Genomic DNA, 121,896 nt, shown 5'->3' on the forward strand with positions numbered 1-121,896 from the left:
CATCTTCCTGTCGCTCAGCATGTGAGAGCCAAATCTGTAGCGCAGGAGAATCTACAAGGTCCCTATGGTGTTCTCAAAGGCCTCCGGGGAGCACAGGTGACACATAGGTAAGTCACGGAGCCGCAGGGGACGCGGCACAGCCCTCATGGCAGGGACTTGTCATGGGTGTCAGCAGGACTTGACCCAGTTGCTGGATTGAATGCTGGCAGCTGTCTTGCAAGAGAGCATCTGTCAGTCTTGGCTCGCAAACTTACTAAGCAACACAATGCATAAGGGAAAAAAGGGTAGAGAAAACTGCAGGATTTTAACCTGAAAGTCTAAGATTATGTTGTGTGTAGTGTGTGTGCCTGTTAGAATAAGTGAGTGAGTATTGCCGAATAAATGAATAACACTTAAATAGCTCAAATTGCATAGCAATATTGGGCATGGACAGTGCATTATAAGCCTCTGCTTTCAGTGAAAGTTATCTGTGAAAAAACAATCTCCTTATCACAGACACAGCATTCTGCTTTTTTTTCTCACAGAAATCGTATTACACTCAAAGCTTTTCACACTTGTATGTTTGAAAATAGTGCCGGAACAAATCGATTGGGACCACACTCCTACCCGCTTCAAGAGTTAAACAAAGGTCAGTTTGTCAAGAGGAGACATTTCGAATGGCTGATGTTGAACAGCACACACTGATTAACTAATCAGTGCCGTTCTATGTTGGAATGAGCAATTAATAAAAAAGTAGCAAAGGTCATATTATCGTAGCAAATGTATTTGAACATATAAAACTTCACATCTAAGCTTTTCTCATCTGCACATTTTAAAATGAATACCATTATCTTTAGGGTGATTCCTTAAAGAATGGAAAAATTAGGCTGCATCACCATACTCACCTTCAGTGTTGAGTTTGTTTAAGGCTCATTTGAAGTCATTGTACCACAAATTATACAATATGTTGTGGTAATACACTAACAAACACAAGAATTCTAAGAGGAGCCCTAGATCCTCATTTTGTATCTTCTCTTTTTTTACACATTCAATCGATTGAAGATTTGTTCTATATTTTTCCTTTTGTTATCTATTTAATATGCTAGTTATAGGACACATAGCACACACAACAAGGTACAAGAACACAGCCATTTGCAATAAAGCTGTTATTGTCTGTATGATGGAAAGACAACACCCATTCTACTTTCTTAAAATGAAACGTACAAATGGTATATTAATATGTATGTTTGTCATATGACATGCATTCTGTATAAGCTGTTAATATTAACCAGAAAGAGCATTGTGACCCAACTGTGCTAGAAATCAAAGGAGGGTTTGAGCTGACATCCAATGACAAACTGCAGAGAAACACCTAACAACATATTCCCTGATAAAACAAAACTGTCACATTAGTCAGCCGCAAGACACACACACACACACACACACACACACACACACACACACACACACACACACACACACACACACACACACACACACACACACACACACACACACACACACACACACACACACACACACACACACACACACACACACACACACACACACACACACACACACACACACACACACACACACACACACACACACACACACCTGTTTCTGTGTTTGAACTGTGAAAATATTTTAAATCATCATTTCGTTTCGAGGCAATAACCAATATAAGATACCAAACAAACACTGCAACCGTTTCAGAGCGTCATTGCAGTGAGGTAACTGAACATCATCCCTTTCACATATTGATTTGGGGTTCAATATTAATTCCAAAACATCATTGCTAATGAGATTGGATTCATCATGGTTTTAGCTCATTTTGAAGCGGAATGGTACATTATTACAGTATGTGAAGTTATATGATGCCTAAGGTTCTAGGAACAGTTATTCAGACCAGATTATGACTACAATGGTAACGTATGATATAATGTAGGGCAGGCCATTTGTATTCTGTCACCTTTATGGATGTTCAATAAACCATGTTATTTAGCAAAAGGGCCACGCTTAATGTACCTTCCTCCACTTAATGTCCTAATGTAACTGAAGTGAAAAGGAGTTATTATCATACTGTATGAGGCTGTGTGTAAAGAACGTTCTGAGTCAGTTCCATCTCTCCAAGGCTACATGATGCTCACATTGACTGACATATTTCAAGTCCAAGTTTCCTCTTGTGTATCATTTTTATAACCGTGTTCCTGTAACACAGCCTCACATGCTTGATAGCTTTGGAAATGTTTGTGTCGTGACTAGAATTTGAAATTAACTCCTGTGGGTTTGGGTAGTGCGTCCCCACACCATGCATTTCAATGATAACAACTCCCCCTCCCCAAACCCTCTGGTGGGTCCAGCAGGATTTAAGAGGTTAAATCCAAGCAAACCCAATCGTGAATGTCCACAACCAATACACTTTTACATGCAAAGTTGCAACCCAATTTCATTTGGGCAAGGACACGTTTATTTATGTTGCAAAGGCTTGTGGGAAGGGGAGCGTTGAACATTTGCAAGCAAAGCGACAGGAGGGATGTGTCGAAAGGAGAGCTCAAGTTGCAGATGCAAATTTAAGCAGTCTGAAAGAATCGTGGACTAATGAACTGCCAGGTGTCTTTCTGATTGACGGCTGCTCATAAACACACCAGTCCAACATCCACATGCTTCACCTAGAGTCTACGGTTTCACCATGGAATTTTTTTTTATCAGAAAATAAATAAATATTTATTGCTGCTTTCAGTTTTCCCAGTAGTTACAACACATGTCGCTTTAAGCACAGTGACAAATTAAGGCATGCTGCAGCATGGTGTAAAGTCTGTTAAAGTGTGGGAGTTAGTGAAGGATGGAGAGGATGTAGCAGTACTCTTCTCTCCCAATATAATTTAGAAACAGCACTCATTTTGAAAGTTGTGCAACTTTTACATGACCCTGGAACATCTTGTATTTTGAGTGAAGCAATGTCAAAGTATTGGGTGCATCGTTAATGGATGTGTGCCCTGAGGCTTGGCCCATACTGAACACATAGCCAGGGTTGCTGACTTGCCTAATATGCACTTTGGTATTCTCACACCTCTCAGTGCGCCAGCAATCTCTACTGGTGGTGCTGTTAGAAAATTCAGCTTTTTGCACATTTTCAACAACAGGAAAACAACAATCCCGTTGGATATCAGCTGCAAATGCTTCTAGCTTCTATTTTGTTTGGCCAAGCCTGGACATTTGCCACAATCAACATTGTTTCAAAATATCAGGTGGCACACAGATTCAAATTCCCCAGAGTCATTCCGAGTACAATTGGGTAGCAATGCAAACGTAAAGTTTGCGCTGGTAAACTAAAATGGGAAGTAAGTCTATAGTAGAAATCACAAAAGCAGCTTTATACTGTGGGCCATATAAAAGGCACCACCTCCTAATTTTGTCTTTCACTTGCTGTAGGGTTTGCCAACAGATGTGAAATTACAATAAAAAGAATTATAGAACACATTTGGCATTCTTGTGGAACAACCCACATCACTAATATACTCCACTGAGACAAAGTCACCAGCATACGAGCTCAGAAATGCCAGTGATACAACCAATGAAAAACAAGAATTAGTCCCAGGTTTCCTCTAAAGATCCTTAGAAAATCTCATTCATCCAGCCATACTCTGTTAATGGACACACAATGCAACCGTGTGAGGGTGGCCCTCTGTATAGTGGATCTAATCACAACATGCTTTGCGGCTTACAGGTCCACAGACACAACCGAGGTTGCAGCATAAGCAGAGTGAGGGCACAGACAAGACAAAACAATAGAAACTGCTTGAAAAAACAAATTGTATGCAAAGAGTGACTCGCAGCAAATGCAACACAATGCACAACAATCACTTGCACTTACTATGAGAAGGTCTTGTTGAGAACGAGATCTTCATGCACCAATCCTTCTTTGTGTAAAAGGTCCACATACAGTATGGCATTGTAGATGTGTTGAGCATGGACTGTATATGAAAGATAAAAGGCTTGGATCAGTTTAAAGGCCAAAAAGATTGTCACCTGTCAGAAACGTCCGGCTGCCCTTTACTTTGACACAGCTCCATTGTTTCTGGCTCTCATCATGTCCTTTGAGTTTTTTTAATCTATTACTTTTCGTTCCTTTGTGACAACCCGTCCATGATTGTCATTTTATTTGGTGGCATGCATGGCCCTTTAACACCAAATGCGCACCCACCAAAGTGAAATTACTACAAACAAATATAAAGGACCGATTTGGCCATTGCAATCAATAAAATAAGCAATACCTTATGGTGTGTTAGGCAGGGTTTAATTCATTCTGAAGTAATAAGCATTAAGGCCTAGTGATGGGAACCAAAACAAAAAAACATAATATGCCTAATGTTAATGCAGAATTTGTGCAACCATTTTAAGGTTGAAAATCTCATTCATCAAACCACAGTCTGATAATGACACAGTCACCTCCCTACTATATAGTGAGTCACAATAGGCTATGCAGCCTTCAGATCAAATACACAACTCAACAGGACATGGCATGACAAAATGCTACAGGATGACATAGAGTCTGCATGTTGCAGCTCTTTAGGCAAAAGTGAAGCCTCATATAGCCAATTAGGCATACGGCTATGGCATACAACACACTCACATCATTCTTATTGAATAATAGGCTACTTTAAACGTTATAATAATTAAAACCATGATTTGTACTTACTATTATGATGTTCATCTCCTTGAATGTTTGCCAGTTCTCCTTTATAACAATGTCCTTCATGGCGTTATAATGTTTTCATCCGTTTAAGAGCTGAAAATGTGGTCCCTGATACGGTATTAAGCAAGATAGGCCTAGATGTTCCTCTAAGCAATGTGCCGTGGACTTTTGTGCCCTTTAAATATCAATTGCAGAAAACTTTTGGAGTCACCTTTATGTTCATTTTACTACCTAACTGGAAGCCATTCATTCCAGGGGAAACAGCGGTTTTTGGCTTTCCCTGCTAGCTAGGAAAGTAGTTCATCATAGTGTGTTAACAAAAAAGCCGGTTAAAAGGACAGTCGCACATCTCATCAACAATTCGGAAGGTTTCATATCGGTGTCAAGCGAAAGGTGAGGAACCAAAACACGACTTATGTCAAGAGAGTGCAGGCGAAAAAAACAATCAACGATGAAACACCTGTCACGGTAGCTCACAGAAGCCGCAAATTTTCTTCTTCGCCTATTATATACATGGACCGCTGAGGAGCTGCATCGTGCTCAGTGCTGCACCCTGCTGACTGGAATCTTCTTCAAGACGGTGTGCTCCCAGCAACGTGCACTGGTAGTAGGCTACTCATCAAGCAACAGGAGCCAAATGTCAGAGTGAACAAACAATTAAAGGCCTACTTCACCAGTTGGAATATGAAGGTGTATTGAACTCGGAGATCCTATTTAGTATAAATTTGAAAAAAAAAATGTAATCGGATCATCTTAGCCTGAGAAAAGGCAGAACGAGTGTTTTATGGTCTCACTGTCTAACCCTACAGTTTCCTTCTTGTGACATCACAGTAAGGGTTAGGATTAACAGGACAGCTGGGCCAAGGGAAGACTAAGGGAAGACTGAGGGAAGAAAAACCTCATTCATTATATTATAATAGTTATTTTATAATGATAGAACGCTGGTTCCGTATGGGTGAAGTATTCCTTTAAGGACTTCTGTACATAACATTAATAGAATTTCAAATTATTGCAATATAATTATTATATCAAAGTAGCCTAACCCAAATATATCACTATAAATGAATTGCAAATGGTTAAAAAACAGCTTTAGCTAATAGGTACTTTTGTCAAAATCCCTGTGCTCTTTTCCTTTTTATTTTGACTATCCATAATGTTTAAACACTGCATTGCCACTCCCTCGCACAGGTTGATTTTGTTATTTAAGAGATAAATGATTATTATTAAGCACAAAGGGAACCATACTGTGGCTACAATACGTTACCCTTGTTTAATAAACAGGTAACCATCAGGGGAAAGAGTTATTGTTAAAATAATGCAGAATGAATCAAGAAGAATCAACACACACTTTTTACACTGTGAACACTGTCCGGGGCCTGTAATTCCAAAAGTTGAGTTGACATAAATTGTTATATTTTTCAATCGCCTATAAATTCATATGATGATAACTCAGATCTAAGTAGGTAGCTGGCAAAATTGTTGCTCCATCTCGGCTGCCACCAGTAGCTTGGCAGCATTGAGCAGATGGCGCTTTGTGTATTTGTAATTGTCCAAACATTGTAAGAACCTCTCAGTATTTGGATCCCGTGCACACTAATTAGCTTGATAGATATAAATAAAGTGCTTAAAAATGTAGGACTTTGTAAAAAGTGTGTGTGTGTGTGTGTGTGTGTGTGTGTGTGTGTGTGTGTGTGTGTGTGTGTGTGTGTGTGTGTGTGTGTGTGTGTGTGTGTGTGTGTGTGTGTGTGTGTGTGTGTGTGTGTGTGTGTTGTGTGTGTGTGTGTGTGTGTGTTGTGTGTTGTGTGTTGTGTGTGTGTGTGTGTGTGTGTGTGTGTGTGTGTGTGTGTGTGTGTGTGTGTGTCCATCAGTGTTGCCTAGACATAATGTATAGGGACTCTTCTTTCAGATGGGTGTTTGAATGGGTCTGTCGCTAAAAGCCCACAACAAGCGTCCATAATCCATCATCTCCAGCCTGGTTTGGTGAGGTGCTCTCAGCAATGCCAGAAAATCATCGAAATATATGACATTTTCCAAAAGGGTCGAAAAACTATTCCAGATACAGGCACCATGCATTTGTAATTGTAATTCCTTGAAATGATTTGAGTAGGGCATCATTGATATACAGTATCTTGTGAAGTGAATTTGATTCACTTTGTTTATTTTAATATAAGACACCGCCTAAAAACTTGCCACTCACAAAAATATTGTTAATGTATCTCCATAGACATTTTTTGTGTTGGCATGTTTCACGTCCAACATTATGCTGCGGTGGTGATGATTTGTTTTTGTAAAGCGGCAAAAATATAATCAGTAAAAAAGAAAAAAGAAACTTTGATGAGCATTATTGCTGCAAATTATGAATCAGCTATCTCGTATCTGTATCTGTTTATCTGCAGCTTAGGGTGCATGCCGGCGTTTTCTGGAATCCTCCTTGTACACAAGTCATTATACAGAAATCTGTCATGCTCTCCTGCTCATTGCTCAGACTGTGGCTGATTTGCATTAAGAGAGATAGAGACGAGAGCGAGAGAGAGAAAGAGAGAGAGAGAATGAGAGAGAGAGAGGGACACCTATCAGGTTCGCTGCAAAGCCTCAAGTATTGACATTGCTTGAGAAGACGCAACACTGCATACATTAGTAATTTAAGAATGACTAACATATAACAACAGCTCTGCCGTGAGGTGAAAAATTGATAGATTCCCCTAATTGGACATGTCTAAAGGATAACATACTTTTGTGGAAAGATTACAGAAAGCAGTATAATATTTATCAAGTGACATATCTACAGTGGTCTTATTTCTGGAGACATAAACTTATCTGCAAATTATTTCGCCTTGGTGGTAATGGCTTTTATAAGACGTGCCAGACTGTGATGTCCATCAGAGCCAAAAACATATATTTTTTTAAAACAGTGCAGTGCAGTGAGTGACTGCCTTTCAGCATGATTTAATCTGACGAATCTCCAGCTGTGCTCTGGCATTGACATTGTTTGCTGGTACAAACCTCTTAAATATGGATAAAAGGCTCAGAAGTTAAGCACAGACTACAGAGGTACAGATGTAGCAGACATGAATTGCGTAAATACGAAATGCCTCCCTCTCTCCCCCGCAAACACCACGTTGACCAACTGCACTATGTGACATAACACTCATTTCCATTTCCAAATGTTCTCTAAATCAAGTTGTGTTGCAGAATCTTTCAACAATATAACATTGACCTCCGCAGTGAATAGCAATGGTCTAGTCATGGGGGGGGGGGGGGGGGGGGTCTTGTATGGGGGTCCTGGAGGTTAGCAGAATGCATTCTTAAGAAGAACTTCAGCAGGTTACTGCTCCCAGCCACAGTTCAGCCAAGACATGTTAACTGTTGAGGACAGAACTCCTTGTGAAACCACAATTTAATGCTTTGACATTTCTGTGTGTCGATGGCTTAGAACTTATTGTTCCTTGCTTTAGAGCTCCTAGTGGGACGATTTTTTTAACCTTTGGAGAGAGCCGGATTAGCTTGTTACCTCTTTCTTACCTCTTAATGCAAAGATAGGACCTGGCTCTAGCTAAATTACTGACATACTGTACAGACATGAGAGTGGTATCAATGTTTTCGCCAAGAAAAAAGCAAATAAGCATAATGTCTTTTCCAAAAATCAAACTATTCAATTAAGTTGAGGCATGTAAGGGTAGTAAGGGTTAAAAGGGTGAGGCAACTCAAACAATGTAGTTTAAGCTAAAGGGAAAGGCTTTGGTCATGGTAAAGTAATTATGGCAAAACGATAAATAAAAAAATTTAAAAGTATTGTTCATGTCAAACTATTGCATAACGGTTACCTCCTGAACATCTACTTACATGTTAACTGCAATAACCATTTTTATTGCAGGTTTTAAGCTCTGTTTTTGGAATCCACCTTTTATAGTCTGCCGTTTGGTGCTTGGCGGGTTAAACCAGGTTGAGTGAGATGAAAGTGCTGACATGCTACTTAAAGCTAAGAGACACTGCATGCAGGGCTGGACTGGCCATCGGGCGTACCGGGCAATGCCCGGTGGGCCGGCAGGCATTTTGGCCAAGTCACACAGCCGAGGGCCGAAGTCCCTTCCCTCTCGGGAGTGCCATGGACATATAATTGTGCGTGCAGGTTGTCAACTTCACCTGAAAGTTAAATAAAACTTTGTCCCAGGCCATTACTCATTATGATTGGTTCTAGGCTGGGCCTGGCCCAATCACACGCACAGCAGAGGGCCGCCCATTCAGAGGCTGCACAAACAGATATCAGGGGCCTTTCATTCGTCAGTAAATTTTTGTTATTTTTTGAATAACATTGTTCGGGGCTACAAAGATCAGGGGCCTATATTGGGCCATTAAAAAATACAAACAAAGGGAAAAAATTCCTAAAGCTGACTGGATTTTTTAAACGTGTACATTTCTTCTTGTGTCTATAAATTATTTCAGAAAATAGTACTAAATAGCTTACATAGGAAATAGTTGATTTAGCCTTAGTTTTCTCCTCAAAGTGCACCAGATTGATGAATTTTACTTTAACATTTAAAAAAAAAATCCGGGGGAGCATTCCCGGACCCCCCTAGAAGGTCCAGGGTCCACGACACGGTCTCCCAAATCCCTGTGAGAAACACTGTGTGTGTGCATGTTTATAAGAGTCATTAGACCAGGGGTTGTGTTCAAGTACGCGTGATGATTTGGTCATTCATCAATAGAAACATTGTGTTGTTATCTGGTTCAGAGAGGGACCAGTCACTCATACGTTTTGGACTATAGACAAACATAGCTTTTACATGTTTGTATTGTAAGACCGCCTCTCACAGGGCCCATCAGGACTTCCTGTATAGGGGCCCAGAATTTGGTGCAACGCCCCTGCCTCCGCATATCGTATAAATGATCATGGTGGGCTGCCATGGCCAAAAATGCCAGGGCCGATTTTTTGTCCCAGTCCAGCCCTGACTGCATGGTTCAGTGATCGTTCTCTTTCATATAGTAGTAGTAGTAGTAAAGTAGTCGAGTGAGCTATTGTTATTATAAAAACAATTTTTTTGGAAACTACTTTCAGAAAGGGCCTCATTACCCAGAAATCCCATGTGTGAGTGTAATTATGATCAGAGAGACTCGTACAAGCCTTCTAGATCCACCATTAAGTCAAATCTTACACATATTCACTCAAGTTGTGGAAGATAGTAACTCATCAGCCTCATCCAGTTGTTTATGTAACACGGGGGCCACAGTAATTATGCGAGTACACCATTGTAATTTATGGGAAACGTGTCCTATTTCGATGTAGAAGGATTAAGAAGCCCCCCAAGGCTTTTTTGACACCAATTCACGCTGGAGTGAATGCAGAACATTCCCCGCATGTCACCAACAGCCAGATCTGCATCAACAACAGTGTGCAAGGGAAAAGATTACAATTATGTTGTTTGCGTTCATTGCTTGTAGTCATCCAAACAGTTTGGTACTTCCTTTTTTCCTCCTTCCCCCTTGATGTAAAGCAGCAATTTGACTGGCCTCATTCCTCCGAACTGTTCTTATTCTCATCTTTGTAATTACAAAAGTATTAAATATGTATCAGTAGGTTTTAAAATATACATAAGTGAATATACTTCAGGTAAGTCATCCTATGAATGCAAGTCCAACCTTCTATTTTCCGCTACCTGTTGTTTGAAGTGTAAAGACCTACCATCCACCAGTAAAGTCCCCCAGAAGATGTCATTTGTAGTTTTTTGAAGATATGGGATGTAAGAAAAGAACTTGCCGTACTTGCACAGATCCAATATAGCGAAATGAAATAGCTGTGTTTCAGAAGAAAGTCCTCATATCAAATAATTGCATTATAAATTGGAATGTCCAACCTAATAGTGCCATTCAGCAATTTAATTTTAACAAATTATCTCAACAGTTTTTTATATATATATTTGAAGAAACAAATTAAAATGTAAACTGATGCCAGAGGGTGGGCAAGATTTATCTAGAAAAAAACAGACACTGCTCTTTTGGCAATGAGTGTCTTCTGTCATATTTTCACATGTGGGGACAAAAATTCCTTTCTGCTCCCACTTAAACATAAACAACTCCAACCATGTGGGCAGAGTAAATAAAACGCTTTGACAGAATGATACGGTTTTTCTACCCTGACCTGCAACCCTCAACGCGCTTATTTTCCTTTGCAGCGAACTTTTGGGTAGGTTTGGTTTTTCGGCTTCTTCTTGTATGTGTTCTGTTTATATTTGTTTATTTTTCTTTCCAGAATTAGCATCAAACCAAAGCAAACAAATTAGCAGTGTACAGGGTCCCCATCTGGGAGACACGCATAAAAAAAAACACCCAAAAACTGGATTGACACAATAATTACATCAGACATTTGGTTGTATTCATATTCTGAATCCACTATTGAAGATTCTCATAAAATACTTTTTTCTTTCTTTTTTACATAGTTTATCTATAAAATGTGTTGATGTTGAGTTCTTAAGTAACAAAAAAAGAAAGGAGAATTCATAGCAATTTATTTCAGTGGCCTGAAGAAAGGAAATGTATTGATTTAAAACATATGGAAAGTGGACACTGGTGTAATGGTAAGAAAATACACCACCAAGCCATTCTAGTCAGAGTTAAAGGAATACTTTGACATTTTCAGAAATATGCTTCCTTTCCTGCTGAGACTAAAAGGAGAAAATCAATACCGCTCACTTTCTTGCATTATTTATTTGACAGACATTCCATTGTTCTCTATATTAAGAAAATGTATAAAATTGACTAGTGGAAAGTTAAAACTAGCCTCTATGTATATAAAAAATATATATAGCTACTATACTCTATATACATTACTGTACACACATATACAGTATACGTCTATACCATTTTCATGGTGTGTACCCATGATTTACAGACTTGCTTAAAATGGATGTCATCTGCGGACATTCTTATAACATGTTGTTTTAAGGTTCATAGTACAAAGATAGATTCAATGAAAGTGTGTCACAGAGCATAATCCCGGTGATTGTGTTCTTTGCCTGGATGGTGCCATTGTTTCATGGATCTGTTGATGGCTGGTTTCCAGCGCAATCTCCTTTGTCACATCTTCAGCTCATCATCCCATCTCTCTCTTTTATTTCCTGGAAGCAGCCCCTCTTATCTGGCTTTTTCCCTTTTCTTCCATTGCTTTAATGCGTCTTGTCAGATTGAGTGTCTCCAAGTCACAGCTCCCTCGTTTTTGGATTATAGAGCCCTCCAGGGTTTGTTGTTATTGTCGTGCCTCCACTCGTTTTTCCTCTTCCACTTCCTCTTCTTTATCCTCCCCTCCTCCTGTCCCCCCCACCCCCCGAGATAGCAGGCCCAATAAGCCTCTTTCCTCAAACCCTTACCTCCATCTTTATCTTTATCTTCACGATAGGAGGCATGAAGTTCATGATATCCAGAAGAAGTAGTCCATATGTCACTCAACCGGTTTCTGTCATTGTGCATCCCATGGATCGTGTTGGGAAGGGTGAAGGTTTTGGTCCCCCCGGGGATTCCTAAGAGTGCCACGAACGGTTATCAGTGATTACACTTGGCATTCAGAATACTGCTGTGCCAAGGGAAGGCACATCTGATTCATAATCACTCCCTCTGCTAAGCCAACAGCTTCACCAGTATGTGTGTGTGTGTGTGTGTGTGTATGTGAGGCAAAAGCACAAAAATAAAGCAACAACTCAGCAGGAGTGGCCTACTTAAGCCGGCAATTTGATGTGTTTTCCGTTAGACTGATTTCACACAAAGTCCAAAAAGACTTAGCTTTTAAACCCCACTAAACAGTCTTGAGGGTCTAGACCTCACGGAAAAAGATCAACCTAACGTTCTTTTTTATGCTTAATGTCTTTGGTTTTACTGTAACAATGCATTTCAAATATTCATAAAGGGTCGGGGTGCAACCGAGGGCATTTATGCTTCTGCATCAGTGGACCTGGAATGGAATGTATTTACTCTTTGTTTTCATCTAGAACGGTGGGACCTCTGTCATAAAGTAACTGGTCCAAAGCACAAACCGCCATCAGATTCATTTGTATTTGTACTGACGTTCCGAGTGAAATCCCACGCAAAGGCATGCTCAGCTGCTTCTTTGTGTTTTTTCTTTTCTTAGCCCGTAAATGCTGATTTTCTGAGCAAGTTCAGTGAACCGCAGTTATTTATTAGGATTTTTTTTTACTTCAATCCTTGTTTTTCCCATCTCTGCAGGAGGTTGTATTTGTTAATTTCTCACATCTCTGCACAGAGTGGAGAGAGAGAGAGAGAGAGAGAGAGAGAGAGAGTGTGTCTTGTCCCCCAATCCTCCTCCCTCTCTCTCTCTCTCTCTCTCTCTCTCTCTCTCTCTCTCTCTCTCTCTCACTCAGCTCAGCCCCCTACGGTGCCGCTACGCCAAGCAGACGGCCGTCCAGACTCCCCGGATCATTACACAGGACTCACACTGGGAGAGGGTGTGAGGGAAGTGGCTGCAGCCCAATGTGTGCACCAGTGTTTACTAGCGTCCATATCCGTATGTCACAACCCCTTTTCGCCCCAAATCAGAAACCATGGACTTGGATTTGGCTTTGGGTTTTGCAGGGAATAAATGCATGAAGTGGCCTGTGGTGGCTGCACTTTACACATTTATTATCGTACCAGATAAGGTTGTATCTCTCCACAGACTTTATTAATTTCCCAATAAGATCATTTCACATTTTGCCCATTTTTCCCCATGCACACTGGTCTAATAGGCAGGAGTAAAACATACTGTTTAGTCGATGCAATTCACATTTGAAAAAGAAAAATCTCAAAACGGGAACGAACACCCTCAAATCTCAAATGAAAACGGCCAGCTCTTGTACAAACTCCAATTACATTTTGGCATGTGAGTATGAGAATACTTACTCCGGAGCAAATTAAACCCCATGCTAAACCAACCTCTCTCCTCTCCCCCCAGACATTCAATTCTATGCAGTGCTGAAATCACTTCCCTGACTGATTTGCCATATCTTCCCATGTGAGGGGAGAGATTCAATCCAGTCTATTTCTGAAAGTCTAATAAGATGAACTCTCACACTTTGCCATGCTTAGATAAGGGCTGGCTTGAGAGCGTTGGAGTGTTTACCAAGGCTCAGTCATTCCTCATGTGCACAATACGACTGAATTTCCTTACATGTCATTCTGGTACAAACGGATGATGTTTGATTCCAGTCATAGTTAGGCTTTAGGTTGACCATTTACAGAGATTTTGGGGGCCGTTGCTACAGTAACACCTGAGGGCTGACCTAAGGGGAGAGTTGGAATGGCAGCTGATGAAAAGGTTGTTGAAATTGGCCTTTCTTTGGCCTAAGGTCTTATTATTAAACTTGTTATCAGCCTGAAAGCACACGGATCCACTCTGTTAATGCATTCCTTCTGTTATTGAGAGTCCATAGGCCATGGTGCCATTTCATCACAGCCTGCTAGATTGCAGAGCTGAAAGATAGCCTTTTTTTTGTGTACGATGCAAAGCAGAAAATACAAGGTCTTTGTGTGTGAGCCTTGTGATCTTTCGAGCGGCCAAATCCACCTCCTGTATAGGATGAACGAACCAGCTCCTTTTCATACCGACTCCCACGCGCCACCGTGGCTTGCATTCATTCGAGGCCATGCAAAGTGAGAGTGTCAGTTGTTCGTTTATGAAATATTCGTTCCCGAGTGAGCGTGGATATGTTCGCAAGCATGGCCTCCACGCGCTCATTTGTACACACGGCACCATAGACACCCTTCGGTCATCTCTTGGTATGAATGATTGAACTGCAAAAGAAAACTTTCCATATCTCGTGTGTTTCCTTTGCTTGACAATGCTCATTCACTATTCTTAGAATAGTGTGAATGTCGATAGTTAGCCTGCTATCGGTGTATGAATGTGTGTGTGAATGGTAACGTGGGAAAGGAAAACAGGTCTCCCTTGTAAAAGAGTCATTGGTCTCAATGGGATTTACCTGTATAAATAAAGGTTAAAAAAAAAAAAAAAAAAAAAAAAAAGAATGACTTTAGAATACACATTTCAAGGTTATTTTTAGAAAAACGTTCCAGCAATGACCAATGTCTTCTTATACCATTGATTGTGTATTCACTAGAGCACAATCAAGCCATGTCGATGTAGCAGAACTGAATTGGTTGATTGTTCTCTTTCAGTTACTATATTACAGTTCCCTTTTGATTATTGCTGGTGATCAGGCCCGGTTCTAGAAAGTCAGACTTGGGGGGGCCCGTAGAAATTTTGGGGGGGCACACTGGGCAGGGAGACCGAAGATGCGAGCGCGCGCAGAGCGCGCGAGCCGAAATTTTTTGCCCTTGTAAGATCTCTGCGTCTGCTTTTTGGCACATTTACTGTGAATTGTGTAGAACACAATATGCAAATAAACGTTGAGTGTTGCTGTGTGGGAAATTTGATTATTGCATGTTTTTTTTCTCCAAAATGTTTATGAATAACATATAATATACATTATATACAACATAATGTGTATATATATAAAATAAATGATTGTGATGTAAGTGTTTTATTGGCTAATTTTATTTGATGCCTCAAATGGTGAATTAAATAGGCCTACTTCCTATTAGTCAATGCATTGTGTGTCTGAATGTGTTCTCAACAGGATAATGCAGAACTGATTTAAAAAAAAAAATACACTTGGTTAACAGCAGCCAACAGTAGCCAGCTAATCTATATTTTACAGTAGGCAATTTAAATCATGTGTGTGTTTGTGTGTCCAACAGGACAAATGCAGAACAGATTTTTGGGGGGTTTTTTGATTTAGTTAACAGCATTCAACAGCAGCCAGCTGATCAATATTAATTTAACAGTAGGCTATTTCAATCATATATATGTGTGTGTGGACCCAATTAATTTTATTTGACATTTTCTTGGACAGCGAACGAAATTTTCCGTCCGATAGTGGGTCGGGAAAAAACCCAGACCCACTATCGAAAAAAAAAAAAAAAAAAAAAAAAAAAAAAAAAAAAATCTCAAATTTTGGTTGGGGGGGCACAGCTCACATCTGGGGGGGCACGGCCCCCCCTAGCCCCTGGCTACCGCCGGCCCTGCTGGTGATTGCAACGGCACGAGTGCGATCACACATACACACACGCGGCTGCATGCACTGCACACACACGCATACTCTACGACTCCTTTCCACATGTGACCTGCAGTAATCAATGTAACTGTTTTGTAATCGCCCTGTGTGTGTGTGTGTGTGTGTGTGTGTGTGTGTGTGTGTGCGTGTGTGTGTGCGTGTGTGTGTGTGCGTGTGTGTGTGTGTGTGTGTGTGTGTGTGTGTGTGTGTGTGTGTGTGTGCGCGCGTGTGAGTGTGTGTGTGTTGGTCTGACTGTGCACGAAGGAATGGAGTTTTAACCCATAAGGACCCATGGTGACACCCACGTAACACACACTTTGAATGTCCTACAATCTTCCATATACAGCTTTTTTGTTGACTTTTACTCATTAAGTCCCTAAGTGACATATACTCAACGTCCTGGTGTGGTGGTAATGTGACAGTCATGTGACTATGTCAGGAAGTGACTTCCCAAAAATTGCATTGTGACATGTGCACACAAGTGAAGGACCCAGCTCATTTTAAAAATCTTTTTTTTTGTTACTAAAGGTGAGTTTAAACCCATTTAACAATTATAATGCGTTAATAAGGTGTCCTTTATTACATTTAACTTAGTCTGACCATATTTCATGAATAAATTAATGTAGAACAAGTTAGGAAAATATCGCTGTGACGTATACGTCACATCGGGTTTTAGCCTTAAAATATTCTTGGAAATTCTGATGTGACATATTTGTCACAATAACAAGAATGGTAATAAGCCGCTCAATTAGTTACGCTGTTTCAATTATTTTGAATTAATATATGTTCTTTTGTGCAATTCAAAGTACATTTGAACATATATAATAAAAAAATAATGATAAATTATTATGTTATTGATCAAATATATTACAAAACTATTTTTGCATATCTGTAAATAAAACAAACACAATTCACTGTCCTATGCTGGTCCCATTTGAATGTAGAAGGCTAATTGTTTTATTTTTTCTTATGTATGACTGAGAATAAGCACTACACTGTTGAGAATGCACTTGAGATCATCATGGGAGATGAAAGTGAATTTGAAGGCTGTGACGACAATTGCTTGGATGAAGACCCAGAGGACCCTGATTACACTCCCAACAAAAAAGAAATGGAGAGGGAGTGGTGTGGCGATTCAGACTCTAGTGAATCAAGTGATGTAGATAGATGAAGTGCCACAACCAAACACAACAATTTTCTTGGAGAAAAGCAGGCCTCCCCTGGCAGGCCTAGAGGGCGGGTCCCCTCAAGAAAGTGTGTAGTGGGCTCAGGAACTGGACAGTGTTTGTGTGGTTGCTTGAGCGCCTTCAGGAGCTGGTAGCTAGCATGCTGGGGCTGGTAGCTAGCATGCTGGTTGCTGGAGGCCAGGGACTGGAGCTTGCTGCTGGAAGCCAGCGACTGGAGCTTGCTGCTGGAAGCCAGCGACTGGAGCTTGCTGCTGGAGGCTGAGGTCGACTCGGAAGCTGGAGAGCATTGTGGTAATGGAAGGCAATCCAAACTCACCAGAGGCAGAGGCTTGAAGCTGGGGACCGGGGGCAAAGGCTTGTAGCTGGGGACTGGGGGCAAAGGCTTGTAGCTGGGGACCGGGGGCAAAGGCTTGTAGCTGGGGACCGGGGGCAGAGGCTTGAAGCTGGGGACCGGGGGCAGAGGCTTGGGCTTGTGCTGGCAGCTGGGAGACCAAAACTCAGGAGGGTATAAAAAGCTCTTTGCCCACTCTGGTAGGGACTCCCCAAGCCAAGGCTGTAGCTCCACAGCTCGGTGTGCCAGTGTCAAGGCTGCCTCTCGGTGGTCGAGTGTGGGGCCTTTCTCCCAGGCTTTCTTGAGGCAAGAAATGGTTAATGTTACCTCCTCAAGCTCGACCTCAAAATATCTGTCTGCTGGGTCCATACTTGGTCTGAGTATTCTGTTACGGTGAGTGGCAGACAGGCAGGCAAGGAGCACTCAGATGCAGACAGTTTCACTAGAAGACTATTTATTCCTTCCAAAAACTCCAAGAGGCGCAAAAAGGCTAGGCACATGGAACACAGGGACAGACTCACCAACAGGTACAATACTCAGACAGGGAACAAAGACACACAGGGATATACACACACAAGACAGGGCAGACAACGAGGGACAGGTGCAACACATTAGGGGAGGGAGCAGTAATCAAACAAGAGGGAAACTTGACAGGACATGGGAAGGAACAAGACAGACATACCAAAATAAAACAGGAAACACAGGTAACCACCAAAACAAGACAGGACAAAGACAGACCATGACAACAGTAGCTTGTTGAGAGGTGCTCCAATGAGGCAATGTTATGTGATTCTATTCAGTTTGCACAGTGGCGAAGTGGGTAGGGAGTTCGCCTCTGGTGTGCAGGGTCGGTAGCCTGGCTCCGCCCGCCTGCCTACTTCCGGCCAAATTTTATTTTCCCTTCAGTAGTCAGTCTGGATGTACAGCCCATTTCCCAGTTTTGCCGGAGATTCGACAGCCGGTCCAATCAGCGAACAGAGCGAGTGGCTGAGAACGATGACGTCAAAGTCGCGCTCCAGTTTCAGTTGCCAGAAGCCGGCTCATGACACACGTGACGACCAAACGTTATGCGATTGGTTGGCTAATCCAGAGTGGCACTGGGCAGATCCAATAGTTTTAAACTTTAACAGACACCCGCCTCCATGAGTGAACGTTTGCCAATTACAGCACTGCCAGACCTTCTGTACAAATGAAATGAAGTACAATGGTCTGGTAGCACCAGGCTACAGGGTCGGAGGTTCGATCCCCCGTCTCCCCGCCACATGTCAAAGTGTCCCTGGGCAAGACATTGAACCCCAAATTGCTCCCGATAGTTAGCTTAGTAGTAGTTAGCGTAGTTACCCTGCGTGGTAGCTGCTGCTATCGGTGTGTGATTGGGTGAATGTGTACAAAACAATGTAAAGCGCTTTGAGTCTGTGAAAAATGGAGATAAAGCGCTATATAAGTCCATTTACCATACCATAAAACAAATCTTCAAAATAATTTGTTGTTAAACAGAACTGTTAAAGTCACAATATTGATATATGTTGTGGAAATGCAAATAAAAATGCAAATGTGGGTTACTAAGCAGAAAAAACTGTCATGTTGATTCATTCTCAATTAAGGAATACATTTACCATAAACGCCCAATGTGACATATGTGTCACATCACAGATCTTTGACATTAAGGGGTAGTATTTGAAAAAAAACTTCAGAAATGTGTTCTTTGTGGTCCACTTGGTCTGTGTTATATCTGCCATATTTTTCCTTTAAGGAGAAATGGGTCTGGGTTCTTATGGGTTAAGCAGCAGAGTACAGTGGAGTCAGCCGTCGTTTAATCTACTTGGCTCCTGGGTTGTAATCCTCTCTCTTATACCCCTGACCTCTGGGGCTTTAGAACACAAGACTAAACACACCAATCTTATTCAGATGATACAATCATAACAATCATCTCTCTCTCCTTCTGTCCCAATGCCCCTGCCCGCGCCACATGCCACCATGGATCTTTGTAATTATCCCTACGCTGCAGATGGCAAAATTTGATTAAAATCCTTTCCAAAAATAAAATAAAATCATGCTTGGTGCCCATTTTGTCCGGACGACAGGAGGTAATACTCCACCTGAACGTACCGATAGTTACAGTAGCTGTGAGGGAGGGCTGCTGCGAAAGTGGTTTATCAAAGTAATTGGTGCTTTTCACTTGCTGGCCCAAGGTGCGGAACGAAGGAAGGTAACAGATGTCCGTCGGTCTGAAGGAGATGTAGGTCACTGAGTTTCCTCGCGCTCCCATTGATCCCATCAGATAAAGAGGAGGTTGTTTCTAAAGCGGCCGCTTCCCGCCATGACGTCCTATCAGATCTGGGGCCCCATATTAGTTCTCATGTGCGAGGAAAATCCATGTCTTTTGAGGCTGCTGGAGAGGCCATGTCAGAGTAATTACCGCACCACCATGATATGATCTACCCCCACTTTCCCTCTAATGGCAATAGGAACTAAATCCCAGCATTGTACTCTTTTATCCATGACTGTGACAGGGTTTCACTTTGAAGAATGTGAATGATTTTTATGAAACCATGAATAAAGAAGGTGAAGCAGGCTGGGTTTGATTCTTCCAGTTAATATGCTTATTGTCATTCACACCACCAGTCTAGTACCCGTGGAATCATCAAGATGGATGCCTCCAAGTCCAAGCCAACTTTCTTGATACTGGGGTCTGTATCGTGCCACAGGGTTAACAAGGAGCTTAATGGTGTAATCCTCATTGGCTGCCCGTCTGACAGACTGTCCTCTTAAGGACTTATCCCCTGAGCCACAGGTCAAAGGCCAACGCTTCAGAAAAATGTATCACCCCAGGGACAACTCCATACATTTTTTTTTAAAGTTGCAACACCCAGCCTTGCCATTTACAATGAAAACAAAAATCGCTTGATTGGTTTCCACGGACACTTGTTCCCCTGGAAAAACCACTAACCTACCCTGTGTGTGACCCCAGCTGCCCCCACACTTCCCCTCCCTTTTAGCTTCTACACACACGGTCGCACGGTCCACGGTGGATGATTACGAGAAGGGCTCGAGGGGCCGGGCCGACTGGCTGGTTTCACTATCTGCCGGGTGTGACCCACATCCTACTCTCCCGCTAATCCCTTTGTTCCTGCAAACTCGGAGTACCTCACCACCACATCTAATCCTCTGTGCTGCTTTTATTTCAGCTTTTAGATTTCATCTGGCCCGAGTCTCTTTCTGACAGCACCCCCTCCTCATCAGTTGGTTTTAGGATGTTGCGCTGAATCTCTAGTCGCCACAGGTTCAAGTAAAGGCAAAGGAGGCTCTGCCATTTTGAAGAGGCTCTGCTATTTTGAAGATTACCAGGCTTCAGTTTCAGACTGAATCAGTTCATCTCTCCCCACCCACCCTTAAAAGGATTTTGCTACATTTAATACATAATTAATTCACATCTTCATGACTCATGATGAGCCAGTCGAGTTCCATAACAACTTGTTTTTGTTTGTTTTTTCCAAATTGGATTGCTACACCCTCCAGACTGCGTGCCAGAATGATTATGCCACACTACGATAGCCAACATCTATTGATTGATCGGTTCAATACAAAAGCTGATACAGTGAGACACATCAATGTTGACATGTTTATTTTTCTCCACATGAAAAGGGCAAGTACAGTGATAAAATATTGGAAAAAAAATCGTTAAAAAAATACAGCTGCAGAAACGTCTTTGTTTTTTGTCTACACAACCTGACTGGATTTTTACATCTTTGATGGAGGGTTCAAATCACTGTGGCTCTCAGGTTTTAATGTTTTTTTAATGATGCTGCTACAAAAAAAGGCTCATATTCTTCTCATCTCTCGCTCAAGCGGACACACACAGTTATGCACGCACACACAGATAAAAAAAAACACACACCCAAACACACACACAACAGAATCTAATTGGCCAGAGCTCCTTGAGCCACGTTTATCCCTCTCAACAACTCACCGAGTATCCGCCTTAAATCATAAATAAAGCAGTTTGCATCTATTATACATGAACATATACTTTACAGACCTATTGAGGACATTCTGTCAAACCACACATTAAACCAACACTATTCTGAACCGTGAATTCATTAGAGAGGTTGCTGTACACTTGACTGATTTGGCCTCAAAACACTTATGCAACAGCAAAACCACAGGTACAAGTCATGAGACCGTAGCAAAACCAGCATGTGTGCTATCCTCAATAATATACAACTCTTTCTTCGTGGAGATTAAAGATATAACAGAAGTAAATATTGGTCAACTTCAAACCAAAGTACTTCTCATGCCACCTTCATAACCCTCTGCATTGTTCTTTAGCTTACACAGTATATCTTATAGTTCAGCTCTATTGGGTAAAAATGGCCATCCTCCTCCTCTTCTCGGTCTTCTTTGACCTTTCACAAGCAGAGCACGAGAAGCTTTTTTTTTACAAGGCTTTAACTCTCTTTTAATAGAAGCTTTATACTGTTTGAGTCACATTTTTCCTCATTCAGTTTCCTCATACAGTATTTGATCCACAGCCTTGCATTCATTGGAGTACAATGAACACCTGGTATGATGACACAAAAGCTGCATATACAGTATAAACATGTGCAGTTATAGCAATGGGATCGGCAGTTGTAATACTCAAAATTTATATAATTACTAATCGTTTTTTTGACTTTCAGACTTGGAATGTTGTATTTCCTTGCAAGATAACCATTGTGTGAATGCAGAAAATCACTATTTCACCTTCTGCATAATTAAACGCCGGCATAATTGCCAAGCTCTGTGTCTAAAATTAGTCTTAACATTTAAGATTCAGTGCAAGATGCAAATGCCAGACCTATTCACTTCCTAACAGGTTGCAAATATCACCTTCAGTGTATCCCGCATAGTCCTAATCCATCACCTTAGCCGAGTCTGGAGTTACTTCCAACCCCTTGTTCTTCTCCTTTCTCGCTGCAAACTCTTTGATTGGCCAGTAAAGCTGCACTTTACGCCGTGCACCACTTTCAAGGTCAGATTTTGGGCACTTTGTTTTTTCTGTGCTCAAGTCTCATTTCCCCTTAACTTTTTTCTCTCTTTTTTTTCTTGACACAAACTTGCAAAACACGGAGAATGAAATATAATTTTTTGTCATCTGGAACTCACTTTTGACCAGAGATGCAGTTTACAAAGCAACAACTATGATGAAGAGACTAATGATAAGGATGCCATTCCATTAACAAAAGGTCTCTATAATCCAGTTGAAGAAGAACTGCTTTTAGATGAAAAGAGTTCTTCAACTTCAAAAGCATTTTTTTTCAAAGCCAAAACGGAGCCATACAATTACGGTCTGTGCTGTTGGTGGAGGAAGATAGGGGTCATGTGGATGCACCAAAACACCCTCTCTTTCTCTCTCTCTTTCTCTCTCTCTCTCTCTTTCTCTCTCTCACTCACCCACCACCCCTCCCCCCCACACACACACGCACACACACTTACGGAGGCAAGGCAAACCTTGGCAGTCAGACACCATAACTACTCAACGTATCCCTGTCCAGTCTGCTGTAGTCGACCTGTGTGCATAATGTCTCAGCGTTCGAACGACAGCTTTAAATTGCTTATTATGCAGTTTCTCTGGAGTGCTCTGCTTGCACATGCAAGCCACAATCTCTGTGCAGCAGCAGCTGACTAGGGGGAACTTTGGAAATAATTGTCTGTCGCTCCTTGTTGGCTGCTTTGACGTCTGGTGAATCCCTTTGTGGTGCACTAACAGAGTTGTTAGATGCCTCCCTGTCAGCGTGCTAGGCAATGGCATGGCGCGAGTAGTGCGCACTCTACGCTATAGTTCACATCTGTAGTGCATTCCATGATCTGCACTGTGTCAGACAGGCTGGTGGGCAGATGAGAGGTTGGAGGAAGGAGCAGGTTGAGCATAATAGCTGCAGGTCTGACCCCGGCAGATGGATCAGACAGCTTCTGAATGGAGAAATCGTTCACTCTTTTTTTTTCAAATATCATCTTGCACTTTCTTTCCGAGACAAGCTAAATGCCCAGACAATGGCAAGCAGTGTTGTGTCCACCCAAGCATGAAGGAGGGCATATAGTGCTATTTTTTGGAGGTAAATGTAACCATTTTCTACTAGATTTCCTTTCTACGGTGGATTTGTTTTGACTCAAGATATGTTAGTATTATTGAAAAATAGGATTAAATAAAATTACCTCAAAGCTCTCTATTGACACCAACGATAAACCTGAGTATCCAGTGTTTACTGAAGCATTGACTGCAAAGATTTACCCCTGTTGTGCTTCAAAGCAAAGATGGAGTGTGCTTTGAATCTTTGCTATAATCTACTCTTCACCAATTTTGCACTTGTAAACGGGGGACTATTACTCAATATTACTCATGAAACCAATGCACAATGACAGAAGAACAAGGAAGGATGCATGTTCAACATTGTCACTTGATTCTATCTGACTGCCAGTAACCTATATCATGTGGCCTGCGGAGTGGATGCAGAGTGAGAGAGTGCAGTGTACTGTATTTGTATCAGGGTTTTTTTGCTATCTTACTACTAGTACCAGTTAAATTCACCTTTCAAGCTCACTTAAAAAATGTTTTGCAAAGGGGACAAAATCCAGGGTGAAACCTTCCAACATGTTAACAGCTTTATGGCCGAACGTCATTCAATGAGATGGACAGTCATCAGACAAAATGTTCCATTTTGTCCACTCGACTGTCACTAAGTGATGGATGCCCTCAGAGTGAGCCGGGCTGCAGCTCTGCAGCTGCCTGCGGGCCAAATGTGAAAAGCACTGAGGATTTTAGCACACTGCTTTTCACAGGCATAGTGGAGATGCCATGTGAAGTCACAGAGGAGTAAATATAGCCCCGACGGAGCTTACCTCGGTCTGGGTCCAGGCTCATGTTAGACGTGCCGTCCTTTTCATGCACTGGAGGGCAGAGACACTAAGCATATCATTAGGTTGCACCAGCAAGGGTAGGACAGGTGAAGGGCAAGCAATGGCTGACTGTAATGCTATAGTGTTTTTTTAATCACAGAATTCAATCTGTTCATGCAGACATGTGTGCTTTGTCATAGTGCTGTGATGGCGTCCCTTCCCGCCAACAGTCGTCAAGACGATCAATGCAAATGTCACCTAGTATCATCTCCAACCTGCTAAATGCTAATTACATCTTGTCTCAGTCACAGCGTACCATATGGCCAATGATAAGATTTTAGAAAAAAATGGAAATAAAATGCTATCTCTGCTTCACTTTATGCCCCTGAAAAATACACTGAAATGATGGTTCAATTTTTAACAGATGTGCACATCACAATATGATTCATTGGGCGAGGATGTGCAATTGCCATTCTCTGCTATTGAGACTGCAATGCTGGCGCTGATCTGCGTTGCACGGATGGATAATATTATTATGTCTTTATAGCAGGGATGAATACAAGCCCGGATAAGTGAGTCTGCTGAATAAATGATGTTTATAATCATAGCCGTGGGTGTCTACTAATGTGCCCGGGGGAGATGGGGGAGGGGGGCGAGGAGTTCCAATCATCTGTCCAAAGCAAGCCCCTCCAAGGCAGACGATAATGTGGGTCTAAACTGCTGCATGGGTGGGTAATGGGATTGTGAGCATGCTGGTCTCCTGTTGGATAAGCTTCCCCCTCCCCGATAGCACCACTGACCTCTCCCCCCGGTAGCTGGGCCAGGGATTCACAGCACAGCTCCATTTGGTGTGTGTGTGTGTGTGTGTGTGTGTGTGTGTGTGTGTGTGTGTGTGTGTGTGTGTGTGTGTGTGTGTGTGTGTGTGTGTGTGTGTGTGTGTGTGTTGAGGCAAAAGGGCTATGGTGTGCTGGTGTGTACACATTTCCCCAGCCAGGAAGTTGAGGGAGAGGAACACATACAAAACAAAGTAAGAAGGTTCACTAAAGATCATATTTGTACTGAAAACTTCTGAGAGATTTCAGATCAGTTCTAACCAAGTGACAAAAGTTCACAGAGGGCACATTTGTTCTAGCATCTAGAGGCAGTAGACCAGGGGTGTCCAAACTTTTTTCACTGAGGGCCACATACAGAAAAATCTACGAAGGCCCGGGCCACTTGGCAAAAATAACACATTTATCAGGACATGTAGCTGCTCTGATGTTTAGTTTCATAGTGTATTCGTAAATTGTAATCCTTCTTCACGGCAACACTTTCCTTGCAAATTAAACAGACACACTTCCCCTCAGAGCCGGCCGAAGCCTCCAAGGGGCCCTAAGCAGAATTTTATTAGGGGGCCCCTCTCCAATATCAGTGCTGCCCAAATCATTGACTATTGTTAAATGCCTTCAGACACCCAGTATTTTCTGCTAATTGCCTCCAATATCTAGCTGGGTGAAAATAGTAGCCAGCCGAGTTCCCGACCCTGCTAGGGGGGTCCGGGGGTATGGCCCCCCGGGAGATTTTTTTTAACTTTTTAAAGTGAAATGAATGAATCTGGTGCACTTTGAGAGGAAAATTAAGAAGCTTAATCTGAAGACCATCCTCTGGGATGGGCTTGGTGCTCTTTTTCTTTTATGGGACATATTTCTTAGTAATATAATGAATGCCTTTAAATTATTTAAAAACTAAAAGGGCCATATTACATTATATTCTTAAAATGTGCCACGGGCCAACCAATCAGATTGGACAACCCTGCAGTAGACTCACAAAATTCATAAAAAACAACTACAGCAGCACTGTCATAAAGGTGAATGGTATCAGACTGCATGCAAGTTAGCAGTTTGTGTCACACGGCTGCCTGTGCTAGTTCGTCTTGTCCCTGTTGGTTATTTTCAACATTGTTTGTTCCTCTTTGTGCATGCAGCTTGTGTCAGTTCTTGGCCAATGTTGTAATGATTTTCCAGTCAGTTTTTGAAATATTGAGCAATTTGGCTGGTTCTGCTTTGGACACAGATGATTTGGCCCCTTTGGAGCTCTGTTTCTTTGGCTTGTGTTCCTTTCCAAGACGAGCATATCAAACTGCTCCTCGCCCAGACATCCACAATGGCACTCACATTCACCATTAGTAAAATAAGCGTTCAACTGATAAGGACGCACCTTTGCAAACTGTTGGTTAGTTTCAACTTGTTTGACTGTTTGTTTTTCTATGTAGATGCATCATGCAGCTCATCTCAGTTGGCCACTGTACTGTTGTGATCGTTTTCCAAACAGTTCTTGAAATATTGAGTAATTTGGCTGTTTCTGCTTTGGGCACAGATGGAATTCCGTCTTGCATGTCAAACTGCTCATCGCCAGACCTCTTCAATGGCTGACAGACACCGTTAAGCATTCAACTCAATATGATGGACCTCTGCAAACGTGATTACTTCAAAGCTTTTGACTTAAAGGTGGAGTCAGTGATTCTGGAGAACGATTTGTCAAAATAAGTAAATATCTCCTCAAGACCTGCTACCTGTCCGTACTATGTATTTGCTGAAACTAAATCTGGTGTTATTACACAGCCTAGGCTCTGTAAACGGGCATGTTGCGGTGGCCCCTGCAACAGAGCCTAGGCTAGGTATTAACACCAGGATTTTTTCCACAGCACATACAGTACATACAGACAGGCAGTGGAGCATGAGGAGATTTTGATTTTGACAAGCATTCTCCAGAATCGCTGACTCCACCTTTAGGAGTTCATACAGTGTAGACTGCCCACGCATGAATGTATACGAAGTTTCATCATCGAACACTTTGATAAATACTAGCTGCTTTGTTGCAGCACAGAAGGGTTACCACCCCATAATAAAGACCCTCCTGAGCTGCACTTTGTACGGGAGCTGTTAGAGAGGTGTGGCCCGTCCTAAACACCCTTGTTCCTTTGTGACAAGATTGTTTTCACACACAACTGTTTTTTTTTGTTTCTCTTAGGCTCCCTTCCCCTGCACCATTGCCTTCTGGTGTCTAAACATGCGAGGCTTAAAGATAAAACTCAACCCAGATTAATTTAACAAACACTAACTCGTATAATGCTTCCTTTTGGTCCCTCTCAAGTACAGGCTAATGTCGCTGTATTTGAGTGCGACAGCTTTAGGAAAAAAAATGAAAAGCCTTTAGAAGCAGAGTGCTATCTAAATGAGGCATAATAGATGCCAGAGTGACATAACCGTGTTGAAGGGATGTAAGCAGCCTGACGGGAACATTGCTCCTAGCAACTCCTGTGTTGCATTAGTGATGATTTTCCAGGAGGCGCTCACAAAGAGTCTTCAGAGTCGCTCTCCTCTTGAGCCCGGGCCAAACCCGGAAAAGGCCCAAAACAAGAGGCCATGTGCACACGGGCAAGAGCTGCCTGACACAGCTTCAGATGTTGTTATTCATAACCTGGCCTCGACCCTGGCCAAATCTATTCCCCACCCACCCCCCACTTCTAAAAAAAATATAGGTCATATTGGTTCTAAAAATGGCTGCCTCTCCCTGGGGCTTGCCAGAGCATGAAATAGACTTTACATCAAGTCAGCCAAGCAACGGCAACCAAGGAAACCTTTCCTTTTTTTTTGTCGTTGCTCATTTTTCATCCCCCTTTTGTTGCTGTAATCTAACATATGGCGGTTCCCTCACTCTACCCTCCTCTCTTTCACTTTATGACCTGAATAAGATATCTGCAGTTTGCCAGGTTGGGAGTATGACAGGCGAAGCTAAAGTCATGTAGAGATTTAGATAATATGGTTGCGGAACACTTTGACAATGCTTTTCCACCTCTTGCCTTTCAGACTTTCCCCCTGTGCTGATAAGCAGGAATTCAGAGGGTTGTGTGCGTGTGTGTGTGTGTGTGTGTGTGTGGGGGGGGGGGGGGGGGGGTTGCTTTCAATATGCTCAGAATGTGCAAAGTGACTGCTGATATGACGAAGGGAGCCACATCTGACAGACGGCGCAATTACTTCCTACCTATTTGTTATGCTACCTATCCCCCTCAAACAGTGCTGGGTGAATTATTACAATACCCACCCTCTTCCTTTGGGAAGTGTTGCCCGCAAAGCTGCAGAACACAATATGCAAAAAAATAAATAAGCTGCTCTCGCCTCCCATTGTGGCTTTGACAACTCTGGCTGCAATTTATGGAGGCAAACTCACTTACAGGGAATTGGATAATGCATTGGAGGAGAATTCTGGGATTCTATTTGCCTTAGTTTAGAGTTTACACATTTCCAGATGCTCTTCCTCCAAAACTATATTGTCTAATTTCATTTTTTATTTTAATAAAGCTTTTGCATCTCCTTCCTGTCATCCTGTGTAAGTCCCATGCATAAACTCCCCATGCGGCTGCCCATTGAAATTGCCTCATGTTTATTTTAACTTTGAGAGGGCGGCAGTTGAGAGCCTGGTGCCACATTTGTTTCTTCTGTGGTGTTTTTTGGTACAGCCAGCCAAGCCATTCATCAGGCAGGGCAAAGTGTAGCAACAGAGCAGAGGGCTAAACAGCACTTCACCACAATGAGTGTGTGACAACCCTCCACACAAACCAGCGGGTGTGTCAAAGAGAAGCACAATTACAGAGGAGAAGGAGAAAAGGTGGAGGAATGACCATAGAGGAAGAAAGAGAGAGAGAACGAGAGAGAGCGAAGGAAAGAGAGAGAGAGATAGAAAGAAGGAAGGAAAAAGAGGCAGAGAGTGTCAGTCATGTAGCTTCTAATTTTGGTTCTGGCTCGAGCACGACTTTGTTCCACTTCCACCACTGGCTTTTATGCTACGAGCATGAGCTGGCGGACAAGACGGACAGAGAGAGATACAGAAGAGCTTTTGAATGAGAAAAAAAGACCACACTGCACCACACGCACGCTGAAAAGTGCAATGCTAACACACACACACAGACACAAAAACAATCAGGAGAAGAGTTGAATTGAAACATAAAAATTGAAAGTTGTCATGAGTAATTTCTTTTTGCATGCCCCCCCCCACCACTGGTGTCTCAGGGTTTTCTATCATTAAAGCGCCTCTGAATTTTTTTTTTATCCAGTGTTAACTTTCACACAAAATTCCACACAGCCACAGTGAACTGTGAAGAGTCAGGGTTCAACATAACTTTTTTTTCCTACTGGCCCGCCGGGCCAGTGGATCCGAGTTTTACTGGCCCCTTGTATATTTTCACTGGCCCTGCACACACTTTTTTTTTCTTCATAATTTAGTGTCAATAATTATAATACCTGTATTAGAAAAATAAAGAAAGATAACCAGATCTAAAGGGAATATCTATACTGTAACAGTATAGATATTCCCTTTAGATTTGGTTATTTTTCTTTTAGTTAATTATATGAAATGTTGATATTGCTCATATACATAATATAAAACCAGGCAAACATATTGAATTAGAAGCCTACAACTGAAAGTATGTTGAAAGAGTCGGCCAGTATTTTAAAGTCCAGTAGTTTGAAGGTTGTTGTTATTCTTGAATTTGGGCAGTTTAATGAATAGTTCACCTGCAGAAGTCATGTTCAAACATAAAAAAAATAATAAGAGATGTAGGTCTGATCATTCTTTGTGGTGTGGTAGGCTGTTTTTATTACTTTCTCTATATGCATTAGGGATGTGAATGTGTCGACCGAATGACCGGTTTTCCACTGGCGCTCAAGTTGACTTTAAAAATAGAATAGAAATCCGAAAATCAGTGGGTTATGCCGTTTTTTTAATGGGAGATTTCACCGTGTATGTGAGTTCACGTCTGGTCGTGAGCGTGCTGCAGCAGTGTCACTTCTCCATGAAGTGTCAGCTTCACATAGGCTATAAGATTCCGGTGTGGGACCATTTTTTCAAACTATTGATAAAAAACAATGCAGTGCAAAATATGCAGCATAAGTTAAACGCTCGACGTTAAATCACCTTAGAAACACACAATGCCTTCGTCCGATCACAGCAGCGTTTCACCGTGTGATCTCGCCAGCGAGTGAGCCGCTGCGCAGATGAACTGTAGTTTTGTGGCTAAAATAATAACCGGGGATATTCTCCCCGTTAGCGATTTCAATGGGAAAGACTTCCGCGATCTGATTGAATGTCTCGAGCCTGAAAACACAGTGCCAAACTGCGCGACTAGGCTATAGGAACTGTACAGTGAGCGGAGTCCCTCCGTTCGTTTCTGTCTACAACCGACACAATCACCGGAGACGCATTCACAGCGTTTAAATAACGCCTCTCATTTGTATTACCATTGGGGCTTGGATGCAAATACTGTAACATTACGGCGGCAGATAAAGGAAAAGCGCAGTTATCATTTTCTGCACCTCAACCTCTGCTGTGGGAAGAAAGAAAGGGGGCAGAGTAAGTCGATTGATTTGTCGACTCGCAGGCGGACGGTAGGCAGCTCTGCCAACGGAGCGAGAGTGCAACCGCTTGTTGCTCCGCCTGTCTAAACGCCCACGCATCGGTTGTCCACTGGCCTTTCATTAAAAAATATATTTTATATTAGGTTTATTATATTGAGTCTTAAATAAACACTGCTTTCATTACGACTCTGAACCAGGCCCCCAGGACGCTGTCTTTTCCGAGCCGCCAGCATGGCCAGGTGGCCACGCCTGGTATAACAGGCATTAGACTGTCTGGGACGGGTCCGTAAAACAAAATGGAGATCATAGAGAGCCCTGGCCCATTCATTCCCAATACAATTTCGTCAAACAAGAATGTATCTCCGCTACATTTTTTCTGGATATCAATCAAAGGCTCATACTTTTCTTTAGACCATGTACTAATAGAATGGAAGTTTTCGCTTTTCAAAACGCCACCGAAAGCGTTTTATAGCCGTTTTATTTTCAGTTTTAGCCGTTAGACGTGTAGCCGCTAAAAGGAGCCGTAGTGAAACAACCGTTGCTTCGGACGGCCCGGCCTCCGATGGCGGGAGGAATCTTCGTTTATCACTATATTACTTTACAACGACGGGGTGTAATTTAAAGATTACATACAGAGAATCATCGGGGATTAGTAACTTATACTTCCATGGTCGATAAACAATGCAACTGTGCTCGTCCCGCTTAGCTTAATGCACGGACATATTATAACGTTACACTGCTCCAGGGCTCTCATGAGAGCAGTATGGCCGCTTCCTTGTTGCTTCTCTGCGCCAATGAGCAGCTTTCATAGGAATGAATGGGCGCCATGTTTCAATACGGTGTCCATTTCTTTATATGTCCATGCTCTGAACCATGGACCTATAAAGAAATGGACAGCGGACTGAAAACCGTTGGAACGTTGAAGCCATTCATTCCTCTGAAAGCTGCTCATTGGCGCAGGGCAACCATACAGGAAGTATTCCTTCCGCGGTACACGGTGCCAACACGCCCCTAAAGCGTGACGCGCAGTGCACGTTTCACTGACGTTCTTGGATGAAGAAAGCAGTGTAACAGTCTAATATGTCCATGCCGTAAACTAAGCTGAAGCTAAACGGAGACGAGCACAGTTGTATTGTTTATCTACCACCCCGATGATTCTCTGAATGTAATCTTAAAATAACATCCCGTTGTTGTTAAGTAATATAGTGATTCACAAGTTCTAAACGAAGACTCCTCCTGCCATCAGGGCAGCACTATTAGCTAATGTAAGCTAAACCAGCTAGTGGGTTAGCGCTGTTTTCGTAGCGTGTGCTGTTAGGTAGTGAGCAAAGTTCTTAGTGCTCTATTGAAATAAAGCAAACAAATGTTCAAATGCCAAAGTGAGCTTTTTAAAGTTTAATTATAAGACCAAATGTGTGGTTGTCAAAGCAATTGCCTAATCAGAATGGGAACAGCAACGAAGTTGGAGTAGCCTATACCAACATAATTAATTACAATACACAACATTGTAAACTGTCATACGTAACAAGCAACTGCAAATTAAAAACCAACGTAACTGAAATGGTTATATTACACTAACAATGTTATAAAAATTACGTAGGACTCCCATAATCATTCAATTAATCAATACATCCGTGCCTGTTACAGGCATTTGATGTGTTTTGGTGTTTTCCACACCATGGGTAGCGCAAATGGCATAGTACCCTTAGAGATTATTAGAGCTCATCAGCACAGCTGGAGGTGATAGTGAGGCTGCCGCTGGATGAGCAACTAGTTTTTGTACATGATCCCGTAATGCACCCATCCTTTGCCTATGGATCTTTTGAATAAATGGATCAATATATGGTGAATCGCAATGATCGCAAGCAGAGGAACGTGAGAGTTGAGCTCACGCGACTAACAGCTGAACCAGTCTACAAATCCCTCGGCGACTGTAATGTTAAAAAGTCACATGCCTAAAATCATCAACGTCCTTCATGTTAAGTAAAAGGAAAAACCTCAGACACGAGAAGTTAATGGAGCCTCGCACTGAAAGAGTCATGGACCTATAAAGAAACACTGAGCCCTCTCGGAGGCCGGAGCAGAAAACCGAAACATTTGTTTCACTACGACTCTATTCAGCTGGCCACGGCTGCCCACCCCTCCTCCTCCCGCGAAAACAAACTGAAAGACGTTGAAAGCCGTTGGGCTAATAAAACGCTTGAGGTGGCGTTTTTAGATGAGAAAACTTCAGTTTTATTAGTAAATGGTCTAAAGATAAGTATGAGCCTATGATTGATATCCAGAAAAAATTTGCGGAGACACAATCTTGTTCGCCGTTGTATTGGGGTGGACGGGAAAATCTGCCTCTGGGCTCCATGGAAAATAAGCTCCCCATTCACAGCATGCAGTACTAATGGGTTGGCCACTAGTCCATGCTGGTTGCTCGGAGAAGGCAGCATCCTGGGGGCCTGCTCTGAACGCGCATTTCAATGAACCATGATGTAGTCTACAAAAAGATACTGAACTGTGATTGGCCAGTCACTGGCCCGGGCGGGACAGTGACTGGCCAATCAACTTGCCATGCATATGATTTTACTGGCCCCGGGCCCCGGGCCATCGGGCTATACGTTATGTCGAACCCTGAGAGTGATCTGCCCAAATATGGATTAAGGGAGAAGGACTCACATTCTAGTGAAGTGGAGAGAGCAACAAAAAGGAAAATGAAGACTAGGATCCAAATTATAGAAAGGAAAGATGAAGATTTGAAAGATCAAAACCGAGGAAGGATGAGAATAAGGGAATAGGAATTGGCAAACATTAATACCCAGCGGTGCCACACTGAATTCAATTTTAAAAACGCACTGTGAACTAGAGCCAAAAGCTAACATGAGAAATACTAAAAAAAGATTAAGACAGAAACAGAATCAAAAAAAGAGGCAACAAAGTGGTATATCTATATATATATATTTATATATATATTTTCATTTATTTCAATATTTAAACCCACTAAAAGTTGTGAATACAACTTTTGAATGAAAGGCACAGGAAAAATCAGACAATGCTGATATCATAATCAAAAGAAAAAAAAATTACAGTACAAAAGTGGACAGTTAGTTTACGCACAAACAAATCCCTCCAGGTTCAACATCCTCCAGACAGGGAAAAAATGAAAAATACATCTGACAACAAAAAGGAGAGTTGGGCTTTTGAAACCAGAAAATCCTATAACCAAACTTTGTCTTTATTGCTTTTCCTGACCGACATGGGTCACGTCAGCTAACCCGCAGTCCTACACAAGGCCAAAAAGGCAACTGCTGTGTTTCCTTGTTTTCGCCAAGAGTGGTTCCTATTTACTTGATTGTTGACCGTGCACTGTCTGACTCACAATACCAAGACAGATGACTCACAAAACATATAGAGCCAAAAAAATAAATGTTTTCTCTTTTCCTTTAAGGTTCTTTAGAGTACATTTTCTCTTAACCCGTTTCCAAATGAACCTATATTCGTCATTATGCCGCATCTATACATAATTTGTTGTTCCCACTGAGTGTAAAATTCAACCCAACTGCTAAGTGGTACTGAATGTTTTAAATATTTAAACAGAATTTTTTTCTGGGCTGCAAAATTCAAGAGTGCAGGTCAGGAGGCGGTTCTGGAGGAAGGAAGTCATTTAGGATGTCTTGTTTCTCTGGAGGATAGTGATGGGGAAACTTCTCACGCCATGGATTCATTTATTCATTGAAGACATTTAAAAAAGGGAATTTGGCACTGGAGGCCACTGCTTCACTGTTTTATTATCTTTGCTAGTCCTTTTAAAATAATCACTTAACCGAATGTTACTTTCAATTAGTAATTTTTCATACATTTTTTTTACCTTGAAGAAAATCGGATCATTGTTCATCAATCGTATGCAAAGGTTGATTCCTAAATAATAAGCTTCCAAATGAAGGAAAAAAAATAAGCCTGAAAGCCCGTCTGCTTTTTTTTGTTGTTTAACGATTGTGTACACATCCTTTGGACAGCTCTAGCAGGGGAACAACTGGAGGGAAAGGTGCTGTCAATCTGTACTGCTCAGGGTTTCTTAATATTATATATAGCCTCTTTGGTATAGGCACATCTGCATCAAGGGACCACCACTGCCCAATTATTCCCTTTTTTCCCCTATGTGCAGCTGTCTCACTCCCTCTCTCCACTTCCTATTAAAATAAGGGGAGAAAAAAAAAAGATGATTGCCACAATCCTGCAACCTGGAAATCAAGTGATTGATTGAAGGAGCTGGAAATTAGACTTATATAGCCATCAAGGGGTTTTCTTTTTTTTCTCTGGCATTAACATCAAACACCAAAGCCCCAACCCCCCTGTTATGCCCCTCTCCCTGCTGTAGCTTGGCCCTTTTTACATGCTACCTTTGCCTTCCCTGCAGTCATGCTACAAGGGAAAAGAAGCCATGGCAGAGCAAAAATGTTAACGCACCAATCCACTTAAATTCAGCCCTGAATATACAAAGAAAAAATAAAGAGGGGGGTGGGGAGGGCTACAGGTGTCAAGATATAACGTTACAAAACAACAGTTCAGATGGATTGAGGAGCGAACAGGAGGATTAATGTGGTCAGGGCCGTGCCATGATGCTGCCGTTCCTTAGCTTGGCTGCCCTGGTTTGCATTAGCATTGGTCCAGTGGATGATGCGTTTACCACAGCTCTTTCCTCACACCTCCCCCTCCCCAGGATGGCAGCCCACCTGGGGTGAGAAGAGGTTAGCTCTATCCCCTCTCTATCCTGGTTCTAACTAGGATCTCTTAGCGCCACACAGGAGCAGAGTCGGTACAAAAGCAAAGAGCTTTAGCAAATCTTGCTTTGAAGTTGGATTCTTACACTTTCTGATGCAAGACATCCAACACCCTTCTGCTACCGGTGTACGATGGGGGGAGCAAATGACATCATGTACAACAACCAGGATCTGAAGAGTCCGGAGATAAAGAGCAGAGGGTCCAGTCTGTCTGTCGGTGCGTTCGGGCTAACGCCGACTCCGTTGATTACCTCGCCGCGGCGGAGTAGGACGCGGCGGCTAGCTGTGTGAGGTATTCGCGCAGTTCCTTTGCCGCCTGAAAGCGTCCGTACTTTTTTTTGGGTCTGGTGCACTCGTCCAACAGGGCATCCAGTTGACCGTCTTTGGCTATGTGGGCGGGGGGGTCATGGAGGAGGCCTCCGGTGGTGCCCCGCCACGTAGCGTAGTGCGACAGCAGGTTCTGGCACACGGCGTAGTAGTTGTGGTCTACGGTGACCCTGTTGCAGAGGGAGTCCTTGGAGAAAGACAGGCAGGCCTCTCTGTCACACTCCTCAAAGCGGCTCTCGTACCACACGTCGTAGTTCTCTGGCTTGTCTGTGGAGGAGACAGAGCGAGATCAATGAACACAACGCAATGAAAATACACAGATCATAAAACTTAGTCAATTATATAAATGGAGTCGTAGGTGCACAACATTTATTTCATATCTATATAAAAGCATTTTATTGGGTCGTAAGCTTGTCTCTTACAGCTTTCATGAGGTGAATATGTAATCAGATCGGGGATATGAAGGTCTAGCAAACTTTGTCTGATGAAAATCAAACAGCTACAATGTCCTGTTTTTTTATTACAGAGTAACAAGCATTTATGTCATTTGTACCTTTAGCAAAGGAGTTCCAACCAGCCAGTGGTTGACGTTTGAGATTGCTTCTCTTCCGGTGTGATAGGAGCATTTTCTTTCCAAACAATAACACATCAACTGTGGAACAGCTTTGGAATGTTTAGGCACAACTGATTTTTAGTGATAACAACCAACTTGAAAACTATCGTTTCATGATGAGATGCCTTCAAAAAAGGTTTTCGCAAATTATTACCCGAGAAATCAAGCAGACTAAAAGATGATAGGCCCACGGAGCCAATTTTGACACCCTGCGGGCACTAACGGGACACTCTTTTATCTTTTTCTTTAAGCGCACAGCCAAACAACATTTCATTTGACAGAAAATGAACCACTTTCCCGATTTATTGTGCAAATATAAATTCTCTCCCCAACTAATTTCACGTTGCTTTCTCTCTTTAGAGAGTTTGTTCTGGGAAAGGAGGGAGCCAAAGAAATAACATGGAATGATGAGGGAGCTGGCGGTTTGTGCATTAAAAAGCAGATCAATAAAACTGCAAGAGGAGGGGGGGCGGACCCAGAGGATGCAAACACATAATCAGTGTATCAGCGGTGTAATGCACTTCTCCTCTGCCTCATCAGAACAACTCAATCAAAGATCCTGCGCTGCCCTGTTAGCAAGGGGCCCCTGTGGCCCCACAAAGAGGAGGGGCACATCAACCTCAATCAGTGCGGGTGATGAAGATGGATCTGCCCATGTATGCATGCATGCCACGCGCACGCGCACACACACAGAGAGAAGACATACGCGCACAAGCAACAGAGTGAGGTGAAAGCAATTAATGTTTCAGGGCTGGCCATGAATCACACCTCGGCACTGATTGACAGATGGCATCAGGAGAGAGTTCCATTTCTGTTCACTTGCTTGCGTGTACACACACACACACACACACACACACACACACACACCTGAGTGCCTTAAAAGAACACAAAGGGAGGGGAAGGTTCATACTCAAGGACAAACATGAGCGCAGCAAAAAAAATTGAGGCTTAGATAAAGGCTAAAAGAAGTTTGAGGTATTTTTTTACTTGAACCACACTCCTCTCTTCTGCTTTTGCAAGTGTGTAACAAAAGCCAGAACATTTCCAAAGCAAACTAAATCATTTCCAATTCAAATGAGTGGGAGAACAGTGGATGAGGGAGGCTTTCTAGTCTCTCACACACACCTGCGTGTCCGGTACCTTCCATGTTAACGAGCTCAGGTCAGACTTGTATACATTCACCTCACTCCTCTGCTTTCCCCGGGCTCCACTGAGAAGGGACATTGGGCCTGATATGCTTGTTAGCTTGGCCTTACTAGTGGCATTCGAGAGTTCGAGCCGGTTTTAACAATGCATGCCCGTGTTTGGAGTGCATTATTGAATGTGAGAGGAAGAGAGAGACTTTGTGCGAGTGTTTCAAGTGCCGTCACGTGTGTGTGTGTGTGTGTGTGTGTGTGTGTGTGTGTGTGTGTGTAAGCCGGAGTGCGACCGTGTCGGAGAGAGAGGAGAATGAGACCGAGTGAAGTTTGTGTTACATTATACAGCATGCGTTTCCAAAAACCACTGGGGGTGAAACCATCCTCAAACACTATAAACTCAATGATGGGGAATGGTTCCATACGCACCAGTGGACTGGGCAAACACACGGCACAACTTGGACATGGCATTCGTTTTATCTCGCAGAAAAACCCGCCGCATCAATATGGATGCCACTAATGAGGGGATGGAACTGTGTGTGGCGTTCTTTTGCGCATTTGATTTGCAAATCAATTGGCCCCAGTCAAGTACTGATGACATTTGCAACACACACACACACACACACACACACACACACACACACACACACACACACACACACACACACACACACACACACACACACACACACACACACACACACACACACACACACACACACACACACACACACACACACACACACACACACACACACACACACACACACACACACACACACACACACACACACACACACACTTTCAGTCTACGCTCTAATTGTAGGGACTGGATTCTCTACTTGTGGAGCCTTGGGAGGTTACCGCGCCTATTTCCTGCTGCTGTCCGACACATGTCCGTGACCTCGTAACACTCATTACCACCACCGCCACTTGGCGCACACAAACAAACAGAACCAACACAGCAAAACACACAGGAAGCACGTAAACATTCTCGAAGGCTTAAGAACCTGAATGGGCAGGCTAAGCAGCTTGAGTTGTCAAGCTCTAAATGTGTCGGCCAGACAAAGGCAGTCTCAACCTGGATTGTGCTGCGCGACTTGCACATGGCTACTGTGAAAGGGTGGAAAATTGCAGATATAGGCAATCAGGTGAATACACACACACACACACTTGTAAATTATGCACACACACACACACACACACACACACACGCACACACGCACACACAAATTTCAGTAGAGACACCAGAGAGAAAACTACAGGGCATGTTGGGAGTCCCTAGACATGTTCTACATCTATTTACGGTTTTCTGCGGTGTTAGATCTTGTAATTTGGCAAAGCGGAACTGATCTACTGATGAAATCATCACACTATTCGCCTCCTACGAAGAAAAGTACCTTTACACACACACATCCAGACAATAGTTCATATCTGTCACAGGGCACAATGGTGGAACCTCAACACCTAGCGACACACCAGTATATCACTTTAATAGGATTTCTGCAGGAAAGGGACAAATCTAGGAGCCTGACTGGGTGGTCCTCCCTCTCTTTGAAGTAGCCCTAGGACGGGGGACTGTGAGCTAGGAATCTGCCACAGTGAGGGTATGATATATAGCTCTCTCCGTCCCTGTTATGAGGTTCATACTGAGAGGCAAAATAAACTAGGGCAGCGGAGATGGCTCGTTATCCAAGGGATCTTTGCTTTGATGGGGACCAGCCCGTCAGAGGCAGGAGGGTGCTGGAAAGGGGGGTATTCTAAGAAGAGAGCATGTGCTGATTTGCCCACAGCCGTGTTTCCCTTGATACCTTTCCCGGAACCTTCGTCACTGCTTCATAAGCTACAGTTGGCAAGTGCTAGTTCTGAAAATAGAGTGCAGTGTTTTTCCTAGAGAATCTAAGCTGTGGTCAGTTATTTGAAATCACTCTCTGGCTTTTGAGAAATTGATGGTTGATTATCACTTTTTTTTCAGCTGTAGCGAAGCACCAATCTTACACAAATATATAATCAATAATTATTAAATATACCCATTATTGAGCATGATGAAGTTGTTGATGTGAGTGGTAATGGTATAGAGTGTCCCTTTTCAGCAGCTTTTTTTCAGTCGAATAAAGAGGAATTGTCATGGCAACTGGGGGGGATAAGATGCCCAAGGCAATTCTCACAGACACAATGATGGACACAAGCACTCACTCTGCTTGATCAGCCTTTTGTCAGCCACCAGAACATTCTCGGCGTCGACCACGATGACCTTTCCGTCGCGCGGGCCGACCGCAAAGTTATCGAAGCTGACGTCCAGCAGGTAGAGGGCAAACTCAAAGTCGTTGTTGGTGAGCTGCTCGGCAATGTCCATGAGCTGACGCGCCAGGTCCACCCTCTTCTCCCAGGGCGCATTGTAGAAGCTCCACAGCTCCTCGCCCACGTAGTTGACAGCCACCATGCGCCCACACGCTCCCAGGTACTTGGCGAACGGCCAACCTTCATCTGAGGGAAAGCTCTGAGAGGGAGAAACGGGATGGGACAGAGTTAAAGCTGTCTGTATGGTGTAGTTGGCTGAAAGAAAAAACAGTCATGTACAATCCTGTAATACCCAATAGGCTTTGAATAGCAAAGGCCATCACAAACATTCTGTGAACGTTCCAACATGGTCAGAAAGTATATTTGTTTATCTTGCAGATAAATTAGTTTATTAAATCAGTAAAGAGAGAAACACAGAAGCCAAAAACAAAAAAGGTGCCGTCAGTGTGCAGACTTGGGTAATTTTTTGATATACCATTCTAAGCACACGAGTTGGAAAATCTGCCCGAGGATCACATGAAACGGAGCCAGCACTGGGTATAATGGATTAACTTTAATAAAAGAGGGGAGTTGGTCGGTGTTAAAGCCCCTACAGCTACAAGCCGATGCACGCTGCTAGTGCTTCCAGAGAGCTGATAGGAGGTGATGTGTGGTCGCAGCAGTTAGCAGGGAAAGCCTTATGTGTTGTGATGCAACAGCGGGCCATTTAAACTGCTGCACGATGTTGGCTAACCGACTAAATGCCGTTTGGGCACGCTGACAAGATATCACTGGGTATTACAGGTTAAAAACTGATTAATAATAAGAAGGTAATACCGGCAGCGGGAAGTGGTCACTGCACAATTACCTAATCTCTTCTTAGATTTCCTTGACTTTATTCAATCAGGTCAAACAAGAAAACAGGAACACAGGCACCATCATCTGCTATGATTTAACAAGGTAAGCGCCGGTAACGTCTGCAGTAGCAAACACATAGAAGTGTTGGGTGTGAAGCAGCTGCATTTAGAAAACTGGACAGGCTGCTAAGAGACTGGTTTACATATGGTTCTTTACTGCTTACCTATCTCTCTCCATGTGCTCCCGTGTCTAATACTTTCCATGCATCAATTTCCTTTCTACTGGTCCGTTACATTTCCACAAAAAACATATGAATGGAAAAAAATAATGAGATTCGCCTTTTTTTGCAGTAAAAAAAAAAAAAGTCTCGTTACAAATGATAAGCTTGCCAAGGGCCTCCATCTCTTACAATGAACACTGGGACATATGCTAGCTAATGATAGCCCACTATTCCTATGTAACAAATCTCTCATACTGACATAGAGAGAGAGAATGAGTTGGATCATGTTTCTAAAAAGCCCAAAGGCATCGGAGAGATGGCAGGGAACCCACCCTGAAAATGCAGGTAAGGTGTGAACTACTATGACTGTTGTGTTTCACTTTAAACATTGGTAACTCAATACTTAACCATCTTTTAATTTATGTCGAGAGGGGGGGGGGTTTAAATATGCATGGCTGCCCTAACTCCTTTCAATCTTTAATGAAATACAAATTATTTAAAAAAACATACACTCTACCCCGACCTATTGTATCTTAAAAAATAAATAAATAAAATACAACTGGACCCCTGCCACACACTCACAAAAAAAACATGGTTCTTTGAATGGATGACAATGCAGCTATTCACATGTTAACTTAAGCACCACTAACTAGAGTTAAGGCATTTTTATTTCATACTCCTATTCTGCTCTTAAGCTCCTTCATCACACCCCTTGACTACGCTATCGTTTGCAAAGTGTATTGAAGGCCACTGCATATGGATGTTGCTCTTGCTATAGTATCACATGCAACAAGCTGAATACAATTTGGGGAAGACTAACGAATGCCTAGTAGGGCTGAACCAATACATTGATTTCAAATCAAAATTTGAAAGAATGCAATTAGCAAATAGCAAAGGATGGATGCAATGCTACCTCGCTAAACACAGTGTCTATTATCACTGTGACACAGTGAATATTGAACTGAAGCTTGACTTTGGAATATATCGTAAATATGTCTTGTTAATGGCAATGTGATCATTTCCTCAAATAGTTAGGTGCCTATGCCTAGCAAGGGATTTTTGACTAGACAAACAACCTTGGAATGGATGAAAAATAAAGATCTTGATGCAATAATTATGACTCACAACTTTTTAAAATCTACACAGAAACAGAGAGGCAGACTTTTACAGTCCATCACAGTCCGTTTTAGCGGTGTAAATCTATACCTTAGGCGTATCACTTGTTCCCATCAGTTTTAAGAAAGATCCAGCACCAAGAGGGGAGGACAATGATAAGTTGCATACAATGCAGTCTTGGTCAAGCCCATTTCCCTGAGGGGACCCAATCAATTGTGGGCCAGACAAAAGTCTGTCCAGGATGCAGTACTGGCTTCCAGCAGCCTGTCTGTCTGTGCCTGTCGTCCCTAGACTTGGCAATGACTCACCCCAACTTTTCCTAAAAAGTCTTGGTTTAATAGTCTACCTCTACATTGTGTGATACAGCAAACCTGACAGGAAGTGGAACCTGAGGAAATAGACATTTATTTTCTTCTTTCTCAAAGTGAAAAATGACAGTGGAGTGGAAACTAAGAAACAAAAGGGATAATGGTGGGCTGACTGCACTCCCAAATACTTAGTACTGGCTGGAAAGGAGACAATCCCAGACTACTGACATGTTGCTAGCCAACAGGCATTCCTACACAAGAGATTTTAGGATTACAGACTGAATAGGCTAAATATCTAAAATGGCTTTCTAATTTTCTGAAGTTAGTATAGAAAGATTAGGCTGAAGCTGGATGGCGGTAGTACATCCCTGTCAGGCCTGCTTCCCTTTGACCCAGATTCAAAGCCCGGATCGCTTTATGTTGCTTGCCAATCTAAGCGGCTCTTGGTCTTGTTGACAAAACTTAGCATGTCCAAAAAGTACAGCTAAACCCGCTTTGTAAAACACCATCCTCCCGCTCTCTCCCCTGCAGGGGCGGATGGATAGATGTGATGAGGCGGTGGTAGTGGTGGTGGGGAGACCAAGAGGGAGCCATGAGAGGAGAGAGAAGGCCATGGTGACAGCAAACAGAAGAGACAAACAGTGTGTCTTTCACTATCCGCTCCAGTGGTCAGGTCGAATAAACCAGCGAAGACCTGCCTGCTAAACACATCTCTGTCTTTGTTGTCGGCTTTTGGCCTGAATGGGAGAAAAGTAGAGCGACGGCAGATGGAGGAGGGGGTAGGAGAAGGATGAATGCCCCAAGGCTACTTTCAGACGCTGTCAAAGAGTGTTATGAGAACGCCTTCATGTCTGCAGGGTCCTCCTCGTCCGCGGTTCTTAACATAGATGACGTTCATTGACTGCTTTGACAGGCTTATTGGGCCTAGTCAATTACCAGGGTCTTGACAATTCATACCTGGGTGCCATTTTTATGAGCATCCCATACTTAAAGTTTCATGGGCAATACGTCTTAAGGTGGGAACTACAAAAGGAACATGGAAGGAAGACACATGGAAGTGGGCACCTGAGCTTTGGATTCAAACCCAACTATTGCAGCGGCTGATAAATATTCCACGTGTCCCACCAATCATTCTCCCTTAGCGCTCTTTAAACGGTTACTCTGCAGAAGTCATTAACGTCTGCAATGAGGCGTTGAGGGTGGGGGGGGGAAATAAATTGGAAAAGCCCAGCCTAATGTTACATCCGCCGCACTATCTCTGAGCAGAATTGGGAGTTATTGTATGTGTGTGTGCGCGTGTGTGTGTGGGTACTGCACAGGTAGTGAATTTTACCCAATAATGTTATAGCCGACTATTGAAAAATGCTGATGGCACAAAACTGCCAATGACACATTCCAGCGACTTTTAGTGCTTTAAAAAAGGTCTTATCGCTTCTTGTTCCCGTCATTGGGTGAAACCTTTTATCTACTGCTCAACAAAACCTTCAACGTATAGAACCTGGCCATATGCTACATATTTTTTTGCAGAAATAAATAATGAGACTGGCTCTGGAGATGATGAAAACAGACCAACGCAGAATGGTCTCATTAAAGACAACCTCACAATGAATTCTTGGCCCAGGTCTGATTAATCTAATCGTAACGGTAGTGCCAGTGCACTACAGTAGCATTGACAGGCGGGTGGTGGTGGGAGTTGAGAGGGGGGGCTGTGCTTTTCTCTATACGCTCTCTGTAATACAACAGACACACTGGCATCCTCTTGGGGCTGGGAGATTGGAGTGGGCTGAAATGAAACAGGGCCACAGACAAATGGACGGCCTCTGGAGAAGACGATGAAACGAATGGAGCAAGAGGCAGAGGAACACACACCTGCGTCCTGACATCTGCTGACAAAGGCATGCCCTTCTCCTGGGCCACTCAGGGGAGGGAGTGGGCGGTGTGTGTGTGTGTGTGTGTGTGTGTGTGTGAATGAGAGAGTCCAAGAAGGGGGCTCTTTGTGCATGTGGTGCGCATGCGCGTATGTCTATGTGAAACTGTATGCAAGTGTGCGTGAATGAAAACATGCAACGTGACCAGGGCTGATAACAACCTCTATTCAGTAAGCAGGTAAACATGAGCGGCTCCCAAGATATTGCCTTGGCTGGCCTGCAAAGAACACCGGTCAATCAAACACACACATATACACAGACACACACACAAACACGAATACGGTGGACGTGTATAGCTGTATTTATAAATGCAGGATTTAATAAGGAACCTGTTACCTTCATCCTTTCCACCACTACAGCAAAGAGGAAATCAACAGTTTGCCACTGAAGTGTTTCATGTGAGGAGCTTGTTAAAGCCCTGAGCAGGGCGTGGTGGAAATTCTCTGCATTTTCTGTCCCTAACGAAATCCCGCCGCTTCCTAGCCAACAAGTTTGGACAGGACTCATCAGGAGTTGAGGAACAAATGGTATAGTTGAGGAAGCGTGGCGGACAGACGTAGTAAGACACAACAAGTGCATAAACAACAAAAAAGCGTTCAACCCTGATGTTGCAAAAACATTATTCAGCTTGTTAATCAAAGCTGGCTTAGCATTAAGAAGTCACATCTGCTCTCTAAGGCTGTGGCTGCCAGGCTGGACTTAAAAAAAAAAATGCATCCTTTTTTCTGTGCTGCTCTCCCGTTGACCTTGTGTGTCTGGAGAATGTGTGGCAAGTCCCGTCTGGCGTTTTACTGGCCATTTAAGTTTAAAATCCTGTCGGTTGGTCCGCAGCAAGAGCTCAGGCCCCACAGGGGAGCGGGCGCTAGCTAACTCCTCATCCTGGCACACATGCTGCTCTCCCTCTTTCTTCTCTTTTGCTCTTGTCTCCTGCTGCTGCTGCTGCCTCTCCTGCTAACCCTGCTTTTTTCCCCTCTCTCTTTGTTCCACCCCCAAGAAACCTGCAGTACTGGGCAGTGATGCCGTCTGTTCCCGACATGGAAGCCAGGAAATACCTAGTCAGAGCAGTAAGCTGAGGAGAGCTTGTAGAGAAAGAAGGATAAGAAAAGACAGACTGTTAAATGTATGTATCTGAATTTAGAATATGTCCTTCCTCTTTTTTCTTCCCCTCTCTCTCTTTTTTTTTTATAACCAGACATATGGTCCAAAGAGTGCAAAGTCAGTGAATGTAGAGCTGGCAGCCGTCTCGAAGAACACTAAAATGAGAAAGGACTGCTGGGCTTGTATGCGTGCGTGTGTGTGTGTGTGTGTACGCGCATGTGCATATAGTATGTGTGGAAAAGTCAGAAGTAAAAAAGGAAGACATCGAAAAAACACTGAACTCAGATGAGAAATCAAGAGGCCAGGTAGATAGACTAAGTAAGCCCACATGGAGTTGGCTTGTACAGCAAAGAACAGAACAGCCTGCACATAACTCATGGAGTACCACCGGGCAGTGATAGAAATGGGTTAGCTGGGTCTTTGAGTTCTGCGGGCCTCTGCTCTGTAGAGAGAGAATGGGAGCAGGATGACGAATGAGAGCACGGGGCCGCGCAGCTCAAGGGTTGCTAATATACACTACTCTGCTAGCTGATAGCTGAAACCCATTGCCGACCTGAACCTGAGCCACTGCACACAGAGCCACCTCATAAATCCCCTCTACTGGAAGCCAAGGAATGTATTAAGTCACAGGCAGTGGTGTTGACTCAGCCTAGGTGGTATAGCGGGCCACGCGGCTGGGGAGGAACCCGAGTGAAGCTTGGCTTAAGACCTGAGGGGCTGTGGGTGTGAGGCATACATCAAGGGGTTATGTCAGAGCAGGGGCACTGCTGTCACTGACTTTGCACTCTAACCTCGCCACAGAACAGGACAAACACAGACGTAGGGAATGTCCCCTACAAGGAGCGGTGAAGTATCCAACATGCTAGAAATGTCTTTAACATAATAAGAGGTGCTACCCTGTGACCACTTCCCTTAAAAAGGTCACCTATTATGCAAAGTGCACCTGCTGATGTCATAAGGGGAAAGCCACGCCCCCCTCATTACCAACCTAACTTCCACCTGTGATATGCACACCCCGAGATACCCTTGAATGTAACTGGCAGATAAAACAAAAACGGCAATAAGATTCAGGGCCAATCGAAGCATGCTGGGCAAGTTAGAAGGCTGGGCTTAAAGAGACAGGTTATTAAATGGAGCGTTTCAGACAGGGTGCAAAGAGGAGGTCAAGCAATGGCACTGTGAGAAATACAATGGGTTTATTGGACACTACACCATGAAAACAATTCCTAGAAACCCACATTTCAAATTTTAACCTAACATTAGCATAACATGTGACCTTTAAACTCCCTCACTGGTTGTGTTTGAGTTTACACATCATTGCAAGGTTGCAAATGATCAAGCCTTGAAGATGGTAGTAAGATACAATGCCTGACCTCTCATATTTTCTCTGACAGTAACTAGGTGCCCGACGATTTAATGCAGGGGGACAATTTTCTTACTGCAGGCAAGCCGATGGGCTAAAAAACATTCTTGCTCGAATGCGAGCCCTAGCCTTTCCAGTGGGACATGGCACAGTAAAAAGCCACTAGTTTTCTGACCCATATTGGTTATCTAAAGAGGCCCAGGGAGAGTCGTGAACAGGGTTAGACTCTCAAATGTTGCAGAACTGCGTCTTTTCGGGAGCTGGGCACGAGGTAAGTCGTGCTGTAACAGTAGGAACCATGGGGGTGGAGAGGGGGGATATCTAAATAAGGAGCTGGTGGGTGGGACGAGAGAGGGGGTTCAGCCACAGGCATTTACCTAACCAAACACAGCTGTCATGAGTGTGTGTGTGCGCGTGTGTGTATATATGTGTGCGACTGTGCGTGTATTTGGAGAGAGGGAAAAAGAGAGAAAGGATTATGGTAACACAAGCAGTCTGGCTCATTCAAATGGGGGGGGGGGAAACACCACAAGGCTCTGGCTTGTACAACACACACACACAAACCCCCCTCTCCTCTACTCTCTTCTCCCATTTCCACAAGGGCCTCCATCCAGTGAGGGCAGCCAAAAGAGGGGAGTCGGGCCCAGATAACTCCCTGTCTTATCCTAACAGGATTCAGTCTGTACACAAAGGCCTATAAAGAATAATGAAAGGGGGTTTGGGAGCACTTGAAGCAGGGTTAAGCGGCGTACACAACCTCCTCTCTTGTGTGCTAAGAGCGTTGCAATCCCCCAGACCCAAAAACAAAAAGGTTCTAATCACAGAGCAGCAACTTAAACACTATTTACCGGTGGACCTCAGCCACTGAGCCGGGTGTAGAGACAGAAGGCTCTCACTTGAGCCGGGTTGGCATGCAGTGTTTGTGATTAAGTGGGAGGAAATAATTAAATATTAAAAACTAAAAACAGGCTTAGATTCTCTTTGCAAAGATGTCATGACCCAGAAAGCTAGAGCGCAGAGGTTTTCCTGTGTAGACAATACAAAAAGCTCAAATTCTGTAAAGCCTTGTTCAAGGACATGGCCACTCAATCTATTTTTTTTTAAGATCATTTTTTTGGCATTTTCAAGCTGAAATGTTGAAATGGGGAGACAGAGAGAGAGAGGGGGGATGACATGCAGTAAAGGTCCACGGGTCGGATTCGAACCGCGACCACTGCAACGAAGGCCGGAGCCAATATGGTACGTGCTCTATCCACTACGCCACCGGAGCGCCCCCACTCAATCTATCTTTGATTGCAAACAATTATCATCTCCCACTTTATTTAACCACTGCAGACTAAATATTTCTTAGTTTTACTCAATCCAACAACAACAACACTACCACAAAGTCCCCGTGTAGCCTCGAGAAAGACAGTATAACAGCAATTAACCTTCATAAAAGAGCAGATTTATTGCAGCGCCGTTTTATTGCAATACATTAGATTGTAAAGGTGTTCCTCTTTTACTGGGTTTCTAATGTATATTTTATCACTACTACTGTAAAAGTAATTGCTAGGGTTAGAGATAAGGTTGAACGTAAAAATATGTTTCATAATTATTCTGTTTCTAGTCTCCAATGTTAAATATAAAACATGACTCAACTCTAAATCACTGTCATTTCTTTCAAGTTATAGCTAATACGATTATCTGACTCATAGCTGGGTGAAGGCAGATGGCACGTCTGCTTATGACCCGTCGCCTGATGCATTTAAATATAGTTTATATTAAAAATAAATAAAAGCTCAGTAGATCCAAATTGAGGAAGCACCTTTGCCTCACTTTGCGCCAAGAAAACCCCTGATTTTACACCATTGACTTTGGCTTAGTTTCCCAAAGTGGATGAGCATCGTAATAGATTTATGCAGAGCCTCATTAAATCAACAGCATACCAAAGAGGCATCCCCCTCATTAAAAAAATAAAAGTTCAAACACGCTGCCAGTTGCCGCTGAATGTTTACTTTCACATTTGCGTTTAAAATGCTGCTGTCAAAAGTATTGGAAAAGAAATGGGAGATGAGGTCATCCATCTAATAGTTCTCCTCCGTCTCTTCTCCGACTTAGTATCAGTGTCAGACATCTGTGTTCTGGGAGAAGAAAACAGACAGTGTTGCGCCGTGTGACCGGCATGCGCGTTCTGACGAGTGTGTGTGTCTGTGAATGAGGTGAGGGCAGGGTGTTGAATGAGGAGGTGTATCTGTGGAGGGCGGGGGAGAGAGACGGTACAAGAAGAGAGGTGTTTGGGAGAGCAAAGATTTAAGTCAAGAGAGGAGATGACTGAGTTAACCCCACAGGCCTGTCACATCCCATTCTAGGCTTCACTGAGCAAGACAGGGGGCCGAGGACCAAAAAGGGTGCGAGGCGCAGTCACATGCTTCTGGCTAACTCACCAAGCTTAATGACTCGGAAGGAGAGGGCTCGGCTAAATCCAACTAATTTAAGTTTGGGGGCCAGATGCACTCCATCAAACATAACCATCACCTGATGAATTAGTGAGCCATCTAGCCGAGGGAAAGGAGCCAAGGACGGAAAATACGGTTATAGCCAGGGAAAATTACAATAATTTATGACTCGCTTTTCCTGCTAAATCGAGTTACTGTCGAATAAAGAGGTAAAATTAAACAGCATCATGCAATTTCTCTGGTTGGCAACGAGAAAGCCTCTTGACACAAGTAGATGTATCACAGTAACAGAGAAGCCTTTCCAGGCATGCTTATCTGTGAAACCATAAGAAGAGGGAAAAAAAATTCGAGGAGAAACAAGAGAAAAAAAACAGATGAAGTTACATAAGGTGGCACAAGGATTTACTTGTTTGGCTCTTGTCATTTTTCTTCCAAAAATATTTATTCCCCAAAGCCAAATTGTCTTCCATGTGACAGATGAGTGGGGGTGGTGGGTGTGTGTTTGCAGTACACAAGCGCACACGCATACACACAGAGCACAAAGAAAACGCATTGTTGGCCCGACCCAAAACAACACGGCAGATTGTTTCCCACTGACAAAGAAGGTTTGGTTTCTCTCATAGTGAAACAGGGCCGATTTACTGCCTGTGGCTTTAAAAGTCTGGAAACACAAGCCATTCTAAGAGAGAGAGCAGCTCACTGAGCGTACAGCAACACATTTATTGGCATTATTCAACTGTATAAAGCCAGAGGAAAGAGATAGGGGGGAAAAAACACAGCACTGACAGGAGGAAGCGTAATTTACACTAAATATAGCAAACTTAAATTATACACAGTGACACTGGCCTCTGCAAGTCACCGAAGAACCAAGAAAACATTGATCTAGGCCTGCTGAAAACGACTGAGTGACAAATGTTTGAAATAAGGATTGGGTTTCATTTAATAACTGGTCATAAAAACTCAGCCCACATTCCTCTACCTTTTGATAAAACCAGTACCCACTCAGCAGCAGCAGTAGTAGCACTAACCTCTGGCAAAGAAAGCAGTCCAAGGTGTTGTAGTACAGCATGTCTCCTGTTCAATCTCTATAGACGCCATTAATTCTTTATGGTCTAGCGCTGCCCAACCTTGTGTTGTGTAGGGGTCTATCAAGGCTCTCAGCAAATTTTCTCCCCCATCATTTGAGTTCAGTGATGCTGACAATTACAGTAAAGCTACTCAGGATCAGTGAATCTCTGAGATCCACCATGCCCCCACACACGCCCCCCCACACACACACACGCCCCCCCCCACACACACACCCCCCAAGGTCACAGGTTCAGGTTCATAGTTCCTGTTAACATGCAGAGGCTATGAGAAACGGGGAGGGAAGGCAACTGTGGACAATGCATGATGTGTTAGTGTTTGATTTGGATGCATGTGGGGGATGATTCAACAAGCTTCTGAACTGGGGCATCATGGCATTAAAAACACTCACGGAATTATCTGGGCCCAGAGTTTGTGGAGCGTACACACAATCCAATAGAGAAAAATAGGGGGGAGGCTGACACGGAGAAGAAGAAAGACTCAATAGAAAAGAAAAGATGAGGAAGGAAGAAAGAAAGGAAAGGGGAGGACAGGCGACCACACATGGCTAATAAGATTTTATAGATCGAACGGACTAAAAAAGCTGACCTCGCCTTTTGTCCTCAGAAATGCCCGGAGGTGTGCGGCACTCTGTTTGGGTGGGTGGAAGGGGGGGGGGGGTTTGGAGGTCAGCCTAAGTTATTGAATGTCTACACGGGCCGTGACCATTGTTGTTCAGTCCCCTCACGAGACAAAGTCAATGCCAGATTGGAATTGAAATTGATTGGCTGCTTGTAAAATTGGTGACAGAAAGGACATAGAGTGTTTCTTTGATGGTCCCTCTGACACGCAGGATGACAAGAGTGGATGTGGGTCAGGATTTTACTCAGCAAGACAATTAACAGTTTAACAGGCACCATTTTGATTTTGCCAGTTCATCCTAATCTGTCGAATGAAAGCAGTCTAACGCTGCAGCACAAAATTATGGTTAGGCTAAATGTATTCGCTGTTCACGGTCCAATCAAAACTAAACACTCAAGCCTCAAAAAGGACAACATATTTTGCAATGTCCTGGGAGCCGTCTCCGACAATTGAGAAAAATCCAGGGGACATGTCACACGGACGTATGTTGGAATTAAAAACAACCTGGAACATTTACAGATGCATCCCTGAATAATTCAAAACTGCCCTACATGTAGTGTTAAATATGCAGCATTGCCGCCAGCCAAAACTCTCATCTTTAGGGAGACCACAGCTCTCAAACCCCTCTCTATTCTGAGCAGAGGAATATTCTTGCTCCAGACTTGAGTCTCGACGTAGCCCAGAGTGAAGGGAGGATGTAATGGTTTGTCTCAGATCCACTGAGGGGGAAGGAAAAGGAGGATTCCCACCCTGTAATCTACTGGGGGCTTTTAGGGCCAACACCCCAGTCTTGCTTTGTACGGATGCTCTTATCCTTCTCATCAAGGAACCGTTCTTTATCAACAACTCTGAAGACACCTGATGCCACAGCTCATCTGAAAGGTTACAGGCCTTGAACGGTACAAAACATATTCTTTCAATGGGTCAAATTATTACATATTCTTTATTATGCCAAATGCACTTTTTCAAGATTTTTTTCTGTGTTTTTGGATTGCGGGGTTTAGCTAAAACGGAGCATTTCAGGAATAGGCTGAAAAGAGCAGATCTAGCAATGGCACTGAGATACAGTTTTGGACACTACACTATGAAAACAATTTCTAGTTGAAACCTAAAATACAATTTTTAACTTGAAAATTAGCATAATACATCCCCTTTAAAATAGCTCTCGTCCTCCATTTTTTAAGACCTACCTGTAGTACGAGTGGTTCCGGGTTGAATGCTAAGGTCATGAGTAGCTGCATTCTCTCTGTGTCCTTGAGGTTCTTTAGCAGGAAGCTGCCCGAGTCTTTGGTTTCGGCGTACCTGCGGACCACGCGGTCCAGCAGCCGCTGAGAGGGGCAGTGTACCAGGTCTGACCAACCCTCCACCACCTCCGGAGTGAGCAGTCGAACGTCGCCGTTTATCCGGGCAAATTCGGTCTTGTACATGGCCTGGATGAGGTCACAGCGGGGCCTGCCTGTGGCCCTCTTGCAGATTTTCTGGTCTATTTCAGCCAGCTCCTGGTTGGAGCCGAGTCTCTTGAGCACGACGCGCCGGGTGCCCTCCCTGGGCTCGCCGTACTGAGCAAAGTAAACATTCTTGACATTGAAAACGTCCAGGAATCGCAGGCGACCCCAGGTCTCGAAGGAAACCTGGCCGTTCATGAATTTGCGGCACCAGCTGGTGCCAAAGCAGGCGGGACACTTGTTGAGGTTGATGAATCGTCTGTCAGTGAGTTCATTCTTCTGGAAGGAGGCGAACAGGCTGTGGGTGTTCATCAACAAAATGACAAACAGTCCCACCACCAGCAAGAGCTTCAGACAACGATACAGGCGGCCAAGTTTGAGAGGCAGGAAGCGCAGCATGATGGGGCGGGGACAGATAGGGAAGAGGAGAGGTATCGAGATGATCGTCAGGGAGCTAATCTCAATGTCTCTCCGTCATGGTGGACCGGGGTTAGCTTCTAAAGCGGCAAACAGGGGCGAGGTTGGCACAACTGCCCAGTGCCAGCCTCTGACTGAGGCCAGTGAGTCATGTTCTCCGCTCCTGGCGTTCGTGCACAAGCTCGGTCTGAAATCAAGCAGAGAGAGAGAGAGAGAAAACTCATTACAACCAGGGCAAGACTCATATCATAAACACCAAAATTGGAACTTTTGTTCATGTTATACAAGTGAAAAAGGTTTATTTAATTTTGCTTGGGCTCAGCCTGCAGCTTTGTCACGAAGGTCCTTGCATGCACAACCTTCAATACAACACAGAAGCACTTTCTCTTGCATATGACATTGCCAAACAAATTTGAATTGCACCGGTCATTTGAGATATTTCATTACCTTTTGAGCAGAAATAAGTTGGCTCGCAGCCAATGCAATAAACCCTGCCTGTGCATTTTTTGAGCTCTTTTTCTCTTCGGGAAATCATTTCTTGTATACTTCCCCCAATATGAGAAAGATAAATAAGAGTATGGAAAAGGGGAAAATGAAGTGTCAGTGATCAAATTAAGAGGAAATGTACAACATCCTCTCCAAGTATAAATAAAATGTGCTCCACTCAGAGGATGATCCCCTCCCTCTGTAGCTACAGAAGTATCCATCACTTTTCCTCCAATGCACAGCAAAATAACACGCCGCCTGCATACCTTAAGAGTTACAGCGGGCTCTGAAACCTTGATTTTCTTTTTTCCCCCCGCGTTTCAAATGGAGGAATTTCACTGCATTGTGAAGAGAGTCATGCTGTGTGTAGTTTAACCTTTGATCAGAGTTGCCCTAGTTCATTTTAATCATGCTTTGAAGTGGTTTCTTTGAAAATGGCTGGTGTCACTAAAATAACGTCTGCAGTTGAGGGAGGGGGGGGATAAACCTGTGAACACCTCCATTTGACTTACTGATGTCAGCAGAGAAAGTTGGTACGAGCTTAGCAATAAGCTGGGGCTCACAGTAGGAGAACAATGCTCCCACATTCCTCACAAGACCCCAATAATCGGCCCATGATGAAGCCATGTTAGACCCCCCAATCAGTTTTTAGCAATGTCTTGTAAGTCGCTTTAAGGAAAGACAATGACTCAGGCCATGCAAATTAGCCATCCTCAATTAGGGCTCATTAGGACATGCCTATTAGTAAAGCCGACTTGAGAGGGCACGGCTAACGAGCAGGGACACTAGTGTGATTAGTGTGCGTGTCGATGGCTTCCTTGCATTTTTTGCTTTCAGATCGAAGTGTCTGGGATCTGGACACACGCTCGAGCTGCGGGCGGCCAGAACAGAGCAGCGGTTTGTGATTTGATGTGACGCTGTGGAGTGTCAGATAAGAAAAGCTGAATACACTGGTTCCTACCTCGCACCTCTGTCTGAAAATACCTCGGGCAGATCAGGCCAACATCACTGGTGTAAAAATAGACCATATCCAAATAGGATAGGCATGTTTTTTTTCCTCTAAAACCCAAGCAACGTGACTCAACAGTGAGCAGTGCACCATAAATAAGATGGGGATATATAAGAGTGACAGACTTACTTCGCATCATTTAAGCCGCATCGGCCGTAAAGATTGTTCAAAACACCAAATAGCTATTGCTAAAAAGACGTAAACATTTTGGCTTTTAGAAATCTTACCATTATATTGAACTGTAAGGATAATGCTATTGTTGTTTTAGGCTTTACGGAATCAAAAAGCTGTTCAGAAAGATATTTCTTCAAGCATTTCGTCGGAAACAGCATTGTATTGGGCAAGCTAAATAAAGAAACTGTGGGGCAACATCGAGCTGACTTTAACAAAAGCCTCAAGAGTGATAAATGAATAACCAAATAACCTTTCAGCTGCAACTATTCAGAATTAGTTTAAAAGAAGAAAAAAAGAAGAATTTGGGATTTAGAAAAAATGGAATTCAAATACTGCAAGAGATTCTCCTTAAAAAGGAAATAGTGTTTGAGAGATGGGGCAATAAAGAAAGAATATATCATGTATGAATGACAACAATTTCCACAGGAGTCAAAAGGACATGTGCCTTGTGCTTTCTACTACATGGAGCGGGAGAAAGCCGATTGCTTGAAGGGAAAAAAGATATATCTAGTTGCTAAGACGACCTTCATTCAAGTGCCATTTAGCATTTTCACACAAAGGCAGTCGCAGGAAAGACATGGTGGCTGCAAGATCTTTGGAGCGGATGTGAGATTTAACCTGGATCAGCAAAGGGCTCAAAAGAACCTCAGCCAGGCCCAGAAGATGATCGGCTTCTCATCCCCTTTAGAGAAAGTGACAGAGAGACAAGGCAAGCAGGGGAAAGCCTCGAACAAGACCTGTACAGGACACTGCGTATTAATGAGATGCACAAGCTTGGCGGCTAACACAAAAGGATACATAGCTTCTCTCCAGAGAAAGCATTAGCCCTCAATTATCTACGGAGCATTCCCCGGATTATGTCAACGGCCGTACTAATTGCACGAAAGAAAAGGATAAAAAACAGACTGCATTTTCTTTCCGTTAATGAGAGAGAGAACCATGGTGCTCAAATACTGACAATAAAATGCACCAATCTGCCACCAATGGCTTATCCTTTATCCTGTACATTCTTTTTATTGTCAGAATCAGGAGAGTATAAAAAGAAATTCTACTAACTGGAGTTTTTAGAGCCTTCTGCTGCTGCTGCGTATGGATAGATAGTGTGATTGAACACCAAACATTCAGCTTTATTGAAAGGATAGCAATGGTCATGTCAGCCTATAGGATGGTGTTACCTGGTTATTAATACCCTGTTAGACTGGGTCTTTTGGATATTACACCCTCAAAACCATTTATTTAACTCCCTTGCCGTCTGTTGCTGTATGCCACCCCATAGGCCGCAAGGAATGTGCAGAGAGGAAGGCAGACTGGATGAGGTGAGCTTCGATGCCAAGGTTGCCTAGTCAGGTTTTTGACAAGGGCAAAGTTCACTTAAAGCCCCAAATTACAGCCAGATGCTTTGCATTCTCGCACAGATGTTACCCATCACAATAGAACGTCAGTGAAACTTAAAGCAGTGTTTTCTTTTGGACAAACCTGATGGTGTACGCAGAAAATGTGTGTTTTAAGTTACACCCCCCCTTCCTCCGTTTCTCCCCCACGATGCCTCTTGCTACTTCTGCACTCAGAGAGAAAGGAGGGATGCACAATACAGACAGGAAAACCCTGTTAAGAATAAGCAAAAAAAAAATTACCTTTTCATCATGTCTGCCAAAACTGGGGAAAGAAAGTTTTTCAGCGTACTCCCCGTCTACAAAGTTACTTAGTACTGTGGTGGTGAGCACTTCCGAAAGAGAGGCAAAGAAAAGAGGGCAAATCAAAGGACGCCTCCCTGACTCCTTGTGAATGGAAGATGAGTCTCGCATTCAAAATGTTCCAAGTTTGGCAGACGTTAACAGCCGCAAAATGGCTCATTACTGGGACAGAAAAGGCGCAAGATGAAGCAATGGGCCCCCATGTTGGCTTAAAACGGAATGACAAAGGTCGCGCGACGGCGCAAGATGACATAACATCCTAATATCTCAACTTTTATTAAACTTGGGGATTTTGACAGAATAGCAGAGATAAGAGAGAGCGGGTTGAAAAGGAAAATGTCATTCTTGAATAATCTTTTGCACAGCTCATTGTGCAAAAACCAGTTTCAGATAATGGTGCGCGAGGGCAAGGCTACTCGCGGGGCTAACCCATTTCCTTCAGTGCACCTGAGGCTAAACTTCATTAGGATATAATGAAGTCAAGCCACACATGAAGATGCTTGATTAATTCCACTGCAAATGCAAAAGAGAGTGCTAAAAGGGGCAGTGGTTGAAAGGACTGGAACAGAGTGTGAATAGAGAGCAATAGAGAGGGGAAAGATATAACCAATGTATAGCTAATGGACAGCAAGGTGAGTTATTGCTCTTGTGAAAATATCACTTAAATAGAGAGTAGTGGCAGTCCTCTATCTCCGAACTGACAGACAAAACACACAGATGAGCGCGTGTCTACCCCCGGAGATTGCAGGCATTACCTCCAAGCCCTACTCAAAGCTCGGAAAAAGCCTCCACTGACCCAGCCCCGCTTCCATGGCGATGTGCAGCTCTAGCTGGAGAAGAGGAACTTCTGTTGCCAAGGTTATCGAGCGAAGGGGTCAATAATGCTTGATCACAAAAACATCTCAGCCGCAGCCGGATTGCCTCAGAAGTACAGCAAGCACGCAGACAGACGGTGACGGATAGAAACAAATGACTAACATTTGCTTGCCTATAGAAAATGGAGTCCTCACAACTATAAGCACCAATTAGCAGCATCCCCACATGAACATAAGTCCATTCATCTCCGGCCCAAACCCGAATGCTAGAGAGGTTTTAATGAGAATATCAATGGTAAACTGCCGCAGCTGTTTTGAAGAACGCACTTGAAATCTCGAACTAGGAAAGACCTGCTTCGAATTCTTCAACTGGTACTTATTTAAAAAAAAATATTCAAACAACTAAAGATTTTCACAAGCATGCAGCATCACTCTGCAGAAGTTTGAAAAGTTGTTTCTTCGAATGACACGTGAGACCAATATTTCGTCTATGCGAAGCTACACGCGAACCGATTGAAACAAGCTATTAAAACAAGCCTAAGTTTAAAATGTATTACCTGACAGACATTTATTATTTGGTCATTCCTAATGTAACACCATCTGCTGTAGCGGTCGCTTTATCCAAGTACAATTTGGCTGGCTTGGAGGTCAAATACACAAGAAAAAATATATACTGCTCCAGTGGGAGCTTTTAGACTAAAATTACAAAAATGTTCCCCTGCAGACAGAGCGTTGAGAAACATTCAAATTTACCACCAGCAGAACGTTCTTCTAAAGTGTATCTGACTATTTTCATAGCTCCCTTGACGACCAACCTTGCAGAAAAGGCTTGGCAATTAGTCTCCCGATAAGGAAAAAATTAATTCTCAGCAACCCATTATATTCATCCGACTGTAAAAAGAAATTCCTCAAGACTTATTATGAGGTACTTCCGGACCGAACAGTAGTAGGACTGCTGTGGTCATTTACTTTTCCCTTGAAGAAAATCAAGGGCTTCAGTTTTGCAAAGACTGTGCAACTGCGGGGATCTCAGGGTCAAGGCAATTTACTGATGATTACAAATGATGAAGGTTTTTATTTGCAATGAACACAAGCTTTTCAGTATGAGGGCAAACTCCTCAACCTGCCGTTTGCCTTGTGCGATCAAGGAAGGCAAAAAACATGGCAAATCAATCCCAATCGACTTGACCGAGTGGAAACCTGTTGAGGTGCATTGCTTTTTTCGAGGACTCAAAAACACAGTGGAGTGCCAAGTGAATGGACAAAAAAAAAACATGTTTTGTTTAAAAAATATTTTCAGTCAACAAATGTTTTTATAATTTAATATATTCTGCATACTAATTATGCATACTACTTAGGCAAATTAATATATGTTTAAAAGGTTTATAAAAAAAATGGCAGAGCTTTTTCGCCCATCATTTATCTACATCTGCCTTCTCCACTGCAGTTCTGTGAATTATAGATTATTTTTTCTAGTCGGCATTAAGACGTGTTCAGACAGCTGTGATGCACACGACTGGTTATCCAATGAAGGAAACATCTACAAAAAAACAAAAGATAAGACTCGAGACATTCTGAGATGCCAGAGATAGTTCTGTTGCAACAAAAACGTCAACAACAGCAACTATGTGTGCGTGACAATAATAAACTTCCTGCCACTGTTTGGCGGATGTAGGCATCTGATAAAATAGTTTGTTTCTGTTAATAAAAAGCACTCGTCAAGTATTTTATCTCGTCGTACAATCATCATGTATGCGGTTCCAGCAGTGATGGCTCTGAGTGTCAAGCATCCTCCTACGTTTAAACATACTGAAAAAAGGTAGTTGTTTTGCTTTATAAATTCACGTAGTCAAGTCGAAACGCCAGAAAATAGCGTAAAAGCGACTCCTTAAATTGACCTTATACCCATTCACATTTTTTAAACACTAAGTGTGAAATACACATGGATTGTGAAGAGAAGAAACAACTGTGAAACAAACCTGTGTGACTTTTTTCTCCCGGGTGTGTAGTTAGAGCAAGGCTTATCGCTCAGTTATCATTTCTTCAAAGTTGCGGCCACTCGCCACGCGCGAGACGGTTACTTCAAATCACCGCCGACTGTAGCCTATCTAAACCGTAAACAGCTTCTTTAAAACGTCGACGAAGATCACTATCAAGACAACTCACACGGGCTTCCCATGATTTCTGGCTCCTGGGTTATCTAGCCAGCTAGCCTGCTAGCTGCTGGAATAAACAGTTGGGATGTCGAGTCTTAACTCTTCATATACCGGCTCTTTCCGACTGTAAGACGCGGTCCTCTTCACAAAGGGCAGCGGGGTCCGTGTCGTCCATTAACGTCCATGTGTGCCCGCTTATCACGAGTCCCTTTGTGGTAACAGTGTCTCTTTTTCCTTCTTGCTCTCAGGCTGCAGCTCAGTCCTCTCCAACACCACAATGGATCTGTTACGAGCCTTTTCAACACAAGCCTCTTTACTCTTTACGACACCCGCTGTCTGTTTACGGCCAACGTTGCTAGGCGATTGTTCTAATATTGTCTTGTCTGGAACCCCCCCCCCCCCCGACCCTCAGTGCAAAGTTTGCCCAAATGTCTATATTTTTTTCCCCCATAGTAGCCTTCAAGCCTTCAAGCCAAAAAGCAATTTATTTGTATAATGACAGGAAATAGTGATATAATTTAAAAACCAAATGTTGAATTAGATCATGCAAGGTAATGTGATCAGAAAATAATCCACATCCTGCAAAACTAACATTTAAGACAATGGGAATGCTAAAGTATGGGAAAGCTAAAGGATTTCAGTGTTTAATTGTAAAGCCTGGGGGCAAAACTGGCTGACACAAACTAGTCATTTTCATAAGGTTTAAAAAAAACATTTATTTTCATAACGCAGTAGGCTACATAAAAGATCAAAAAAGTCATCACAACCGAACAAGTAATTAAGTAGGCTCATTGAACTGCTAATTAAGGCCTATGACTGATTTACTAGAGCTAAGGGACAGTGAGAGAGGACATTCAATGCCCCTTCCTCTGACAGTGAACTCCTATAACACATTAGCGTGTATTCACTGCCATCTGCTGGTGGAATTAGAGATTGACATCCACTCTGTGGTGCGTTCATGTGGTTTGGGAACAAGCTAAATGGATTATTTTTAAAGCATAGTAGTCGAAAGACAGTCTAGCCTACTTCTTGCCATTAAGTAAATATGAGCTAATTTCTACAAGGTTTCTAAGACATTGGTGATTAGACCTTGTCCAGTTTTTTTATTCTACACAGGCTATCCTTTTAGGCTAGGCTACTACGCCTCTCACACACAGTAGGCCTATTGAGTAGGCTATAGTTCAATAAGGCTAGAATTAGCCAAAAAAAAACAACTAAATACAAACAGCCTTGTGTCTCTCTACTCTATTCATAAAACAAAAGCATGCTCACCAAACTATCTTCATCAATTAAGCAATGTTGTTCCCCATCACCGGGACACAACACAAGTGCAGTGCTATTTCCCCACCCGTAAAAGATAATAGGCTACACAGAATTCCGAGCTTCATGTGAGGCAGCGCCGGCTCCTGAGTGCTGCTGATGCGGATGTTGCTGCTGCTGAGTCGCATCATTAGTTGAGCAGTTGTTTCCGAAAAGTTTGACCTGTGCCTCTGAAGATGTCGGCCGTTGCAGGGAACAGACAAGAGGGTGTAGCATCACTGGCGCTCGCTGCAGTTGGCTTGGCACTTCTAACCATCCTCAGTGCGTGGAAGTTAAAACAATTGAAATATAGACTTATAAATGAAACTGGAGGTGCAATGTTTTATGGTAAGTAGGCTACTAGCTTATGGCCCATTTGAGCACGGAAGCCGCTATTCAGCAACACTTCCTGGACTCACTTCAGAATGTTGATGAAATATAATATTTATCTGTTCATCATTATTTGTTGTCCATATAATCACATGTTGCGTTATCCATCATTTTGATTGTTAAAGCAGAGTTTAGATTTACTTATGTGGGAAATTGTAAGTGTGCTTTTCTAAAAAAAAAATACATTGGACTAGGCCTAGGCCTACTATAAACTTTTGATTTAGGCTAGGCTACTATTAAACCAAAATGTTGCTAGGCCTTTCCAGGTAGCTCTAGAAACCATCATTTATTAAGGGCTCACCAACCTGCAGTCTTGATTCCTGCAATATTGAAAAGTTTGCAGTTTACCCAATGTGTCATCACTTTAACAGCATTTGATAGTTTTCTTATATGTCGTAGGCCTACATTTGTTACATTATTGCGGGCGGCCCTTTATAGTATTTTTTATTTATTTTTTTATTATTAATTAATTTATTTTATTACAAAATAACGTAGGCCTATTTACTTCTGGAATGACGTTGTAATATTTCGATGATATTGGAGTATTGCCATATTTTCTTCATACCAGCAGATTTGTTTGTATTCTTCTGCAGGCATGCTTGTGGGCTTAACAGTAAGATGCTTTTCATCTGGCTGGGGACGACAAGTGGACACGATGGAGACTGTGTGTAGTTGCGGTGGGGTTAACAGCACCACTCACATCTTGACGGTCAACCTCTCTGCACACTTTCACCATGTTAGACACGTTGGGAGAGTCCACCACAGATGCCCACCTGTTTCAATGCCTCAAACGGTAACTATGGCAACTTAATTCCCCCTGCACTGACAAAAAACATGTTACAAAACGGATTTTTTCTTTATTTGTGGATGGATTCTGCAGGTTGTGGCTCTTCACAGTTGCCATTGAAAACAACATGTCCTAATACAACGTTGCTTTATAAAAAATATGTTGCATAGAGAACATTTGAAACCAAGCGGCACCCTACAGGAGGCTTTGTTTTTGTCTGATGTATTCTGCTTTTATCTGAAATAACTTTTTTTTTCTCTTTTCTTCACTGCCTTTGATCACATCTATATTTTGTCTCCTGTGTATGCTGGTTATTTACATCGATGTCTCCTTTAATGTTGCTCAGTTATTGGTTTTTCACTGAATTGCTTGCACGGTCTGTTTGCTATTAGGAGAGCAGGAGAGTGGTGGTACCAAGAGAAATAGGGCAAGAGAGCAATTTAACGTAAATTAAGGATTTATTTAGGAGGAGATTGGTGAGATTACATTTTCTGATGTGCCGTGCGGACAAGGGGAAATTAGAAAGACGAACCAAACACAGAAACCAATAAACAGACTATATACAGAGTAGAGTAGATAAAACGGATGCTCAATAAATAGAAATGACCTTAAACTAACATTTTCTTAATAGTTCCTCCCTGCCAACGGCCACAAACATAAACTGGGCGAATGCAATTAGAAAACCCAATTTAGTTATTCTCGGAATCTGATTTCCTTTCAAGACATTTTCCGGTGTGTGTGTTTACATGCAAACATTCCCATAATGAGATGCTCTTGCAAGTGAGATTGTCAACAGATTGCTCTGCACTGCGGGAAAGATGTGTTTGGTAATCTCAACAAACACTGCAGCTTTCGCCCTCTTCAGATAGAGATGACCATCTCGGCCCCTGTCACACAGAACACAGTAAGAGCTGTGAATATATCCACCATCTTTAGTAAACTGGAGGCAAGCGTGAACAGTATTCCAAATCAAAAATATGCTTTGCACACGGGACATCAATGAGGTTTTTCTCAGTGTATTAGAGACGCACCGCTGCATATGATCTGATGCCAATTGAGGTTAAGAAGCATTTCTCTATTTTATAAACCCTCAAACAAACAAAGGTTTGTTCAGGACAGTTGTTGATTTGTACATTTATTTCACAATTAAGAGATTTAACATAATTTTGTTTCTTTTGGAACCTTTTTGCTTATTTATTTTAAACGTGATATATACAATTACTAAGAAATAAAATGTTGTCCTCTATAAAATTCAATATATTGGTACGCTAATGTTGTGAAGATTACACTGATGACCTGCAATTTGCCAATATAATAAACATAAATATAATTTATAATATATTATATTATATAAATATAATATAATAAACTATGTTCTCAAAAGAAGATGTTGGATAATTATGAACACCTTGAAAGCGAAGAGGGTTTATGGTTTTAATATTGAAGCTCTCGTATGCATTGCACATTCTCTAAATAGTTTATCAAAGAACCATATAGCCTATTTGTATTATTGTTTTGTCTCTGAGGTGCAACAGAAATCCTTTTTCGAACTGGACCCATGGTGCAAAGTGCTCACAGCAATGATTTGTGTGAAGGAATTAGTTGAAAACTGTAATATCACTGCTAAAGCAGAAGAGCCTTGAGTAAGGGCTCCGGTTGTCATTAATATAATTACTGTTTTCTGGCTGGCTTTCATATTTCAGCAGTGCTATCAGGGAGATTTGTCATATCAAATAAACCAACCAAATGAGCCGGGGATTCAGCCATGCGATGGCCAACGAGCATGAGCAGATGCGGAACGAGCATATTTGAAAATGTACGTCTTAATCTCAGAGCAATATTTCAAAACCAAAAAAATGACAGGGAGTAAGTGAACCGTGAACCTTTGCAAATCATCCAGGCCAAGAGTAACTCTTCACTAATGGCCTCGGACTCTTTGGCCCCTCTGAATGCTGGGGTCTCATTAGCAAAGCGGCAGAGGCCTACCACAAAGGCCATTACATCGGTCAGACCATTCTGTGGAGCCTTCACACCATTAAGTCTGCTACAGATGGGGGGGACCAAGCAGGGAGAGATAAGGATTTCATTGCATTACAGACTCCATTATGTGCCACTGGGGGGTAAAGCATTAAAGTTTGTGGTCTGATTAAATTTAGTGCTGCTCAGCTGAAGAGGCAATTAGTGTATACAACACACCTCCATCCTCAACTCTGTGGTGCAGGTGGCCCTTTAGAACAAAACCCCCAGCGTATGCATAATTTATTGATTGCAGTGTCTGTATTAGTCTCTGTTTTTCACTTTAGTATTTGTCATGCGCAGCCCGCGCAGATGGAAAAAAAGAAAAACATCTATATTGGGCTGTGTGGGTAATTGCAGCCGCACTAAAAAAGTAATTTATATTGAGCCGGGCGATAGTAGGAGAAAGATAGGAGTAATTTGTAGCTCCAGTAGCCATTTCAAGTGTGAATTACCGAGAAAGCACGGTGGCTCTCCAATCTATATACAAGGCTTTCCAGCATTACAAATGATCATTTAAAAAAAAAAATCACATCCACCCATGCACATGTATTAATAATGTTCACCAAAATGCAGGACATTGCTAATTTACAGAGGCAGGCCAATTTCCATTCATCCAAAAATATTCATGCTATTCATGCTTTTTCTTAAAGTGAAACTCCAGGCCATTCTCAAAGGTCCGTGACCACAGTCCAGTTTCAGCAGGCATCGTCGCCACCATCTCGCCTTTGGGGGCTGACATTTTATTGAATTGGAAACTTCATTCTGAGCAATGTAATGAGACTTCGTGGGACGTTGGAATCAGGAGAAAGTAGCATTATGTTTGATCTTAATTGAACTTCCCTGCCTTTTGATCCTCCAGAATGTACCCACAATAGACATAAAAAGGATTCAAGGATGAAGGACATGAAAGGCTACCTAACTCTGAGCGGCTCGCATTGCGTCATAACTGGCTAGGATGAGAAAAACAGACAGAGAGCATGTAGACTATGTTTAAAAAATGCATTGCTCTCTGGCTACCAGTTTGGGTTGAAGGTAACACATGTTAATGTGATTAGCAGCTTGGGTTTTATTCACTGTTAATCCATCTGTTGTCTGAACACACACGGTCATACTAATAGTACTTGCCTATTCCCATTCTAATGCATGCTGGGAGCCTCCATGGTTAAGACCGACACAAGTGCTTAGATCCCTCACTTTGTATTATGTTTTGCTTTAATCAGCTTTGGACGTCTGAGTCAGGGCACTTGGACGAGATGCTAATGTTATGCGGTTCACAGTAACTATATCATAGGCACCTCAGGGCTTCAAGGTAATGCATCATTTACACATTCACACAGCTTCAAAGGTCGCTACTGTGAAGGATTTTTCCGTAGTTATAAAACAGTTGCATTCAAGCATTTATTAAAGTGAATTATCTTGGTGTTTTTGTAAGCTGCAAAATGAGGATTTTTATATATATCTCTGTGTAATTATCAGTGTCAATTGACTCGTACCTATAATGCTCCTAACTATTGGTTTAGAAGAATACAAAAATATATTTAAAAATGCCTGAACATTGGCACATGGTAAGACTGGATTGCTCACCTTTTTCCTTGTTACAAGATGCAGTAGTTGTATATTTTTTATGTATTTACTTATTTATTCATTTAGAAAAAGAGGACAGATATAAGGTTGTCGTGGTACCTGAAGACTATGGTGACATTGGGATTCAAAGTGAAAAAATAACTGATGTGTCTGCCAAAACAGAGCTGCTGAAGGTGTGTGTGTGTGTGTGTGTGTGTGTGTGTGTGTGTGTGTGTGTGTGTGTGTGTGTGTGTGTGTGTGTGTGTGTGTGTGTGTGTGTGTGTGTGTGTGTGTGTGTGTGTGTGTGTGTGTGTGTGTGTGTGTGTGTGTGTGTGTGTGTGTGTGTGTGTGTGTGTGTGTGTGTGTGTGTGTGTGTGTGTGTGTGTGTGAGAGAGATACATCTGACTGTCAGTCAGTCACATTCAGTAGACTGCCGCTCCCCATGGAGCCCCTGCCTGTCACCAACACAACAGCTCTGTCTGTTTACAGGAGCCCTTTGACCCCGAGGTCCTTTTCAATCTGTTCCTGCCACCCATCATCTTCCACGGAGCTTACACCCTTAATCAGGTGAGTCCTGACATGCCACTGAGGCGCGTGTGTTTTGGGGGCACCATCAGAGGACGCTCCATTAGTTTGAAAAAGCACTGCCTTATAGTCCGTTCTGCTGTTTCTGATGTAGAATTTAAGCAAACGTGTTGCACATTGTTGACCTGCTAGTTTGTTTGTTTGGTGTTACTGAATGGGCTTTCATTTTCATTTCTGTTCTAGAGACGATTCATTCAGAATCTTGGATCCGTTCTGACGTTTGCTTTTTTGGGTACCCTGATCAGCTGTATGACTATAGGGTAAGTCTTTTTTTATTGTTTTTTTCCCCTCAAATAAACACGTCAAAAATGCAATAAAACAGACAAAGTTAACGATGCAAACAAGGAAGGGAATAGTTGAGGTGTAGGATAACTGGATATAAGTCAATGTCCTGAAACAGTGGGGTTGCACATGCAGACTCTAGGGTAGTTTGCTTGTACTGGCATAAGCTTTTGTTTAGGTTTGGTTAATTTAATACTTTTGAATTGTTCTACAAATCAGAATCTGAAAAGTTGTATTGCCAGGTATGTTCACACATACAGTACAATAATCTGCTGTAGTATGATGCTGCATAACAATACACATACAGTTAACATAAGGCAACTTGAATAACATGAAATATACCAGCAACATTCAGTCATCATGAGCATGATAAAGCTGTGTGCGAAAAATTTCTCTTTAAATTAAAGACATCCTGCAAGTCCTCATGTCTCAAGTGTGCGCATGGTCTTTTTTCCTTGATAATATTAAGTTTGTTTGTTTGTTTTTTACATATTAGTATGCATTTAAAAAAACGTTTTTGCACCACAGTTAAGACCTGGCTGGAACTAAGTGACATACAGTACATGACATAGAGCCATGATTAGAGGTTATTAATCAAACCTGGACTTTTCTTTTATATCTCAAAAATGTCTGCCCTGAACAATTCTATAATGTACATAAAGTGCACACATTACCTTTTGTAATGTTAACACACTAAAAAAATCAGTATTGCACCAGCTTCTAGTGTGTAGCATTGCTATTCCGGCCTTACAAAGCTAGATGGCACTCTCTGATTTTGCAGGAAATTGAGATCTTTGCAAACCGGTTTTTACTGATGCACTCATTTGCTGCACACCAAGGCTGTGTGAAAACCTCTGAACTCTTAATGTTAGTTATTTTCCTATCATACATCATCTGTGATCAGAAATTTTTAAAAAATTTAAAATTTTCTAGGGATAATTCTATCTATTCTAAGGTTTTCAAAAAGAAGAAAAAAAGACCACTTTATAAGTTACTGCCGTACTGTATTCCTTTAATGTTCAGTTCCTTAGTTTACACTGTCCTTAAGGTCTTAAATAAATCATAGGTTTGAGCATTTAGGTCAAAGTTAATGATGGTGGTGTAAAAAAAACTGTAGGTGTTTCTAACATTCTGGCCCCAATCATTTATGTAAATAAGAAGGACCATAGATCAGAAACACCCCCAGTACAAGGCCAACTATAACTACTATAATCTGAATAACACATATAATTGAATATGGTTGTACAGGCATACCTAATGTTAAGTGGCGATTGAGAGTAGAAATTGCTTTCTTTTTGCTGATGATATAAAATGTAATGTCAATATTTTTCTCCTATTCTAAGACTACTATAGCTGCTACCGAGTTACAAAGTTACTGCTTTTTCTTCATTCATTACATCATTTCCGTGTCATACTATGACCATGTTATTGTTAAATGATTCCCACCTTTCATTTTAAATAATTAGGGTAAAAGGTTCATGCCCTCTGAATATTATTGCTGGAACTAATGGGTGTCTCCAAACTGCTGAACCCAGCCCTAAAGATGTTGTGTTTCCTAGCTTCCCTTCCTCTTTTCTCCCATACATTAGTCCTTCTCCCAAGGTTCCCGGGGACGCACGGCAGGATTTGACATGTTTGGTCACGTGCACATTCTTTGATGCTACAGTAAGGCGCCAGGCCTGACCAATCCTGTCGCTTGTTAGTGAGTCTGCCATATCCTATGGGGAAAAGAGAGTGTCGTGGGAGTGAGACAAAGAACATCCACTTCCTCTCCTCTCTTTCTTGGTCTTTGTCTGACTGTATCACTCTCTTTCTCCCTCTGTGTCTCTGTATCCAACATGCACACACACACACACACACACACACACACACACACACACACACACACACACACACACACACACACACACACACACACACACACACACACACACACACACACACACACACACACACACACACACACACACACACACACACACACACACACACACACACACACACACAGACTGAACAGAGCTTAGTTGCCCAACCTAAGGGCAGTCCCTTAAATCCTGGCTTTGGGGACAGGTCGTGTGCCGTCACCATGGCGACAGAGTTGTGCCAATGGACAGAAAGGTTCCCAAGAGGACACGCTGGAACACTGATTATTATGGGATGCTTCACAGTAACGGGATTAGTACGTAACACACACGGTAGCCAACCAGGAGCTGAACTTCAGTGTTAAATGCTTAATAAGACACCTTAGCACGTTTTTGCTCATGGTGAACGGTATTTTTTCTTATAAGGGAAAGGTGCACACAGTGTTGGATTCTGGGATATTTAGATTTTAAATTTTTGTTTTGTTGCTAGGCTGCAGAGTTGCTCCTGTTCTGTCGCAAATTAATGCCCTTCGAAAACTCTTCTTTATAATTATCCTGAGTGATCCCTTGCTCATTTACACGGAAACACACACACAGACACACTCAAACACACATATACAGGTTCATCTTATATTGTTATAATATCAAGAAAAGTTCATTTTTTTCTCCAATATAATTGAAAAGGGGAAACTTTTATTTATTTTAGATTCATTGCAAACAAAGTGAAATATTTTTGGGCCTTTTTTGTTGTTTAACGTGTGGTTAAGTTAAATGCCACAACCACCACTTTTCGTGTCCACCTGTGCTGAGCAGCCACTGCCTGGAAATGGGTCAACTCATCTGCTGCTAACGTCTGGCCCCATTACACACAATATACTCTGGGGGAAGCCCTGCTGTGGTTAGAGAGATGACTGATGGGTCTGCTTTGGCTGGCGCACTCTGATGACCTCACCATGTGTCCCTCTGTCTGTCTGTCTGTCTGTCCTCAATCCCAGGGCCTGCGTCTACGGCTTCACCAGACTGATGGTGCTGTTGGGCCAAGCCATGGAGGGAGACTTCCTCCTCTCTGATTGTCTTCTGTTTGGTGCCATTATATCAGCCACCGACCCAGGTAAACTTGCCCTATAAAGGGACTCCCACGGTTACTATCATCACTTTCTGGTGGGCCACATTGATTTCTGTTTAAACACACTAGTGGTTTTATGAAGATATAAACCTCTGAATTCTACTCTAATTTTTACAAGACTCGCACTTTATTTATTGCATTACAACATGAGCGAAAAATGCCCCAAATATTCTCGGGATTCGTTGGATATGCTCACAGTGAACATGTTACATGACACATCGCAGGGATGCTGCCTTACGTAAACACAAACTAACGAGTTACAGGAAGGAAAAAAACGTCTAGTCAAAAGTAATATCAAAGACACATAAAGTCTAACAAAGTCTCTTTGAGCAACTGTAGATTTCTCATTCCTGCAGCAGTTTCAGACCTTATCATAATAAGTTATCATATGTGATAGTATGTTTAAGAAGGGTCCAACCTGACTCATGCTGTTCTTTCACACCTCTCCTTAACTATATAATGATACTGTCCGTTTGGTGTACAGTAGATGTAGGTGGGTCTGAGGCTAGCCGCATGAGATGTAGGATTTAAGATGTTGATGTAACCCCTTTTGGAGATGTCAACACCTGCATTACAGATGTCTCCCTACCTCATTGAATCCACCTGTTCTCTTTATTTAGACCTTCTTTTCTTTGTCTACATACCATTGCCAAAGATAGTCATGGATATCAGTGCTTCTTGGCCAGGCCTACATGCAGGAACAAAAGTCCCAATGCAATTGCAATTCATTTGGCGATGAATTATGTATACTAGCTGCAATAAGTGGCTGATCTGGATGAGTGTCAAAGAGAAAACTGTGAATGACGGCACAGCTGTCACTGTGACAGGCTTTGTTTTGCCACGCGGCACTCGTCCCTGCCAAGACGTGCACACCCTCGTCACTTTGATTAGAATCACACGCTTAACATGGATAGCCCCGAAAACCACCAAGACCCCCTTAGGCTGTCTGCTCTCCCCTCACACTGTCCTAATATAGCACAGGCTCTCTCATTATTCAGAAAGGGAGCTTTTTCAACATTTCCCTTTCAGATTCTCTCCCTTGTAAATTTGCATGCACCGGGGCCAATGCCGCTAAACACTCCAGAAACAGGCACTGGATTACTGACGCACACAACACACGCACGCACGCACACACGCATATATACACATACACATACACACACACGCACGCACGCACAGACACACAGGCACAGTGACTCTGCTGTGGAAGAATTTATTTAGGTCCTTTTTTAGGGCCATGTCATAACCCTTGTGTGACGGCCCCCTCATAGAGCCACTGACTCATGATGTAAGTGCAATTATGTCACGTACTAACTGGAATGATGGGGAGATCTTGAGAACACTGGCTGATTATCACAGGATGGCTGCAAATCTTCGAGCTGGCAGGGATAGATACAGTAGACTCCAATAATCAAAAGATTACGCAGTTAGAGAAAAATCCGTGACATTTCTCGTAATGGCTCCGGCTGATCTAAAGGTGGATACATAACAGTAGACTTCCTTGTCCTTGTTTTTTACATTCACGTCTGATAGATGGACAGATAGTAGAGACAACCAATGAGCAATTATTCTAATCTTTAATATTCACGCTGATGTTCATTTGAAAATACGCAACTCCCGTGAGGCACAAATGTTCCTCGCATGTACTCATTTGCTCATTTCAGGTCTATGGCATCTATGGATTAAAAAAAAAATTTAGCTTGTTTGACAAGGCTCCCAGGGCTACATATGTAGCCATGAAACTCAGAGACAGAACAAGACTCATGGTTCAGGTCACACAGTGGAACTCCTGCTTCACTGCGTTCTCTAGCCTCAGGGATGGTTACAAAAGGTCTGTGAACCCATCACTTAATTTCTCAAAGGATAGGGGGAGGGGGGCTTCTGTTTTTATTCCTTTCATCTTTGAGTTTGTTTTTAAAATTGTTTTTATTATAATTTGTTTTCTTTTACATGACGTCTACACTCTAGTGTAGACGTCATGTGACGAGTTGGCAATTGAATACCAAAACATGCATACTCTGACGCAGTCTTAATCTCAATACCTATCTCAATCCATAACAACCTTTTAAAATGTTACTGTCTTCTGACCCCAGTTTGTGCACTTGTCATTGCCTAATACAATGGACCACTTTTTTTTTTAAATGTGGAGCCGGGGGAGATTATAGTATTGCCCCGTTGCCTGTTATCTCTTTGCAAATGCATTACTTCCAGCATTATATCTGCCTTATTTGGTCATATCTGCGAGCAAATTCCTTGCTCTCTCTGACTGAGCTTTGGCTGGGCTGAACCTCCGCATGCAAGGTAATTTGACCCAATAAGGTTTCCGTCCGACCCTTTCAACTGTATTACGTCTGAAATAATTTTCTACTACCCTCTCCAACCTTATGGTGTTGCTGTGGTAACTGATGAACACTTGACAGCTGTAGGATGGGGTTGCCATGGCGACCCAGTCAGCCCGCTACTGTGTGTGTGTGTGTGTGTGTGTGTGTGTGTGTGTGTGTGTGTGTGTGTGTGTGTGTGTGTGTGTGTGTGTGTGTGTGTGTGTGTGTGTGTGTGTGTGTGTGTGTGTGTGTGTGTGTGTGTGTGTGTGTGTGTGTGTGTGTGTGTGTGTGTGTGTGTGTGTGTGTGTGTGTGTGTGTGTGTGTGTGTGTGTGTGTGTGTGTGCGAGGAGGAGGGGGGGGGCACAATGTTTTCTTTATTTTTTTTTTCTTCTTCATTTGCGACTATTGCAAGAGATGCTGTCATCAGCCAGGCATTACAGGAGCAGGGAGATGGAATGATCCTGACTCCAGGGCCAGGCCTCACCCTCTGCTGATGAAGGAGAATTTTTCTCTTTTTTTCACCGACCAGGAAGAGCTTTAAAAACCTGTCAAAGAGCAAAGAGCCAAATCTGTCAAAACAAGTCCCAAGGCCACTCTGCTGCCACTGCTCTTATTGTCAGTCTGGTCGTATATCCTGGCTGTGATAGCCTACGATGCCCTCGCTAGCTCGGTACTCGCTACGGGGCCATAACGTCGCTATCAGCCCCCACTCATTATTCATTGCACAAATTTCCCCAGAACAAATGTATAGGATTATTTTTGCATCTTGGCCTTAACAGGTGGAGTAGTAAGGCACTGGGAACTGTTCTATCTATCCATCTATCCATCTATCCATCTATCCATCTATCCATCCATCCATCCATCTATCCATCTGTTAATCCAATCTAATCTTATGTAATCAAATCTACAGTATCAGACAACATAGAAGCAACGAAAACACAACTGCCAATATCTGTTTTGTAGAAGGAGATACTAAAGGTGCCACAAAAATGCGGCGCTGACAGGCACGTCATGGCCTCGTCAGTGTCAGTATTCTGCTCATCACTCAGTGTGTCAGCGCTCACTCTGCAGTCCCCCGTGTGGTGCCTGCCGCACGCACACACACGCTCATTCATATGCTCGGCGTCCTCTCCTTCATGTTTACCGTTGGTTGGCCTCACCGTGGAGTTCAGCTCATATTCCCTCTCAGCAGATGCGATGTGTTGAAATATTCAGCCATAGCCTACATAAAGAAGTGGATTGTATTTTTCACCAGAAAAAAATAATTTCACTTTCAAGGATTTTATATATTAGTGATTTCCAACTGATTTGATTTGATTTGTTTTATCTATCATGAACAATCAACAGAAATTTAAAAAAGAAAAAAAATTCTAATAAAATTATCAAAACACAAAGATAAAAAACAAACATAGATATAGTATACAGTTATATCAAAGAACAAAAAAGGATAAGTTCGAGAAGGAGCAGGCAGAAGCACAATGCTTGATGACTGTTGATGACTTATCGTAAAAAGTCATATGGCCGGTTTCACAGACAGGGCCTAGATTAAGCCAGGTGTAGGCCTTAATGTGGACTAGTTAAACTGGGACGTTTAAGTCACTTTCATGGATATGGCTTAAATTTGGTTTAGTTAGTCTGAGACTATGAAGTCCTGGAGTAAGGTAAGTAAGCCTGATTGTTAACACCCGCCCATGAGCACATGCTGCTGGTCCAACGGTGATCATAAAAACCCGGAGTGGAGCAGAAACACCATTGCTTGTGAGCAAAAACAATGGCAGAGGCTAAAAAAATCCCGTCAATAAACTTTAATGAATTTGGAAAAAATCTCTTAAAAAAATTGTTTGAAACCATCCGGTTATTGAATCTAAAAGCCATACTGCTGGGACTGAGCAAATAAATAGTTGGGCCGCAATTAGCAAGAAATTCAATACTAATGAAAATGTTACTAAGAGAACAATACACCAACTTCAGGTTATCTTCATTATTATCGGTATTTCACATCTTTCTCATTTATAATTTTGACATTATATTTAATGATATCTGCACTGATAGACTCTTTAGAAAAACCAGGATCTCGCTTTAAAGAAGAGCTTGCCACAACCTTTCAACAAAGGACAAAAAAGATGACGTTGCATGAAAGTTAGCTTGAGAATTCCATGAACAGAAAATGCAATATCTGAAGGAAGTATGACATGAAAATAAAAATTCTACAGGTGGAATTGGACATGAAGTTAGAAGAGAAAGCTATGATTCAAACAAGATACAGTACTGAGACAATTGTGATTACTAATCACAGTGAAGATATAAGTAGAAAATAAAAGGTGTTCATGTTGTGTTTTTGTAATTTTGTTATTCATGTATTTTTAATCACAACAACCACATTTGAAAACAGAATTGTTTTAGACACTAATTTTATTATGCTGAATACATCTTCAATTTAAATGCATCCATCTAATAAACTCAAGCAAAGTTGTTATTTTCAGTGCATTTTCCATATTGAAAGCGGTCTCGAAATGTAACTTCATCAACTGTTTTGGATAAGACCTATCCACAAGTATCCTCTTCTGGCTGGCCTCTGCAGTGGGAGTTGGTCTTCATTTAGATATTCCAAATAGTCCATGCTCTCTCACAAACACCACTAAACTGAAGTTAAACCTGCCTCTTTGGAGGATTAATTTAAGCAAAAATTTAGACCTAGAGTAGCTCTAGTCGTCCGTCTTGCAATTGGCTTTGTTTAATCCAGAATAGCTTTAATCTAGGACTATTTTAAACTGAGTCTGTGCAAGTAGAGCTAGTTTTTATTGATATGAGAGATTATTTAGTGTTGCTTTTGACGAAGAAAGCTCTTTTTAATCATTAAAGTACATTAAATACCTTTTTAATAGGTTTTATTGCATATGAATGATTGAACCCTTCTCTGTGGACACACTGTTTTGGACGTTGTGAGAAGAAAACAAGTGTCATATATTTGACATCATAATGATAAAATTCAATTTAAGGGGATAATTGTGCCCCAGACATTCTATTCTTAATCCCTTATAACATCTACAATTTTAAATATGTTTACTTTTAAACATAATAGCAGTTAATATTGGAAGACGGCCTTTTGTCCCGCTTCTCAAGAATCACTGATTTCACAAAGCATTTTATTTATAATTTATTTAATCTTTTAGTGATCTGTAACTCCATACTTTGGTCTTAAAATTAAGCAATAACATACAATAAGATATACAGACAAAACACCATTTAGGCTCCCTAACGGCCTGTTGTTGAACATCGGTTTTTCTCAAGTCTCAAACAACTTGTTTGCTATTTTAACATTATTATGATTTTCAATATTTGATTTCCCCCTCCCATTTCATTTTCAGTGTCCCTGCTCTGTGTTAGATTTGCTGTAAGCAGTGGGCACATTACCATTCATGTGTTGTATTCCAGTCTGCATAAATATCCTAAAACACATTAAAATTCTCGCAAACGTACCAACTGCAGGCACTTTGGTTCCATGTCCATTTAAAGTCATTATGCCAGCCAGAGGCACCCGCTGTGAGTGAGAAAAATGAAATATTGTGGGGAGGAATTATTCGTGTTGCTGAGCAGTGAGTGAATCTTAGCCTGTAGTGTCCCCCCCCCCCCCCCCCCCCACACACACACACGTTGGACTTTAATTGGCTGCTTTGGGTGATTTTATTCAGCCGCAACATTTTAGCCCTAATCTCTTTATTCTATGATTTTCAATATCTGTACTTGCGACTGCTGCCAGTAAATGACAGCTTTCGATATCATGACAACAGGTGGTATGCTCTAGCCTGGCACCGCCCGCCTACTACTTCCGCTCAATTTTAATTTCCCTTCAGTAGTCAGTCTGGGTGTGCGGTATATTCTTAGGTTTTCTCCGGACAGATTTCTGCCGGTCCAATCAGCAAACAGAAGGAGTGGCTCAGAAGCCGGCGCATGACATGGTTGGTTGGCAGATCCAGAGTGGCACTGGGCAGATCCAATAGTTTTAAACTTCAACAGACACCCGCCTTCAAGTGAGTTAACGTTTGTCGATTGAGCGATTCCAGACCTTCTGTACAAATGAAATGAAGTACGATGGTCTGGTAGAAACAGGCTAGGTATGCTCGATACCGAAATGTAGAAATACTCACATACATTTCTACCTAAACCTGCAGTGTGTAGAATTTGGGGATTTTTTTCATAGCAGACTTGGTAGAAAATAATTATAATATCCATAAGTAGGGGAGAACGGGGTAATCTGAGCCACGTTTTACATTTGCTCCCCTCTAAGCGAGATAAAATTATTTATCACTGAAATGTACACATTTCCCATTAATTCAGGATGTTTCCTTGAAATGGGCATTAGCAGAATTTTTTCAAGACAAAGGGCAGTGAAAATATGATTATTTAAAAAAAAGTTGTCATGTGGCTCACTTTACCCCAGCTGTGGGGTAAACTGATCCACTTACTTTTTCCACTCTGAAACTACCATAACAACCCATATTGTAACAGTTAGAATCCTGAAAGCTAGCCACACATCCCAGAACTAATGTCGGACTATAAAGAATGATGGGGTTTGGTCAATTAAGCAAAGCAAATTTTCTAAACACTTGAAAGTAACTCTGTACAAAATCAAATACAACATATTATAATTCAAAAGGTTTTAATAAGATTCAAATGAAAGATAGAACCAGTTAGATTAGAACACAGTCTGGGGGTCAGAACACAGGACCCTTAAGCCCAGTTCAGACCAAAGATTCGCCTTGCAACTGCTTGCAACTCGCAACTCCTTGCGACGAGACAGTTGAGACGTTCTAAAACTGGACCTTGCGATTTGACATGTTGAATCTTCTGCGGCGCCTTGCAACGGCTTGCAACGCGCTGCAACGAGCAGTTCACACTGCTGCGATTTATCCCTCCGACGTTCTAAAACCGCCTCGTCGCAAGCAGTTGCAAGGCGAATCTTTGGTCTGAACTGGGCTTTAGAGCCAGCTTGTGTCTGGGGGTCAAAGCATAGGAAAATCAGAAACAGCGAGAACAGCCTGGAACTCAGAACACAGGAGAAGACCCAACTGGATTATAACATCAGCCTGTCATACTCTACAACTAGGCCTACTCTACATTCCAGCCCTGAAGGTTACAGGGAAAGATGAGAAGGTGCTCTTTCGGTGTGGTTGCCCCAGGTCCTCTTCCTGGTGTATTTCCTTGGCATGATGGCTTTTCTACAATGTGTATGACATTAAAATAAAACATGTTATGTAATATTACATTAAAATATGTTGAAGACTAAACTCAACTTGTGCCTCATGGTGGGGGAAAGTGAGACAGTGGCTCACTTTCCCCACCACCACAATTTGAGAAAAAACTACCTCTCTTAGCATTTCAGGCTAATCTTTAGCTAATATCACATGTTTTTTTATGTTGGTAGTTCATCAACACATATGATAGAAGTTTTTCTACGTGAATACATTTGCTTTGGCACAACAGTTGATTAAGTTGATAGCAAGAAAATTAACTTTTACATGCAAAATACCTATTTTGGTGAAAAAACATGCTTACCACAGCACCATGAGGTCCTCTCTTTCAGGGCCATGGGGAAATGAGAGGGGCTTGAAAACATATATCTCACATGACCACAAATGTTTTCAGTTGCCTAGATACAGGGGGTGGCTCACATTACCTGATGCCTCAGATTCCCCCGTTCTCCCCTACGTTTAATTTAGTGCATAATAGCTGATTTTTTATTTGAGAATTATTATTTTTTCCCTTTTATAAGAGTTATATCTCCATATTTCTCCATACCATGGACCAAGGCATGGGCGCCGGCATTTTGGAAGCGTCATAGTTGGAATGTCATCAGGTGCATTGTTTAGAATTTTGAATTGTTCTTGCCCTTGAAGGCCACTGTAGCTTCTGTTATTATTCGAAAGGGGTGGGGTTACCCAGGGAGCGTTGCATTCTAGAACTTTCTTGATGTCATATTGCACACTGCACCATTAAAGGTGATGTCATATTACACACTACAAGTAACTTATTACCGTACACACTTACAAGTAACTTATGCTGTCAGAGGAGTACAAAGTATAATATTAGGTATAAAGTAGAATGAAATGGAAATACTCACGCTAAAGTACAATTACCTCAAAATCAAACTTGAGTTTGTATTTGGTTACAGAAGATGTTTTCTTTTTTTTCTTGTAGTTTTACTTGTAAAAGTGTTCAAGCATTTAGACCATGAATGCTGTGTCAAATGATTTGTTCATTTATTTTGTACTCCTTTATACCACACAGTATACAAACCATTATTCAAAAATTCTGTAAGCGAATCATTTATTTGAATGAGTTTTTTTATCAGAGGAAAATCAAATTCCAGATATCTTGATCTTTATTTGTTTTGGCCTAGATATTTTGGTTTGTAAATTAGTCCTGATTTGCAGCTACCACAGTTTGAAATATGTCAATCTTAATGAGGAAAAAAAATAGGTTTTAGTTTGTCAAACTTTGAATTGGTCACTGACTCACTGAACTAGTAAAAGGACAATATCTGGCATAGTCTTTTCTTTCTTTGCACACATAAACAATGTATTTTCCAAAGCTGTATTTCCAGCTCGGACTGAACTAGTCTCAGCTTGGTTTACTTAGTTTAGCTGTGTCAAAACAGACTTTCCAGTGCGGTCAATGCACTGACAACTTCTGTTGGCATTCATTGTCACACTGTGGCATTACATTAACTCCCCTGGTTTTTCTTCTTTTTGGAGCAGCAGAGGTGATATCCACACCACTTTGGCTGTGTTTAGCAGTTACTCAGGGTTTATCCTTTGCTTTTCTAGTTTCAGTGCTTGGCCTGTTGTCTGACATGCGTGTGGACCGGGATCTGCACACCTTACTGTTTGGAGAAAGTGTCCTGAATGATGCTGTGGCCATCGCCCTGACAAAGTGAGTGTTTTTTTCTCTCTGCCCTCAGAAGGCAACATGGCTATTTCTAGGTTTAATTGTGTTAGGAGCTCATCTGTTTCCAATTGGATGTGTGTGTGGATGGTGGTGTGGGGGGTCCCTGCTTTAAGGAAAAAGGGTGGCAAAAACCGCATGAGTGCCTCAGATATGCAGTGGACTGCTTAAGCGAGTTGCCTCTGGCACTGTCAGCATCTCATTAAGGTGCTCAGTGGAGAAGCTCACTCCGTGCTAATTTCCCTCTAATGTCCCCGCCCCCCCACCCCCTATATGGCATTGCACTCACACATGCATGTTTGTCCTTCTCCCACACATCGCAGTCATTGTCTGCTCTATTTACAGTGTCGCTACTAAACAAAGTGGTTTGGAGTTAAGTCAGTTGACATGCTAACAGATGGCAAGATGTGGAGATATGGGACATGGGGCGGAAGCTCACAAAGGTCCACATTCATGGCCAGGCAAGCAGATTAAAAACATTAAAGGTGGAAAGGAGTTTTCAGAGAAAAGATACGCGTCAACATTTGCATATTGTATTCAAACAGGTCCGGGGCATCACATGTAAAGTACCTGCTGCAACACTCTGACATCTGTTTTCACCCATTGCACAAATGGGACCCAGACAGACAGGCAAGGCAGGATGGGGGGGGAAAATGGGAGGCCTGTGTGTGTGTAGATTGTTGCACTCCCCGTTGTGGTTTCCATCTAACTCCGCGCACATCGCTAGTGCAGAGGAGGTGAGCCTGGCCCTGCTTGTTTTTTTCCCTCCCCAGACAAAACCAGTTAGATAGAGGTGCGTTTGTTTCTGGAGTGGCGTGACCGGCCTTCATGCCATCTCCTGTCACCCGACTGGCCTCAGCTAGCCTGCCGGTCGCTCCTGGCTCGCCGCACAAAGCCGGCCCTTATTAGGGAGCAATGCGGGGTCCTGGCACTGGAATTTTAACAAGCTCCCAGAAGCAGCTCAACCTTACGCTGATGGGCCCTCTCACAAGGCACTCCACTTCCTGCTCCATTCAACCAGGTCCTCCTGTGTACAGACATTTAGATTTGTTTTGTTTTGCCTGGAGCTAATAACCCTGAGATGGCTGAACATACACAATCTATCATAGATTTTTATTTTATTTTATTTTTTATCTTTTAACATTATTTGAATAATTGTTTTTACTGTCTGTCGGTTGCATGTTTTTATTTATTTATTTTTTTTTAGATTGTCTGTTTTTATTTATGAGTACACGTGTATGTTTGTTTTATGTGATTGGTGTCGCCCAATCAAGGGACAAAGGATGTAAATTAGCACTTGCTACAATCCTGTATATTTACATGAAAATGTCTATTAATATGCAATGTCCCTTTTAAATAAATAAACTTAAACTTATACACGCTTCTGGAAGAGGGGGGTCACACTAACTAAAGTTACTAATGGACAAATTGAATCCGCTACTACAACTGCAGTCTTAATTTGCCACGAGGGGGTTAATATATTTCCCCCCCTTTTCTGCTTGCTGAGCTCATTAGCGACAGGTTGATTGATTCTTAGCGTGTGTGTGTGTGTGTGTGTGTGTGTGTGTGTGTGTGTGTGTGTGTGTGTGTGTGTGTGTGTGTGTGTGTGTGTGTGTGTGTGTGTGTGTGTGTGTGTGTGTGTGTGTGTGTGTGTGTGTGTGTGTGTGTGTGTGTGTGTGTGTGTGTGTGTGTGTGTGTGTGTGTGTGTGTGTGTGTGTGTGTGTGTGTGCGCGTGCGCATGCATGCTCATTTCAATCTGACAGCATGAAAAGCGGATATATGTTACAGGTTAACATTTGTCACAATCTTTTTGATACTTCAGCAATAATCAACAAAAACATTTCCATGGTAGCTGAAGTGTGAAGTATGTTTCGGTGAGTTATACCCTGTCTATCAGGACCTGCGTCCCGTGAAAAATAAGAAGCTGAAACAACAACCGCTACTTGTTTTTGTTGTCTCAATGGTGTGACATTTATTTAAGACAAAGTCAAAGTGTAAGCTGCTGTCATTCCTCAGAGGCAACCAGCTCCATCAGCCACTCGCATGGGTGCCTGTCTGTGCTTGCTTCACCTCAGGCCCTCTCCCTCCCTCTCTCCCAATGTCTCTCTCCCTCTCTCCCCTCTGTGCAGCCTCTTTTGCACTCAATGACTTCCATGTGTCTCACCCCCCCCCCCCACCCCCAACAGAGTAAACATTTATGGTGGTGTGTATAGCACGACACAGCCGTCTTTACAAACAACAATAGTGTTTCCCCCGCTTCCCACTAACTACTAAGGGACGTCTCTGAGGCAAATCATTCAGATTGGATTGTTTTTGCAGGAAAGGATTTAACTCCTGAAAAAGGCCATGTATTCTTAGGCACTGCTCCAATAAATAGCCCTTAAAAGGCTTAGCTCAGCATAATAAGCCTTTGAATTAATGCCCACCAGCGCTCCAGACTGGTTTACACCAAGAACCCAGTGGGCCATATTTCTGATGACTGCACGTTTTAGGGCCGTAAACCATGTTGTTGCTTTAATCTCTCAGCATCTGTCACGTTCATATTTAGGGGCCACTCACACTAGGGCCGCGGCCCCGTGCCCGAGCTCATTTGCATACTAAAGTCTAGAAACGTTTGGCTAGTGTGACCACGCCATCCGTATTCCAGCACGGAACAGCCCCTTGGCCACGGCACACTTGGGAGAGGTGTGCCGCGGGTGGCCAAAGTACAGATGCTAATGAGATGACACGCGCACAAGGAAGCGCACAAGCAAGCGCACAGGCGGCGTTCCTGACGTGAATTTATTAAGGATGTATTGTCCGTTAACGTCCGCTGCCTTTCTAGTCGGCACCAGAATTGCCCACCACTTGGACTGTAGCTACATGAAATGTGTGAGAATTAACGTGTGTGTAGGCCTAGGTGTGGGCTAATAAAAGAGGGAGAGAGCTAAATAGGTGAACGCAGAAAGCAAAGCAAAAAGGTTTTCGTGTTTACTCACGTTCGTCAGATGATTTTTTTCTTTTTCCTCCCGTCAGCTGTCATAATACTGTCTTTACGCATGGCGGTGGAGACGAACACAAAACAACACGCCCGGTGATAAGGAAACAGTAGCCTACACTAAGGTTTAACAAGAAACGTTATAAAGACACTTAAAAAAACGATCTCTGCCCATACAAAAAGTTCTGACTTGGATTACTTGATGGAGCGATCGATGTGTATAAAACCATCCGGTACGTATGGTCTGATGACGGGCCGTTATATTAATAATAAACAGCGTGCTGCACAAATATGAGACTGTCCATCGCGACCTATTACGTCAAGGCTAAATTTTTTTTTAAAAACAATAGATTAAGGATTCTCGTTGCTCTAATTTGGAAGTGGAATATTTGATGCAAATTTAGCCGGATGAAAATATTCACAAACAGTCGTATAGCCTACAAGTAGATTACGCTCCGAATCCTAAACTTGCACGGTGACGTAGGCAAGGTGCAATCGTGCCCAGGCCACGAGCAGTGTGAGCGCGGGCCAGCGGGGGGAGTAGGGAGGGGGGGTAATCGTGCTGAATCTTCCTGCAGCACGGAACAGGCAAACGGCCCTAGTGGGCCCTGAGGGCCCTAAGGGCCCACTCACACTTCTGCCATAGCTGAGTGCTTTTGGCTATTTTCTGTTCCATATAGGTTTATCCCTTTTTTTTTTCTTTTTCTCCACATGCGTGTAACCCTCATCTCATTTATGTCAATTTGTCTTCCAGTGCCATCACCAGCTATAGCCAGAAGGGTGCAGGATACAGCTTGGACCCCCACGCCTTACTCCTCTCTTTTGGTTATTTTCTGGGAGTGCTTACCGGCTCCTTCCTCTTGGGTTTCATATTCACAGTAATAACAGCCCTTATATCCTGTCAACCCCCCCCCCCACTCCTCTCCCCCCAGCCCACCCTTTCCCATTTCTGCCTGTGCGCCCAAAAACTACATCCACTTCCTCCACTTGGTAATTGCTTCCCTAACGAACCCCTTACAGTTCCACCTTTATCAACAAAAGGCAACGCGAGCTTAAGCCTAAAGTGCTCCCTGAAACATTAATGGTTTTGCCGAGAGGTCGTCAATCAAGCCAACGGCTCTGATGAAGTTTCCACTCCAGCCGTTGTTGTCCGCAGCGTTTCTCTCTGATCTTCCAGTAATAAGGCTTTAGGGTGAAATATGAGGACGTGTCGTGAGAGGTTTGGGCCAAGTCTCAGCCTCTTATTTACAGTGACTAATCTCCGAGTGCGAGCAAAGCACACACAAGTGAGCTTTTATTAAGATTTTTCTGATGCTTACCATAGCAACAGCCTGCTTTTTTTTTCTTTTTTCTTTTTTTTCCTCCAGCCTCTTCAAAGAGCAATTTCTTTAAGAGATTAACTTTGACACACAGCTGATCAGTTATCTTTTAATAACTTGCTGTACCTGTCCGTGTTAATTAGCAAAAAAAAAATCTATTATTAACTTTTATTTAAGGGAGTTAGGAACGCCGACCAGTAAAGTTAACCCTTAACAGCCCTAAAATGATAATTCTTACACTAGCTGATTCTACGTACTTTTGATCTATGACAAATGCAGAACTTTTATCTTGCGTTGTTCTTTCGGAAAGACTGCTCAATGTCACTGTACAAGGAAGCGTTGACGAAGGGGATGTGGGACAGTGAAACAGCAGGAGTGGTATGTGGACTTTGTTATGTGCTGGAGAACCCACAGAAAGGGTTATGGTTATTTCCATTCGCAGAAACTGTTGCGCTCCTCTGCCTGCATTAGTATTGCAATTGAAATCCCACCTATGCGTTGGCCTGATGCAAAGGGTTAAGTTAAATACTGTAGCCTACGATTGTCTCCTTGTGAATCTTCTTTAACTCACTCTCCACCTCACCAAATTCACCCGGCTGGGCGAGAATCCACTGCTGGAAACGTCTGTCTTCTTCCTGCTGTCCTGGAGCAGCTTCCTCTCAGCTGAAGCCAGCGGACTATCAGGTGAGCACTGTCATGACGTATACGAGTCGCGTGTGTGTGTGTGTGTGTGTGTGTGTGTGTGTGTGTGTGTGTGTGTGTGTGTGTGTGTGTGTGTGTGTGTGTGTGTGTGTGTGTGTGTGTGTGTGTGTGTGTGTGTGTGTGTGTGTGTGTGTGTGTGTGTGTGTGTGTGTGTGTGTGTGTGTGTGTGTGTGTGTGTGTGTGTGTGTGTGTGTGTGTGTGTGTGTGTGCGCATGCGTGGGTGTGTGTGTGTGTCCACGTTGGTGCTCACTCAGGTAGGCGGGAGAGGTGAGACAGGATACAAATTCTGCCAGTGAACTCTTGCCACCACCCCAGGCTTCCCCATTATCAACTGCATGCACTGACTTGTTTGCTGCTCCACAGTGTCATTGGCACGGGCAGCTGTTTGATTCTCAAGCTCCGTCGCTCCAAGGAGTCTCAGTGGCCACTTGCACTCCACAAACCTGAGAAATGTTCTATATGTGTGTAGGTGAACTGTGACATCAAGTTAAGTTGTTGTGGTTTTTGTGATGCAGTGGCTTGGAGCCCAAGACAAAATTCCATATACAGGACAATAAAGTTAATCTTATCTTATTTTATGACATTATCCAAACACATTCTCCATTGACATGACAGGACCATTTGCACAGTTCCCAGCTCGAGAAGGATGCATTTTTCATCTTCCCACCCCAGCATTAGCAGAAGAAGGCCATTCATTTACACTTATACCTAACCCTTTCCTTGGCATTCTATCAAATCAATAATGTACAAATGAGGTAGTATTTAGCCGTCTCCTCTTTAAAAGGAGCTGCAGGTACCAACTGCACCCTGGGGTCGTAACTCATTTTTAAAATGGTGTTCGCCTGCCTCTGTCTGAGCATGTTCGTGCCTTCAGTTAGGAGATGGCCCAATAGATAGCAGCATTAAGCATAATAGCAGTCTTGCTCTGGCTGTAGGTTGCACAGGTGTTCTGGAAAGCAAATAATTGCTGCAGTCTCGGGAAATAACATGTGCACAACATGACCTGGACCCTAGGCTTTACTTGGCATTGAGCCATCATTTTTATTATTCTGTTACATTTTTCACAGTACTGATTTATTTATTTTTATTTATCTGTATCGGAAATCTTGGGTTTAGCTTGAAATGGGAAATCACTCGGCTCAGCTGCCCGGGATTGTCCTCAGCTATGTCTCCGTCCACAAGTCACACTTTAACCGTAGTTCATGAAACATGGACGTTGGATATTAGCTCTCTCGCTCTCGCTCTCGCTCTCTCCCTCACACTCACTCACTCACTCACTCACTTGGCAGTATTCCACGTGGCATGTGGAGGAGGAGAAAACCGTTTTAATGAAATAGTGTAACCTTTGCCTATTGCCCCCGGATGCTGTCCTGTCTATACGTAATGTGCACCACTCTGAATGCTGTCCACAGTGTGGGAGGCACACCGCAGCAGAACCCAGGCAGCCATTCCCATTACTGTCTTATGAAGTGCCTCGGGTCATTTTTGTTGTTGTTGCACAACTTGTGTGTAAAGTACTACCAGGGCTAATAGTACAATTATAAAAGCTATAGAAAACCAATTTTGATGCTGATGTTTTGCCACAGTAATCTGACAATGGGTTCTATTGCAACCTTCGATATTCTTGGTACAAAATTGGACCCTTCGGAAGCCTCTGTGCACTCACTGTCTGCTTCTCTGTTCAAAGGCCTTTTAATGGTCCATTTGGTGCGGCACCTAATACAGAGTGACCCAGTGAGCGATGGGAGTCCTCCCCCGGTGTCCTTTGGTAATCCAGGCTCTTTTCTGTCTCCATTAATTGCTGGAGTTTAGTGAGGGCGCGCCTAATGACCCCAAGCCTTGCAGGGAGTCCTGCTTTCATTAATCTTACGCCCCTCAAAATCGATCATAATAGGATGCAGCTCATCTGTTGCCTGGTGCCCAATGTGTAAGAGTCTTTATGTGGATGGTTGTTGATGTGTTACCTCTATCAGTCATAGGTAAACCAAGGTGGTAGGTCATTGCCTTAAGGCGAGACACAGCAGGCTTAAACATAGTTTTTCATGCACTGATAATTTTTAAGATTTTTTGTCTTGTTTCAAATAAAATGTCCAATAGTACTTTTAGGTGTTTATTTTGCTAAACCTTGTCCATTAGCGTCTCTTTATTTTTTCCTATACAACCATTTTTAACGGCCATTATCCCAACATTGTTTTTTTTTCAATACTCATAAACAAATATCTCAACTTTTAAAGCACAAACATAAACGTACCTTTCCATAATCATGCTTGGCTGTATTCTGAGGGTTAATGCAAAAGGACTTGATTATATCTTGAAAGTTGTTTGATTTATGATAAATGTTGTTCTTATAAACATGCATTTTTAAGACCTGTACTTATATTTATTTGATTAACAATTGAACAAGGCTGTACCCAAATTCTGTTCTGTAAAATGTTTGGACACTATATTTTAAAAATGAAGTAAATATTTTAACTCTCACTTCATCCAACATCTAGATTTTCGTTTTTTAGGGAAATAAAACGGAAAAGTAAATAAGTTAGATATTGCATATTTTTTTAAACATTTATGAAAAAATTGTAATACAAAAGAAAATTGTTTTAATGTAAGTCGATCAACTGGCAAAGATTCATGGTGATATCTACAAGTAAGACATTTGACCCTATTCACCTGCAGTGTCTCCTTAAACCAAATGGAGCCATAACGGGATCTGCCATGCCGACGTGCTCTGTTATAGGAGCAGTAGCGGCCTTAGCTATGTTTCAACCCATTCAATTGAATGGGGCCCCGCCCTCTGGGGGCCCCCAAGCCCCCCCTAAAAAAAAATTTTTTTTTTTCTTTTTTTTTTTTTTGATAAATAATTCTTGAGCAGGCTACCGGGCCCTAGGCCTCATAGTAACTTTTCATGTTGCATTGTCAAAGAGCTCAGTCACTCATGTCAATAACAGGGTCCAAAAAGGAATAAGCCTAAATATAAGGAAATAAATCATCATGGGCCCCTCAACTAGTAGGGGGAGAAATTCAAAAGCATAAGAAAACAGCATTAGTAGCTCTGTCTAAGGGGCTTCATGATGAGCCTTTAGGGCCCCCACACACATACAGCAATACGATTTATATGTGTAAATTCTATGCTGTTCATAAAAAGTAGCTATCCACCCTGTATCTGTTGAAATGAGTCTCTCCATCATAGAACATGAGTCTGCAGACCAATCTACTGTACTGCTTTTACAGTAGCAGAGTAAAGAGTGCTGCCTGATTAAGAAAAATCTGAAAAATAGGTTGCGTTCCGAATCGCATACTTTCTACTATATAGTATGTAGAAAAAAGATTTAGGATGTCCCGATTCTTGTGGCCAGATTTATGATGGTTAGAAGTACCCGGATGTCCTACTTCATGCGGCCAAGATTGTTAGTATTGAAAAGTGCATCCTATTTGGGCGATTCTGACCCACAATCCAGTGCGCACGTGAAGTGACGTCACATCGACGAAGCCTCCATATGAAAACAAACGGGGATGCGACGGATATAAAAGCAAGAGGCAAGATCAAGGCGCAATGTTATGATGAAATAAGAGAGTAAAGTATGTCCCAATAGTATGCCTACTGCATCCTAACTAGATTCTTTTTATCGTCGGATGTAGTATGTAGAATAGAAAAAAGAAAGAGTATGCGATTCGGAACGCAACCATAATGTTCCTGATTTTTTTTTTCAAGAAAATACAAAAAAAGTGGGGGGCCCCACACTAGGTCTTGAATGGGACCCCCAGATTGTTAAGGCCGCCTCTGTATAGGAGACAAGGCTTAATACTACCTTACTGAACGGTGCTGGAGAGGACATTGTGAACAGAGAGTAATAGAGTTAACGTATAGAGTGCAGACACAGGTCAGAGTCCTGGTGGCCAGGGCGGATAGTGGAGAGTAATGGACAGGCTTCACTTAGCAGCGTGAACAACAGGTGTTATCTTTTCCCCTTCTGCCATTATTCATCACTGCAAGCTCTGTCCTCTAACTATTTTTACCCATCACGATAATTCCCCCCCCCCCCCATATTCTGTGATTCTCTGAATTCTCTGAGTGAAATTGAATGTCTGCTACAAAGCGAGCATGTCCTGTGAGGCAACAACAACCCAACCTTTTCATGCCATTTCCTTTCAAATTCCAGCTCTCCGCTTCAGTCAGCCTCCTCTTTACCAGCAGGGGCCCTAATCACTCCCACCTCCCCGTTTCCTCTCTCCGTGGCGCTGCATGCTTTTCTTTGTCTGCATTTCTTTTCCCTCCATTTTCTGTAGGCTACTTTTGCTTGTCATTCCTTTCTAGCCTTTTTGCTCCTCCGCGTCTGGCACGATCTGCAGTAATGATGTCATTCTGTAGCATTTATCATTCCCAGAGATTGACGTCTCTGGAGGGGTGTAGAAATGGAAGTAATGTCGTTGGCCAGAAACATGAGAGGGATGCATGATTGGGGGTTGTACAGCACATTTGAATATGAAAATGTTTTCACAGCTGGACTTCACTGGAACCGGGACAATGGGTGGATGCAGGGTTGGGTCGGTCTGATCTGGTGTCACATACTTGACACTCGGGTGCAGCTCAAAAGTATCTGCACACTGGAGGATTCAATTGGATTCTTTGACTTTTAGAACAATGCATATAGGCCAACATGCATTGTTCTGCTAATATTTCTCATATGTTAACATCACGTCCAGGTTTAATTTGAAAATCATGCATTTGAAATAAACTGGAAAGCTTTATTTCTGCATTTTGAACTCATTTGCTTTGAGTTAAAAATGCTGACTTGAACCACACACATGAAGACTATTTTCCCAATTAGATTTCCTATACGATGGAACCTCCTAAAGCATATTCTACACACACAAGAATCCCCAGTCCTGTGTGCGTTAACCAGCACACAAACATGCACATTCTCACGGCCTGATTACATAATGAGTGCATGTATAAGCGATTTTGCACACTTTGCACTAATAAGATGCTGCTCATTGTTTAACTGGCCTCTAGGAGTTTTGCTGTACAATGTGTTGATACTCACATTTACAGCTAACAGATGTCATGGAGGTTCAACATTTTATTGCTATTTGGTCATTCCCTATTTTTAAATGTTCACTTTCTTTGTTTTTCAGGAATCGTAGCGGTGCTGTTTTGTGGCTTAGGCCAGGCGAGATACACCATTCACAATTTATCCTCAGAGGGTAGGACCAGGGCCAAGCAGGTAGGTTTAATATATTCACTGTTGTTTCTCAAACAGCGTTTTGCAGGCCACTCACTGTGCTCACATTGCCTTTTTATGCCAATGTTTGTGTCTTGCGTGCGTGCGCAAGCAATCATTAATTGCCATTAGTGCTCCGGTTGTCCGGTGGGTGTCTGCGTGGGAGGCCGGTCTCCAGCTATCTGCTTAAAAGGCTGAGCACAGATGGAGCCAAGCACACTGTCGTACTGTACCGGAGAACTTCATAGAGGGGCAAATAAATCAGGAGTACACATATACTCATCTCTGCATTTATTATTCATTATCGGTGCCACAGTGGATCTAACTGTTTATCACAGAAAAGCCTTTTAAAAAGACCACACGGTTATGTTGAAGCCTTTTCCTGCAAAGTCAATTGGCTATGCAGTAGTCAGTGCATGTGGGTATGGTGCAGTATGTTTGTTTGGCAGAATGCCTTTATCCACATTTTAATGATTTATTTTTGCAGCTGCAGCTCATAGAAAATGGCAAAGTGATTTAGTGTATGCAGAGACTAGTTGAAGAGCTTGTGGGAGATATTATTCTTTCATAATTATTTTTTCTTTTCTTTTCTTTTTTTTGTCCTTCTGATGCAAGGCTCTTTAGGGAGAATGTGCTCTTGTCTTGTTCAATTTTACCAAGGCATTAAACCAAAGCTGGTTTAAGTAGTAAAACCGAAATATACAAATCATTAATGAAATCGTAAAATCTGTTCTAATTTCATCCAGATACAACATGGGACCTTACTTAATACTAGAATGCCTAATTTAAAATACTCAAATTCAATTTTCCTCTATAAGTGACACCGATGCTCTATGATGATGATCATTACAGGAACTGTAGGACTGAGTTGATGAGCAGCTACCATGAAATATGAGAGAAAAACAAAGTTAGTAAAAGTCTGTCTGTGTCCAGAAAGCTATACATCTTGTTTCATTCTTTACATGTGTCCACAAACTCTATGTCTGGGATATAATTCTTTAACAGGAAAACGATGACAAAACATCGTCTGCTGCTTTATGCAGCCACGTTATGGCCTTGAGCTGGGGGTGTTTGCAGTCGCTACCTCAAAGGATCAGGGAATAACATCAACACTGGATTAGTCGTGTTTGTATAAAATCTAAGCCTGTTTACGCATTGCAGATATAATCAGAGTGCCTCACTTTCACCCACCTACACACACCTACACACACAATAACATACACACACATACACACAAACACACATACATACACTATCCCCATTTCCCACCCCAGTTCAGATGACCTTCTCCCTCATGATCCCCTCAATCCCTTTCATAATTTGCAGCTCTTTGAAGTCTTCAGCTTCCTGGGGGAGATTTTCATCTTCAGCTACATGGGATATGTATTGTTGACGTTTCCTTGCCATGTCTTCAGAACCCTCTTCATTTCTGGGGCATTTGTATCCTTTTTGTTCTTGCGACATGATGGATAATCTTCACTCCCTGTTGTGCAGCCTACGGATCCCACTAACAACCCCGAAAAGGCTTGCTTCTGTTCTGTTTTTGTTTTGCCTTTTTCACCTTATGTCATAATAACCCTTATCTGCACAATCATCTGCCTCTTACTGTATTTGACAAAAGTGTTTTTCCTGTTTCCTATATTGCCTCTGTATTGCACTACAGCGCAGTCATTTTCCCCAGCCCTTTGGAGAAAAAAAATACTCAGCACTTAAATTGTACAGGTTTGATCCGGTGAGCTCTGCAAATGCCATTCAGTCGGTCTCTCGTGATCACCATCTCTGCAGATTAACATGCTGCAGTGCGGCGTTTGCGCTTGAGAAAGGCCTGCGAAACAGAAAAATTTAAATAGGTCTTTAATTAAGGTTACCGCTGCTTGTTTTCTGTTCTCCAGCAGAGCTCTGAGGAATAAAGCCGTTTGCCTGTTAGAAAATAAGCTTACTGTACTTACATTTTCAGTGGCTTAAAGTTAAACAATGTCTCTCTGTTGAGGTTGAATATTTAATCTTATTAGTTAAACAAAACAAAAAAACTCCAGTGAAAAACATCCGTTGTTCTTAGTGGTACTATACCATGAAAGGAAGAAAGACACACTGAACTGCTTCCAACACTGTTTAAAAGTTGTTGGTGATTCATAGTTATTTTAGTTGCCCAGACATGCAATATGTTAAGTAGTATGTTTACATTATTCACAGTCACTGGCCAAATGCAGAAACATAAAATAAATAATGAAATATGATCAATTAATAGATTTAAATGACGTATAAATGCTATAATTTCACTTGTTCCAGCCTCTCAAATGTAAGATATACTGCTTTTTCTCCATATATTTTTTTTATCACCACCATTGAATATCCTGGAGTTATGTTACATTTCTCAAACAAACAAAAATCCAAATGAAAAATCTATTTAGGCTCCTGGAAATAGTTTTTTTTTTTGTATTTCCTTTGTTTTTGTGTGATCAATTTATTTTATTGAAGTTTTAAAACAAGAACACAGGGATGTGTATACAAACCCGACTTCCGGAGGAGACGGATGAAAACACACATCCCCACATAGCAATAAATAAAATAGTCCCAAGAGATAAAACAGAACAGAACACTGAGGCGTCATTTTCCCCCATATTCCCCCCATATATATATATATATATATATATATATATATATATATATATATATATATATATATATATATATATATATATATATATATATATATATATATTAGAGGTGGGCATAGATTATTTTTTTTAATCTAGATTAATCTAGATTAATTTTGGAATTAATCTAGATTAATCTAGATTAAAATGGCTCATTTGAATTCATTCATAATATGTGTGTGCCCCTAAATAATGACTCAAAGTAATTCTCTGAGAACGTGTTTCTCAAGCCAGGTGGCGCATCAGACCAGGGGCTCATCTCCTGTTTCCAACATGCATCACAAACTGCTTGAGGAAGCTGTTCTACTATGATAATTGGTGATGAAAATAAATAATGTTCAACAAGATGTTACTTAGTAACGCGTTACCGGCATCGGACCTCTTTTTTCAGTAACAAGTAATCTAACGCGTTACTATCTCCAAACCAGTAATCAGATTAAAGTTACTCATCAAAGTCACTGTGCGTTACTTTTTCTGTAATTTTCCTTAATGAAACATTTTACATAACTGCACAAATGACTGCGATTGCGATTTTATGTAAATAAATGTGCACGCATGTGTCTCTAAACGCTCCAACTGCTCCAACCGCTCCTCTCGTCTTTTTGGTAGCGCCCCTCGTCTCTGTCATGCAGCGTGTGTGTGTGCGCCTGTGTCTGTGTCTGTGTGTGTGTGTGCAGCAGCATTACGGCCGAACTGTGGCGCAAAACAAAGTTTCCCCCCCGATGAAATATAGCGTCTGCTATGGGGATATTTAGGATTCTGGTACGGTGACGTTGACGTTGAAGAGATAGAAGTGTTTAAAACTTGGAAACTTATAGTCACGTGGCGACCGGTGGCCACACACACCCACCCTGCGTTCCAATGCCCGATTGTGTCGTGGGCAAGTGATGGAGAGAGAGAGCGGCGGGTGTGTGAGAGAATAAAGGCTCCTCAAGTGTCAACAACGGCCCCCGGCTATTATTATCTCCCCTGAGCCGAACAGGAGGTGGAATAAGAGATTAACGGCGATATTTTTTTTATCGCCGATAAGAGTCTGACGTTAACGCAGCACGTTAACGCCGATAACGGCCCACCACTAATATATATCTATATATATATAGATATATATCGACTAAAGGAGTTATTGAATATCTGACAGATAAATTAAAGGAGTAAATAATCATTAGTTGCAGCCCTAGACAGTTTGACGTAAACATCCAGGTTTTTTCAGGGTATCTGTAATGCATTTTGATAGACTGTACAGCAATCTAAAAACATCAACAGCAAATGTTAATTTTGAGTGAATAGAGCTTTATAGACTTGAATTCCATCAGAGAAGATGCCTTACTCGTCTGACTGGAGGAGTCCCTGCGGACCACAATGCAATGCGGCCACGGTGCATGTTACGTTATCAGAAAGCCATCAGCACCTTAAAGTGAACCTATTATACTTTTTCGACTTTTATGACCTATAAACGTTGTTATAATGATTTATAGTCATATTTAACCATACTAAAGTATCAAATAATGACTTAAATGCATTTAGACGTATTCCCTGCTGACCGTCTGGGGTGGCTGTGCAGAGCGCTAAACACTAGGGCAGCCGGTTGAGAAATCACGTGTTCAAATTGGTTCAAATTTCCTGCATTCGTTACGTCACGAATGCGGATTTTTCCATGTACAGTCCCCTACAAAAGTATTGGAACAGTGAGGCCAATTCCCTTATTTTTGCTGTAGACTGAAAACATTTGAGTTTGACACCAAAAGATGAATATGAGACAAGAGATCAACATTTCAGCTTTCATTTCCATGTATTTACATCTGGATCTGATACACAACACATAAGATAGCATTATTTTTAAAGGAACACCACATTTTTAGGTGAGCAAAAGTATTGGAACAGATAGACATGAAATAAATTAAAGTGAATAAAACTTAATATTTTGCAATCTCGCAATAACTGCATCAAGCCTGTGACCCATTGACATCACAAAACTTTTGCATTCTTTTTTTGTGACGCTTTTCCAGGCTTTCACAGCAGCCTCTTTCAGCTGTTTGTTTTGGGGGGTTACTCCTCTTCAGCAGGTAAAATGCCTCTATAGGATTTAAGTCTGGATATAGACTTGGCCAGTCTGAAACCTTCCATTTCTTGCCCCTCATTAACTCCTTTGCTGTTTTTGCGGTGTGTTTTGGGTCATTATCTTGCTGCATCATGAAGGATCTTCCAATCAGTTTGGTTGCATATTTCTTTAAATTGGCAGACAAAATGTTTGTGTAAACTTCTGAGTTCCTTTTGCTGTTGCCCTCATGTGTTACATCATCAATGAAGAATAATTTGCCCGTCCCAGAAGAAGCCATGCAAGCCCAAGCCATGACATTGCCTCCACCGTGTTTCACAGATGAGCTTGTATGTTTGGGATCATGAGCAGATCCTTTCTTTCTCCAAACTTTAGCCTTTCCATCACTTTGGTAAAGGTTCATCTTGACAACAACACAGCAACACATGATGGCAGCAGCAAAATGAACTTAGAAGTCTACAGAAACATTCGGTCTGCCAATTTAAAGAAAGATGCAACCAAACTAATTGGAAGATCCTCCATCATGCAGCAAGATAATGATCCAAAAAAACTGAAAAAACAAGAAAGGAGTTCCTCGAGGGCAAGAAATGGAAGGTTTTAGACTGGCCAAGTCAATCTCCAGACTTAAACGCTATAGAGCATGCATTTTACCTGCTAAAGAGGAGACCGAAGGGAGTAACCCCCCAAAACAAACAGCAACTGAATGAGGCTGCGGTGAAAGCCTGGAAAAGCATCACAAAAGAATAAATCAAAAGTGTTGTGATGTCAACGGGTCACAGGCTTGATGCAGTTATTGCAAGCGAAGGATTTGTGACAAAATATTAAGTCTTATTCGTTTTAATTTATTTAAAGTCTATCTGTTCCAATACTTTTGCTCACCTAAAAATGTGCTGTTCCTTTACAAAAAAGCTATATTATGTGTTGTGTATCAGATCCAGATGTAAATACCTGGAATTGAAAGCTGAAATGTTGATCTCTTGTCTCATATTCATATTTTGGTGTCAAACCCAAATGTTTCCAGTCTAAAGCAAAAATAAAGGAATTGGCCTCAGCATTCAAATACTTTTGGAGGGGACTGTATGGTAATGCTGCAACGCGCGCTCCGGCCATGCAGGGGGGGGGGGTCGGAGAAGCACAAAGCCGAGTGTGGACAGAGACTGCTGTGCGCGCTCAGATGAGAGGAAGAGTTTCCCGAAAATCTACATGTTTTTTTGTGCTGTGATTCATGTCAGGTTGCTCTATAGGAGTCATTAATGAGACATTTAGACCAGAAAAGTAGTATAATAGGAGATCTTTAATAATACTCATCACATGTTTAAGTGATACTAGCATAACAGATGTCTCGGATTCACAGCTGTTGTCGTATCCATCAGCTTTCCTTCCTTGGGGGGGAACTGAGGGGGTAGAGTAATGGGCTGCTGCTGCTGGCTGGCTGGAGTCGTCCTTGCCCCAGAGCTGGCATGGGCGTATAGCGTGGTATGCCTGAGGAGAGAGTGTAGTGGCAGAACTCCAAGGAGCTGCTCTTTCACAGTCCAGTGCCCAGATGGCCCGCAATTATTATTACAATCCATCTTTAACCACGGGGTCAGAGGGAGCCAGAGAAAGAGTCGACGGAGCAGATTCTCTCTTGTGTTCTTTGTGATGGGCTGCCAGTGAGGAAATGTTTTGGACTTTAGCGCTGCGCCTGTGTAGCCAATTTGCCTCTAGTAGTGTCTGTTCCATAACCAAAAATCCTAGGGCGAGAGAAGTCTATAGCTAACTGCGCGCCAAGTGGAAGCTCAACCACGGATGTACAAACAGGAATAAATGGAGGTCGGAGTTCTCTTGTACGGTGCTAAAAGTCTCCATAAAAATGAAATAACCCTGGCTATTCCACTCTGTTAATCGCTCTTCGGCTATGCAGGAGATTTTAATCGCCGTCGCTTTGCAGCCTGTGCCAGTGACAATGGACGTGGGCTTTATTGGAAATGAGGCTGAGATGAAAGTGCTTAATTAGGTCCTTTTCAAATAGCTCCAAGGCCTTTGATAAAGAGAAATGACTGCTTTTTGAGAGCCGGATATTGCTTTTGAAAATCCATAGGGTGCATGAGATCTGATATTGACTGCTTTTAGTAATAGCCCTGTCAGACTAAGGCCCCCTGCCTGAGATATTGGTCCCGTTTATTATACCAGGAATCATATTTGGACTCACCGTAGTATAGCCTTAATGCTTTTCCTTCTCCAGGTGATGCTAAGCAGAGGTGCCTGTTTGCATAGATGATTTTGTGCACCAAAATTCAAAGAGGGTAAAACGTAGTTTGCAGCAGTAAAACTTTAAAAATCTTGCCCCATCTCTTCAGCCTGGGCTATGGACAATATTAAATATCACGATACATTGCAATACAATGCATATTGTGATATATTGCGCTTTTCCTAAAATTTCACTGAACATGAATAAACAGAGCTAAAATACAAGTAGCTGTGTAAGATCTGGCTGGTCTGAATCATATCACATTGCATTTTATGAAAGGTGCTCCGAGGAACTTTCAGTTTGTGTTTATTCTTGCACCCCCTTTGGACAAAAGCGGTAGTGTTTTTATTACGCCATCTGTAGTTACTGGGTGAGCGTCCCCATGACAAAGGCATTGAGAAAAACTATATCAAAATAGCATTCTTTGCACTGATGGTCTCATTTGCCGTTAAGTCATTTATGATCATCAGAGGAAAAATTAGACTCTTTCAGAACATTTTAAAAGTTCTTCGTAGCGCCTTTATTAATTTAAAGAAAATTATTTTAAATTTTGACAAATTGAGTCAACCCTATTTATTTCAAAACTTCAGTTCAAAACCTGGCAATTGAGGCAACTAGCTGTACAGCGACATCCACAGAAGACAGAGATAATGAAAATAAATATCACAATATGTTACAGTGTTGATTGTTTAGCACAGTTATCCTCTGCTTCATAGCCTTCAATTGAGTCCCAATAACAAGAACCTATACCTCAGGCTCGTGTGGGTCAGGTTTGTGTATGTGGCTGTTGTAACTATTGTCCGAGGTTTGACAAATGATGCCAAGTGGATCCAGGGCGGCAGCTATGTCCTAGATAATTGTACAGATATCCTCTCTCTCTCTCTCCCTAACTGCTGCCCAGGACACTTAACATTCAGTCCCATCTCATGTGAAACATCACAGTGTGTGTGTGGAGGGCAGAGACAGCTGGCAGGAGCCTGATTGGCTTCATGCCTCGGCGTGGTGCCACACTGCTGTGTTTGCATCCTAAGCAGAAGATATACAGCGATTTGTTTTTCAATGGGCGTGCAAGTGAATATATTTTAACATTCATGGGTGCACTTTATAACCTGATCCCACAAATTGTTAATGATTTGCTATTGAGCGTGGAATTAACTGTATTTGGTCATATACACATGAAAAAGACCAGGGTATTTAACGTAAACCAGAGGAGGAAAAAACCATCACAAATAACTTCCAGGCTCAATCTGAAAGAGCTTCATGTCATGGTCCTGGCTGTGCTTTATTGTAGTTCCTAGTGTTTTCCCTTGTCTCCCTGTGCTCGCTGTTTGCATCTGTGTAACTGTCTATGTGATGTTGGCGTGGCTTCCTCCAAGGTAGCTTCCTTAAATACTACTCTTTTCAACTTTTCAGTTTGCACACCTGCAATCTATTTACTCATATAGCGTCAGACTTCATATCCTGGATTCACTCCCTTTGTACAATGTCAGATCCGTGTGTCGTGTCATCTATACGTTTAGTCTTCCCCTGTTCATGTGCTTGAATAAACCTGTAATTAAGCTGAATTCCAATACACAGGTGTTCCTTCTACCTGCATCCCCACTCCCCTACTCTCTAAATCGCCACACATTTCTGACAAAAGTATGTTTTTAGAGGTACTAGCTTTTCTATGATGATGCTTAAAACAATCTGATTTTCAAAGAGAAAATAACCAAATGAACATGACAACATGTTGACTCCTAAGTGTTCTTCAGTGTTATCCTTAAGACTGCGCCCCATACGAACAGCTCTCCATCTTAGTATCGAGAGCTTGCAACATCTACCCTTTGTCATTCCTCCTGAACCTGGGACGCACCACCAAGATACCTCGCAGCTTCCAGCACTTCATGATGTTTGCAGGTGATGTTCTCCAGATCATGATACCTATTTACATTATTTCTTGTGATTTGTTTTGTTGGTAGAATATTGATTTTTTTTCCTTTCTTCAGATAGTTGGACATAAAGATCACTGCCATTGAGGACCAAAAATAATTCACTACCCCATTACATCAGCTAAAATTTTTTACTGATATCATGGAATCCTTTTTTTTCTTTTTTTTCTTCACTCATAGCCTTTTTCTATTTTTATAGTTGTATTTTGGAGAAGACAAGTAAATACTGTTAACAGCGCCTCACTTCACATTGCCTGAGACTAATGGCTGAAGCTCTGAATGGTTTGATGATGCACCAGAAAGAAATGTTTGATGTGTAGGGATGTGGGCTAGTGAAGAAGCAGAAGCTGCAGCAGTGTGTTTCGCTGCCTGCCTGACCCACTTTACCTCTTACGTAAGAAGGTTTCTTTTGTAAAAATCCCTTGTCTCGCTATTTTTCAAAACTCTCCTGCCACCGCCTCCCCCATCTGTTTTCTCATGGCAGTAAAGGATTTGCACTGGGAATTGTTTTGGCGTCAAGCATTATGTCACCACTGTAAAGCAATCTTGAAGTTTGTTTTGGAGGGCTGCCCGGTCAATGATAGCGGTAGTCGGGGTGTAATCTGTTACCCACGGACAGAGTTATTAACTGCGTAGCTCTCTCCTTGCCCTTTTCAAATAATTGGCTGGAAGATGGGTTGTGTGGTGGTTTGATGGATGGCCGTAATCCGCCTTTGTTTGCTCAGAAAATGTCTTTGTCGGCTCTCAGGTTTGAGGGGAGCCGTGGCGTTTAGCCTAGCCATGAGGGACACGTCCACAGAAGCGAGACGCTCCATCCTCACCACCACCCTGCTGCTGGTGGCCTTCACCCTCTGGGGCCTGGGTACAGCTGCTGCTCCCATGCTGCGCTGTCTGGACATCAGGTTAGTGCTAACACCTCGCCATTGACATGCAGCCAGCGCGATGCAAGTCAAAGCTATCAGCCCTTCTTTCCGCCTGTCCATCGTTTGTCGTTTCATAGACGGACACATTTCAATTATACTCAAATCAAATGTTCAGCTTACAGCAGAAGTAAGCGATATATTTATGTTGATATACGTGTCAAATCGCTATACATTCATTCATAAAGTGTTCACTTATATAGTGTGCACGCTTCATAAGACTCATAAGGTCTCTCAGTCACTCCGCTCTGCACGTAATCGTTGAGAAACTTTTCAGGTACCCCACACCCTTTTATCCAATCAGAAGAGTGAGAGCAACAGAGGGGTGAATGAGTATGCGCCTACAATGGCGGAGCAGGTAAAATCCTTCCCAATGTCTGTTTTTATTGTTTATATCATGTTTTATCGCACTTACGGATCTGAGATGACGCTAGTTAACCCGCTGCTTGAAGACCGCTGTTTATTAATGTGGCGACGTAGGGACGAGGGAGGGGACTGCTAACTGCAGTCACTGACAGGAAGTTAGCTAAAAGAACCATTTTGCTTACTTCTCCTATAAAGTGACTCCGCAGAACTTTCAGTTTTTTGTTCGTTTTTAGAGTCCCCTTTTCGACAAATGCAGTTGCAGTGTTTTAACGACAGCAGTGCCTGCTCTTGTCAATATCTTTTGCAATTGCAATGTTCCACACTTGGGCATTATTGTCATATATAGATAATTTTTCCCCAGAGAAGCATAGGGTCATCAACTTGGGTTGACGTTTCAGCAGTTGTCATGGTATCTCTGTGGCTACAGCTAGGAGTTTTTCCTCTCTTGGCATTTGGCACGCCTGCCGTACGTGACCCCAGGTGGTGGGGCCAAATCAACAATTCCACAATTTCGATCGATTTCTGACTTGCAAGCGAGATGATGACACCCCTAACCTTTCATCTGATTTGGTGGGAATCCTGACCCGAGCAAAGGTATCAATGATAACTACTGTATATAATAATAGCATTCTTTACTGTTACAGGTGATTTATAATCATCACAGGAAACATTAACGTAAACATTTCCAAGTTCCTCGTAGTGTCTTTAATATGCAACAGCTCTTTGTGGAACTCGTTTGAATTCTACTTTTCCCTCCTCCCCTATACTACTCAGCCATCCACGGGCACTTATAGCTCTTGTGTGTCTGCTTTGGCTTTGCCCTCTATCAGTGACTTACACAGCTGGTGCACAGGGGCAGTGCAGGTCCCTAGGAACATGCTACGGAGGAGATAGTATTAACATTCAGCATGCCACACTATATGCATGAACAAACTATAACTGTAGCTTTATAATGAGAAAGCATAGTGAGTGCTGCTTTTTTATTCTTCTTTTCAAGTCTGTGCGCTCGCTGTGAAGCAAGGCTAGTGGGCGATAATGATTAAGGAGAGCAGAAGAGGATGCAAGGCAGTAATTAGATACTTATATTATTAAAGTGTAATCTATGGCCCAGATCACAGTGGTATAATTGACTCCCACATAGTGTGTGTGTATGTGTGTGTGTGTGTGTGTGTGTGTGTGTGTGTGTGTGTGTGTGTGTGTGTGTGTGTGTGTGTGTGTGTGTGTGTGTGTGTGTGTGTGTGTGTGTGTGTGTGTGTGTGTGTGTGTGTGTGTGTGTGTGTGTGTGTGTGTGTGTGTGTGAAGAAAAATATAAGTGTAAGAAAAATAGAAAGTGCAGCAAAAGTAAATGTCTCCAAATAAAAGAAGTAAATAATAGCACTGGTGAGAAACAAAAAAAATAAAAGATCTATACTGTTAATAAAAATGACCCACACATCTTATACGATTTTCCAGCAGAGCTCAGCCCACTTGAAAAAAAGTTATAGAAGCCCAAACAAAACAGAAATAAAAAAGTTTCTCACGTTAAATAGCCAACAGTGTTTCAAAATATTTTAGTGTTTTCCTCCTTGAATGTACGTGTGTGTGTGTGTGTGTGTGTGTGTGTGTGTGTGTGTGTGTGTGTGTGTGTGTGTGTGTGTGCGTGTCCAACAGTAAACATGTTTACCTTTGTCTGTCCTGAATAATGAACCTGCAATTTGACAGCATATTTATATCCCCACAACGCAGCTGTCTTTGAATATCTAGAGCCATTAACAGTATACTGCCTCAAGCTTTCAGGGCTGTCATGTTTCAGAGAATAGCTCTTATTTCTTCACTTCCCCATCCCAAACTCCCACCTCCACTTCCCCCTTCCAATCTCCCCTTCCTTCATCCGATTGTATGAAGTGAAGTAAGACAGGTTTCAACTTGGAAAATGCTCCATTTTGGTGAATTACACAACATTGCTTCACCTGGAGCAAATGTAACTTCCAATCCATCGCTATAAAGGTTTTTTGGAGAACTCTTTGAAAGTTGTTCTACTTTTTTTTCTGCCCCATAGCTATCTCAACGTATACCTACCACTGCAGGCATCAAAAGAAAAAGAAATTCATGCTGTTAGATGTCTTTTCTTTTTGGTTTGGGCATAATTTGCTCAATAAAGCTGTTATCACACAGGTATGATGGTGCAGTGTGTATGTGTGTGGGTGCAATAAAGGAGGCCAGTCTGCATAGAACTATAGACAGGAAAAGGTTGATGGAGGATTATCTGTCTTTTTCAGTCTGATGCGTGTATTTTTACAGTGTTTTCCCAATGCTAAAACTAAATAAGGGAATGTTCTCATTCTCAAGGTCTACAGATATAACAGGCAAGAGGTCGTGTGCTGCATAGAGATGTACAAACTATAACTGAAGGAATCCATGAAAAGAAAAGAAAAGCCGAGTGTCAGACTGTAAGGCAAAATTCATGTGTTTAATGCTTGGATAAATAGTAAACGTTCAAACCAGTCGAGCACCATGTAGTTGTTTTCAGTCAGCTGCACTGTTCAATCTGACTTCAGAACACTAGAAAAAAATACTTTTTAAAGCATAGACTGTCTGCGGTGGCGCTGAGCATTCACCAAATAAAAAAAAGTTTCACAGCTAATGTAGCCGTTAGCACACTCAGGATCTCGTAATTACGAGAAAAGATCTCGTAATTACGAGATAAGGATCACCCTCTCATTCATCAATAATGGTGTGTGTGTGTGTGTGTGTGTGTGTGTGTGTGTGTGTGTGTGTGTGTGTGTGTGTGTGTGTGTGTGTGTGTGTGTGTGTGTGTGTGTGTGTGTGTGTGTGTGTGTGTGTGTGTGTGTGTGTGTGTGTGTGTGTGTGTGTGTGTGTGTGTGTGTGTGTGTGTGTGTGTGTGTGTGTGTGTGTGTGTGTGTGTGTGCAGACGAGGTGAACATAGCCATAGGCAAAGCAGCAGCCTCATGCCATCATTATATGCTACATTGAGTTTCTGCATACTGCTTTTCTTATAGCGTCGCCACAAGTGGGCAGTATACATTGGGGTGCAAAAAGCTTTAAAAAGAGTGGTCTTCACAGACAATGAACACATACTAAACTTGCGCTTCAACATATTAGCTTGTGCATACATCATACAGTACTGTCTGCGGATGTCCCTGTCGTCAGACAGGTCAGTAGTTATAAAGTGCCCTAAGTATTTGACCTCCTCACATACTTTAAGGACAGCACCGGACAGAAGAAAATCAGGAACCAAAAGTTTATTGTCCTCCCTGCTTCTAGCGATCATGATATTGCTCTTTTTGGAGTTGTACTTAATATCAAAGTCTGCACCATATTGGGAGCAGACCCTTAGCAGCTGTTGGAGGCCAGCACTGTATGGACAAAGAATCACCAGATCATCTGCGTACATCAGGTGGTTGATAATGGTGTCCCCGATCATACAGCCTGTTCCACAGTTATTTAGCAGCTTTGAAAGATCATCCAAATAAATATTAAAAAGAAAGGGAGATAAAATGCTTCCCTGCCTAACTCCGTTACTTACATTGAATGGGGCAGACATAGAGTTACCCCATTTCACATACATAGACTGATGAGCATACCAAAAAGCCAAGATTCTAACTAAATATTTGGGAACCCCTCGGTTGTGCAGTTTGAGGAATAGCTTCTCATGATTCACACGATCAAAGGCTTTTGAAGCATCAATAAAACACATAAAAATTGTGGAATTTTGCCTGTTATACACATCAAGTACCTCATTTAAGGCAAAAATACACATATCTGTGCCATGTTTAGGTTTGAAGCCGAACTGGTTGTCAGAGGTCAATAGAAAATGTTCCAACCTATTCAGTATAATCCTCTCCAAGACCTTGGATAAAACACTGGCCAGAGCTATAGGCCGGTAGTTATCCGAGCTGTTAATTTTGCCAGCTTTGTCTTTAATGATGGGCACTAATGTGACAGATAAAATAGAATCAGGTAGAATACCATGGGTTAAGAACCCAGTGAAACAAATAGCAATTAGGGGGCATAGTTTTCTACTTGCATGTTTTAAGTGCTCTGCAGATATCTTATCCATACCACAAGCCTTATTATCTTTTAGCATCATAATAGCATCATATATCTCTTGAGGGAAAACCATCACGTCTTCATTGCTATCAATGTTACTCGCTGTGAAAGAGTTACTTTTAACACAGTTGAGGAGATCATAAAAAATGTTCTGCCACAACTGAGTAATTTTCTCTGAGCCGCTGACACCATCAATATTTGTTGGTAACGATGTTTTACAATTATTACTTCTTTTGATTTCTTTCCAGAAATCAACAGGACTATTGTATTGCAGTTTCTTTGCAAGAGAGTCAGACCTCATTGTATTTTCATTCCTCTTAATGAAACGTAGAGCATATTTAAAATTTGGATTTGCATGCTTCTTATATTCAAATAAGGGACCATGTTTATGTCTGCCTGACTCAACCTATGCTTTGAAGGCCTTTCTTGCCTCAGCATGAATCTCTTCCACATAGTCATTCCAGCCTGGCTTGACTTTGTACAGTCTGTGGGTCTTATACAGGGGCCTGCTTGACGCAAGGAGAGCCTTCACAATATTATCATACATGGAGCACAGCTCAATACCATGTTGAGGGTTCTTACAATTAATATCATGGCATGCAATGGAATATTTTGGTAATTCAATGTTGCTCGGCAAGATGTCAGTCCGAAAATAGTACTCCTTAAGATCATCCTCAGACAGGTTAGACCAATCTATGTTACCCTCACATACATTGTTATCTACAGACACAAGAGTAGGTATATTGCCTAGATTTACAGATAGAGAAATAGGCACATGATCAGTAGTGGCAAATTCATAATTAATTCTCATGGACTCCAAGGAGTCATGTGCATCAGCTGTGCAAATACAGTGATCTAGCCACGAGGTTGTGTGCCATGCCTCACTGATGTAAGTGTAGCTATTATTAGGCAAAAGCACTTTGCTAGAAAGGATCAGACCATTATCAGAGCAAAACTGCATTAAATATGTGGCAAATAAGGAGCTACCATCGGAAACATCTGCATTCATATCACCCACAATGAAGATGCACGTGGAAGCATTATCTTGAATGAAAGACATAACACAAGCCAATCTATTAAGATATTCATCTTCATTTTGAGGACACTCGTAAGGTGTATAAATGTTTAAAATAATGAAGTTTTTATCACCACTATTAAACTCAATTCCTATTGCCCAATCAACACCCAGTCTAACCACCTTAACCAGCTGGTCATATTTTTTGTGCCATTGCACGGCAACACCACCAGGTATTCTACCACGAACTATCCCGGTACTCAGGTCGGTGGTAGATTCACCTGCCCCATAAAAATCTTCATGCAGGGAATTTAGACCCTCTAAATCCTGCTTTGGTAAAAAGGTTTCTTGGACACATAGTATATCACAGGCCTCTAAGAGTTTATCCACTATAAGGCGGCGCGATTTGTCAGCGTCACTGTGTCCAACACGCAGTCCCCGAGCATTAAAAGACGCGATATTGATATCCATACAGTTTATCCATCCCGGGCCGTAGCCTGGCTGCTGCTCCCCTGTGGAGCTACAGGTGTAGAGACAGTCACAGAGCGCAGCAGCTGCGGTGGCTTATAATGAACAAACTGCATATATTTTAACCAAATGCTAATGTAGCCGTTTGCACACTCATGCCTATGGCTAGGTTCACCTCGTCTGCACACACACACACACACACACACACACACACACACACACAAACAGGCATCGTTATTGATGAATGAGAGGGTGATCCTTATCTCGTAATTACGAGATCCTTATCTCGTAATTACGAGATCCTTTTCTCGTAATTACGAGATCCTGAGTGTGCTAACGGCTACATTAGCTGTGAAACTTTTTTTTATTTGGTGAATGCTCAGCGCCACCGTAACTGTCTGCCTTTCCTCCTCGCCAATTTCTCTCTTTTCCACTATATTTCTGCTTCAATTTCAAGGTACATTATTGGCCACAATTGAGAGCTTCATCATGCCACCGCAGAAGATGTGATTATTTACACTAAACTGCATGCAGTAATGAAAGTACTGTTTTCCTGTATTGTGAAATGATAGTCATTATTGATATATCTTAACACAACTTACCATAAAACTGGATAATAGTCCAATTTTCTTTTGTCTGTTTTATCGGTTACTCCTCTCTCCGTTGTCATGCTCGAGCACGGCCAGACTCCAGACTTTGATTTTCAATTTAGATACCCCACACTTGCCAGTTCATTTTACATTTTTACTCTGCGGGAGGCAAGAGGTTTCGAACAAATTCTACCTATCTGAGAGAAAAGTATTTACAAAAATAGGGGTCTATTGTCATCAAAGTTCAGTCGACCAACTTATGTTAAGGTTTTCATGTCCAAAGATTATATCGCAGCCGCTGTGAAAAAGAGCAGTTTGAATATACAGTATATCTGCCTGATGTCTCTGTCAGATGCATTCATTGACATGATAATAAAAGCAGTGAGTTTTGGGATAAGATTTTTTTGAAGTTTGCGTATATTTTATACCTTAAAGATTGGTGAACTGGCACATTACAACGCTATAGTTTGGAAAAGACTCCAAGAATAATCCAAGTTAATTTCTGGGTAAACAACATATATGACACAGGTCTATTTGATGATTGTGTGTGTGTGTGTGTGTGTGTGTGTGTGTGTGTGTGTGTGTGTGTGTGTGTGTGTGTGTGTGTGTGTGTGTGTGTGTGTGTGTGTGTGTGTGTGTGTGTGTGTGTGTGTGTGTGTGTGTGTGTGTGTGTGTGTGTGTGTGTGTGTGTGTGTGTGTGTGTGTGTGTGTGTGTGTGTGTGTGTGTGTGTGTGTGTGTGTGTGTGTGTGTGTGTGTGTGTGTGTGTACCACCTTATGCATCCACAGTTTACACAGTGTACTCCACCTTTGTTTGGAGCCAATACATAAATGAACAGGACCGGGAGGGCAAAATGTTGCCTTGGGCCTGAATGAAGTAGCAAACAGCCAGTATTTATGCCCCAACGAGCTTTCCATCCACATATAGCCCTTTGTTTGTTTCTGTGTTCAAAGCCACTATTTGTGATAGTAAATTGTCTCCGTAAGGTTTTTTTCAGTACTGTACTTTAGTTTTAGTTTGAAGGGCAATATAGACCACACTATTTTCCACTATAGGCCACTGAAATAAAAACGTTTCAAGGTGTTTTTTGTTAATCTACTTCAAATCTGGTAATCAGTCATTTATGTTAAACACTATCAAATTGTCAAATTGAAAGTTACATTCAACAGACTAAACTAACGAGCTGAAAACAACACTGTTAGATGTTTTTTTATTTGTCTTTTTGTCTTTTATTTTGCCTGTGTAACTCTGTCTTAACAGTATCACAAGCACACACACACACACACACACACACACACACACACACACACACACACACACACACACACACACACAAACAAACACAATGTCATGATGCTGGTTCTTAGTATCGGGCTGACTCCTTGGCTTTGATGAGGGCTGGAGGTGGCAGGGCACCCCTGGGAATATCTGAGACCCAGTCACAGTGAGCAGTCTGGGGCCCCCGGGCTTTGAACGTTGGCCAGTTCTGTCCTCTTCAAACCCTTTTAGTTTAGAATATCATTAGTTTTCCTCTGCCTAGCACAGACTGACAGTTTTATTTTTAAGCTTTTAGCGCTTTTTGTGCTCATACATTATTAGTGGTGGCAGTAGCTGTAAATGTTCAGTGGTAATATCTGTTGACTTATGCCTCTGCTCTTTGTTTATTGCATTTCACCATGTTTATGGACAACATTCCTGCTTTCTATACTAGACAGATTTGGATGAATCATGCTGATGCTGGTGATCCATGGACTTTTCATCAAGTGCAAGTTGACAGTTTTTGTTCAGAGTGACATATCTCTTCTCTACCAGATGGATTGATGTAAAGTTTGCCACGTACTGTATATTTAAGGTTCATTGAGGAAAAATACAAATGACTGTGATGATTCTCTAAATTCAGGGCAATTCAAATTTGGCCAAAGCTAAAGTCATTCCATTCAACCTATTGATATAAAAAGACAGTATGTGAGTATTCCCACTTCCCTGACATGAAAATAGCTCACATGCTAGCAATTCCCCCATTGCAATTTTGTAAGATGATGTCATTTAGAAATACGTCATGGTGGACAATAACATCAGCTTGCGTCGGACAGGCACAAAGCCTTTCTCTCCGCTGCAGTATACAACTCCATGTGTGTGTCACTGTCTGTGTGTACAAGTGCATGGACATATAGAGGAGCAGTGTTCGAAACTTGAAGGCAAGACGTAACAGTTGGAGCCTGGCTAATGACTGGCCTGTTTGTTTTGAGTGGACAGATGGACGGGTGGAAAAAGCATGTCTCTGATGTCACTCACTCTGCTTTGTGCCCCTCTGACCTCTTATCTCTCTCTCTCTCTCTCTCTCTCTCTCTCTCTCTCTCTCTCTCTCTCTCTCTCTCTCACTGTCTCTCAATCACCCACTGACTCTCTTTTGATATCCATCTGCCTGTAGAGCTTTGATAACATTTCCCAACTGTGTAATACAAGAATAAGGCCACAGACACACATGTGTATGAGGAACACACACACACACACACACACACACACACACACACACACACACACACACACACACACATAAACAGAATGTATAGTCAAAGCAGAGTGAAGGAGAGGGGAAAGTCACCCACATGTCCTCATGTACAAAAGCAAATACCCGCTGCCCATAATAACAATGTGTCAACCCGATTGGACGGAAGATACTTCAAAGGCCTCCAAAGATGAATGGCTCCTGCATAGGTTGGCTCTGACTGATAAGGATAGGAGGAAATAAGACGGAGAGAGAGAGAGAGCGAGAGAGAGGAAAACAAGCTTGAATCCTGACTTCACTCCTCCATTGATATATCATTTATTCTGTCCAGTCAAAGCCATTACTTTGTAGCAAGGTGAAATGGGGAAAAAACAAGAGAAGTGTGAACTAGAAAAACCCAATCTGCACCAAGGGATGACTTTGAGATGGAGAACAATTACTTTTCCTCCTTTTTTAAAAATGTATCACACGATTATCCAAAGGCAGTCTTAGCCTAGCTATAGCCATAGCTTTCTGAATGTGAAGTCTTGTAAGTATAACCCATCTTTTTTTTCTGTTCAGGAATGGGTCAAAGGCGGTTGTATTGTCTCTCAGTTGGTCTGTTTTGTCAAACATCTGTTAATATGTCTACAAAATAACATTCATTATTAATGCAGCCTGATGACCCTTGAATGATTCTTATTCCTTTCCCTTGTTCCTTCTTTAGTGATTTTCTCCTCCCCTCACCGTAGTGAAAGTGAAGTCTCATTTCTCATTACATTGAGTTTTAGTTCCAGTTGGTGACAGGGGGGGGTTCTATAGGTGTGCAGCACTAAGTCACACAGTGGAACGCTGCAAGTTCAGCCAGCCGCACCGACCATTGATTATGTCTCCGAGTTTCATTTTAACATTTCGGTAGTGCTCTTTTCTTTCCTCAGTCAAGGAACTCCGCCGATCGAATAAATAATCTAGCATTTCCTAGTCTGCCGGTGGTGGCACTCTTGCTCCAAAATCGACTTCACCCATAAGTCGCCATTTGCCAATTCTGTCTACTCGGCATTGTCATCACCACTCAGGTGTGGCGTACTCTGTTTTGCTAAGGCTGAAGTTGCCTGTGCTTCACACTCATTCCATATTGATGAAGGGGGGAAAGAGTAAGTCAGACAGTGCAACTTGTAGGATGTTGCTTAGAGACTACAGTGCTATATTCTGGGTCTAAAAAAAACAGGCTTGCTCCAAGAATAACCCCAAATGAGGGGTGTTGCTTTTGGGAATGTCATAAAACGAGGTAGAGGCTGCTGGGAGAGGCCACTGAGTTATGATTCTGATCCTGATCGGACGTGAAACGTTATCTCTTCACATTAGCCTTCCAGGGTTACTCTCTGTGGCACCAGATACAGATAGTCTTCGCTCAGCTCAACTATCAGCACTCCAATGTGTGGTGATAGGTGAGGTGTGTGTGTGTGTGCGCAGTTAACAGGTGTGAGCTCACAGAGTGCATGTGCTCCTGTTAACGCGCCGCTCTCCCCTCTGACACACAGTTCAATGGGTTTTTCTCTCTAACAGTAGATTGATAGTCGCGGCGAGGGCGCAGGGAGAGACCCGAACAGATTGCTGTGGTAACCGCATCCGTCACATCAGCCAATACGGCAAGTTTATCAGGTGGAGATTGACTCTGGACTGGGGGGGGGGGGTCCCCTCTCGTGCATTGGAGCCCTGTGTGCTCCAGCCTCCACTAAAAAGGCCCAGAGGCATGGCCCTAATGGATGTGACGTCAATACGGAGAGGGAAGAGGAGGGCCATTAAAAAAAGAGCATCAGGGAAATAAAAGCATTTGTGTGTGTGTGGTGGGGGGGGTGTCTGTGTCTGTGTGTGTCTCTACGTATCTACGTGTTCGGTTGCATGAAGGCAGATAGATGGCCTAAATGCGGAGCCAGGGAATTTTGCACGAATACCATATGCAAATGTTATCCACACAAATATTAAGTGGTTTTGTAGGGGGGGGATTTTTAAGTTTATCGTTTAAAGAGTCTCAGTGAAGCAGGCAGAGAGGGAGAGAGGGAGTATAGTGAGTACATCAGTATGAGCTGTGTGTATCTCTGGCAGGTGTCTGTGGGCTGAAAGAGGATCCACACATGAGTATGAATAATAAAACAGACAAGGGGTGCCCGCGCGGCGCACGCTCTCTCGCACATGCATAGATGCAAATGCACATGCACACACACACACACGCACACATTTTTCCACTCCGCTGGTGGATGAACAATGCTTTAAGAATGTGGTCTACACAGAGTCCTCGGAGGACAGTAGAGATAGAAAGTGTTTTAAAAAAACTCTAGATCCCAATGCTGCATCAGTGTGTGTGTGTGTGTGTGTGTACGTGTGCGTGTGTGTTTACACAGAAACCGTGCCGTATGTTTGTGTGGGAGAGTAGTGGGTGCTACTCTTTGGAAGTGGAGAGCGCTAATGAATCCAACTTACCCAGCATCCCTCGCTGCCTAGCGACCTCGCCTCTCAATCACTCTCAATGGGCACCTCTTATTTATAGAGCCATTATTTTTAGCCATCTATAATTTCAGCCCTCCACCTCTTGAAGAATTAGCACAAAAGAACATTGGAGGGAAAGATTGGAGCCAGAAAATTGGAGGGAGAGAGACAACCTGAAAAGAGATAAAAAATCAATTGCATCAAGTTCATTTTGTACATGTTGTTTTTTTAATAAGATAGCTCTTTATTCAGTTTTGGCATTCATTAGTATGAGTTATAAAAAAATCGTTTTGGTGGTGATGTAAACACTTTGCAGTAGTTAAATAAAGGGACTTTGCAAACCAAAACCAAATATTTATCTTACCAATTTAATTGTAGGGATCTTCTGAGGGAAGAGACGCGAAAGTCAAAGGGGTTGTTTACGAAGTTGATCTTTAATATCTAAAATGTCAATTGCATAAAAATTAAATGACACTATGTCTAGAGCCACACTAGCGTCTCTGTGAGGCTGCATACAATGCCAACGTGATTACATTGACAATTCTGACATGCCAATGTTTGAAAGGTTATGTTTACCATGTTCACCATATTAGCTTAGCAGGCGAGGTATTCTTAGTACTCCATGCCCTCTTTAACTTTGCTTTACCAATAAGAAATGAGATCAGTGGAAAACACCTTTTTAAGGTCAACAACTGGAGAGGATGCATTTGTCTCCTTTAGACGTTGATTTATTGCTTTTGTTTTATTTGGTGACTTCCTCCGCTCCCTGGCAGCGTTAAGACATATGCAAACTAATGTTCAAGTCAAGGTAATGTGTTATCGTTCTGAATCAGTTATGATTCGGCTCATGTATACTAAGTTTACCGCAAGGTCTCTGAGCCTGTCTTTTTTTTTCTTTAACCGGTGCTGCGAAATCCAAGTTCCTTGAGGTGGATTGGCATTCATAGAGAGAGAGAGAGAGACATGGATGCACACTAACTGACCATGAGACAATCGAGTATAGCGAGAGAGTCAGTTGTGGAACATCAGTACTGCACAAGTCAAGTCCATGAAATCAAATCTTTATCGAAGGCAACTGTGTGAAACCGTTATGTAAGTGGTACAGAGCTAAGGGTCAGACTTCACCCGCAGAAATGTAGCTTGGTGTGTATGCGTGCTCTACAACTGTGCGTACGGCCTCCTGTCTGTTTTCTAACGCTCAAGACTCGGACTGTGGATGTCTGCCTGCAGGCAGAACAAGAGGGGAGAGAAACATGGACTTGGCAGGCCTTGGGTTTACCATCTGTTCCAGTGGATGTGGTCAGTCTGAATTAGGCCCTTCTGTTCGTCTCACACACACACACACACACACGCACACGCACACACACACACCAACCCATCCTCTCTCTAACTGGCTTTGTATCATTTGCTGTATTTCTTCCAGCCTCTTACACACACTGGAATGGTGCATCTGGCTGTCAAGTCTGCCGTTGTCCCGTGGCCATGTGTCTGGACTTCTGTTCAGAGGGTCTGTTGTTTCAGGGAGAGAGAGAGAAAAGAAAGAGGGGAGGCGGCGGTGACGGGGAGGGCTCATATCGATTCACACCCGCTAGCAACGCGTGAAGAAGCTGCTTTCATAATCCTTTCTCTCTTAAATAATTCACAACCTAGCCCTCAAAATTTCATCATTGGCTACATACAATATCCCGCACTAGCAGCTAGCGTTGTGAAGAATGAGCGAGCAGGTGGGAGATGGTTAGGTGGTTTATATCCTAGTTCCAAGAATAAACAAAACATTGATTACAGACCACTTGCGTCTGTGCAAGTGGTCCAGTGAAAGCATTACACAAGTATTACATTGTCTTTGATACAATTATATTAAGTAAATTAGTAGACAAATGATTGTTGATTTGCCCGTTTCAGCAAAAGTATCTCAATTACAAATAATAAAAAAGATGTCCTTGCATTAGTTACCCACATTATTTTGTTCATTTTGTAATGTTTTTAGACTAAACTATTTTTTGAAGACCTGAAGGCTCACACAAATATAGACTTATTATATGAAAGTCTCTCATTTGTCCTGTCAGGTCCACACTGAATTGCTTCGAAAAAAACTCACACTGTCTAATCATTTGAATTGACTAGTGTTTGATGAAAACAAGATAATAGCCTGTTGCAATACTGCTCGATGGTGTGTGCATTGTGCACAGCAAACTCTGAAATCATAATGACAAGGGCTGTGGTCAGTTAAAACTGCCCACTTTCATGAACAACATTTTTTAAGAAGCTTTCAATGACTGGGCTACTTTATGGAACTTGCTTCCAGGGTTTATTTTAGCTGCCAGTGGTAGCACAGAACAGATCCTCTTATGGGGCTTTATTTCTCCTTTGTTCTTTGTTCCTTTGTCATATTTATTTCCAAAACGTCCTCAATGATTTGGAATCAGGTGCCTCTTTGTATAATTGTGGTAAACTATTTCATAGCTGGCTGGAAGTCTTGATAATGTGTTATGTTGTCACATTTTCAGAGTGCGATCTACTTTCTGAAATATCATTCAGGGCGCTGTCGGGCGGCAGTGGACAACTATAACAGGAGTGTCTTAGACAAAAGGCTGATGCGGTATGTGGGTTAAAACAACGAGGCATTTCCCTGTGTCATGCCGAGACTTCCAGGTGAACGTTATGAGAAAGGAAATGTATTCTGTGTGATAATAATATCTTTGTTTTATTTTCAAAGGTTTTTTTATTAAATCACAGAGTGTTAAACAGCTGCAATACAATGGATTATTAATTTTTTCCCATTTTTTTCCCTCCCGAACATATCCCACCCATATCCCACCCAATCACAAACATTCCTGCATTAAGAAATCAACACAAAAAGCAATACACAAAACAATACACAACGTAAAAAAAAAAAAATAATAATAATAATATCTTTGGCTCCCCCTGCTACCCGGTCGTCCTTGGCTGTCCATGGGGAGTCAGTTAGCTGAAATACTAAAAAGACTCCCCTTCTGCTAAACTGATACTGTTTGATACACTGACAGCTGTCATCTTCCATTGTGGAGGGATGTCCTCCCATCTTGCAGTTGACACAGTAGGCTCGTTCGACCTAACTTTCAGCTCGTCTGGAAAGTAGACGAGAGTAGCCGAGTGCAGTCGGGGGAGTGACGAAAATGCCTGACTGAAGCCGGACAGCTCCGAGTCGGAAGTAGCGTCCTTGTTGCGGATGCAGTTCGTTTTCTAGTTTTATTTTGAAGGCCTATTAGAAACATATTCGCAGGAGAGTCACACATGCTACAACCGATTAGAAGCAGAACACAACACAAAGACGAGTAAACACTTTAAAAGCGAGGGGCATCTTCAAAACAAGAAACGAGATATAATATCCCCATTCCCCACACATCTTTATCTTTCTTGTTACTTTACTAGAACACCTACTTTTAAGTGATAAAGAATAATTTACAAGAATAATTTACAAATCCAAATAAAGGAGGTTTAGTATTTCTCCCTTCACATAACGAATATGATCGGCCTAAATAAAGAAGGTCTAAGAAAAGATCCCTTATTATTATTGTAGAGATGGATATGATGAACTGTATTATGATGTGTAACAAACAAACTACTTGTTGTAGTTTTGGTCTGGCTTTGCGACACTACATGTAAAATACAATTCCCAGACCATTTAGATCACTTGAAATAAGCCTATGATTTAATCTTAATGGTATAAAAATCACTTCACCAAGATCTTATGTGACTCAAGTTTGTGTTCACTTTTAAATATATCTATACAGGAGAGTTACACATCCAAATTATTTCTATGTCAAGGGTTCAGAGGTTTAACTCTGATTAAGTACATTTCTGCTTAAATGCATATTGTGGCGGCCTAATGATTAAACATAAATTAAAATCAAAAAGAATGGATCGTAATTTAATTTTGAGCGGTGATGTCAGACTTTTGCCTAACCAATTGGGGAAACGCATCAAAGGCACGAGGTTTAAACTCCCAATTAGCGCTCAGCTCCGCCTGTCAGCAAGACGTTTCCCATCAGACATTTCGCTCCCGCAGCCCGTGGGGAGCAACTGCAGCGACTTGCTCCAGTGTCTGTGTCCGTCTTGATACCGCGGGACTTCAAAGTCTCAAGCAGCCGAGCCGCAGCCAGCCACGGGTGCAAGTGGGACAAAAAGTCTAACCATAATGCAGTGCGCTCAGCAAGACGAGCGTCATAATTGCGCAGGTCTTAGCAAGACGGCGACAGGTCGAACGAGCCTAGTGACACAATGTAGGGGAGGCACAAACCTTACAGTGTCATTGTCAGTGGGAGGGGTTAGCAAAGAACAACTAGGACCTAGTTGATGTCCAGTACCTCACCCACAATACTGAGGCCAAGAATACACAAATTGCTGAAAATGGCGTATGACTCAATAAGGCTAGATATTTTTGTTTAGCCTTAAAACAGTTTAGGGTTCTGTTAAATTGTGTCTGAATATTCCTGTTTTAGTTTGCGTCAACTCATGACTAGCAGCACTTTCCAATTTGGCATTCAATACTATTCCCATTCATTTCTGGCCATTCTTATCCTGTGGCTAGGATTAAACAACACAACATGATATTTTGACATCTGCTGAGTGGGTGATCACTCATCAGCGTGCAATATGGCAGAACAAGTTTTGCCTGGTTGGACATCTACCAAAGGATATTATATCTTAAACAATACGCCACGCTGTGCACAGCCCACTGCAACATGCTCTGATAAATGTTTGAGTAATTTCACATTTGATAGCATGGGCAATTATAACAATTATATCCTGGGAAACGCACACACACACACACACACACTCACTCCACTGACATGAGTTCTTCCCTTCTTAACTTACAACAAGGCAAATGAAACACCAGACAAATGCTGGTCTTTGTCATAGTTATTTTATTTAATTAGGTTGAAGCTGCAGAGAGAGTTGAATTCTCAGTGTAGTTTTCATTAGATTGACCCAAATACTTCAAGAAGACATTGCCATATATGGATTGTTCTTTTGTAACACTGGAGTAATAAGAATGGAAACTTCTTGTTTTATTGGACTCCGTTTTATCTCCTCATTCACCGCAGAATCATAACACTGAGAGACACAGGAACCAGTGCACCCCGTGCATGACAACTCATAAGCGGTTATGTCTCTTTTGAAACTTGGCATCATAAGCTACAATTTCTATCCAGTATAAATATGGGATGGTAACAATATCTAATGCGGTATATCATGTTCTCTAAGTATAATTGAAGGAGAATGTGCTTTAAATGTAACACAACATCACTTCATTCTGAGTTGGCTGTTGTGGTTGTGGTTGTTGAGGCCAATTTCACTCATGATGGAGGTTAAGTGAGTTTATCACACAGCTGTGTGTGTGTGTGTGTGTGTGTGTGTGTGTGTGTGTGTGTGTGTGTGTGTGTGTGTGTGTGTGTGTGTGTGTGTGTGTGTGTGTGTGTGTGTGTGTGTGTGTGTGTGTGTGTGTTGCGCATGGTGTTCATATCAACGCTGGTTCTAAATCCAGATCTCTGTTTGAAGGAGTCAAATATGGGAACTGTGCAAATCCCTGGTGAGAAGAAAAAAAGATAAAAACTACCAAACGGTATTTGGAAACAGGAAACTGGAAGGATGACTTACAGCTTCCCTCTTGTCCAAAGTCACAGTAAAGAGCGAGCACACGCTCCCTGTGAGACTCAGATACTCTCTGTGTGCTCTCCCATCCTCTCCCCCTCTCTGTCAGAGCGGCAAGCAGAGGAAATGGCACAGCAGAGGGGAATGGGGAGGACTGTTACAACTTAATTTACCCTGCCTGAGTATATGCTGCTTCAATTCAAGGAGAAACTCACACACATGTTTATAGTGCTGTTAATCATATCCTGAGGAAATGTTTTGCGAGGAGAGTGTTTTGCCTTCATGTAAACCCAGTTGACTGCTGTACCTGTAGACCTACTCCAACGTATATGGGGGATGTGTTACAACTGTGCAAAGTAGCGGGCGTTTCTGTGAAGTTGCAAAATCTTCTCTTGAGGCCTCCTGTGCAGTGTGTGCCTGCAGCGCACCGACTGCAGCTTTATCAGCCCTGCTACTGTCAGCCAGTCTGATAACAGTGCTACAGAGAGACACACACATGTACCGTATGTGTGCGTGCATGTACAAATACTGCATCACCGCTCAATGCCAAGTTGTTTTGCTCTTCTACGAGGCATAGTGGGGAATTACTAGTTTGTAAGTAGGTGGGCGTGGGTGCTTTGTGCATCCATCGTGGTGTTGTCAATTTCTGCCAGGATTTTTTTTTTGTATTTTCTAAATGTGTTGGACAAGATTAAAAATATATAAGTAACTTTCATTTACAGTTTTAACATCAAAATGGACTTACAATGGGCTCCTGTGAATAGCAATAGCAGAGTGGTTTAGTTAGTGTTGAGTCAGTGAAGGCCCCGTGCAGAGCGCTTTGTCATCCTGGAACGTGTCCAGAGATGTTTTTGGTCACAGTGGAGTTCAGTAAAAAGACAGTTGAGATTGTATCAGCACACAAAGAGCCCACTAACGTTTCATTTTTCTCTTTTGCTTTTCTGTGGCTACAGATGAGGGTAGGATAACAGCCACAACTTAATCTCACTTTACGGGAGTTACACTTACTCCATTGTGCATTTGCTTTTATTGAAGGGGTGTGGTCATCCCTGCAGAATGGTGACCTCCTTTTTTTGTATGGGGGAGATAACTGGGCCGTGGGAGGATCACATGCTCCCTAACCTTTATTTATACAGGTAAATCCCATTGAGACGGAAGACTCTTTTGCAAGGGAGACCTGTTTTCCTTTCCCACGTTACCATTCACACACACATTTATACACCGATAGCAGGCTAACTATCGACATTCACACGAGGCAAGGTGGGTTAAGTGTCTCGTCCAAGGACACAACAACCATGACACAGGTGGCAGGGCGGGGATTGAACCTCCAACCATTTGATTATCAGCCGACCTGCTCTACCAACTGAGCCACAGTCGCCCCACAGTCCCGTATGTGTGGCGGACACATTACCAAAGTATCGGTGACTCGAGCCATTGTTGTCTATGACCCTATTTCCTGCAATAGATACACATCTATGCAAAGTTTACAAGCTTTTCCTCCGTTGTTGCATTGTTCGTCTGCTTGTTTTGTGGATATATTGCTTGCAAACTCTCTTATCTCAGAGTATAGTCAGATTCATTTGGACTTGTCTTTATAGAATGTGTGGGAGATAAGGGGGTATAGCGTGGCGCAGGGGTCGCATCAATTTAACAATGTGGGAGCAGCGACATCGGCTGACAGCAAAATATTTTTAACCCGAGACACAAAGCAGGCTGTCGTCCCAGTCACAAACACCCTGCCACTGCCTTTGTTATCTCTCTGTTGCCATCCGGTATTGAGAGAGACCACCGCTCTTCTTCTTCTCTTCTCTTCTCTTTTATGTCCTCCGCTCCGTCTCTCTCTCTCCGGGCTTGCCTTGTCCTATCTCCCTGTCAATCTTTCACTCACCAAGTCACCAACTCATACATTCATTCAAGCCATCGCTCCTCCGACTCATTCCGTCACTCTTCTTGTGCCATTCACAGACAGCAGACCATATCTCGCTAGCCAATCACGCTCAGGAAACTGGAACTCACTCTTTATTTTCTGCTCTTATGTTCCCTTTTTTCTCTCTTGCTCTCTCCTCACACCTTATCTTGCCCTTTCCTCTTTCAATCTGTGCAACTCAGCCTTGAGCCTGTCAGACACAACACTTTGAACCAGACCGAAAATAACTTGCACGTTGCCCTGCTCTCTTTCGTGGTTGGTGTTTTTTTTCTGTCTGTTATAAAATAAAGTAATAATAATAAAAAGTTGATATGTACTTACATACACATGGACTGGGCGAATAAAAAAAAAACGAACATCCATCTGAGGTGGCGCTATAGATGTCGAGATTCTAAAAGGGGCTGAGAAAAGAAGAGAGAGAAAGGTTGGATGAAAGAGGAGGACAATGAGACATCCGTAAGGAGAGAGAAAGCTTTTTTTAGGGAAAAACAGAAAAAAATGTTTGGTAGAAATGAGAACCAAAGAGACAAAGATGGATGAGTGTTAAGATAAAGATGGGTTCCAGAGAGGAAAATAATAGAGGAAGGAATGAGAGGCAATGGAGGAAGCAGGCTGGTACAGATAGCATGAAAAGAAACAAAAACAAACTCCAGAAAAATGGCCCAATGATGGATGGCACGTTGGGATAGGCCACAGCCGGGGTCAAAGTTAATTACCTAGCTCAATAATGTCCAGGATGTTTTTGTTGTGCGTGCACGGACGAGGTTTCACATTCACAACTGCCTAATGCACAGCGCGAGAAACAATATCAAAAGGGAACCAACAATCAGAGAGAAAGAGGGGAGACATTGAAACTCCCTTAAAAGACGTTCACGGGAGATGGATTAGGGAGGGAAGGCGGCCAAGACAAAACAAATTAAAATCTTCATGAGCATAAAGTAGCCGCAGCATTCTAATGCCCTGAAGATAATCTCTTCTCTGTTTTGTTGTTGCACTAGCCTGTCAGTGAGGGAAATGCTTTGGAGTCAACATACACACACACAGACACACGCACAAACGCACGCGCACAAACACACACACACACACACACACACACACACACACACACACAAAGTGCCCAGTGATAGAGGTGAGCTATCTCAAAAATGTCCTGAGCCTTGCAGCAGTAATGCCAGGCTATTAGAGTTAACTGCTGACCTGTAGGAACCAGCATCGACAGCCATCTCGCTCTCAGCATCCCCCTCTAAGCTGTGTGAGAAATTGTACACCCACTGCTTACCGAACGGGCTGCACTTTTTGAGCTGCTGCATCATCGTATGGGATTTTTTTTTAAACAGTTTGGGGTGACTAAGCTTGGAAGATATATCTGAAATTAAGCAAACATCTTCCAAAGTTTCCATCAAAAATGTTATAGATTTTGGGTACAGGGTTAAGAAAACGCCCCTTGTTTTACTGATGAAGCAGCATACCTATTAAGCTGTCACTTAGCCGGTGCTGCTGAGTCACTTTATTTCAATACAGAGTGAGCAATCAAGCGAGCAGCCAGCAGTCGTCCTTTCCTCTCAGCAGTGTTTGCTCGAGCTCCCTTGCAGCAAAATGGGGTCCGCACCTCCACAAGGGTAATAATCACAGAATATCAGGCGTAATTGCGAAAGCTTGTTTGTCATTTATCAAAGGTTTTACCCAGCTGACATTGTTCTCATGTGTGTGATGCAGAAGACAGGGCTGATTGTGATGGAACTGTTTGAAAGGTCATGTTCAACCTGAGCCCAGCAGTTCCACGCCGACTTTCACTTTCATTGGTGTGTCAGACGCGGCGCTAGACTGATTATTTGAACAAGGACATGTTGCGAATCTAACTCTTGGGATTTGTCTTTGTTGTCATTTTATTGTATTGAGTGCAGGGTATGACTACTTGATTGTTTCTCATTTTCTACAGAGTGGGGGTGGATGCAGATGAAAAACCAGAGGACATTTCTCTTGAGGTAAAACCACCTTTTTTGCATTCGGTAATCTGTATTTTATCCACTCTCAACTACAAACCTATTATTTTTTCTTTTTTACTGAAATAAAGCACAGTCAAGGAAAGCTGGTGCTTTGCTAAACCATTAGAATCATTGCAAACAGTAGCTCTAATGATCTACTAAGAGTTTTCTATGACATGGTTAAGATACTCAAAGGGGATCATTTTCAGAATATGACGACAACAATTACAGACGCTAGTAGAAGGCTACACCATTCGTGAGGCTTTAACCGATGCCATAATAGTAAAATTATCTTTCTATTTACAGTATTTTTTTGCCTTCCAGACGACTTTACCATATGGAAGCCAAACAGCTTCTATCAATCCCTTATTCACAATACTTAGAAATAAGTTGCGCATTAAAAGTGATTCTAAACTACGCACGCTTGTAGTCAGTATATTCTGCTGTTAGCCGGGTTTTCAACATAGCTGCCATTGTTACAGCTCTCCTCACCGGAGGGAGCATAATAAAGTGAGAGAGCAGTGACACACATCCAAAGACAATGTAACTTCATTTGCTTAAAAGCTATTTTAATCACCACAAAACTAGTGCTGCGGGTCTGTGCTGCATCCCACAATGTGTTTCGACTGCTGGAATAGGGCATTGGTAGACCTATACTTTTTATGCACATTCTACATGACTTGGATTTTACTGTACAGTATATCCTGCCATCCTCTTCCAACAACACTTAACACACTCCCACTTAAAGGTGGAGTCAGCAATTCTGGAGAACGCTTGTCAAAATCAATGAATATCTCCTCACTATCCACTTTCTGGCCGTTGTGTGTGTTTGTGTGTGTGTTTGTGTGTGTGTGTGTGTATGTGTGTGTGTGTGCACACGCGCTCTGGCAAAAAATCCAATGTTAATACACAGCCTAGGCTCTGTAAACTGGTGTGTAAACAAACTACGTTGCTTTTTAACAGCAGATTTTATTTTGCTTTTGCCTGCTGCTAAATAACAGTCTGTAGCACGTCCTTCTCCGGCACACAGTCCCTTCTGAGTGTGCCTTTTTGTTGTGCGGGCACGTTGTCCACCCAAACACTCCCCCCCCCCCCCCCCCACCATACCGTCTGCATGTTGGCAGCACTCCATCCCCCTCTCTTTCATCTTCTCATTTGACCTGACTCTTATCTGAGCACTGTGAATGGGAGACGGTCTGGGCAGCTCCCTGGCATTCTCAGGCCAAGGGAGAGCAGACAGAATAGGCAGCATGGCCGGGTAAAGGCTGGGGGAGGATCATCCCAAAGCTCTGGGTGCTCTTTCTTATGGGAATGCGTTAAGTGTAACCTTGACCAGACTAGCCTAAGTAAACACAGGAACCGCTTTTTGTTCTATACTGTAGCAGGACTGGATATTTTTTTTTGAGAACAGGATTTTCCTATAGTAGCACAGCGCCCAATTTAAAGGGGGGGGGGGTCATTGGATATGGCCCCGCTGACCATCCAGGGGTGCAGCAACGTAAACAGCCACCACCACCCCCCTAGAGGGGTCTTTGTGTGTCAATGAGTAACAGTGGTTCTCTCATGGTCTACAGGTTGCCACAGGAAGGCCAGACACAACACGGGGCCTGTGGCACAGACTGGACTACAAGTATCCTTTCACCGCTTTCTTCTTTCTCCCGAGCACTCACACATCTGCTCGTGCTCACTCAGTGCTTGGTGTTATGGCTGTGGAATAGTATTATACAACGAATACAAGCTGAGTGTTTCATTTCAGGGTATGTGAAGAGAGACCTTTATGGCAAAACAAACCGTTATTTTATAATCTGCCGCAGGTGGGTGGTCTGCCAGAACCTATACAGTAAACAGTAAATGGTTGTATGTGTGCAGTGGAATCAAAACACAATGTACACATATAAGGACAACTGATATAAAATATGTAAAATGCATCTAAGAATGCATTCAAAAGTTTTGTATGTTTAAAAAAAAATATATATTTTGTTGAGACAGGTTTGTCTTCATGCTAAGCCAACAAGCTGTTAGCTGTAGCCTTATGTTAACTGTACAGACATGAAAGAAGTAGCGATTCCGTAACCTTATAACTATTGGCAAAAGACTGAATAAGCTTATTTCCCAAAAATATCAAACTATCGCTATAATGTCTTTGCTGTGGAATCGACTGGATTCCTGTAAGCAGACAATGTAGTTGACTCATTTTGGCCCTGTCCCCTGCAGTGAAATATGCGTGAGGACTGCGATAAATTTTAGCTAATCTAATTTTACCCGCTTAATGGCCTCGTGAACCCCCGGCTCCGGTGCTCAGTATAGGAACTCATCATTTTACTTTTATGGACTCTATCTGCGCTCCGAAAAGAAAAATGAGATGCAGGTCTTCCGGTGAGTATTCATTGAATGCATGAGTGTGTCAATGTTAATGTTAGTTTTGAGAAGTTCTATATCGGGAAATATGTTATTGGATAAACCATTAACCACTCACTGGGGATTCAGAAAGAGCAGGTTTGGCATTTTTTGGCAAAGCTCTGTTTATGAGTCAGTCATTTTTCTAAAACTTCTTCTCTTCACAACAAACTGTCGAGTTGTATAAGAAACATGCATCATACTTTGGCTTATTGAATCGTGCTAAATCTGTTTTCTCTGACTTGATAGGAGTATTCTAATAAGTTAAATCACAGTTCATGAGTTAATAGCATGTATTAACAGTGTCTTTAGAAGGTTTCAAACTCCCTCTCCTGTTGTTTTGTATTTTAAGATGTTGCAAGGGCGGGCGTGTACCAATG

At 42.3% G+C, this 121,896-nt stretch overlaps 2 protein-coding genes across 2 annotated transcripts; one reads left to right on the top strand and one right to left on the bottom strand.

Moving 5' to 3' along the window:
* Nucleotides 1–33,501: 33,501 nt before the first annotated feature.
* On the bottom strand, nt 33,502–59,183 carry dipk2ab (divergent protein kinase domain 2Ab). Its single transcript, XM_080049912.1, has 4 exons — nt 58,744–59,183; nt 51,915–52,773; nt 39,605–39,908; nt 33,502–35,926 (listed from the first exon to the last, which is right to left on the bottom strand). The coding sequence occupies exons 2-4, from the start codon at nt 52,566–52,568 to the stop codon at nt 35,580–35,582; spliced, it is 1,305 nt and encodes a 434-aa protein (XP_079906038.1). The 5' UTR covers nt 52,569–52,773; nt 58,744–59,183; the 3' UTR covers nt 33,502–35,579.
* A 1,275-nt stretch (nt 59,184–60,458) lies between these two features.
* Nucleotides 60,459–120,837, top strand: LOC307267682 (sodium/hydrogen exchanger 9-like; the record flags this gene model as incomplete). The annotated part of the gene is made up of 14 exons (XM_080050065.1): nt 60,459–60,567; nt 61,203–61,402; nt 65,468–65,545; nt 65,747–65,823; nt 68,703–68,818; nt 77,982–78,087; nt 81,831–81,969; nt 82,974–83,079; nt 88,231–88,319; nt 89,643–89,756; nt 97,047–97,158; nt 97,939–98,092; nt 119,074–119,119; nt 120,694–120,837. The coding sequence occupies exons 1-14, from the start codon at nt 60,558–60,560 to the stop codon at nt 120,835–120,837; spliced, it is 1,491 nt and encodes a 496-aa protein (XP_079906191.1). The 5' UTR covers nt 60,459–60,557.
* Nucleotides 120,838–121,896: the final 1,059 nt, after the last annotated feature.

The sequence above is a fragment of the Ammodytes marinus genome (genome assembly GCF_949987685.1).
Source record: "Ammodytes marinus genome assembly, chromosome: 21".
Classification (NCBI taxonomy): domain Eukaryota; kingdom Metazoa; phylum Chordata; class Actinopteri; order Uranoscopiformes; family Ammodytidae; genus Ammodytes; species Ammodytes marinus.

Bases quoted from the DNA above. Each gene is read 5' to 3' on its own strand.
- dipk2ab (XM_080049912.1), bottom strand. From the start codon at position 52,568: ATGCTGCGCTTCCTGCCTCTCAAACTTGGCCGCCTGTATCGTTGTCTG. The intron at 39,909-51,914 runs GTAGGTCTTAAA...TCTCCCTCTCAG, and splicing joins CGGAACCACTCGTACTACAG to AGCTTTCCCTCAGATGAAGG. The intron at 35,927-39,604 runs GTGAGTGCTTGT...TCTCCTCCACAG, and splicing joins CAAAAGGCTGATCAAGCAGA to ACAAGCCAGAGAACTACGAC.